This window comes from Ornithodoros turicata, unplaced genomic scaffold, assembly GCF_037126465.1.
Source record: "Ornithodoros turicata isolate Travis unplaced genomic scaffold, ASM3712646v1 Chromosome44, whole genome shotgun sequence".
In the NCBI taxonomy this organism is placed as follows: domain Eukaryota; kingdom Metazoa; phylum Arthropoda; class Arachnida; order Ixodida; family Argasidae; genus Ornithodoros; species Ornithodoros turicata.
In genome coordinates this window covers 1,053,349-1,180,115 of record NW_026999374.1, presented here as the reverse complement: position 1 = coordinate 1,180,115, position 126,767 = coordinate 1,053,349, and the positions used below count along the sequence as shown (strand labels likewise).

The 126,767-nt window shown below is 44.7% G+C and overlaps 3 protein-coding genes and 2 long non-coding RNA genes across 10 annotated transcripts; 4 read left to right on the top strand and 1 right to left on the bottom strand.

Annotated features, from left to right (window-relative positions):
* The first annotated feature begins 7,271 nt into the window (after positions 1-7,271).
* Positions 7,272-43,815, top strand: LOC135374100 (uncharacterized). 2 transcript variants are annotated; one of them, XM_064607105.1, is made up of 14 exons: positions 7,272-7,375; positions 8,427-8,565; positions 8,685-8,775; positions 9,559-9,660; positions 10,761-10,898; positions 11,321-11,422; positions 14,115-14,252; positions 14,745-14,846; positions 15,640-15,777; positions 17,165-17,266; positions 17,607-17,744; positions 18,417-18,521; positions 30,994-31,131; positions 34,214-43,815. In XM_064607105.1, the coding sequence occupies exons 4-14, from the start codon at positions 9,564-9,566 to the stop codon at positions 39,910-39,912; spliced, it is 6,897 nt and encodes a 2,298-aa protein (XP_064463175.1). In that variant the 5' UTR covers positions 7,272-7,375; positions 8,427-8,565; positions 8,685-8,775; positions 9,559-9,563; the 3' UTR covers positions 39,913-43,815. The 2 variants fall into 2 exon arrangements, with proteins under 2 accessions (XP_064463175.1, XP_064463174.1); XM_064607104.1 differs by having other exon boundaries at positions 8,682-8,775.
* Positions 31,139-34,072, top strand: LOC135374101 (uncharacterized). The gene is made up of 2 exons (XR_010416755.1): positions 31,139-32,025; positions 32,114-34,072. It is a non-coding gene; the product is annotated as an uncharacterized LOC135374101 (long non-coding RNA).
* Positions 43,816-58,489: 14,674 nt separating the features above from the next.
* On the top strand, positions 58,490-63,090 carry LOC135374119 (uncharacterized). Its single transcript, XR_010416765.1, has 2 exons — positions 58,490-61,959; positions 62,832-63,090. It is a non-coding gene; the product is annotated as an uncharacterized LOC135374119 (long non-coding RNA).
* A 15,920-nt stretch (positions 63,091-79,010) lies between these two features.
* On the bottom strand, positions 79,011-97,473 carry LOC135374110 (uncharacterized). Of its 3 annotated transcripts, none has more exons than XM_064607118.1 (5): positions 97,370-97,473; positions 95,659-95,783; positions 95,425-95,520; positions 85,426-85,619; positions 79,011-84,445 (listed from the first exon to the last, which is right to left on the bottom strand). In XM_064607118.1, the coding sequence occupies exon 5, from the start codon at positions 84,417-84,419 to the stop codon at positions 79,752-79,754; it is 4,668 nt and encodes a 1,555-aa protein (XP_064463188.1). In that variant the 5' UTR covers positions 84,420-84,445; positions 85,426-85,619; positions 95,425-95,520; positions 95,659-95,783; positions 97,370-97,473; the 3' UTR covers positions 79,011-79,751. The 3 variants fall into 3 exon arrangements, with proteins under 3 accessions (XP_064463188.1, XP_064463190.1, XP_064463189.1); XM_064607120.1 differs by having other exon boundaries at positions 95,425-95,517; XM_064607119.1 differs by lacking the exon at positions 97,370-97,473 and adding an exon at positions 96,190-97,200.
* Positions 97,474-97,530: 57 nt separating this feature from the next.
* On the top strand, positions 97,531-109,017 carry LOC135374111 (zinc finger protein 675-like). 3 transcript variants are annotated; one of them, XM_064607123.1, is made up of 6 exons: positions 97,531-97,956; positions 98,959-99,077; positions 100,679-100,773; positions 100,905-101,109; positions 103,618-103,770; positions 106,660-109,017. In XM_064607123.1, the coding sequence occupies exons 4-6, from the start codon at positions 100,974-100,976 to the stop codon at positions 107,811-107,813; spliced, it is 1,443 nt and encodes a 480-aa protein (XP_064463193.1). In that variant the 5' UTR covers positions 97,531-97,956; positions 98,959-99,077; positions 100,679-100,773; positions 100,905-100,973; the 3' UTR covers positions 107,814-109,017. The 3 variants fall into 3 exon arrangements, with proteins under 3 accessions (XP_064463193.1, XP_064463191.1, XP_064463192.1); XM_064607121.1 differs by having other exon boundaries at positions 100,882-101,109; XM_064607122.1 differs by lacking the exon at positions 97,531-97,956 and having other exon boundaries at positions 98,940-99,077; positions 100,882-101,109.
* The last annotated feature ends 17,750 nt before the right edge of the window (positions 109,018-126,767 follow it).

Below are 126,767 nucleotides of genomic sequence, written 5' to 3'. Positions count from 1 at the left end.
CCTAACCCTCACCACCATCCCCGTCCCCGTCTCTACAACGCCCCCCCCCCCCCGGAACTATACTCCCCTCTCATACTCCTGGCCAATCGCCCTGTGTGGCTAAGGGCCATATCCTTTGTGGCTGAAGAAGAAGAAGTTCCACCGGCGCGGTTCCATCATCGCCGGTCGGGGCTCATGTAGAGGAAGACCATCGTCCTCTACATTTGGTGACCCGATGATAGGACGTTGTGCGCAGCCTAGTGGTGCCGAGGAGGGAAGCGAAAGCGGTGAAGAGCTGGCTTTCGAACTGCCGCCCTCGGTCAGTTGTGATTTGGGATGGTACGCCAAAACGCGATATCCACATAGACAAGAAGGTGGCGGCGACAGTTTCGGCTGACATGTCCGGCATGGGGAACGCCTCTGCCCATCGAGTGTAACGGTCCGCGGCGGTGAGGAGATAGCGATTGCCGGAGGACGGGGGCAGCGGTCCCACTATGTCCAAGTGGACCATGTCGAAGCGGGCGTCGGGCAGAGCGGAACGTCCTAGTGGGGTCACAGTGTGGAGGTGAGTTTTCGATCTTTCTTATCGCCGCTCCGCGTCTGAGGGGGGAGCACTGTAGCGGGCCGTGGACAACGACGAAGATGGCCACGCGCCTGGAGCACCTGCCTCAGTTCCACCGGCGCGGCCATGGAGATAGGCCACTGTCATCGCCTCTCCGTGGCATACCATCATCGCCGGTCGGGGCTCATGTAGAGGAAGACCATCGTCCTCTACAGAATAATGGTCCGACTGGGAGCTCACAAACTTTTATACACAGCGGCGAACATTGTCCCAGGCAGCACAATGTACTGAAAGTCGAGTGCAATAGGGGTGGACGGGTAGGTGGAAGGCCTTGAACACACTCGTGAAACTAAAGAACATTGACAAGACACATGCCGTCCACCCCTATTGCACTCAACTTTCAGTACATTGTGCTGCTTGGGGTAGAAAGCGCGCGTCGGTGGAGAGGAGGAAATACAGAACCCAGGCAGCTCAATCTACTGAAAGTTGAATACAATAGGGGTTGGCCTTGAACCACCTAGGGGTGGAAGACCTTGAACAGACTCTTGAAACTAAGGAACATTGATAAGACACGTACCGTCCACCCCTATTGCACCCGACTTTTAGTACAATGTGCTGCTTGAGAGGCCTCTCTGAGCTCGTCGGCCCGTCCTTGATTGATGCGAGCGGAGGAGCAGATGCTTCCAGAAGGATCGCTTGCAATGTAGCGCGACGTGTCACAGGCCCCAGCCCGTCGTTCGACGATTCGTTGCCTGTTGTTGTTGCGTGTGGTCGCCCCAAAGAAGATACGTGGCAATATTACTTTGGTTGCCGTATATTTGGTTCGTATGAAAGCGTCTCCGAGCTGCTCCTATGAAAGCGTCGTCCCGCTAGGGAGTATGACACCCTGACGGGTCCGGCGGACGGGTATAGACAAGAGTGTAGTCGAAGTCACTTTAAGTGTTCGTTGCATCGATTCAAATCAGCCTGCTGCTTCAGAGTGCCTGTCTCGGCCATAACGTTCACTGTCCCTCTTACGCATTATCGCTATGTAGTATGTATAATGCACCGACACGCCGAAATAACTATACGGACTTCAACATCGCTGATGAATTAGTTACATTTCTGTTCCATTAACTGCAATTGTAACAGTTCCACTTCTGATTAGTTTTGCAACCTCTGGCTCTTAATTGCGTTACAGCGAAAATAGGTGAGGATAGTGAAATAGCGAATTAGAAAATAGTGAAATTTTGAGGCAAATATATCGGAATGCAGAGGTAATCACATACTGAGGGCACAAGATATCGATCCATTGTATATAAATGGTAGTGGTAAATAGTTTAGTTAACTAGTTATCCTTTCTCGCTGTTACTTTTGTTTTGAGTCGTAACTTTGGCCCCATATTATCATTCACCCTAATTCATTTGTCCTTATTCTCTGGTTTTTTTCATGCCATTGTGCACAGCTTGAACGTAGGTGTCCATTGTCAAGATTCGACGCCGAGACCACTTTCGTGATGGCTCCGTGCGTTCTTCTCGCCTTATCAGTCGTTTTCGTGCCGGCGGCATACAAGAGCAGACCTTATCTAGCCAAGAGGCCGTGAAATACAGCGTTTGCAACCCGTTTCTTATTATTATTATTTTTTATTGCATTTTAGCGCCGCGAAGCAACAGTGGCTATGAGCGGCGTACAGATGTGGACAGACGGAGAGAGGACAGCAGGAAGGAGTGGGGGATTAGTATGCGTCCTGGGCCGACTTCTGGGGGAACTGTGCCGACATTCGTCTGGAAAGTCTTCGGAAAACCTAGGAAAAACCTGAGACAGCACAACCGGTGGTAGGATTCGAACCCACCACCTCCCAGTCTACAGCACGACCTTGGTTACCACCAACGAGCGGACGCCTTAACCCACTCAGCCATGCCGCTGGTTTAGTATTATTTCCTGACAGCTCCAAAGACACCTATTTTTTGTAATTGGGGGTTTACGTCGCGAGACAATCCAAAGACACCTGTACGGCGAACAGGCCGCAACAACTGGAGAGGAGGATTGCTCGTGATTGGCGGACGAAGTTCTCACGTGATCAACTTAAACCAGACGTCACTAAACCAGTGGCTAAGTGGGACTGGTGAATACGGGAAATTAACTTTAAGGAGAACAATATGGCTATATTTTATCCTGAAATTCAGCAATCATTTAATTTGTTTTTCATTAAACAAAGGTATCATATGCTGATTCGAAACAATTTGCTGTACGTTGTTTTTTCCTGGTGGACAGGGGGGGACGAAACAATTTGCTGTACGTTGTTTTTTCCTGGTTGTTCAAACCTTTTTTTAAAGAAATGATTGGAAAGATTGGAGTTTCGTAAGATTCGAAGAACTTTCCTTGGTAACGATTTCGAATTCGGAACCATTTGGATTCATCCCATCTCTAATATGAATGCGTAGTCCTAAATAGTTTATAGTTACCTATTTATCCTTTCTCACCATTAGTTTGCTTTTTGAGTCTTAAGTTTGGTCCAATATTATCATTCACTCTAATTTACTTGTTGTTGTTATTGTCGTCGTTGTTTCACGTCGTTGTGCGAACTTTGAATGTTGGTGTCTTTTATAAAACATTCATCGATAGACCACTCTCGTGTGGAATCGCTCTTCATGGCTTCGTGCGTTCTTATCGCCTTGTCAGTTGTTTTCGTGCCGGCGGGACCCAAGAGGAGACCTTATCTCTCGAAGAGGCCATGAAACACGCCGTTTGCAGCAGGTTCTGAGAATAGATGAGCACCATCATTGCATCAAAGACTTTGGAAGCCGCCGTGTTATTTTTTCTATTATTTCCCGACAACTCTTTAAGAGAACAGCTGCCATTACGGGGAACAGACGGCGACAACTAGAGAGGAGGATTGCACAGTTTTACTGGTTTTAACAAGAGAGAGGACAGTAGGACTGGCTAGAATGTCTGTTTAGTTTATTAATATATCTGCATCGTCGAAGACCTTAGAGCAGCGAGGAATGAATTTACGAAACAAAAGGAAACACGCGCGTGACATGCGTGCATACAGATATAAATGGATGCATGTAAACAAACTCTAGTTGTACGACAACATAATCAGAAAACAAAGCGCTATTCGATTCACAGGCAACATTATTTGACAAAATCTTCCACCGTCACATAGTGCAGTTGAAGGAAGACATCTGTTCTGAAGTCATATTCTCCAAGTTGTCTCGAATGATGGACTACAGAAGACATATTGTAGGGAGAAGCAAATACCCGGAAGGTTTTAAAGCAGTTCCATTATAATACCCAATCTACAAACACATTTACCTCGAATATCATCACTTAATCATCATTTCAGGAACATTTCCGTCGTCAGTAATACAGAGACAAGGCAAATATGGCGTCACCATTTCGAACGTTCTTCATTGGAGCATTCTACAAACGAATAACCTTCGTGTGGGTAGCGTTAACTTTAAAATTTATAATTTCCTTCGCATTACCGTCTATTTCGGACTCGTGCCTTATGCGAACTTCGTCTCGAGATTTTATCGGCCAAATCGAGCACATCGACTCACTCCAATCTTCCCTATAACGCCAGAGGAGCTGCAAAGCTGTTTGCCTTCTATAGTCCAGGAAGGGTAGAACAGAGTTGCATAAGGTCTGGGAAGACAACAGGGATTGTACCAAAGAGATTACCTGATGTCTTCAATCCAGAAATTTAAAGAAAAAGGCTTAAAAGGGAATCTCGCCCTCACTGTGGGGGAAAGGGGCAACAATATCCTCTCCTCTATTAAATTTCACCCGCATTATACCACCTTCATTTACTAAGATACTCGCTCCAAAGCTACTATATGTGATGACGTCATCTCCGCTCACTCAAATAAAGCATAGACTATGAATGTGAGTTCACCACTTTCTACACTACTATACTTAAGAGAAATCCAGAGTGAGGTGAGGTCTCCGATGCGTATATTTTTCACTATTATTTATGCTGCGTTGTAGCGTTTCACTGTGTAGTTGCGATTTTTTTTACTGTTCTCACAGGGTTCGTAAATTATTTTTTATCAACTGTATAGCGTATTTTTAGAAGCGGAATTTTCTTTCGTTTATCTTCCCTGATCCTGCAAGTCCTCTGCGAGTCATTGTATATTAATCTGTATCGTCACAGTAAATAACGTACGCTGCGTCCGGAAGGTGATTACTTAAAACCCCCAGGGATCACCGCGGAGCGTGCCCTTGCTTCTCCTCGGATTAATATAAATCGCCACTCTCACCGATGGTCGCTCAGAATTCCCACCTATTTGTGCTGTCTGACATTTTTTTCCTTTTTCGGTGGGCGTGTTACGGTTATTTCGAATGTTCCTTATTAATGTTACTATCCCTAAATATCTGCGTAGTTTGCCCAGCATTGCCCTGTTATCGTCTCACGCGATGTGTAGCATCCGCAGTGGGGAACAATCTCACTTGCCATTCCTTCTCGTGTCTGGTGGTGTCTTTCTGAACAATGGCTGTCGGCTTTTTCTCATAGTTCGTTAAATAAAGTGTAAGTTTAATTATGTCCTGGCTAGGAAAGGTCACCTTAGGTGGTCCGCAGGTACAAAAACAACTGATAAGACGATGAGAACCCACGAAGGCATCGCGTGAAGTACCCTTTCGAACCTTATCTGTTTCTTAGTCACCGTGCAGTGATTGTGAGTAAGTGTTGCTCACATAGGGTATAAGAGTTTGTAATATATAATATTTTTCCCTTCTAGCTTAATTAATGCATATTATTATACACGTTTTTGTGCAGTTTTGTTATGTATAAGATATTACAATTATAACGGTCATTCATTAACATAAACGTAATGTCCACGTGAAGGGTGTGTCTACCAACAAGATGGCTACGGGCGGTTGTTTTTACAGCGTTTCTTATGAGCGGTGGAATTAAAGCTCAAGAATATTACAGACATGGGAGGGGGCATTTAAAAGATTACGGACAGTTTATGAGATCTTTTACAGTTGATGAACATGAGCTTATAAACGTCTTTTGTTGCCAGAATATTTAGCGCAATTGTTACAATCTTTTTTATATGTGTTTATTTGAAGTCCGTGTGAGCGCCGCGAAGCAACAGTGGCTATGAGCGGTGTACAGACGTGAACAAATGGAGAGAGGACAGCAGGAAGGAGTTGGGGACAGGTGGATTAATGTGCATCCTGGGCCAACTTCAGGGAGAACTGTGGGGGACAATCTTCTGTTAAGTCTTCGTAAAACACAGGGAAAACGTCAGACAGCAGAGCCGGTGACAAGATTCGAACCCGTGTCACGTCCCAGTCTCGGCGTAGCAAAGTGATCATCCTAACCACTATGCCACGGGAGCTGGTTTTGGTATAATTCCACTCTTAAAGTAGACATCGGCAGGGAGAAGCAAATACCCGGATGAGGTTTTAACGCAGTTCTATTTTAATACCCACTCTACAAACATATTTATGTCGAATACCATCACTTCATCATCGTTTCAGGAACATTTCCGTCTTAAATCATACCGAGACCAGGCAAATCTGGCGTCACCATTTCGGGCGTTCTCCTTTGGAGCATTCTACAGAGGAATAACCTACGTGTGGGAAGCGTTAACTTTAAAATTTATAATCTCCTTCGCATTACTGTCTATTTCGGACTTATGCCTTATGCGAGCATGGTCTCGATATTTTATCGGCCAAATCGAGCACATCGACTCACTCCAATCTTCCCTATAACGCCAGAGGACCTGCAAAGCTGTTTGCCTTCTATAGTCCAGAAAGGATAGAACAGAGGTGCATAAAGTCTGGGAAGATAGAAGGGATTGTACCAAAGAGATTACGCACTGTCTTTTTTTTATTGCTTAGAAATGGTACGGTACAAGTACATAGAAAATTGGTCTGAGAGGGCAAGCCCTGTCGAACAGCCCAGGAAGAAACATGGGCATATAACAATGTTACATGAGTCTTGTGAGGATTTTTCAGAAAAAAAAGGATGCAGGGGGAGGTTAAGCAGCAGACGAAAATGAAAATACGTGTTATTGTGGAAATAACAAAGTTAATACCTATAAAATAAGCTGTTTGTAGCCAAAAAAGAAAATAAACAAGGTGACACAGTATGAAATGCACAAAATCTCAAATGCAACAAATCAAATGATAAAAGAAAGTTCATACATGTGAGAAAACAAACAAACAAACGGGAACAAAGCATTTGTAGCCGAGAAACAAACTGTCAAAGAGAACACGGTTTATGTCATATGTAGAAAATGGTTCCTAACGGCGTGTTTGAACTTCCCGGGGTTTGAAGTGGAGCGTAATTTAATGCACAGATTAAAAAAAAAAAGAGTTTAAAAGGGATTGTGTTGAATCTCGCCCTCACTCTGGGGGAAAGTGCCAACAATATCCTCTCCTCTATTAAATTTCCTCCGCATTATACCACTTTCATTTACTAAGATACTCGCTCCAAAGCAATCATGCCCGATGACGTCATCTCTGCTCTATCAATCAAAGCATAGACTATGAATGTGAGTTCACCACATTCTATACTACATTTGCTTAAAAGGCATCACGTACCAAACCATGCTATGCTACCATTCCATACTATTTTACTACTCAAGCCACGATTTATCATTTAAATACTGCTTGCAGTGTAGTGGTGTAACTCTATTCCTTCGGTCTTACTCTAGACCCACATTCCCACACCAGGAGGTGACACTTACTCGCACGACAAACAAAGGCGCGGTGAAAGATAACGCCTTATCTGCCTTCCACATAAGCAGGTTTCCCATAAGCGTCGCTTCAGACTCCGCCCGGTGACCGATGGATCTCCGTCTCTTCACGTGAACACCAGTGAAACTCAAGAGTAAGGTGAGATCCCCAATGCGTATATCTTTCACTATTATTTATGCTGCGTTGTAGCGTTCCACTGTGTAGTCCCGATTTTTTTTTGCTGTTCTCACAGTGTTTGTAAACTGTACGTACCCTGCGTCTGGCTAGTTAAATTTCCCAAGGATCACCGAAGCGTGCCCTTGTTTCTCCTCGGATTAATATAAAGCGCCACTCTCACCGATGGTCGCTCAGAATTCCCACCTATTTGTGCCGTCTGCCTTTTTTTCCCCTTTTTTGGCGGGTGTGTTACGGTTAATTCGAATGTGCGTCATTAATGTTACTATCCCTAAATATCTGCGTAGTTCGCTCGTCATTATCCCCTTATCGTCTCAACACGATTTGTTGCATCCGCAGTGGGGAACAATCTCACTTGCCATCCCTTCTCGTGTCTGGTGGTGTCTTTCTGAACAATTGCTGTCGGCTTTTTCTCATAGTTCGTTAAATAAAGTGCAAGGTTAATGATGTCCTCATCACAAAAGGTCACCTTGCGTGGTCCACAGGTACAAAAACAACTGATAAGACGATAAGAACCCATGAAGGCATCACGTGAAGTCTCGAACCTTATCTCATTCTTAGTCACCATGCAGTGAGTGTGTGTAAGTGTTGCTCACATAGGGCACATAGACGTTGTAATATATAATATTTCTCCCTTCTAGCTTAATTTTTACATTTGTGCAGTCTTGAAACCTATAGCTCCCATTGATGGTCCTCTATTCGGCAGAAAAGTTTTCGTTATGTTAAACCTGTAGGGCCCTGCTGTAGGTGAAATTAACCCTCAAGGACATTACTGACATGCCATTTAAAAGTCAGGACTACGGACAGTTTATGAATACGTTGTGAATGCGATCTTCATTACAACGCAGCGACGAGCATGAATTTATGAAAGCCAATTGTTGTTAGAAAGCATGCAGCAAGCCCTGTATGGAATCTGAGACAAGACGCTTTCCACCACACTTGTGACGTCATGTTCCGTCCGTAACCATGGAAGATCATCATGAGGATGTCTCATGTGTCACATGGCACATTGCAGGTGGGCCACGGGTCCGGCGTGGGAACATCGATGACGATCGTAGCTGAAGTGTTCGGCGGAGCCAGGGCACGATGAGCGCAGGGTCACAAAGACTGACACGTGATCTACCTGGTGCTTGAAAGAAGTACTGAAGAAAAAGGTTTGTAAGACTCGAACACTATTATACGCTCCATTGTGTGATATTGCATTCAGCCAGATAACATAGTTGACGGGGACTATAGCCCGCATTGCGTTGACGTTTTTTTTTTACCGTAGCAGGTATTCGATCAACCACCCGTCAGCACGTGCCATCACAGCGAGGGCTCCCAGGGAGGTCACCTTCTTGCACACGGTTGTAACGCCCAATAAGGTAAGTTCCGTCAGAGTCTCCCACTTACCAGAAACGACCGATTGGCAAACAAACGCGTTTGCTGGAATCTGTTCCGTATAATTTCAGGCTAGATAAACATTTTGAACGTAGAACAGATTCCTTAAAGGGACTTTCTGGACTCCACATGTGAACTAAATAGGCCTCATCAGGTGATCGTGATTCGTGTAGTAGTTTTTTTTACGAACCCTAGCGGAAAATATTTTACTCATTGAATATGTTACTCGCAAATCGTTTATTTCAAGTTTCTTCGGTTATGTGACTGGTTGTTCGACATTATATTCTGAGTGTGAACAGATGTTCGAATATATTTATTCGCGTCATCTTCTGCAAGCAACTGTTTCGATCCCTGCCATCTGGGAAGCGAGAGCTTCGGCCACGCTGATTGGTTTTCGCAAACACGTGGCCTTACCGGAAGTAGATGCAAACACGTCTTCGAAGGTGTCTTCAGTGATGTCATGGTTGGTTTAGTTGCGGTATTCTCAGTGCGAATTTTCCACGCGCAATTACTTTTACTTTCATTTCGTTATTATTTTTTTACAACATGATGGAAAGAGAGATACATAACAAACGTAAATATACAGTGTAACACACTAGTGCGTAAATAACACAGTATAGGCAGTATAAAGACATGTTTGCTTCTATACATTAACTGCAGACGGCTTCATCATTTGCAACGCTCATTTTACCTCAGATAGGCGACCTTTTGAATCACTATGTTTCCCGTGTGTGAACCACACTCTGAAAAACCCTCCTGCTTTACAGAGACGATGACGACCGTTGGGATACATAAATCAGCGCTGGAGCTTCACAAACTCCTTGAACGAGCAGTCCTTACGCCCTACTACGACAAATTCATCGAGATAGGTGAGCCAAAACGGAACTTCATATCACCGGGCATGTCATCCAGGGACGTGACACTTTCGTCGTCAACCACGCAGCGCCAACAGGTCGGGAGTGACCGCTGCCGAGGTCATGGGTTCGAAACCCTGTACCATGCGAGCAGGAGTTGGTCACGTCCTCCTCTGAGACTGTAGCCAAATACGCTGTCCCGTGCGATGGGGTTTAGCGAAGGTTGAGTAACTCTCAGTATAGGACGAATGATAAGGTACTTCTTGACCAGAGTTCCCTTTCGAGGCAAACCCCGAAGTTATTAGAACGCCTATTTCCTTTCTACGATCGCGAAGAGGCAAAGGTCCCAGTACAAAACATCGCGTGCCAAGGTTGTCTACACTGAGGGATGTGTTTATATGGACGTAATTCCGTTTGCAGAAATATGTTTCAAAGACAACTTTCACTTTGGAACCCAAGACCCGCTTATATGGGTTGTCGGGTCCGGAAGCGCGTGCCTAAGATCGATGGTGTGATTTTCTGCACCGCTTTATAGCTTCCTTGGTGAAGTTTCCCTCCCGAAAACAGCTTACATATTAAATAAACAGGATTTAAAAACTGGCACACCCTCAGAAGTACTGAAAAAAAATCTCCCCAGATATAAATAGGGTTGATCCCGTAATATTTGTGGAAATATATTTTTCCTACGATTTTTTTTTTTCATGTTAGCTGAAACACCCTACAACAGAAACCTCAAGTCCTGAGAACAAGTACTTTATATTACTAAGAGCAGCTACTTTGCAGGACGCTTTGCATATTCTCAATTTCAACCATGTTCGCCTCATGATGTAAAAAATAGGAATTAGAGGAAAATCTGTTGGAATATACATAATTACCTCAATACTATGCACATTGGAGTACGGATCCACATGTCAGTGCATTGGCAAAACACAAGGCAACTGTTCCGTCCACAAAAAAAAAAAAGAAAAAAAGAAAACGCTGGTCCAGATAAAGAAATCTTTGATATCGAAGATGAAGGCTGCAAACAATGACACTGGTACCTCTACAACGCATGGAGTCACGTGTCTTGATAAGGCATCTGTCCACCCTAACCTCACTTACGGATTTGCCCTTAGGCGGGGACAATGTGCAGCAGCTTCGTGAGTCCAGCGGACACGATTTCCAGGAGTTGATCAACATGGTAGATATGGCCAGAAAGCCACCTCACGTCAAGAGGTTCAAGAAAGCACTGGCAGAGTGGAAACCAGACACAGGTAAATAGAAAACTAAATTTGAAGAAAAGGCTGTCTCTTCATGTACCGTGTGTTGGCACGCGTGCGCAGTACATAATGTCCGTATAGAAAGATGGCGTTTCGTTGAACTAGGCCTCAGTCCGGCCTCACAAGCAGATCAGTTAACTATTTTCTGCAATCTCCGTAAGTCTTTCTAATGATTCTAATTGTGTGCACGAATCTCCTATATGGAAGCAACGATCGCGTAGGCCATTGTGGGAACGCCTGGCTCTCCGTATATGCATAACTTGGCAGAAGTGTAGGATAGTTAGGTAGAATTGCAAGCGGCTGCATTCCTCTCTAAAGAGCTTACTCAACCGACAGTTACGTTACCGCCTCATTAGTCCCTTCAGTCGTTTCCGACGATGGAAAAGTGCGTCTCAATCTAAGAATAAAAACGACAGTTTCAGCAACGTCCACTCCAGCGGATGGGGCAGAAGGGGAGCTTCACAACCTACTTCGAGGAGCAGATCTTCTCTCCTACCACGACAAGTTCATGGAGATAGGTGAGTCAGAATAGGCTGTGTCGATGCGTACGCGGAATACTAACGGAAGCTAGTCGTGCGTGTACATGTGCGGACAAGGGACGGTGGCCGCATGATTCAGAGCGTACCCGCGATCAATTAAGCCTGTTTGGAGAAGAGAAAGATACGGGATAAATTTAAGAAAAAGGAAATCCGCTTAGCACGCAATACGTATTCTGACTCCCACCTGGTTCGTAGGAGACGCCGCACGACATGTCGTCACTGTTAGCGTTGCGTCTGGTGTAATAATGGCGACACAGAACACGATTGTCACGTTCTCACTGGAAAGGCCGACTTGCATTCTGAATAGTGACTCCTGGTGGACAGCTTGACAGACGAAGCAGGATTTCGAGCGACGTCAAATGTCGCTGGATTGCTTCTCTAAAGGGACGCTAAAATTCAAAATGAAGTTGCTCTCATATGAAAGTCAGCGTTTGAATTGGTGTAATGCAAACACAGTGCGCACAGCGCTAGCGCTACAGGAGAGAGCCACCAAATTGGAGTACCGACGAAATAAGCAACACAGTTAAGATGTTTAATTGAGAAAGGAAGATTTCCATTTATGGAAGGAACCAAAAAGGTCGTCCTACTTACAGAACACCACGATGGTCGCAACAGTTACTTCCCTCTAGTTTTGAAAGCCGTACGGTTCCACAAATTGGGAGGACTCCTTTTGCATACTACTGTCTATACATGAAACACGTTATATAGGATGTTTGGTGTAACGTGTCCCTAAACTATATTTTTAAAAATTTACGAGGATGTCGCTTGCTGCATTCGTCTTGGCGGCACTTTTTTCGCCAGGGAAGACTGATTTTGTCGTATTTCAACTGCGATAAATTGAATTTTTAAAATTGATCTCGCTAATTTACCGAGTTAACCCCACGTTTTTCCAACGGAAATGGAATGCGCACGTTCGATTTACCCCGAAACGTCACTGAAGGCGTCCAGCACCACAGCGGGAACACATGAAAAAAAGAAAGAAAGAAGACATGCAAAATGGCGCCGTTTTGGGACTCCCAAGTCGCTGGGCGCGAGTAGTTCAGCGCTATATGGGCCGTCGTTGCTCCGCCCCCTTCACAGTCCCTCGCCGCACAAGATTTGCTGCGTCACGCCTTCAGTTTCCCCTGACGCTTCCTGTCGTTCCACGCATATCTCTTCTTGCCAAGTCCCAAAACGGTGCTTTTTGCATTTTTTTAATGTGTTCCCGCAGTGGTGCTGGACGCTTTCAGCTATGTTTCGGGGTAAATCGAACGTGCGCTTTCCATTTCCATTGAAAAAACGTGAGGTTGACCCGGCAGATTTGCGAGATCAACTTTAAAAACTAAATTTAATGCTGTTTAAAATTGACTGGTGAAAAAAACAGAAAAAAAACTGGTGTCTTCCTCGTGAAAAAAGTGCCGCAAAGACCAATGCAATAAGCTGCATCCTTGTACAATGTCTAGGTTTTTTTATATACTTCATAGGCACTTTATAGGAAACATCCTATATATTTCTAGTCTCCTTGCCTGAACCTGACCCCATTGATGCCATGTAAAGTATTCGTAGCGGATTTTGAGCCCTGTTTGTCTTCCTGTTCTTGTGGATATTTCGTTCCCTTGGAGTTGAGATGAAAACAGGTGTCTTTCTTTCTTTTTCGGAGACTGCCACGTTTCAGTTGTTCATCTTCTATGTACAGGCCCCGACAAATATTTACGGAACACGCAGCAGGTGTATTTTCTCCTGTGCGCGACAGCCAACCAGCGAGCGGAAACTGGCCCGTTTATTCTTTCAGAGATGTGAGTGAGTTCCCTGGTAGCGACACACCGCGAGAGTTTCGTTATGGCTTGAATGTGCCCAAAGCAGGTGGAGATCTTTGGGGGGGGGGGGGGGGGCACGCGTTCAGACCTGCCCTGAATTCCAGACTTGAACATAGTGTTAATGGGCCCATATCCCAAGCAGCACAATGTACTGAAAGTCGGGTGCAATAGGGGTGGACGGGTAGGTGGAAGGCCTTGAACAGGCTTGTGAAACGAAAGAACATTGATGAAACACATACCGGCCACCCCTATTGCACTCGACTTTCAGTACATTGTGCTGCTTGGGTCAGCATGCACGTGGCACTTGCCCATAGGGACCCCCCTCCCTTTGGGAAAATCCTAGATCCGCCCCTGCTCGAAACATGGTTTGAATTGGTGTCGCTGCCGTCTCACTCCTCTCCCCCTCTGAACGAGTGAACAATCCCACTTCCGCTTGCCGCTAGGGTGTCGCACCGAGGTGGAAATATACCGGTGGCGTTTTCCGTAAACTTTTGCGGGGCCTGTACTTCTACTCTCGCGACAAAGAACGCCGTAAGCGGCACCGAAGGCCAAGCATCGCCGACGCTGGCCAAGGAACCGTCGAGAAATCACCGTGTGCAGGTGGGCTGAGCGGTTTTCTGACAGGCTGACGTCACCACCGCGGAACTCGGTGTCTTTCTGTCGAGAAAACGTTGTACGCGGGTCTCATTTTATAGCGCGGTCATCGCCATGTATCGCAGTCGGCGCTACTCTTTCGGATATTTCTAGGGTTCACTCACCTTTCAACGTCTACTATCCACCCGTAGCCGCCCTTTCAGTTTGTTTTAGTGTTACTTCTATAATGCACGAAGTCACGTGTCTTGGAACCTTAACCTCCGTTTTGGAATTGTCTTTAGGCGGGGACAATGTTCAGCAGCTTTGTGACGCCATGGGGGACAATTTCCAGGAAGTGATTGACCTTGTTGATATGGCCAGAAAGCCATTTCACGTCAAGAGACTGAAGAAAGCACTGGGCCAGTGGACAGGACAGTCAGGTAAATGAAGAACCAAACGGGGAGAAAGGACTCCATCTTCGTGTAACCCGTATTAGCGTCCAGTACCGGTGTATAATGGCACCTTGAATGCCGGGAAGGCTTTCTTCGTTGGTTCACAAATCCAATATTACGAGCCAAGCATTTGACGACCTATTTTCTGCAATCTCCACAATATATCTAATCGATCTAATTGCATGGAAGAACATTTCAAATTGAAGCAGATGATCACATAGGTCATTTGGGGGTACCGGACTTCCGCATGCATGATTGCATAGAAATGTAGAATTGAGAGATAGAGGTGCCGACAACCTACCCACAACTGACTCGATTCTCACACGCGCTGTCGCCACATCAATCACTCTGCAGTCTTATCTCTGAGCATCGTTAAATAAAGATAGTGACAGGAGTTTCACGTTATCTTACAATGAAGATTTCAATAAGGATTTTGCGTGGATGTCTATCGATGGCTTAACAGTCAACATTGCTTTACAGTCACGGTGGCGTCCAGTGCAGCCAACGAATCAGAAGAGGAACTTCACGTATTACTTCGACTAGCGGATCTTCTCTCCTACCACGACGAGTTCATCGAACTAGGTGAGTTAAAAAGTGTGTCTGTGTGTATCGAATACTAGCGGGATTCAGAAAGGTTGTTGCATTTGAAAAAGCGTGTGTATCTGTGGGGCGGGCCGGTGGTGGTGAAAGGCGAAACATGAGAGAAAAGAGAGCGGTAAGATAAAGAGAGTTAAGCCGTCACCTAACGCTGTCCCGAATGCTAGGTCTTCTTCGTGCGCTGAAGAAGCGCTAAAGTTCAGCTCGTAGACCTGTGTGAGCGCGCCATAAAACTTCCACGCTTCGCTAATTGGCAAAGGGCGCGACATGGGGGGTGAATGCAACTAGCCATCACAACGGCAAGCTTTCTATGCAGTTACAATTATTATTACAAATAAATCTCGCTCGACAGATTGCTAATTTCGGCATGCTGAGCTAAGACTGAAGGTCTTAGAATGATGGGATGGTTGTGTTGAAATTCTAAAATCACCAGTATAGAAGGGAACGCGAAAAGAAATGTTTAGTCCTGTCGTTTCGTTCTCTTTGCATTGGCTTTCTTGCCATTCTAAGAAGTAATTTAAGAATACTTATTTTAGAATGGGTTTAGATGCTTGCTGCATCCCCTGGAGAGAAAGGACGAAGAGGAGTGAAAAAGGGGTATTTGTGATTGCAGAGGTTAAGGAGCCCTATAGTATAGGTCATCATACAACTATTTAATGCGAGACAAAGGCAAAAATTCGTATCCCAGGTGTGGTGGGGTCTTCTGCGTTAGGGATGTGTCTAATGTGTCCGAGGACACGTTACAAATATTTAACCTCGGTATTGGATTTGTTCTCAGGCGCAGACAATGTGCAGCAGCTTTGTGACTCAACCGACGAAGAGTTCCAGACACTCGCCGAGCACGTAGGCATGGCCAGAAAGCCCCTTCACGTGAAAAGATTGAAGAACGCACTCAAACAGTGGTCAGGCCATGCAGGTATTTGGAGAAATCTGGGGTTCTGGTAAAACGACTCACTTTTCGTGTACATGCTCCTGGCACTCCATGGTAGTATTCATACACGACGGTCCGTATTGGCCAAGGGGAAATCGGTTGTATACGTGCGGTGTTTTTTTATTCCCAGGTCATAGGTTGAGTATATAAATAGTAGCAAGGTGTTACGTGGCACTGTAAATCAGTCGTATTTTGCCCCCCCCCCCCCCTTTACGTTTCCTTTACTTCAATCTCCGCCTGTTATGCCTCTAATTATTCCAGTCGTTCTCACGAACATTCCGCGATCCACAAAAGATGTTACGGCCCCTTCGGAGCACGTACAGGTTGAGGTTATTAAAGGCATGTGCCTTAACAGGGATTCTGAACTTTCGAGGGGAAATTTGGGAATTGAAATGGGGGAAGGACGCCACGCGGCACTCACTTGCGGTCGTCACTTGTGTAGTGTATCATTTGCAGGTCATCTCCCTTGCCAGCAACGCACCAAGTGTAGGTCATGGCAGTTTCTAGATGCGCGTGTCTTATCGCTGCTAGCAGTAGGGTTGCTCGCGAGGAGCAATGCAGCCTCAAGAAACTCGGGAGAGGCAATAAGATACCTCTGAACTTATGCGCGTATTGCTTTGGAGTTATTATGAGCAGGGGATAGCGCCTTGATGGGTGGTAAAACGGGTTCATACGTAAGCGAAAGGGTGTTGAGAACCGATCACGTAGAGAGGTACCAAAGAAGTTTCAGTCCTATGTCTCAAACCTCCAGCTGCATTAGTCATTGTGTCCTTTTATGACCGAGTGCTTCTCTGGAGCTTCCAAAAAGAAATACAGTGAAGGTAATAAAGTAAGTGAAACGGTGGCCCCAGATGTTTCCTCATCCATTTCTCATATCAGGGGAGGAAAAAATCCTCATTCCCTCCTATGGTTTCATTATCTTGTCAATGAAGAGCGCGATGGCCGTAGGTTGCTACAGGTCTGGTTCCCTTAAGGACGTGGACGTTAGCCGGAGAGATATGCACGATGGCTCATAAACCCTCTTGACTGACATGTCTCCAGCATTTTTCTGAGCCAGCTGCGTTTCGAGATTCGCACAAACGATGTAATACGCGTCTCTTACCCTTTGTTGCGAAACTCGGTATACAGGTCCTCATCGTATCGGAGAACCTTCTCTTAAATACATTCTCTTAAATATGCTAAACAGGGTGCCAAGTGTTACATCCCCTTCTACTTGTGTCCTTCCCCTTTCTGGTCCAGTATAGCTTACGTAGTCGTTATCGACAGTTCCTTTACGTTAGCAAGTCGATTTCATCTTATCTTAAATGAAAATTTAAAATCTCACTGCCCGGACATATGTGCCTGTACCGCCTACATTGAACTTCCTTTGCAGCCGTAATGACGTCCATTCCTTCAAACGAGTCGGAGCGTGAAGTTCACGAACTGCTTCAGCGAGCGGATCTCCTCGCCTACTACGACAAGTTCATCGAGAAAGGTGAGCCAGAATGCGTCTTCGTGTCACCAAATATAGCGACCTCACTGGTACTTCGGTTGTTTTTTTAAAGTGTTTTGTTTTAAGGTCACTATTTTTCGGCATGCTTGCTGAACGATTTTTCTGAAGTCAGCCTCGGTGGATCAGTGTATACTGCGGCCAAGTGCCTCGGATTTGAAATGGCGCGAATAATAATAAAAATAAATAAATGAATAAAAAGGACAATTTCTCTCACTCTTAGAGAGTACCTTAGAGAGTACCTTGCGTGGTCTACAGTGCATTTAGTAAATCGTCTTCATGAGACTTGGAACGTGTTTAACTTAAGTGTTGAACTTGACCCCAGGCATAGACAATGTGCAGCAGCTTTTTGACTCGACGGCAGAAGAGTTGCAGGAGTTCATGGATCTTGTTGGCATGTCCGGATATCCTTTTCAACTGATGAGGTTCCAGAACGAACTGGAACAGTGGACAGGACACCCAGGTGAGCTACACACCACTGCACTGAGGCATAGCACTCGTACCTCCTATACTCCACCTTGGCATTCCTGCACGGAACATAATGACTTTGGCGAACATAATGACGCGGAACATAATGAATTTACACGCTCACCAACTATTTTTTAAATCTCCGCAATGCACCTAGTGTCCTACTGACTAACGACATAGACTGAAAGAACGAACGGGCGTATGGACCGCACGATGGACACGCCTATACCCTAATACGCCGTTCAGTTTTTTTCTCAATTTACACGCTGTGTAGAACGTCGTGTCCACAGTGCAAACTAACAACGTCTATCGAAGTCTCGCAACCCGTTTAGATACGTAGATCAACAATCCACTGCTGTGTTTGCACTTATGTACCACATAATAGCCACCGTATTTCATTTAAATGGGCCCTAAAGATGGTCGTGTTTTGCGTCTCATAGGGTACTGGACGCAGGCGTATTCCGTATTGAATGGTTATTATGTTAATACACGCACAATGCAGCGTAGGAAGTGTCTTCGTTATTGCCGTTTGCATGCGCTGGTGCTATACATTTTCCTGTGAGATGCCGTTCCAATGCATACACAATGTATGTAACACATATAACGCACATACAAGTTCAAATATCATTTTTTTCCAGCGTGCCAACCAATCGATTATTTTTTTCAGTCACAATGACGTCCGTTCCGGCAACAAAACCGAGACTATCGGAGATTCACCACCTCCTTGAACCAGCGGGTCTCCTCTCTTACTGCGAGAAATTCGAGGAAATAGGTGAGTACAAACCATTAGCACAGCTTTCACAGCACACAACACACAGGGCGGTTGTTGGTCTGTGCAGGCTATGGTAAGTGCGTACTGAAAACCCTGTCTTTCCGTTTGAGCCAAAACGCACTCTGTCGCCTCATGCCATGGAACAACCGCATGAGTCAGTCAGAAGGGAAATACGTGAATCGCTATGGGTAATGATGATGAGTCCTTTCACTGAGTACATATTCCCAAATATGAGTCTTGGCGTTTTTCGAGTAACGGATACTCCCAACAACATCAAAAACTTTATTTTAAGATGATGAATGCGGAGTTCCATCGCCACGTCACATACTCTACCTGGTGGAGATGTGGGAAATGAAATAATGAGCCCCTTGAGTATAAGGATCGAAGTCCTATGGTGTCCAGAAAGGTGCAGAGAGCTTGGAGGGCAGAGCGTTGGTGGGCTGCGGATGTGGCCAGTTTTCTGTGGAGAGGGGAGGCTGGGTGAGAGTCCGTGGGTCGATTTAAGGGTCTGTCATGGGGGGGGGGGCGGTCTTAAGGCAATTTCGTGCTTTGCGGCGCACCATCGTCCAGGAGTTAGGGTTTTTACATAGGGAACACGACCGCATGGGGTCGCCCCCCCCCCTTAAATCCGCCCCTGTCGGTGACCCTGTATGAAAATGATTGTGTAGGGTTTGTTGTGTGATCACCAGTTCGAAGTCTTAGCATAAAATAATCTGTAGGTAAGGTTTCGCCACCAGATTACCGTTTAAACGTTATTAAAGTTTGGCGGCCTCACATTCATTTACCGTGCTTTACGACAGCGTCAAGCCCAGACACTTTTTTTTAAATTCCGTGTTAGCGCCGCGAAGCAACTGTGGCTATGAGCGGCGTACAGAGGTGGACAGATGGAGAGAGGACAGCAAGAAGGAGTGGGGACATGGGGGTTAGTGTGCGTCCTGGGCCGACTTCAGGGGGAACTCTGCCGACCTTCGTCTGGAAAGTCTTCGGAAAACGCAGGGAAATCCTCAGACAGCACAGCCGGTGACAGGATTCGAACCCGTGTCACCTCCCAGTCTCGGCGTTGAAAGCGATCATGACTAACGATCATATGACTAGTATACTCAAGGAGGAAAAAAAGAGTAGAACGGAGATCAATAGCGGCTCCTTATAGTTCCTTAGACTGCTATTCCCTCCCCATTTTGGTGCCCTAACCCCGAGGTTTAGTCCCTAGGACTGCAAATTGTTACTGACCTTCGTAAAATGACCTTCAGAATGCAACATTCTACGTAAATGTGTGCTGTTGGTAAGTTTGGTGGCATAAGACTCTATAGCTGAGCCAACTCTGCGATATTCCACCCAGATAGAGTATGAATAGAATTTAGTTAAACTTTAGAATGCTTAATGAACAGTACAGTTTACACAGATGGAAGACCCAGAGGGAAAAGTATCCCGGTTAAAGGGTCTTCCGTGTGACATACAAAGATTAGAGCCATGACGAAACAATACAAAAAATGCCAAGGTAAAAACAATACACGAGCATAATACACGAAATACATAAAAACATAATACATGAAAACAATGCACAAAAATATACATGTAATAGCAAGTCACGCACTAGACACAGCTGCACATCTTTGTGCCCCAAATCAGTAATATTATCGTACGTAATATATAGTTAAATTAACCTTTATACATTTTTGACAGCAAAAAATATTTCGCTAGTTTTTTAAATTCAGAAAAATTTTTGACGCTTTTTATGCTTGGTGGTACGCTGTTCCATTCATTTGCACTGCGAAACAAAAAAGTTAGTTTCCCGTAGTTAGTCTTAACGGTAGGGAAGTTAAAGACACCTTCAGCCCCTGCTCTCGTGTGGTGAACAGCTCTAAGTTCATCGTAGTTCATGGCTACAGAAAGGACGTGTCCTCTCAAAACGCCAAATGTTATGTGTAATATGTGTTGAGATATTATTTGTTTAATAGCTAGTATCTGGTGATCGTGCATGATTGTAGCAACAGAAGACAAGTATGGTAATCGAAAGATAATTCTTATAGCACGATTCTGAACAGTTTCCAGAGCACGTAAATGGGTGTTATAAGTAAGGCCCCAGACACTTGCACAATAAGAAAAATGTGAGTGCACAAAAGCGTGGTAAAGGTTTAAAACAATGGGCGCAGGAAAGTAGTGTCGAGTTCTAGTAAGGGCGCTAATACCATAAGAGGTTTTACGTGTGATACTTCGAATATGGGACTGAAAACGTAAATGGTGGTCTAAAAGCACGCCAAGAAATTTGACCTCTTTGCTAAACTGAATAGGGGCGTCGTGAATGGACAACGTATGGCAAAAATCCAGGCTACGCTGAGGACTGTGAAATATCATGGAAACAGTCTTTGTAGCGTTTAATTTTAGGCCATTTACGTGGCACCATCCAATCAAGTTGTCAATGTCGGATTGAAGATCTGAAACCATTTGCATGACGTGTCGGCCAGTGATGAGCAGAGTAGTGTCGTCAGCAAACAAAAAAAAAAAAACATGTGAATGATGAATGCATAAGGGGAGATCATTTATATAAACGAGGAAGAGAAGTGGGCCCAATGTAGAACCTTGTGGGACACCAGCAGGTAACACGGCAGGGGATGAAGTACTATCTTTAAATTTTACAACCTGTATTCTGTCTTGCAAAAAGCTTTGTATAAGTGATAGCGCTGGACCGCAAATTCCCTAAGCTGTTAATTTGGAAAGGAGTATTGTGTGATGCACGCAATCAAATGCTTTAGAAAAGTCAACAAAAACCGAGAGGGCTATGCCTTTAAATTTTACAACCTGTATTCTGTCTTGCAAAAAGCTTTGTATAAGTGATAGAGCTGGGCCGCAAATTCCCTAAGCTGTTAATTTGGAAAGGAGTATTGTGTGATGCACGCAATCAAATGCTTTAGAAAAGTCAACAAAAACCGAGAGGGCTATGCCTTTAAATTTTACAACCTGTATTCTGTCTTGCAAAAAGCTTTGTATAAGTGATAGAGCTGGGCCGCAAATTCCCTAAGCTGTTAATTTGGAAAGGAGTATTGTGTGATGCACGCAATCAAATGCTTTAGAAAAGTCAACAAAAACCGAGAGGGCTAAGCCTTTAAATTTTACAACCTGTATTCTGTCTTGCAAAAAGCTTTGTATAAGTGATAGAGCTGGGCCGCAAATTCCCTAAGCTGTTAATTTGGAAAGGAGTATTGTGTGATGCACGCAATCAAATGCTTTAGAAAAGTCAACAAAAACCGAGAGGGCTAAGCCTTGAAATTTTACAACCTGTATTCTGTCTTGCAAAAAGCTTTGTATAAGTGATAGAGCTGGGCCGCAAATTCCCTAAGCTGTTAATTTGGAAAGGAGTATTGTGTGATGCACGCAATCAAATGCTTTAGAAAAGTCAACAAAAACCGAGAGGGCTAAGCCTTTAAATTTTACAACCTGTATTCTGTCTTGCAAAAAGCTTTGTATAAGTGATAGAGCTGGACCGCGAATTCCCTAAGCTGTTAATTTGGAAAGGAGTATTGTGTGATGCACGCAATCAAATGCTTTAGAAAATACAACAAAAACCGAGAGGGCTATGCCTTTAAATTTTACAACCTGTATTCTGTCTTGCAAAAAGCTTTGTATAAGTGATAGAGCTGGACCGCAAATTCCCTAAGCTGTTAACTTGGAAAGGAGTATTGTGTGATGCACGCAATCAAATGCTTTAGAAAAGTCAACAAAAACCGAGAGGGCTAAGCCTTTAAATTTTACAACCTGTATTCTGTCTTGCAAAAAGCTTTGTATAAGTGATAGAGCTGGACCGCAAATTCCCTAAGCTGTTAACTTGGAAAGGAGTATTGTGTGATGCACGCAATCAAATGCTTTAGAAAAGTCAACAAAAACCGAGAGGGCTATGCCTTTAAATTTTACAACCTGTATTCTGTCTTGCAAAAAGCTTTGTATAAGTGATAGAGCTGGGCCGCAAATTCCCTAAGCTGTTAATTTGGAAAGGAGTATTGTGTGATGCACGCAATCAAATGCTTTAGAAAAGTCAACAAAAACCGAGAGGGCTATGCCTTTAAATTTTACAACCTGTATTCTGTCTTGCAAAAAGCTTTGTATAAGTGATAGAGCTGGACCGCAAATTCCCTAAGCTGTTAACTTGGAAAGGAGTATTGTGTGATGCACGCAATCAAATGCTTTAGAAAAGTCAACAAAAACCGAGAGGGCTATGCCTTTAAATTTTACAACCTGTATTCTGTCTTGCAAAAAGCTTTGTATAAGTGATAGAGCTGGGCCGCAAATTCCCTAAGCTGTTAATTTGGAAAGGAGTATTGTGTGATGCACGCAATCAAATGCTTTAGAAAAGTCAACAAAAACCGAGAGGGCTATGCCTTTAAATTTTACAACCTGTATTCTGTCTTGCAAAAAGCTTTGTATAAGTGATAGAGCTGGGCCGCAAATTCCCTAAGCTGTTAATTTGGAAAGGAGTATTGTGTGATGCACGCAATCAAATGCTTTAGAAAAGTCAACAAAAACCGAGAGGGCTATGCCTTTAAATTTTACAACCTGTATTCTGTCTTGCAAAAAGCTTTGTATAAGTGATAGAGCTGGACCGCAAATTCCCTAAGCTGTTAACTTGGAAAGGAGTATTGTGTGATGCACGCAATCAAATGCTTTAGAAAAGTCAACAAAAACCGAGAGGGCTATGCCTTTAAATTTTACAACCTGTATTCTGTCTTGCAAAAAGCTTTGTATAAGTGATAGAGCTGGACCGCAAATTCCCTAAGCTGTTAACTTGGAAAGGAGTATTGTGTGATGCACGCAATCAAATGCTTTAGAAAAGTCAACAAAAACCGAGAGGGCTATGCCTTTAAATTTTACAACCTGTATTCTGTCTTGCAAAAAGCTTTGTATAAGTGATAGAGCTGGACCGCAAATTCCCTAAGCTGTTAACTTGGAAAGGAGTATTGTGTGATGCACGCAATCAAATGCTTTAGAAAAGTCAACAAAAACCGAGAGGGCTATGCCTTTAAATTTTACAACCTGTATTCTGTCTTGCAAAAAGCTTTGTATAAGTGATAGAGCTGGGCCGCAAATTCCCTAAGCTGTTAATTTGGAAAGGAGTATTGTGTGATGCACGCAATCAAATGCTTTAGAAAAGTCAACAAAAACCGAGAGGGCTATGCCTTTAAATTTTACAACCTGTATTCTGTCTTGCAAAAAGCTTTGTATAAGTGATAGAGCTGGACCGCAAATTCCCTAAGCTGTTAACTTGGAAAGGAGTATTGTGTGATGCACGCAATCAAATGCTTTAGAAAAGTCAACAAAAACCGAGAGGGCTATGCCTTTAAATTTTACAACCTGTATTCTGTCTTGCAAAAAGCTTTGTATAAGTGATAGAGCTGGGCCGCAAATTCCCTAAGCTGTTAATTTGGAAAGGAGTATTGTGTGATGCACGCAATCAAATGCTTTAGAAAAGTCAACAAAAACCGAGAGGGCTATGCCTTTAAATTTTACAACCTGTATTCTGTCTTGCAAAAAGCTTTGTATAAGTGATAGAGCTGGGCCGCAAATTCCCTAAGCTGTTAATTTGGAAAGGAGTATTGTGTGATGCACGCAATCAAATGCTTTAGAAAAGTCAACAAAAACCGAGAGGGCTATGCCTTTAAATTTTACAACCTGTATTCTGTCTTGCAAAAAGCTTTGTATAAGTGATAGAGCTGGACCGCAAATTCCCTAAGCTGTTAACTTGGAAAGGAGTATTGTGTGATGCACGCAATCAAATGCTTTAGAAAAGTCAACAAAAACCGAGAGGGCTATGCCTTTAAATTTTACAACCTGTATTCTGTCTTGCAAAAAGCTTTGTATAAGTGATAGAGCTGGGCCGCAAATTCCCTAAGCTGTTAATTTGGAAAGGAGTATTGTGTGATGCACGCAATCAAATGCTTTAGAAAAGTCAACAAAAACCGAGAGGGCTATGCCTTTAAATTTTACAACCTGTATTCTGTCTTGCAAAAAGCTTTGTATAAGTGATAGAGCTGGACCGCAAATTCCCTAAGCTGTTAATTTGGAAAGGAGTATTGTGTGATGCACGCAATCAAATGCTTTAGAAAAGTCAACAAAAACCGAGAGGGCTATGCCTTTAAATTTTACAACCTGTATTCTGTCTTGCAAAAAGCTTTGTATAAGTGATAGAGCTGGGCCGCAAATTCCCTAAGCTGTTAATTTGGAAAGGAGTATTGTGTGATGCACGCAATCAAATGCTTTAGAAAAGTCAACAAAAACCGAGAGGGCTATGCCTTTAAATTTTACAACCTGTATTCTGTCTTGCAAAAAGCTTTGTATAAGTGATAGAGCTGGACCGCAAATTCCCTAAGCTGTTAACTTGGAAAGGAGTATTGTGTGATGCACGCAATCAAATGCTTTAGAAAAGTCAACAAAAACCGAGAGGGCTATGCCTTTAAATTTTACAACCTGTATTCTGTCTTGCAAAAAGCTTTGTATAAGTGATAGAGCTGGGCCGCAAATTCCCTAAGCTGTTAATTTGGAAAGGAGTATTGTGTGATGCACGCAATCAAATGCTTTAGAAAAGTCAACAAAAACCGAGAGGGCTATGCCTTTAAATTTTACAACCTGTATTCTGTCTTGCAAAAAGCTTTGTATAAGTGATAGAGCTGGACCGCAAATTCCCTAAGCTGTTAACTTGGAAAGGAGTATTGTGTGATGCACGCAATCAAATGCTTTAGAAAAGTCAACAAAAACCGAGAGGGCTATGCCTTTAAATTTTACAACCTGTATTCTGTCTTGCAAAAAGCTTTGTATAAGTGATAGAGCTGGGCCGCAAATTCCCTAAGCTGTTAATTTGGAAAGGAGTATTGTGTGATGCACGCAATCAAATGCTTTAGAAAAGTCAACAAAAACCGAGAGGGCTATGCCTTTAAATTTTACAACCTGTATTCTGTCTTGCAAAAAGCTTTGTATAAGTGATAGAGCTGGACCGCAAATTCCCTAAGCTGTTAACTTGGAAAGGAGTATTGTGTGATGCACGCAATCAAATGCTTTAGAAAAGTCAACAAAAACCGAGAGGGCTATGCCTTTAAATTTTACAACCTGTATTCTGTCTTGCAAAAAGCTTTGTATAAGTGATAGAGCTGGGCCGCAAATTCCCTAAGCTGTTAATTTGGAAAGGAGTATTGTGTGATGCACGCAATCAAATGCTTTAGAAAAGTCAACAAAAACCGAGAGGGCTATGCCTTTAAATTTTACAACCTGTATTCTGTCTTGCAAAAAGCTTTGTATAAGTGATAGAGCTGGGCCGCAAATTCCCTAAGCTGTTAATTTGGAAAGGAGTATTGTGTGATGCACGCAATCAAATGCTTTAGAAAAGTCAACAAAAACCGAGAGGGCTATGCCTTTAAATTTTACAACCTGTATTCTGTCTTGCAAAAAGCTTTGTATAAGTGATAGAGCTGGACCGCAAATTCCCTAAGCTGTTAATTTGGAAAGGAGTATTGTGTGATGCACGCAATCAAATGCTTTAGAAAAGTCAACAAAAACCGAGAGGGCTATGCCTTTAAATTTTACAACCTGTATTCTGTCTTGCAAAAAGCTTTGTATAAGTGATAGAGCTGGGCCGCAAATTCCCTAAGCTGTTAATTTGGAAAGGAGTATTGTGTGATGCACGCAATCAAATGCTTTAGAAAAGTCAACAAAAACCGAGAGGGCTATGCCTTTAAATTTTACAACCTGTATTCTGTCTTGCAAAAAGCTTTGTATAAGTGATAGAGCTGGGCCGCAAATTCCCTAAGCTGTTAATTTGGAAAGGAGTATTGTGTGATGCACGCAATCAAATGCTTTAGAAAAGTCAACAAAAACCGAGAGGGCTATGCCTTTAAATTTTACAACCTGTATTCTGTCTTGCAAAAAGCTTTGTATAAGTGATAGAGCTGGGCCGCAAATTCCCTAAGCTGTTAATTTGGAAAGGAGTATTGTGTGATGCACGCAATCAAATGCTTTAGAAAAGTCAACAAAAACCGAGAGGGCTATGCCTTTAAATTTTACAACCTGTATTCTGTCTTGCAAAAAGCTTTGTATAAGTGATAGAGCTGGACCGCAAATTCCCTAAGCTGTTAATTTGGAAAGGAGTATTGTGTGATGCACGCAATCAAATGCTTTAGAAAAGTCAACAAAAACCGAGAGGGCTATGCCTTTAAATTTTACAACCTGTATTCTGTCTTGCAAAAAGCTTTGTATAAGTGATAGAGCTGGACCGCAAATTCCCTAAGCTGTTAACTTGGAAAGGAGTATTGTGTGATGCACGCAATCAAATGCTTTAGAAAAGTCAACAAAAACCGAGAGGGCTATGCCTTTAAATTTTACAACCTGTATTCTGTCTTGCAAAAAGCTTTGTATAAGTGATAGAGCTGGGCCGCAAATTCCCTAAGCTGTTAATTTGGAAAGGAGTATTGTGTGATGCACGCAATCAAATGCTTTAGAAAAGTCAACAAAAACCGAGAGGGCTATGCCTTTAAATTTTACAACCTGTATTCTGTCTTGCAAAAAGCTTTGTATAAGTGATAGAGCTGGGCCGCAAATTCCCTAAGCTGTTAATTTGGAAAGGAGTATTGTGTGATGCACGCAATCAAATGCTTTAGAAAAGTCAACAAAAACCGAGAGGGCTATGCCTTTAAATTTTACAACCTGTATTCTGTCTTGCAAAAAGCTTTGTATAAGTGATAGAGCTGGGCCGCAAATTCCCTAAGCTGTTAATTTGGAAAGGAGTATTGTGTGATGCACGCAATCAAATGCTTTAGAAAAGTCAACAAAAACCGAGAGGGCTATGCCTTTAAATTTTACAACCTGTATTCTGTCTTGCAAAAAGCTTTGTATAAGTGATAGAGCTGGACCGCAAATTCCCTAAGCTGTTAATTTGGAAAGGAGTATTGTGTGATGCACGCAATCAAATGCTTTAGAAAAGTCAACAAAAACCGAGAGGGCTATGCCTTTAAATTTTACAACCTGTATTCTGTCTTGCAAAAAGCTTTGTATAAGTGATAGAGCTGGACCGCAAATTCCCTAAGCTGTTAATTTGGAAAGGAGTATTGTGTGATGCACGCAATCAAATGCTTTAGAAAAGTCAACAAAAACCGAGAGGGCTATGCCTTTAAATTTTACAACCTGTATTCTGTCTTGCAAAAAGCTTTGTATAAGTGATAGAGCTGGGCCGGAAATTCCCTAAGCTGTTAACTTGGAAAGGAGTATTGTGTGATGCACGCAATCAAATGCTTTAGAAAAGTCAACAAAAACCGAGAGGGCTATGCCTCCAGTGTCCAACGAATACTTAATTCTATCGCAAAAATTAATCGGGGCAGTTTCAGTCGAGTACTTGTTACGAAATCCGTGTTGATTGCTGCATAGTATATTAAATTTTTCAAGATACTTAACAAGGCGGCTGTAGAGTAACCGTTCGAAGATCTTACTAATCGCCTGCAAGATAGAGATTGGTCGATAGTTATACTTCAGATGTAAATCTGAAGTGTTACCCTTTTTAAATAGGGGAATAATTAAGGCATGTTTCAGAGCCTTAGGAAACGTGCCGTGTTTGAAAGAAATCATCATCAATGAATGATGAATAATCATCATCATTAAAGATTGATAATATGTGCGAGGACAGGGGAGATAACGTCACGGACAAGTTTCAGATTTGCCACAGTTATGCGATCGTAACCTGCGGAAACGTTACGGAGTGATGATATCGCACACGACACTTCCAACGGGCACGTAGGTTGTAGGAAGAAAGACTGAGATACACGCGGGTACAACGGGAACAAAATGTGACTGAGGTGATTGTGATATCTCTGTTAAATTCCTAACTGTAGAAATGAAGTGATTACCGAAAGCAGATGGCGATGTCATGTGAATCATGATAAGTTACACCATTGGAAGTAATCTTATCAGGAAATGACTGGCGGCTCTGTCTATTAAGGAAGGAATTGACGATTTTCCACTTATCTTTGACATTTGTGCAAAATGCAATTCTTGAATGAAAATACTGTCTCTTAGCACTGTGTAGTAATCTGGATAAATGTTTGGAATACAGCATATATCTCGCTCGCAAGTTAACATTAAATGGGTTACTCTTAAGTTTCCTACTGAGATTATGCTTCTTCCGCATTGATATAAGAATGCCACGGGTAATCCACGGATTTCGGCCATGCAAGTACTTATTCCTAGATAACGTCGTGGTTGTGTTACGATCAATAGCATGAATAAGACAAGCAGAAAAAGTGTTGTATGCATCGTCAACGTGCTCACACTTATAAATGGTGGTCCAATCGACACCGGCCACGTCACAAACAAAGCGCTCCGAAATAAAGCGCACGAAGGAACCCCTATCATTGCCACAGAGTCTGGACTGGAAAGTGGCAGATACGGCATAATGGTCTGTGATGTCAATTTCAATAACCTCAGCATGTGACAGTAAACAGTATTTGACCCATATGTGGTCTATTAGAGTAGATGTACTGCATGTTACTCTGGTAGGGGACGTAAGCGGACATGTAAAACCGTAACTAGTAAGGCAACTAGAAAAGGCTACAGTAGTAGGTGAAATAGTATCTAATAAGTTTATTTATTTATTAGTTTCACGTGCCCGCCAACAGCGTGAGCCTACATAGAGGGGCACGGAAAGAAGATTAACTTACAAAACGATAAAAAGTTACAAAGAGGATAAAAATAAAGTAAAATTAGCAAAAATGTCCACACTAGTGTTCCCAATGTCATTAAAGCAACACTGCATGCGCGCCAAAGGAGAAGACGGGTGACAAAAACGTGGATAAAAAGTACGATGAACTCTACAATGTCTAGATGGCGCATGAAAATCGACACTGGCTAACAATAAAGGAGTATATATAGTATTTTATGTATAGTAGTATAGTATTTTATATATAGTAGTTTATATTAGTATCACCAGTAAGTACAACACACTTATTTTCCAAACTCAACTTGTGTAACAACATATCTAAAGAACCAGTGAATTGTGTGACATTTACAGATGGGGAACGATATAACACGCCGACGACAACATACCTATGCGCACCGGACAAACAGCTCTTATCAACTTCAACCCATACGCTTTCACAACATGGAATATCTAAGACAATATCATTGCGGACAATATACCATATTTGTGAAGCAATAAAGAGGCCTACTCCACCACCGACATTAGTGAGAGATTGATCACGGCAAACATGCTCAGAAACGTAGTTTTTGTACTGCTGATTGCGACAAGAGAGTAAGGCAATGGCACAAAAAATCGTCTATTTCATGAAAGTGTCGTCTTAAACTTCTCGCATTAAAGTGAATTAAAGAAAATTCCATCAATGCAAGGGGAACAAAACAGAACACAGCCTTAGTCACCAGTTCACAGCAAAGGGCCTATTTTCGCAATATCTGCTTCGTGTCTGATTCGAAGGACCGAACTCTCCGTCGAAAATCCTGCTTTAATCTGGCCCTGGTCGGTCCAAACGAATTTCCAGTTACTAGATTTTGCAACGGTTCGCGTTTTTGCAAGCCGTTTTTTGTTGATAGGCGTAAGATGGTCAATAAAGTAAATGGACCTAGTGTCGTTTCTAAAACCCAAGTCCACAGCGCAAAGGCGTGCTCTCTTAGCCTTCGTCTGAAACGCATTCTCTTTACTCCTTGAAACAAAGCGGAAAATAATATTTTTCCCAGGTTTGTCATAAGTTGGTACACGATGCACAACATCAATATCAGTTTCATCGACGTGCATATCGATTTTAACACCAATGGCCTGTATAATCTTCACGCAGTCTTCTCCCTGGTTTTCAGGTACTCCCTTGATCTCAATGTTGTTTAATCTAGAATACTGTTCGAGATCACTCACTCTTTTTGCTAGCTCCTCGTTAACTTTTCACAGTTTAGTATTTTCCACAAGAACAGCTTCCAACTTTTTTTTGCGTTTCACAAATTTTTTCATTGATGGAGGACATGCTTTTGTTCACTTCTTCAATTTGTGCAGACATAGCAGAGCTGCATGATCTGAACTCCTGTGATATGTCATGTATAGCACTCATTATTTGACTCTTCGTGTCTTTCATTTGCTTTTCCAATTCGACATTAGTCGGCATGGTTATTGTACGTGGTTACACAACCTCACACTGTCACAAGAACCAAGAGCCAGGATAAAATGACAAGGGTTATAGAAAGCGCTACAAACCTGTTAAGATAGTGAAAATTAGACTTGTGCAGTTGGTAGCGAGCCTGGCTCAGGTGAACAGTGTGAGTGAACTGTTAGCGCATCTTTCTTCTCAAATTGTACCCTATATATGCCGCAAGATTTTATATCACTAGATTTTTTTTTCTGTAACACGTACGAAAGTGGGTATAACAACCTTCTGCAACGCATTCGTATTAACTGTGTTCATAAAGCCTCAGACGATTTTAACCCCAGTGTTGAAATTTCCCTTAGGCATGGACAATGTGCAGCAGCTTCGCGACTTGACTGACGAAAAGTTCCACGAGGTCATCAACCGGGTAGACATGGCCATGAAGCCGTTTCATGTAAAGAAACTCAAGAAGGTACTCAAAGAATGGACGGGGCCCGCAGGTAACCGAAAGGCCATCAAATCTGGGGGAAGGGATCTATTTTCTTGCACATGATGTTACACAAGCTTCTACACTCCGTCTTCTTATTCTCTGTAGAGTCGCTTCAGTGCTTGACGTCATGGGGGTGCGGCGGCGCTGCTATCGTGCTTGGTGGGCGAAAACCGCGCGATAATTGAGTCATTGTGTGTTTTCGGTCATTATTAAGGGCATGCCGCAAAGTGGTGTAGCCATTGCATGTCCTTCGCGGTACAGAATGGAGAAATACGTCGCATACACCGTGCGGTTTCCTACTCCATTTCCTCTACCAGCGACGTCTACTCCATACGCGTGAGCGGACGCACCCTCTCGTTTACAGACTGAAGTGGGTGTATGCGTTACATAATGCCAAATATATTTTCCTCCAGAGCTTGTTAGTTGATTGGCAGATCCCCTGCTAGGCTTGCAACTAGCATCTCTCGTGCGTTGTTTTCTTTCTTCGTTTCATTTCTAATCTCCCTAATTGCTGTGAAGGAGGCTATCCCTGATCACAGCCAACGGTCGCATATTCGCTGATGGGCAGCCCATTGGGCCAGCGTGCATAAATTTCTACTAAGGCAGGTGATGAGAAAGAAGCTACGTGGCGGCACTGTATACCAGACTCACCGTGAGGCCATTACATCGGTCTTTGTGTTTTCTAAAAAGGAGCTGTAAAGTAAATGGCACGCATGTAGAACCTTTGTGGTTTCCTCAAAGCTCGTAACTTGGGCGCTTCAGATGCCTAACGTCTCAGCTGTAAATCCTCCTGCTTTTTCAGCAGTTGAATTTCAAAAATTGCTTGCTAAGCAAAGGATGCCGAATCCGCGGGCTACTCAGACGCGACACCCCTTAGGCGGCTAGAACGCCGTCTACTGAAAAGGCAAGCAAACACCCAAGCCAGTTCGTGGCCGTACTCGCGAGTGCAGTGCACGCCTCGTCATCGAAGGTTCACGATTTGTGTTTCTCAGGAGACAAGCACCCAAGCCTGATATCCGTATGAACTATGAAGTGCCTGGATGCGAGTTTTCGGAGGCAGCAGCGATACAGAGACGCGCAGAGAGAGAAAGACCAACAGAGGGCGCGGACCGAGCACATACTCGAAAACTTCTGTTGCTACACTCGTATTCTGTTCTAGCATTGCTCTGAATTCATTAATCATTGGTACTGATCTTTTATCACGATATTATTGTTGCTTCACAATGCCCTTCAACCTTTGATCGTCCATATCGGCTTCCTCGTGCAGTTCCAATTCTCCTGTTTTTTCTATGTTACATACATGGCATTCCCTATCGGCGAGATGTTCATTTGCATTCTTTCTCTTTATTCTGTTTCTGTGTCTTCCTTGGATTCAGTGTATGAAATGCTTCATTGTTTGTTTGAATCTAGTCTTGTGTACATGCATTTGTCTACTTTTTGTGTGCCTCAGTCTACTTGCAAGGATACGATATACGGTCGACGGGTATAAGGAAGACGCACACTACCAACCCACTGTCTCCTGTTATGTGTCAGATGAAACAGACCTGTTCCCACGAAATCAGGGTGTCGAACCGCAAAAAATACGGGTTCGGTTCGGGTTCGCGTTGTTTTGATTTCGTTCCGGTTCAGTTCCGGTTCGGCCACGCCAAAAACCGAACCGGTTCGCAAACCGGTTCGCAGCCCCGAACCGGTTCGCGAACCGGTTCAACGCTTCCGTTTTATATGTTCCATAAAACTGCTTTTATCAGGAAATGCGTGGCTAATAGCTTACTGCTGTTGTCTGCATTGACGTCTTTAGCGGTGAGGTAGCTCTTTAGCGAGAGAAATAAGAAATGGATGAACACTTATTGCAAATAGAGTCCACGCTGATGAAACGGTGTTGTCCCGCTACTTTCTGTTCCCAAAATCTCTTTTTCACACGCACAGTGCCAGCAAGATAAACTTAAAGGAAGCCTAATAAGATGGACAGCGTAAGATAGACGACAGTACTTGCCGGCACACTGCCTTCGCAGCGTGAATCGATCTGAAACCGTACTGAAGCATGACGAAAATAAGCCTGCCAGCCTTACTCTGTCCGAGCTCACAGCAGTGTACTAGTTAATTCACCTCACAAAGGTGGTGGTGGTGGTGGTGGTGATAGGGCTTGCCGTTGACAAAGGCAATGTATCACGACACAACTGCACTACCAATAAGCAGAACCACATTTACTTTTGAAACCACGACCAATCAAACAGGCACCGTTCTGCGTACGCTCCTTCTCCACTTCTCATGTTTCTGACTTGTTTAATTTTTACTGCTCACGTGTAAAAAGAAATCTTGGGCGCTTATTTGATCACATATTCGTCGAGTAGAGCTACATAACTGGCCAACTCCATTCCTGTTGCATTCGTCCGCGTGGCACCTTGTCTCTGAAGAGTAGACGCCGCATCACCGCGTGGGGCGCCAGCCTGGGCGCTCACAAGGACAACTGAGCTTCAACATGTTAAAAAGATGCTGAAAGTATACTTACTATACGTCGTCGTCTGACTGCTAGGTGAAAATTTCTGAAATCCATGATATAGGCGCGTGATGATGATACCGATGTGTCTTCGTTCGGGGATAGGGAGGAACTCTTGTGCTGACTTCTATGTCCGAACCGTTTTGTTGCGAATCGGTTACCGCTATTATTTTTTATGGTTCTGCTCCGGTTCGGGTTCAGCAGTGTTCTGAAAATTTCTGTTCGGGTTCAGTTCCGGCAAAAATAACGGTTCAGGTACGGTTTTCGGTTCGGGTTCGGTTCGACACCCTGCACGAAATGACCGTCGTAGTCTCCAGAGTCAATTAAGGAAATAAGCAGAGGTATCGATAAACAATGAAATCTCAAAGGCACTAGACAACAACCTAAAATACAGCAGCGACGACATATCATTGCTGCTTTTATTATACCACTTGATCCCAGAGTAAAAAAACAAGAGTCCCTGTAGCCTCAGTTGCTTCGCGGCGCAAACGCGGAAAAACAAGAGTCGGGGTCCAAACAAATTACCGCACTTGAACTGTTTCTTGTATTTCAGTTAGTGTTGCTTATGTTCCTAAATACCTCGTTAAAATTACAGGAATTTATCTCTTCATCTCCAAAGATATGGCTTCGACATCTGAATTTGATCTCAACACGGAAAGGTCGTCACAGTGGGAAGGCATCAGGAAGGAAATGCACGAAGCCATTGCGGAGGAAGACGAGGCTCGTGTTCTAAAGTTCCTGGATGCCGTGCCTGCATTGAAACTGTGGTTGGACCCTGTTAAAGAAAAATCAGCTCGCTACAGAGCTGTTAAAAAGAAAGCCATCCATATACATGGCCTCTTAGTCTCGCGTGGATGTGGACTCAAGAACGACAAAGAAGCATCGTATTATCGATATCTGACAGGCGTTCATCGAGCTGAAATTCGACGGCAACGATACTACACCAAAGAATGCAAAGAATCCTACATCTATTACTTGAAAAGCACATCAGGGAGCGTCGGATGTGATGACTTCGAGGAGCGATTGGAGAAGATGTTCAGGGAACTTTCAACCGACCAATTAAACGAGAAAATATTGAAAGTTGTTGCCACAGCACCGCATCTGGATATACTATTCGACTACAACAGTGAAAACGTTCAGGGGATCACGGGGTGCAGCGGCAGCGGCGTCCGCGGACTTGCTCATTACGAAAACCAAAGAATTTATATCGGAGGCGGAGCAACGGAAGCTGAAGTCCGGGGCACGTTTATTCACGAATCTTGTCATTTGGCACTTCATCTGGTGTATAAAAATGACGGCAAGCCATATTTCCGCGAAGATACCGAAATGAAACGGAGATACAGAGCCATTCTGGATGACATAAAACGAAGAGAAAATGATGTGGATCTCTTGATCCGTCAAGCTTTTATCGAAAATGAAGAACAAGAAGCGATTGTACGTATCCCACACAAACTAACTCAATATGGCAACGATCGTGGAAATAGGGTTCTCGAAAAGGAGGTACCGGAACTACGAAAGTTTTTCGAGGATACTGTCATACCGGACATGCAGAAATACATTCAAAATGGAATCCCATCGATAGATGCGAGAATGATAGAAAGGGAAAACGCGAGACTCAACAAAGCTTTCAACATTGACAAACTCAATGTCAATTTCGAGAACGAACTGAAGAACAGTGTCTGGGAAAACGGGTTGCTTCACGTAGTTACGGGCCCAGAACTGAGGCTTCTCGAAATAATGGTTCACAACGCTGTGCGATCTACGGGACTTCCGTACATGTTTTTCGATGCAAAACAGCTGGACTCCGCACTGGAGGATGTGTTACTAGACTACAAATATGCTTTTGCGCTTGTAACGGTCCAACAAAACAGAAAAGTCACAAAGATGATTAAGCTTTTCAGTGAAGTATCCTGTGTCACGGGATCAAAAGTCATCTTGCTCGTGGAAGACAGTGGCAAAGACTACATGATGAAACAAGTGCAAGAAGATGCATTCTTTGGCGAGAGGCACAAAGTTCACAGGATCGACGAAGCAAGCTTTGAGCACGTCACATTAAGCTGCAAAAAACGAGTTTTCGAAAATTCCCACCTAAAACTTCAGGGCCAAGATGTTTCTACGTTTTCGGACGCAACGACTATAGATACCTTCTTACGTCGCGTTGACACTGCCGTTTTCCTAAAGCTATGTGAGTCGGGGAACATTGACCTGGGACCTCCTCTTCATGAACTAGAAGAACGTGTTCAGAACTATTATGTGGAAAGGGAGTGTAGAAAAGCCGTGGAAATTAACTTGAAAGAATGCAATCTAAAAGACGACAGTGAGGCATTCGCATTTCTGGGCTGTCCACACAATCAGGTCGCAACACTTCTACCTCACGGTTGTATGGCAAAGGCCAAGGAGGAATTAACGAAGTTCGAGAAATTCGTACTCCTCCAAGAGCCACGTGACTACGAAGCTCTCCTGGAAGATGGTCATTTCCGAAACAAAGTAGTGCACCTGCTAAAGTTCAACGAATCACGTAATAGACTCTTGTGGACGAAATCGAATGGTCGTCTCAGTCACCTTCCAATGACGGGAAGTGAGAGTTACACCGAGGACGCCTTGTTAAACGTAAACGAGAAGGTTGTCATAGTCTCTGGCGCACCTGGTATGGGAAAGAGTGTGTTGGCATCTCGGTTGTGTACACAGTTAAAAACTCAAGACAAGAAGCGGTGGGTGCTCTACGTCGACCTTCTTCAGAGAATGGCATCGGTTAAAACTGCGTCGCCTAGTCTAGCGGATCTGTGCCAAGTACAAAGAGGTGGTCTGGAGTTCGTTTTGTTCGAAGAAAGCTTGAAGAATGGTAGCCCTTTCGAGGTCGTTGTCACGTTGGATGGCTTCGATGAAGTCAATGAGAAATGTCGCAAGTATGTGTTGGAACTTATATCGTTTCTAGCTAACAGAAAAGTTTACAAGCTGTACCTTTTTACTCGCACTGTGTTTAAACCTTATGTACAAGATGCCTTGCACACAGTGTCATATGATCTCGTTCCTTTTTCTGATGAAAACCAGAATGAATTCCTCACAAGATATAGGGCCCAAAGAGAAACTCCAGCGACCAGCAATGAGGCATTTGTGCAAAAAATCCAGCAACTGTACGCGACATTGAAGGAGAAAAACAAGACAATCCTAGAAACCCCTCTCCTACTTCGTATGATGGCTGAGATGGAGAGCGGGGAAATTACCAAGTCGGACGATTACTCTTCATTGCTCAAAATTGTTGACATTTCCGGTGGGAGCAGTATATACACTGTACACATCTACAAGACGTTTGTCGAGTACGAACACCTTGTGCACCGAAAAGAGAAGGTGAAGGAAGACATCTACCGAAGTGCTGTGCGAGGGGACAACCATGACGCGAAGTCTCCATTCTACGTAAACCATGGTCTCCTGGCTATGAAGTGTATATTTCCTCAGGATACCTTGGAAATATTATTGAATGAAGACGAATTAGACCAGTTAGATCCCGAAGGAAGTTTCATCACCGGTGTTGATTCTTTCAAAGAAGGTTTTGTGAATAGAATTAACGAAGGAGGAATTCCCGAGTTCGTTCATAAGACTTTCGCCGAATTTTTCGCAGCTCACTACCTGTTGGAAACGGCAAAAGGAAGAAAAAGATTGAGCTTTAGGAAATATGTCGTCGGATTGTATGGTGAAGCAGACTACGGGGCTGTAATGATGTTGTTCGATGGACTGGCGTCGGCGTCCTACCCACTTCACTCTGCTGTGATGAACAATGATGATTCATATTTTGAGCAACGCGTTATCGGAATAGAGGATATGTTGAATGTCGATGAGCTCAAAAGGACGCCATTGCACGTAGCAGCCCTGCATTCTGATAAAGCAACATTGAAGAGGCTTCCAATGGATGATGAACTAATCAGGGATGATTTGTTTCGAATGTCGCCGTTTGGGTACGCGGAGCTTAGTTGTCCATGGGAGGAAAAATACAATGGAACGTGGCGGGCACTTCCTCTGACTCAGACTTCAGCTGCGAGAGACAGACTCGATTTATTGTGTGCTCGATGCAGTGAGGAAGCAGTGAAACGCTCTACCGAAAATTTGCGCTCATGTGGAACCTTCGAGGAAAAGACACGTTTTCTCGAGCGAGCAATATTCACGGCTGTGATACACGACCTACGAAGCGTTTTAGACGTGTACCTGACATATGTGTCCCCGAGAGAGAGTATACGAGAACTTGACAGAGACAGCGTGGAGCATTTAGAATCACGCAAGAAACGAAGCTTGAGATGTTCTGCAGAGTCTTCGGTAATTAAAAACCTTGATGATTTTGTAGACCGGCTCAATAGAACTGTCCCTTTTTACGCAAACTCCGAGGCTGTTTGTAAAATGCTCCTTCCTTACTGCGATATGGAAATTCGTGATATCTTGGGAAACACAATGTTGCACATTAGTGCGAATGAAGGAAATCTGGAGACAACAAAGTTTCATCTCGCGCATTCATCTGTCAACGCCACAAATGCATACCTTCAAACTCCTTTGCAGTTGAGTGGAGACCCAGAGGTTGTGAAGTTACTTCTTACTGGTTCACCGTCAGCCAATGCTCTCGATGATCGACAAGAAATTCCAATGGATCGACGGATCATGTGGAGTTATTTGGAGGCCGCTATATCGTTACTCCTTCGCATTCAGTGGAACACAGTGCTTCATGTGACTTCCGAGTTTGGTCCCCTTAACGCTGTGGTGGTTTTTCTACCCCACATAAGAGCACATGTGCTTAACTGCGACGGAAAAACGCACTTGGACGTTGCTTTGGAAGGTTTCAGTAACATAAGTTCAAGGTTGGATGTCGTGAGGTGTCTCATCCCACACTCGCTCGTCAACTCACCCGAAACGATTGGCTCCTCGCCATTGTATGTTTGGGCAGAGGGAGGTCAAAGGAAAGTGTTGCAAACTCTATGGCCTTACTTGCGACACAGTGACCCTAAGCATGCACAGAGGATCAGCACAGACTCCGTCTGTGTGCGGGTGAATAAGGATTTCCAAGAAGAAGTTTGGTGTCTGAAACTCCTCCTCCTCCAATTAGATGTCGTCGCTGGTGATCCTTATAGCCGTAGACTGCTACATGATACGGTCGTACAGAAGCTATGTTGCATAGCAGAAGCAAATTACATGAAGCTGGTACTGCCGCATTCAAATCTGTGGGGGCCGGGTACATGGTTAGCAGAAAATGATGACCTTGTTGCCTTATTCCAGAGATGGTCGGACATGAATAATCCCGATGATCCGCGCTTTGACGATGCCAATACGCAAATTCTTGAAGACGTTGGCAATGCCAAGTTCCTAACTGGTGCACGGGAAGGTAATGTGGAAGCTGTGGAACTTCACCTCTCACATTCATCCGTATGCTTTACAGATGAGTTAGATAATACTGCATTGCACTTGAGCGCGTCGAACGGACACACAAATGTGGTGAAGCTTCTGATTCCTTTTTATACACCAGTGGACGTGATCAATGTGCATCGAGAAACGCCCATGCATGTCTGCGCCTCGAATGGACACTTGGACGTTGTAAAGTTATTATTACCCCGCTCTCGAATGAATTCCTTTGACATAGATGGAGGTACACCTCTCCATGTGGCCTGCGACGAAGGTGTCCTTGATATCGTGAACTTCCTTCTACCTCACTCATTCGCCAGTATGCGCGACTGCAATGGCAAAACATGCTGCTTTCGTTCTGCAGAAAAACAGAAGCTGAAAGTTCTGAGATGCCTCATTCCGCACTCTCTCGTTAACTGTCCTAATAGTGAAGGCGATTCACCGACGAAGCTATGTGCAAAATACCATAAGAAAGAAGAGCTGATGACATTATTGCCTTATTCTTGGGATTATGAAGTTACTACTTTATTGACGAGCAGCATGTTTCTCGTGTATGAGTGCGGGATGGATCTGGAAAGGATGTTTTTGCTGAAGCTTGTGGTTCTTCACTCTGACGTCTGTGCAGTAGATGTGTGTTATCGTGAAATACTCGACATCATTCGGGAGTCTTATGCAAAGAGTAAGCCAAACCTGCTCCTAGGTGTAACCGAGGCTGAGAGAATAGACAGAAGAACGCAAGTCTTGACCGATATCTCTGTCTTGTTTCCGCATACAAATATTTCCGCTAAGGACGATGAAGGCAAGGAACTATTACAGAAAGTCCTCCAAAATAATCAGGATCACGAATTGGTTCGCTGTCTTCAGAAATGGACCCGCTTGAATGATGTTTATTCATATGATGATCACGATTGTTGACAACGGTTGTGGTTAAGCACCAAGTGGCACCGAGCTGTCAATGGACACGAGCTCTCAAGATGACATGAGAGTTTTAAGAGAGGTATCAACGTTAGTACTGGCTCCGTACATTCCTCCGAAAATGCAAACGGCTGTACTATAGCAGTGGGACTGGTGGCTTTTAGAAGTTGGTAAGTGTGTCTAAAACTGAAACAATGCATAGAAGTGAGAGAGAAGGCCATATACCGAGTCTAAAAATTTAAGATTTAAAAATTATGTGGGTCTAGAACCCTCATTATATGCATCTCATTAACACCAGCTGAACCACAGAAAAACAGGACCACGCTAAGCCTAACGGCGTCGGATGAGTTATCTTGTGAAAAGTATGAGGCATGGGTTAGGTCAGGTAAGCGCATTTTAGGTTGGTTAGGTCTGGTAAGGTTACGCAGATTGGGAGAGGGTCTGTGGGAAGCCCCCACCCCCAGATTGGGAGAGGGTCTGGGGGTGGGGCAAAAGTCTGAAGTGAAAGAGAAAATCACTTTCATAATTGTCACAAATAACATGTTTTTCTTCTTAGCGTTGCGGAGTAGGTCTAGAAGGTGTTCCCGAAATGTGCCAATGCATTTTTTTAGAGTTCCTAATGTGTCTGGATATATGGTTACCTACTACTTACTTAGGGTAATAGTATGCAGTTGCATGTGACTATATTGATATAGCCATATCTCACCTAGAGTGGAGATAATTGTAATAGAGATTGAATGCCAATGTTGTGGAATCAATATGTTGTTCTGTACTCTTCTATGTGTTCACCTGCAAGCACGAGCGGACTCAAATGAAAGCAAATGTTTTTGACATGTTGGAGCCTGTTTATTTCAAGTTATCTGAGAAGTATCGCTGTATTTGCTGCTGAATTATATGTAAAATAACTGTTGTAATAACAATTGAGAAGCGATATAAATTTATTACATTGGTATAAATGTAAGACGTTCCAGATTACTCTGTCAGTCATGATTACAGACCCCAGTGTAGATGCAGATTGCGGATCAAATCTCTTCGATATCATCGACGTCTCTGCAGGAACCACGACCGTCTGAAATTGGTAGTCACACATTGGATGTGTGTGTGTGATTGAATGACTGCATGCAGTTGCTCATGAAGTAATGTGTCCACTTGGTGTTTTACGACGAGATGCAGAAGCGTAGAAAATCCAGCGAACAGGTAAGGAAATGTGAATTTAAGTGTCCCAGAAGGAGACTGTTTTTCGTCTGGGCTGTTCTTGTTCATCGTGAGGATATGCATAATTATTCGCCCCACTGACTTCCATACTAACCTGGACTGCCCAAGCTGCGGAAATCTCATCTGACTGGATGACTATGACAGGCGACGTCACAACCGGTGAATGTTTCATCTGCTCGGCTTTCTCGGTATCTCTGGGTGTTGTAGCTCGAGGGTTTATTTCTACTGCGGATTGCGCGAGTACCATCTGGAAATAACTTTTAATGCCAAGAGATGGGGCATTGTCAAACCAGGATGTAACATTCAGATTCTTTGCTTTAATTTTGATGGGACGGCAAGTTGCTCGTTCGAGTTTTTCGGTTTAATTACTTTGCAGAATGCCACGGTACGCCCACGTTCGGAGCATGCACTTTTTTCACGGTGCCGGATTTCAGTCTCAAGCGCTTTCGTTGTAACCTAAACTGTGGAAAGTAAGCTAGAAGCGTACGCATCAGTTAACAGCATCGGAGGATCCATAGCGAGGACATTAGCCATGACCTTTCCCTGGATCGAATGTCCCTGTAACGATGTCAGTTTGCCAGATTTAATTTACCGATTTTATCGTTCCCAGGTAAATTGAAGGTGTCCACTAGAATGCACAGCTACCGAACTGTTTTACTGACCGTATCATCGTTACGTGTGGTGTGTCTTGTTGTTGTGTCCTGTTTTTCTGCTCTTTCCTTCCTATCTGTCTGTGCCAACTTGTCGTCCCTCTTAGCAGGCAGACCGCCCTCTCTTTCTTTTTTTGGCACTCTTTGCCCTTTGTCGCCCTTGTGCCATTAAACCCACAATACCTCCCATACTCTTTCTTCTTTCTTTCTTTCGTTAAACTATACCCCCCCCCCCTCAGAAAATCCCATGGACCCGTCCCGTGGGTTCAGTCACTGTATTATTCTTATACCACATCGGGTATCCCATCCCTGTTCTCGTCAACATGAGGTTTAGTTCGATATCTGTTTGTTTCCTTTATCTCGTGTGTTGCTTAGTCCCACTCGAAGTGTACATGGTCCACAAAGTGATAGCAATGTGGTGAAGTCATAAACATCAATCCCCAATATACGTTACTGCGAAATCCCGCGCTGGAAGATTTGCTGTTAATAACGAGCAAAGCGAATGTGTGTACAGCGCGGTTGCGAAAGCCCTTGTTCTAAGCCTCATTGCGTAGCTTACGTCGCCGTCATTGTAGCGTGCAAACACAACTGTAAGACGTTGTTTATGCATTCTGTTCAGTTGGCACCGCTTTATTAAGCGACTAAAATAAAAGTATCCTAGCCAGTTGTAAAGCTCCCTGTTGCACTGGGGCACGCTATCATCCTGTCAGCGTATAACACGAAAGTACATGTCTGGGCTACCTATAGGCTGGAGTACCTTGACATTTGTGATTACATGACTGAAGCGTGGTTATTTTGTAACCAAACATATTCTTTTTTTTTTGCAAGAATTATACAATCCTAAAATTCGCGGTCACCCCCCCCCCCCCCCCCCCGCCGGCGCACTCCGTCACTATACTCAGCCGCTATGCGGGAAGCGGTCTTACAGGATGTGAATTCAGTAGGAGACAGCGTTTATGCCAATTAACAGCAAAACAGAATAAAAATTTTAAGATGTTATCGTCTAATAGAGAAGAACACCATGTAAAGAACCCCTGGAGACACGAAAGACGCTTGCACAATATAAACCTAGTGCACCCTGGCCAAATGAATTTTAATGCATTGCGCCTATGGGGATTCCGTCGATTTTTGCACATCGCCCATGTTTAGACTACGATTTTTCGACAACGGCAGTCAAATTCCGGAAATGTCATCGCCTATTTTCGTTCAGTATGTTCTCCAGGCCACATACCAACCACGGCACGATGTGTCAGTGTTAATCCTGATGCACCCAGGGCCTTCAAAGTCTAAAGGAGTTCGAAAGGCGAACGGTAATTTTTTCCTGAACTCGAAGGGGCTGACAGAACAGACAACTTTATTTTGAGTGAGCAATATACAAATTATACCGTTTTGTATTTTATATCGTTTTTATATTAAACTACAGTCGGACCTCGTTTTATGAACCCTCGATATACGAATTCCCTCAACTTACGAACGGCTCCACAGGGAACCAAACTTTTTCCGTGTATTTTGACCTCGTTTTACGAACCCTCGATATCCGAACTATGAACGGATTATTAGATAACGGACCCAAAGTAGCCAAGCCATTCTGACCTCGATATACCAACGAGCGTTATGAACGTACAGAGGACAGGCCAATGGACCGGAGGATAATGAAAGTTCCTCAATACATGCTGCCAAGGTCAAACATACAATGTCCCAACGCCACTACGTTCCACAAACATGATTCACCATTTCCTGAAAGAATAATTCGGACGTTTACAGCCGAACGGTTGTGAGTTTGGATCAGGTCTCCGAGATGGAAACATCTTGCCATTCCAAAAGAAGGCGTTCAGTCCTGACAGCCGGGGACAAGGGTGATATTTGCCGTTGGAAGCAGTCTCATCCGCGCGCGATACGGTACTTTGAGGACCGGGTGGATGAGTCAAGTGTCAGACTTCTGTCATCTCTTCTAAACAGGATAGACCCTGCAGAAAGTATGGTGCAAAGCACAATTACGCAGTATTTTCAAAAATAAAACTTATTCAAATCAATTTCCCATGGTTTTGTGAGGTATTTGTGCACTGCACACCTCGGACCTCGATTTACGAATACCTCGATTTACGGACGATTTCCTGAGAAACGAAGGGTATTCATAAAGCGAGGTTTGACTGTATACAGCTTGATAAAACTGTCCATTTCGAGTGCCGTTTTGGAAGTGATGTTGTCAAACGAGACCTTTCAGGGTGCAGCAGGAGGACAAGATACGGGGTTCACACCCCGTGATCTTACTTTCACATATACATACTATAAAATTAGCGTAGGACATCTTTAATATTATTTTTATATCAAGTGATATTAAGCCCCGAAGTTGACGAAATTGGCCACTCGGCCATTTCGAGTGCCGTTTTGGAAACAATTTTGTCAAACGCGACCTCTCAGGGTGCAACAGGGGAACAACGTACGGGGTTCAAACACCGTGATCTTACTTTCACATATACATAATATAAAATTAGCGTAGGACATCTTTAATATTATTTTTATATCAAGTGATATTAAGCCCCGAAGTTGACGAAATTGGCCACTTGGCCATTTCGAGTGCCGTTTTGGAAACAATTTTGTCAAACGCGACCTCTCAGGGTGCAACACGGGAACAACGTACGGGGTTCAAACACCGTGATCTTACTTTCACATATACATACTATAAAATTAGCGTAGGACATCTTTAATATTATTTTTATATCAAGTGATATTAAGCCCCGAAGTTGACGAAATTGGCCACTTGGCCATTTCGAGTGCCGTTTTGGAAACAATTTTGTCAAACGCGACCTCTCAGGGTGCAACAGGGGAACAACGTACGGGGTTCAAACACCGTGATCTTACTTTCACATATACATACAACAAAATTGGCGTAGGACATCTTTAATATTATTTATATATCAAGTGATATTAAGCCCCGAAGTTGACGAAATTGGCCACTTGGCCATTTCGAGTGCCGTTTTGGAAACAATTTTGTCAAACGCGACCTCTCGGGGTGCAACAGGGGAACAACGTACGGGGTTCAAACACCGTGATCTTACTTTCACATATACATACTATAAAATTAGCGTAGGACATCTTTAATATTATTTTTATATCAAGTGATATTAAGCCCCGAAGTTGACGAAATTGGCCACTTGGCCATTTCGAGTGCCGTTTTGGAAACAATTTTGTCAAACGCGACCTCTCAGGGTGCAACAGGGGAACAACGTACGGGGTTCAAACACCGTGATCTTACTTTCACATATACATACTATAAAATTAGCGTAGGACATCTTTAATATTATTTTTATATCAAGTGATATTAAGCCCCGAAGTTGACGAAATTGGCCACTTGGCCATTTCGAGTGCCGTTTTGGAAACAATTTTGTCAAACGCGACCTCTCAGGGTGCAACAGGGGAACAACGTACGGGGTTCAAACACCGTGATCTTACTTTCTCATATACATACAACAAAATTGGCGTAGGACATCTTTAATATTATTTTTATATGAAGTGATATTAAGCCCCGAAGTTGACGAAATTGGCCACTTGGCCATTTCGAGTGCCGTTTTGGAAACAATTTTGTCAAACGCGACCTCTCAGGGTGCAACAGGGGAACAACGTACGGGGTTCAAACACCGTGATCTTACTTTCACATATACATACTATAAAATTAGCGTAGGACATCTTTAATATTATTTTTATATCAAGTGATATTAAGCCCCGAAGTTGACGAAATTGGCCACTTGGCCATTTCGAGTGCCGTTTTGGAAACAATTTTGTCAAACGCGACCTCTCAGGGTGCAACAGGAGAACAAGATACGGGGTTCAAACCCCGTGGTCTTACTTTCACATATACATACTACAAAATTAGCGTAGGACATATTTAATATTATTTTTATATCAAGTGATATTAAGCCCCGAAGTTGACGAAATTGGCCACTTGGCCATTTCGAGTGCCGTTTTGGAAACAATTTTGTCAAAACGCGACCTCTCAGGGTGCAACAGGGGAACAACGTACGGGGTTCAAACACCGTGATCTTACTTTCACATATACATACTACAAAATTAGCGTAGGACATATTTAATATTATTTTTATATCAAGTGATATTAAGCCCCGAAGTTGACGAAATTGGCCACTTGGCCATTTCGAGTGCCGTTTTGGAAACAATTTTGTCAAACGCGACCTCTCAGGGTGCAACAGGAGAACAAGATACGGGGTTCAAACCCCGTGATCTTACTTTCACATATACATACTACAAAATTAGCGTAGGACATATTTAATATTATTTTTATATCAAGTGATATTAAGCCCCGAAGTTGACGAAATTGGCCACTTGGCCATTTCGAGTGCCGTTTTGGAAACAATTTTGTCAAACGCGACCTCTCAGGGTGCAACAGGGGAACAACTTACGCGGTTCAAACACCGTGATCTTACTTTCACATATACATACTACAAAATTAGCGTAGGACATCTTTAATATTATTTTTATATCAAGTGATATTAAGCCCCGAAGTTGACGAAATTGGCCACTTGGCCATTTCGAGTGCCGTTTTGGAAACAATTTTGTCAAACGCGACCTCTCAGGGTGCAACAGGAGAACAAGATACGGGGTTCAAACCCCGTGATCTTACTTTCACATATACATACTACAAAATTAGCGTAGGACATATTTAATATTATTTTTATATCAAGTGATATTAAGCCCCGAAGTTGACGAAATTGGCCACTTGGCCATTTCGAGTGCCGTTTTGGAAACAATTTTGTCAAACGCGACCTCTCAGGGTGCAACAGGGGAACAACGTACGGGGTTCAAACACCGTGATCTTACTTTCACATATACATACTATAAAATTAGCGTAGGACATCTTTAATATTATTTTTATATCAAGTGATATTAAGCCCCGAAGTTGACGAAATTGGCCACTTGGCCATTTCGAGTGCCGTTTTGGAAACAATTTTGTCAAACGCGACCTCTCAGGGTGCAACAGGAGAACAAGATACGGGGTTCAAACCCCGTGATCTTACTTTCACATATACATACTACAAAATTAGCGTAGGACATATTTAATATTATTTTTATATCAAGTGATATTAAGCCCCGAAGTTGACGAAATTGGCCACTTGGCCATTTCGAGTGCCGTTTTGGAAACAATTTTGTCAAACGCGACCTCTCAGGGTGCAACAGGGGAACAACGTACGGGGTTCAAACACCGTGATCTTACTTTCACATATACATACTACAAAATTAGCGTAGGACATATTTAATATTATTTTTATATCAAGTGATATTAAGCCCCGAAGTTGACGAAATTGGCCACTTGGCCATTTCGAGTGCCGTTTTGGAAACAATTTTGTCAAACGCGACCTCTCTGGGTGCAACAGGAGAACAAGATACGGGGTTCAAACCCCGTGATCTTACTTTCACATATACATACTACAAAATTAGCGTAGGACATATTTAATATTATTTTTATATCAAGTGATATTAAGCCCCGAAGTTGACGAAATTGGCCACTTGGCCATTTCGAGTGCCGTTTTGGAAACAATTTTGTCAAACGCGACCTCTCAGGGTGCAACAGGGGAACAACTTACGCGGTTCAAACACCGTGATCTTACTTTCACATATACATACTACAAAATTAGCGTAGGACATCTTTAATATTATTTTTATATCAAGTGATATTAAGCCCCGAAGTTGACGAAATTGGCCACTTGGCCATTTCGAGTGCCGTTTTGGAAACAATTTTGTCAAACGCGACCTCTCAGGGTGCAACAGGGGAACAACGTACGCGGTTCAAACACCGTGATCTTACTTTCACATATACATACAACAAAATTAGCGTAGGACATCTTTAATATTATTTTTATATCAAGTGATATTAAGCCCCGAAGTTGACGAAATTGGCCACTTGGCCATTTCGAGTGCCGTTTTGGAAACAATTTTGTCAAACGCGACCTCTCAGGGCGCAACAGGGGAACAACGTACGGGGTTCAAACACTGTGATCTTACTTTCACATATACATACTATAAAATTAGCGTAGGACATCTTTAATATTATTTTTATATCAAGTGATATTAAGCCCCGAAGTTGACGAAATTGGCCACTTGGCCATTTCGAGTGCCGTTTTGGAAACAATTTTGTCAAACGCGACCTCTCAGGGTGCAACAGGGGAACAACGTACGGGGTTCAAACACCGTGATCTTACTTTCACATATACATACTATAAAATTAGCGTAGGACATCTTTAATATTATTTTTATATCAAGTGATATTAAGCCCCGAAGTTGACGAAATTGGCCACTTGGCCATTTCGAGTGCCGTTTTGGAAACAATTTTGTCAAACGCGACCTCTCAGGGTGCAACAGGGGAACAACGTACGGGGTTCAAACACCGTGATCTTACTTTCTCATATACATACAACAAAATTGGCGTAGGACATCTTTAATATTATTTTTATATGAAGTGATATTAAGCCCCGAAGTTGACGAAATTGGCCACTTGGCCATTTCGAGTGCCGTTTTGGAAACAATTTTGTCAAACGCGACCTCTCAGGGTGCAACAGGGGAACAACGTACGGGGTTCAAACACCGTGATCTTACTTTCACATATACATACTATAAAATTAGCGTAGGACATCTTTAATATTATTTTTATATCAAGTGATATTAAGCCCCGAAGTTGACGAAATTGGCCACTTGGCCATTTCGAGTGCCGTTTTGGAAACAATTTTGTCAAACGTGACCTCTCAGGGTGCAACAGGAGAACAAGATACGGGGTTCAAACCCCGTGATCTTACTTTCACATATACATACTACAAAATTAGCGTAGGACATATTTAATATTATTTTTATATCAAGTGATATTAAGCCCCGAAGTTGACGAAATTGGCCACTTGGCCATTTCGAGTGCCGTTTTGGAAACAATTTTGTCAAACGCGACCTCTCAGGGTGCAACAGGGGAACAACGTACGGGGTTCAAACACCGTGATCTTACTTTCTCATATACATACAACAAAATTGGCGTAGGACATCTTTAATATTATTTTTATATGAAGTGATATTAAGCCCCGAAGTTGACGAAATTGGCCACTTGGCCATTTCGAGTGCCGTTTTGGAAACAATTTTGTCAAACGCGACCTCTCAGGGTGCAACAGGGGAACAACGTACGGGGTTCAAACACCGTGATCTTACTTTCACATATACATACTATAAAATTAGCGTAGGACATCTTTAATATTATTTTTATATCAAGTGATACTAAGCCCCGAAGTTGACGAAATTGGCCACTTGGCCATTTCGAGTGCCGTTTTGGAAACAATTTTGTCAAACGCGACCTCTCAGGGTGCAACAGGAGAACAAGATACGGGGTTCAAACCCCGTGATCTTACTTTCACATATACATACTACAAAATTAGCGTAGGACATATTTAATATTATTTTTATATCAAGTGATATTAAGCCCCGAAGTTGACGAAATTGGCCACTTGGCCATTTCGAGTGCCGTTTTGGAAACAATTTTGTCAAACGCGACCTCTCAGGGTGCAACAGGGGAACAACGTACGGGGTTCAAACACCGTGATCTTACTTTCACATATACATACTATAAAATTAGCGTAGGACATCTTTAATATTATTTTTATATCAAGTCATATTAAGCCCCGAAGTTGACGAAATTGGCCACTTGGCCATTTCGAGTGCCGTTTTGGAAACAATTTTGTCAAACGCGACCTCTCAGGGTGCAACAGGAGAACAAGATACGGGGTTCAAACCCCGTGATCTTACTTTCACATATACATACTACAAAATTAGCGTAGGACATATTTAATATTATTTTTATATCAAGTGATATTAAGCCCCGAAGTTGACGAAATTGGCCACTTGGCCATTTCGAGTGCCGTTTTGGAAACAATTTTGTCAAACGCGACCTCTCAGGGTGCAACAGGGGGACAACGTACGGGGTTCAAACACCGTGATCTTACTTTCACATATACATACTACAAAATTAGCGTAGGACATATTTAATATTATTTTTATATCAAGTGATATTAAGCCCCGAAGTTGACGAAATTGGCCACTTGGCCATTTCGAGTGCCGTTTTGGAAACAATTTTGTCAAACGCGACCTCTCTGGGTGCAACAGGAGAACAAGATACGGGGTTCAAACCCCGTGATCTTACTTTCACATATACATACTACAAAATTAGCGTAGGACATATTTAATATTATTTTTATATCAAGTGATATTAAGCCCCGAAGTTGACGAAATTGGCCACTTGGCCATTTCGAGTGCCGTTTTGGAAACAATTTTGTCAAACGCGACCTCTCAGGGTGCAACAGGGGAACAACTTACGCGGTTCAAACACCGTGATCTTACTTTCACATATACATACTACAAAATTAGCGTAGGACATCTTTAATATTATTTTTATATCAAGTGATATTAAGCCCCGAAGTTGACGAAATTGGCCACTTGGCCATTTCGAGTGCCGTTTTGGAAACAATTTTGTCAAACGCGACCTCTCAGGGTGCAACAGGGGAACAACGTACGCGGTTCAAACACCGTGATCTTACTTTCACATATACATACAACAAAATTAGCGTAGGACATCTTTAATATTATTTTTATATCAAGTGATATTAAGCCCCGAAGTTGACGAAATTGGCCACTTGGCCATTTCGAGTGCCGTTTTGGAAACAATTTTGTCAAACGCGACCTCTCAGGGCGCAACAGGGGAACAACGTACGGGGTTCAAACACTGTGATCTTACTTTCACATATACATACTATAAAATTAGCGTAGGACATCTTTAATATTTTTATATCAAGTGATATTAAGCCCCGAAGTTGACGAAATTGGCCACTTGGCCATTTCGAGTGCCGTTTTGGAAACAATTTTGTCAAACGCGACCTCTCAGGGTGCAACAGGGGAACAACGTACGGGGTTCAAACACCGTGATCTTACTTTCACATATACATACTATAAAATTAGCGTAGGACATCTTTAATATTATTTTTATATCAAGTGATATTAAGCCCCGAAGTTGACGAAATTGGCCACTTGGCCATTTCGAGTGCCGTTTTGGAAACAATTTTGTCAAACGCGACCTCTCAGGGTGCAACAGGGGAACAACGTACGGGGTTCAAACACCGTGATCTTACTTTCTCATATACATACAACAAAATTGGCGTAGGACATCTTTAATATTATTTTTATATGAAGTGATATTAAGCCCCGAAGTTGACGAAATTGGCCACTTGGCCATTTCGAGTGCCGTTTTGGAAACAATTTTGTCAAACGCGACCTCTCAGGGTGCAACAGGAGAACAAGATACGGGGTTCAAACCCCGTGATCTTACTTTCACATATACATACTACAAAATTAGCGTAGGACATATTTAATATTATTTTTATATCAAGTGATATTAAGCCCCGAAGTTGACGAAATTGGCCACTTGGCCATTTCGAGTGCCGTTTTGGAAACAATTTTGTCAAACGCGACCTCTCAGGGTGCAACAGGGGAACAACGTACGGGGTTCAAACACCGTGATCTTACTTTCTCATATACATACAACAAAATTGGCGTAGGACATCTTTAATATTATTTTTATATGAAGTGATATTAAGCCCCGAAGTTGACGAAATTGGCCACTTGGCCATTTCGAGTGCCGTTTTGGAAACAATTTTGTCAAACGCGACCTCTCAGGGTGCAACAGGGGAACAACGTACGGGGTTCAAACACCGTGATCTTACTTTCACATATACATACTATAAAATTAGCGTAGGACATCTTTAATATTATTTTTATATCAAGTGATACTAAGCCCCGAAGTTGACGAAATTGGCCACTTGGCCATTTCGAGTGCCGTTTTGGAAACAATTTTGTCAAACGCGACCTCTCAGGGTGCAACAGGAGAACAAGATACGGGGTTCAAACCCCGTGATCTTACTTTCACATATACATACTACAAAATTAGCGTAGGACATATTTAATATTATTTTTATATCAAGTGATATTAAGCCCCGAAGTTGACGAAATTGGCCACTTGGCCATTTCGAGTGCCGTTTTGGAAACAATTTTGTCAAACGCGACCTCTCAGGGTGCAACAGGGGAACAACGTACGGGGTTCAAACACCGTGATCTTACTTTCACATATACATACTATAAAATTAGCGTAGGACATCTTTAATATTATTTTTATATCAAGTCATATTAAGCCCCGAAGTTGACGAAATTGGCCACTTGGCCATTTCGAGTGCCGTTTTGGAAACAATTTTGTCAAACGCGACCTCTCAGGGTGCAACAGGAGAACAAGATACGGGGTTCAAACCCCGTGATCTTACTTTCACATATACATACTACAAAATTAGCGTAGGACATATTTAATATTATTTTTATATCAAGTGATATTAAGCCCCGAAGTTGACGAAATTGGCCACTTGGCCATTTCGAGTGCCGTTTTGGAAACAATTTTGTCAAACGCGACCTCTCAGGGTGCAACAGGGGGACAACGTACGGGGTTCAAACACCGTGATCTTACTTTCACATATACATACTACAAAATTAGCGTAGGACATATTTAATATTATTTTTATATCAAGTGATATTAAGCCCCGAAGTTGACGAAATTGGCCACTTGGCCATTTCGAGTGCCGTTTTGGAAACAATTTTGTCAAACGCGACCTCTCTGGGTGCAACAGGAGAACAAGATACGGGGTTCAAACCCCGTGATCTTACTTTCACATATACATACTACAAAATTAGCGTAGGACATATTTAATATTATTTTTATATCAAGTGATATTAAGCCCCGAAGTTGACGAAATTGGCCACTTGGCCATTTCGAGTGCCGTTTTGGAAACAATTTTGTCAAACGCGACCTCTCAGGGTGCAACAGGGGAACAACTTACGCGGTTCAAACACCGTGATCTTACTTTCACATATACATACTACAAAATTAGCGTAGGACATCTTTAATATTATTTTTATATCAAGTGATATTAAGCCCCGAAGTTGACGAAATTGGCCACTTGGCCATTTCGAGTGCCGTTTTGGAAACAATTTTGTCAAACGCGACCTCTCAGGGTGCAACAGGGGAACAACGTACGCGGTTCAAACACCGTGATCTTACTTTCACATATACATACAACAAAATTAGCGTAGGACATCTTTAATATTATTTTTATATCAAGTGATATTAAGCCCCGAAGTTGACGAAATTGGCCACTTGGCCATTTCGAGTGCCGTTTTGGAAACAATTTTGTCAAACGCGACCTCTCAGGGCGCAACAGGGGAACAACGTACGGGGTTCAAACACTGTGATCTTACTTTCACATATACATACTATAAAATTAGCGTAGGACATCTTTAATATTATTTTTATATCAAGTGATATTAAGCCCCGAAGTTGACGAAATTGGCCACTTGGCCATTTCGAGTGCCGTTTTGGAAACAATTTTGTCAAACGCGACCTCTCAGGGTGCAACAGGGGAACAACGTACGGGGTTCAAACACCGTGATCTTACTTTCACATATACATACTATAAAATTAGCGTAGGACATCTTTAATATTATTTTTATATCAAGTGATATTAAGCCCCGAAGTTGACGAAATTGGCCACTTGGCCATTTCGAGTGCCGTTTTGGAAACAATTTTGTCAAACGCGACCTCTCAGGGTGCAACAGGGGAACAACGTACGGGGTTCAAACACCGTGATCTTACTTTCTCATATACATACAACAAAATTGGCGTAGGACATCTTTAATATTATTTTTATATGAAGTGATATTAAGCCCCGAAGTTGACGAAATTGGCCACTTGGCCATTTCGAGTGCCGTTTTGGAAACAATTTTGTCAAACGCGACCTCTCAGGGTGCAACAGGGGAACAACGTACGGGGTTCAAACACCGTGATCTTACTTTCACATATACATACTATAAAATTAGCGTAGGACATCTTTAATATTATTTTTATATCAAGTGATATTAAGCCCCGAAGTTGACGAAATTGGCCACTTGGCCATTTCGAGTGCCGTTTTGGAAACAATTTTGTCAAACGCGACCTCTCAGGGTGCAACAGGAGAACAAGATACGGGGTTCAAACCCCGTGATCTTACTTTCACATATACATACTACAAAATTAGCGTAGGACATATTTAATATTATTTTTATATCAAGTGATATTAAGCCCCGAAGTTGACGAAATTGGCCACTTGGCCATTTCGAGTGCCGTTTTGGAAACAATTTTGTCAAACGCGACCTCTCAGGGTGCAACAGGAGAACAAGATACGGGGTTCAAACCCCGTGATCTTACTTTCACATATACATACTACAAAATTAGCGTAGGACATATTTAATATTATTTTTATATCAAGTGATATTAAGCCCCGAAGTTGACGAAATTGGCCACTTGGCCATTTCGAGTGCCGTTTTGGAAACAATTTTGTCAAACGCGACCTCTCAGGGTGCAACAGGGGAACAACTTACGCGGTTCAAACACCGTGATCTTACTTTCACATATACATACTACAAAATTAGCGTAGGTCATCTTTAATATTATTTTTATATCAAGTGATATTAAGCCCCGAAGTTGACGAAATTGGCCACTTGGCCATTTCGAGTGCCGTTTTGGAAACAATTTTGTCAAACGCGACCTCTCAGGGTGCAACAGGGGAACAACGTACGCGGTTCAAACACCGTGATCTTACTTTCACATATACATACTACAAAATTAGCGTAGGACATCTTTAATATTATTTTTATATCAAGTGATATTAAGCCCCGAAGTTGACGAAATTGGCCACTTGGCCATTTCGAGTGCCGTTTTGGAAACAATTTTGTCAAACGCGACCTCTCAGGGTGCAACAGGAGAACAAGATACGGGGTTCAAACCCCGTGATCTTACTTTCACATATACATACTACAAAATTAGCGTAGGACATATTTAATATTATTTTTATATCAAGTGATATTAAGCCCCGAAGTTGACGAAATTGGCCACTTGGCCATTTCGAGTGCCGTTTTGGAAACAATTTTGTCAAACGTGACCTCTCAGGGTGCAACAGGAGAACAAGATACGGGGTTCAAACCCCGTGATCTTACTTTCACATATACATACTACAAAATTAGCGTAGGACATATTTAATATTATTTTTATATCAAGTGATATTAAGCCCCGAAGTTGACGAAATTGGCCACTTGGCCATTTCGAGTGCCGTTTTGGAAACAATTTTGTCAAACGCGACCTCTCAGGGTGCAACAGGGGAACAACGTACGGGGTTCAAACACCGTGATCTTACTTTCACATATACATACTACAAAATTAGCGTAGGACATATTTAATATTATTTTTATATCAAGTGATATTAAGCCCCGAAGTTGACGAAATTGGCCACTTGGCCATTTCGAGTGCCGTTTTGGAAACAATTTTGTCAAACGCGACCTCTCAGGGTGCAACAGGGGAACAACGTACGGGGTTCAAACACCGTGATCTTACTTTCACATATACATACTACAAAATTAGCGTAGGACATATTTAATATTATTTTTATATCAAGTGATATTAAGCCCCGAAGTTGACGAAATTGGCCACTTGGCCATTTCGAGTGCCGTTTTGGAAACAATTTTGTCAAACGCGACCTCTCAGGGTGCAACAGGAGAACAAGATACGGGGTTCAAACCCCGTGATCTTACTTTCACATATACATACTACAAAATTAGCGTAGGACATATTTAATATTATTTTTATATCAAGTGATATTAAGCCCCGAAGTTGACGAAATTGGCCACTTGGCCATTTCGAGTGCCGTTTTGGAAACAATTTTGTCAAACGCGACCTCTCAGGGTGCAACAGGGGAACAACTTACGCGGTTCAAACACCGTGATCTTACTTTCACATATACATACTACAAAATTAGCGTAGGACATCTTTAATATTATTTTTATATCAAGTGATATTAAGCCCCGAAGTTGACGAAATTGGCCACTTGGCCATTTCGAGTGCCGTTTTGGAAACAATTTTGTCAAACGCGACCTCTCAGGGTGCAACAGGGGAACAACGTACGGGGTTCAAACACCGTGATCTTACTTTCACATATACATACTACAAAATTAGCGTAGGACATATTTAATATTATTTTTATATCAAGTGATATTAAGCCCCGAAGTTGACGAAATTGGCCACTTGGCCATTTCGAGTGCCGTTTTGGAAACAATTTTGTCAAACGCGACCTCTCAGGGTGCAACAGGAGAACAAGATACGGGGTTCAAACCCCGTGATCTTACTTTCACATATACATACTACAAAATTAGCGTAGGACATATTTAATATTATTTTTATATCAAGTGATATTAAGCCCCGAAGTTGACGAAATTGGCCACTTGGCCATTTCGAGTGCCGTTTTGGAAACAATTTTGTCAAACGCGACCTCTCAGGGTGCAACAGGAGAACAAGATACGGGGTTCAAACCCCGTGATCTTACTTTCACATATACATACTACAAAATTAGCGTAGGACATATTTAATATTATTTTTATATCAAGTGATATTAAGCCCCGAAGTTGACGAAATTGGCCACTTGGCCATTTCGAGTGCCGTTTTGGAAACAATTTTGTCAAACGCGACCTCTCAGGGTGCAACAGGAGAACAAGATACGGGGTTCAAACCCCGTGATCTTACTTTCACATATACATACTACAAAATTAGCGTAGGACATATTTAATATTATTTTTATATCAAGTGATATTAAGCCCCGAAGTTGACGAAATTGGCCACTTGGCCATTTCGAGTGCCGTTTTGGAAACAATTTTGTCAAACGCGACCTCTCAGGGTGCAACAGGGGAACAACTTACGCGGTTCAAACACCGTGATCTTACTTTCACATATACATACTACAAAATTAGCGTAGGTCATCTTTAATATTATTTTTATATCAAGTGATATTAAGCCCCGAAGTTGACGAAATTGGCCACTTGGCCATTTCGAGTGCCGTTTTGGAAACAATTTTGTCAAACGCGACCTCTCAGGGTGCAACAGGGGAACAACGTACGCGGTTCAAACACCGTGATCTTACTTTCACATATACATACTACAAAATTAGCGTAGGACATCTTTAATATTATTTTTATATCAAGTGATATTAAGCCCCGAAGTTGACGAAATTGGCCACTTGGCCATTTCGAGTGCCGTTTTGGAAACAATTTTGTCAAACGCGACCTCTCAGGGTGCAACAGGAGAACAAGATACGGGGTTCAAACCCCGTGATCTTACTTTCACATATACATACTACAAAATTAGCGTAGGACATATTTAATATTATTTTTATATCAAGTGATATTAAGCCCCGAAGTTGACGAAATTGGCCACTTGGCCATTTCGAGTGCCGTTTTGGAAACAATTTTGTCAAACGCGACCTCTCAGGGTGCAACAGGGGAACAACGTACGGGGTTCAAACACCGTGATCTTACTTTCACATATACATACTACAAAATTAGCGTAGGACATCTTTAATATTATTTTTATATCAAGTGATATTAAGCCCCGAAGTTGACGAAATTGGCCACTTGGCCATTTCGAGTGCCATTTTGGAAACGATTTTGTCAAACGCGACCTCTCAGGGTGCAACAGGAGAACAAGATACGGGGTTCAAACCCCGTGATCTTACTTTCACATATACATACTACAAAATTAGCGTAGGACATATTTAATATTATTTTTATATCAAGTGATATTAAGCCCCGAAGTTGACGAAATTGGCCACTTGGCCATTTCGAGTGCCGTTTTGGAAACAATTGTGTCAAACGCGACCTCTCATGGTGCAACAGGGTAACAACGTACGGGGTTCAAACACCGTGATCTTACTTTCACATATACATACTACAAAATTAGCGTAGGACATCTTTAATATTATTTTTATATCAAGTGATATTAAGCCCCGAAGTTGACGAAATTGGCCACTTGGCCATTTCGAGTGCCATTTTGGAAACGATTTTGTCAAACGCGACCTCTCAGGGTGCAACAGGAGAACAAGATACGGGGTTCAAACCCCGTGATCTTACTTTCACATATACATACTACAAAATTAGCGTAGGACATATTTAATATTATTTTTATATCAAGTGATATTAAGCCCCGAAGTTGACGAAATTGGCCACTTGGCCATTTCGAGTGCCGTTTTGGAAACAATTTTGTCAAACGCGACCTCTCAGGGTGCAACAGGGGAACAACGTACGGGGTTCAAACACCGTGATCTTACTTTCACATATACATACTATAAAATTAGCGTAGGACATCTTTAATATTATTTTTATATCAAGTGATATTAAGCCCCGAAGTTGACGAAATTGGCCACTTGGCCATTTCGAGTGCCGTTTTGGAAACAATTTTGTCAAACGCGACCTCTCAGGGTGCAACAGGGGAACAACGTACGGGGTTCAAACACCGTGATCTTACTTTCACATATACATACTATAAAATTAGCGTAGGACATCTTTAATATTATTTTTATATCAAGTGATATTAAGCCCCGAAGTTGACGAAATTGGCCACTTGGCCATTTCGAGTGCCGTTTTGGAAACAATTTTGTCAAACGGGACCTCTCAGGGTGCAACAGGGGAACAACGTACGCGGTTCAAACACCGTGATCTTACTTTCACATATACATACTACAAAATTAGCGTAGGACATCTTTAATATTATTTTTATATCAAGTGATATTAAGCCCCGAAGTTGACGAAATTGGCCACTTGGCCATTTCGAGTGCCGTTTTGGAAACAATTTTGTCAAACGCGACCTCTCAGGGTGCAACAGGGGAACAACGTACGCGGTTCAAACACCGTGATCTTACTTTCACATATACATACTACAAAATTAGCGTAGGACATCTTTAATATTATTTTTATATCAAGTGATATTAAGCCCCGAAGTTGACGAAATTGGCCACTTGGCCATTTCGAGCGCCGTTTTGGAAACGATTTTGTCAAACGCGACCTCTCAGGGTGCAACAGGAGAACAAGATACGGGGTTCAAACCCCGTGATCTTACTTTCACATATACATACTACAAAATTAGCGTAGGACATATTTAATATTATTTTTATATCAAGTGATATTAAGCCCCGAAGTTGACGAAATTGGCCACTTGGCCATTTCGAGTGCCGTTTTGGAAACAATTTTGTCAAACGCAACCTCTCAGGGTGCAACAGGGGAACAACGTACGGGGTTCAAACACCGTAATCTTACTTTCACATGTACATACTACGAAATTAGCTTAGGACGCTTTTTTGCTTCGCGAGTGTCGTTTTGAAAGCAGTTTCTTCAAACGCGACCTCTCCATGTACGCCCTTTCACCAGGATTAAAGGGGCTTCGCACGTTTTAACGGGCTCGATCTGCTGCCGAACGTTGCGGTAGCCTCTGTTACAATCCCAGTACAAGCCGTTCATAGAATCTTTTTGGCACCATGATACATATCATTTGAGTCATTGTAAAGGGCCCTGCTGCCGCATTTTCCAAATTTTGCGGTGGTTTCCGATGCAATCACAGGAGAGGGGCATAACATAGGCCGTCATGTCTTTGTATGTGTGTAAAATGTCTGTCACCATGATTAAAGGGGTTTTTTTTTGGTTTTAAAGGGCTCTGCTGCAACCTTTCATGGAGTTTGCGGCCGCATCCGTTATAATTCCAGTAGGATGACAATAGCATAAGCCGGTACGTATACTTATATGACTTTGGAACTATGACACAAGGGATATCGACCGTTTTAAAGTGCTCTGCTGCCGCGTTTTCCGTATTTTGCGGTAGTCTCTGTTACAATCCCAGTAGAAGGGCATAGCACAAGCCATTGATGACATGTCATCGGCAGCATGGGGTGTCGCCCGTTTTGAAGGGCTATGCTGCATCCTTTTCCGATATTTGCGGTCGCCTGTGTTATGATCTCGGTGGAATGACATAGTATAAGTTGTTGATAATAGGTCTTTGGCAGCATGACACAAGGGGTTTTGCTCATTTAAGAGGGCTCTGCTGCCACGTTTTCCGAATTTGGCGATCGCCTGTGTTATAACTCCAGCAGCCACACAAGCCACTGATAACTTTCTTTCTTTCACTCGATGATACAGGGAGTGTCGCACGTTTTGAAAAGGCCTTGCTGCCGCCGTATCCAAATTTTGCGGTCTCCTCTTGCGCAATTCCGGTAGAAAGGCATAGCGCAAGCCGTCATGAATATGCTTTTGGTACCATGATACAAGGGGTTTTGTACGTTTTAAAGGACCCTGCTGCTGCCTTTTCCGAATTTTGTGGTCGCTTCTGTTGCAATCCCTGTAGAAGAGCATCATAAGCCGCTGATAATATCTGCTTGGAACCATGTTTAAAGAGGTTTCGTCCGTTCTAAAGGGCTCTGCTGCGGTCTTTTACGGATTTTGCGGTCGCCTCCGTTACAATCCCAGTGGGAAGTGCAATAGCATAAGCCGCCTCGAATATGCCTTTGGCACCATGACACAGAGGGTTTTGCCCGTTTTAGAGGGCTCTGCTGGCGCTTTTTTCAAAGTTTGCGGTCACCACTGTTAATATCCCAGTACAAGGGCCTAGTATAAGTCGTTGATAATGGCTTCGCTATGCAGAATACACCAGTGACTCTTTGTGGTGTATTCCTTGGTTGCCCCTGCCATCGTCGGGGTTGCAAAAAGGTTACTTTTTACTTTTCTCAAAGAAGTTGGCAAGTAATGCAATGTTTCAGAAGGAGACTGTGGGTTATTTCTTGCAGGTCGACGTGTAAGTCTCCACTTGTCTCCACTATTACTTCTCAATTATCATATTACTTACAGTGTAGTTTATCAAAATGCACGTTCAGACCAGATCGGTATAACTACTTGTTGAGGTTCCTGAGTCATAAGAACTGCTCGAATATGAATGTACTTCCAAACGTCGACAGGAGCAGCTTCACATCGAGCAAGGGGGAAAACAATGCCTGAAAACCTGGTTTCATTCCGAATTCTTCATTATTGGTGTGTGTGTGTGTGGGGGGGGGGGGCTGCTTTATTCTATTTAGTGGTCAAGAGCCCTCCGGGCACAGAATAGCTGACTGCAAGCCATGCACATGCGGCCCGCGTGTGTGAGAGCCCTGATTACTCTGATCTAAGCATTGCTTCGTCTTAAGCGAGAAATAAATAATGTACTCGAGGGCGCGTAGCACTTGTTTAGCGTTATCTCCAAATCTGCTTATGAACAACTGTATTTTTGACGTTGGGGTGTCTAATCGCCACCGGCGATATTCTACCCTGTTCTAGTTTCTACTTCCCTATACAGGTTTTAAGTGTTTATACGTGTTTAAAGGTTCATGCGAATTGTGTTCGCATGGACCTTTAAACACGTCACACCTAACCCTTTAAATACCATGCCAATGATGAGGACGGTGCCCAGAAGAAGAACAGTCTCTGTTCGAAATATCGGCGGCTTCTGTCCTGAGGCAACTCCCTTCCTACATGTACTCAATGTACTGCTTGCGACACATTCGTCTAATATCCACAAGCCACGTAAAAGCGGGTTACCGATTCAAGTTGCTGTGCTACCGTCGTGTTCGCGTCACTCTGTTCCCCTGGTGGCGGCGGGGCTGCGCAGCGCCCCCAGACGGGAGAGATGGCGATCTGATAACCGCGTGTCGTCTGCTAGCTCCAAATCCGTGGACGGGGCAGCGATTTCCTCGGAATGCGGCGTAGAATGGGAATTGTTTTCTTTTGTTCCTGTTTACTCTTTTTGAAACGTACTAAGCGAGGAAAGCACTGCCACGTAGACGCGTTTGGAGCTAGCAGATGACGCACGGTGTGATACGATGAGGATGTGACACGCTCATGTGTCATCCCTACGCTGTGCCGATGAGAGCCAACAAGCTCGAAGCTTCGCTCCCGTAATACGATATCGCCAGTCGAACCGTCGCGAACCAAAAAGAAAGGCCGCAGCTCAGGAATGCGTGTTTGCTATAGACCGTTTACAGCAGAGTTATCTGGGCGCCGCCATCTTAGCGCACGTGACCTTGCGCGCCACTGCTTGCCTTCTCTTTCGGCTGCTTGTTGGCACGCCGCACGTAGTACGGCGGTGCAACCCAGAGACGCTTTCTCCTATTTTAAATTTTTGCAATGATTTCCGGATGGAAGGATGACACGAGGCTTTGGCCGAAGCTTCAGCGGTCAGGTGAGTGCATTTGCTTGATTTAGAGTGATATTCCTGTCCTCGTGCGACCCAGATGATCGGCCCCACTGTGCTCGAGTTACTACATATTTCAGCGTGTTTCTTTTTGCGCATACGTTACGTTGTGGGTACGTTCATAATGTAATACCGTAAGATCGTGATTTCTTGCTTTTGATCGCAAGAGTTGCGGTACAACTACATGAGAAGGCTGTACGCCGCAATAAATCTTTTAAAATAAAACATTAAAAAATCCACGCTTAACATTCCACCCTTCAAAATCCATTTTCTGAAAGAAATCTTTTAAAAATACACGCCCTCAAAATAAACGCTGTTAAAATAAATCATGGTTAGGGTTAGGAAGGTAATGTTACGTATGATAGGTTATGGGCTACACGATGTTCTTTTCGGTGGAACATGCTATTATGATGTTCCTAACTCATGTTTGTACATTACCTTTCTTCAAATGACAATTTTGGGTTTCAAATATCCCGGTTAAAAGTGATGAGGACGATGCGCGTATGAATACAGGACACGCGCTCTTGACCCTTGAACCAGCCGAGCGCCGAGCTGTGAAAGCACGATGAGCGTACTAATTTCCGCGGCGGACGTATAGCCGTCGGCTGTCCACCACTCAGGGACGGTGGATTTATTTCGAAGCGTTTATTCTTCAAAGTTTATTTTTCGGAGTTTATTTCGACAGCGTGGATTTTCTCATGATTTATATTGAAGAGTTTATTTTGAAAGTTTTATCTTCACGATATTTATTTTTTAACGTTTTATTTTTACATGATTTATTTCGGCGTCATCCCCATGAGAAAGATATGCATGTAAGGGCTGTTATGTTGTCGCTATGAAGTAGCATACTTTTATTGAAGATTTCAGGTGTATACAACCACATGATCAACGAGCTAGAGGGAGACGGAAAGCCTGCGCAGAACTACAGAGAATTTGCAAAGGGAACGAAGCTGTTTGACAGCGGCCATGTCGGTGTATAGTACTGTGCCAGTGCAACGATGGTGTATGAATGGGCCGACATCAGGTCGATACAAACAGTGAGAAGAACGTGTAGTACAGAGACTCGCTTCGGGCCCACTTTGGCGGCAACATGCACATATAAAGCGGGTTTGAGCAGCAGGTGCAGTCATATTTGTACACTGGTCATCAAGGTTGTAGAGGCGACAAACAAGGGGCTCACGAGTGCTTCGTGCACTGACGAGGCATGTACACGAAACCATTCAACTGCAAGGAACGTTACCCCTGACTATGGGGGAAGTTTATTCTCACAAGCAGCAGCCAACTCCTACAGCGGAGTTTGGGGCTCACACAGAAATGCTGCGCCACTTTGAGGGCTGCATTACTTACCCTCACTGACTCTCCCGGTTTGAAATCCTTCCTCTAAAGATTCGATACCTACTGTTGTCGAACCAGCTTGTTTTTCTCTCTTTGTGGAAACCCGTGCATTGCAAAATGCCTCGAACGCGGGTAGTCTTTGTATAGCGGCGGCTCGTGAATTTAACGAACAGCTTCGTCCCACACGATCAGATCTCTGTCACAGTTTGTACACTCAATCACGGAACAAGACTTCCCTCTGCTTTTCCAGATTTTGCACAGAACTGTAGCACAGCGGCAAAAAAGGTCGGAAACACTCACATAGGCAAAGGCACACAGGCACTCGCTAAAGGCAAGCAATGGCGTGGCTACTGTGGCGCCATCTATTAGCGCCCGAAGCAAGTGGCTGCTGTAAACGGTCTATACATACAAGAAAAAAACGGTGCCGTGCTTTTGCGCAGCAGTTATAATACAGAAGGGGGTTCATTTCATTTTCCTTTGATTCGATTCCACCCATATATTTTGCATGAATACGTACCATTCAGTAGGACGTGTAAATGGGAACATGATTCGCTGCACGGAGTTCCTCTCTCTTTTTGTTTTTTCCAAACTAGGCTAGTTCACAATTGTTCATAAGCATACGACCCTTCACTAAATAGGCGGGTCGCTAATAACTCAAAATAAAATCAAATAATCATTCCAGCCTCACTGACTACAGGCTTGAGTACCCAACAGAGCAGTGTGCTTTGAGGTCCCTCCACGCTCCTTGGATTCACTTCGCACACTCGAAGCGTTTCTGAATACGTTCTTCTGGCGCTGGAATAAAAGATCTATCGCTGCACGTCGTATTTTTGTAAGAGACGCCAACAAAGTCTGTCTCACGTAATGCATGATAACAACAACAACTGCAATGTACTTTTTGTATTGATTTTACCATTTTCAAGAATTCGTTATTTTCTGCGAGTCATTGAAAACTACAATGTCAGCTCTCCTGCTGTTAAGGTGATAAAACAGTGCGCTCGAGCCGCGCCCCAGGCGAGGCGCTCGCGCTCCCGTTCTCGCGGTTTGGACACGCTGACGCAACAACGCGCGCGATCGGGATCGATTGCTATACAGGGTGCGGCAGTCATTTGGAGGTTATAAGAAAACTGTAGAACGGAAATATATGCAGTCGACGGTTCCCGTGCGGCAATTAGGCTTGACATCTTCAAAAAAATACTTTGTAGAATTTCAATCGCATCAAATTGAAATTTGTGAATTGAGCTCTGAAATTTACCTAGTCAACATAACGATTATTTTTTACAGAATCAGAAAGCTCATGGCGAACTTAGGCGAATACCCCGGAAGCCGAAATCTCTAATGTACAAGCAAGGGCAAAGAAATTGCGAAAAACAGCTTTTCCTTGACGCGCGTATTTAAACGACGCACGAAATGGGCCACAAAGATGCGATGAGAGAGGCCATGCCCCTGCCCTGTACCCATGGGAATCCAGAAGTACAGCCGTCGCCACACTTAACCGTAACGCGCGATCGCGTGGCACGTGTGGCTACCAGAGTCATCAAGCGGCCAACCTCCGACGGTGTGTTCGAGACATGTGAATCATTGCACAGAGGCGCCGCCTCTCGACTGTGGCTCGGCAATGGCTCGATATGCTCTCACCTTCTGATGTTGTGTTTGTGCGCCCTCACCCAACGGGTGCTTCGGCCACGAACGATTGCGAATGTGAAAATGCGCGCTTATCTGATCCACTCTACCTTGCCGCGAAAAAAGGAATAAATAAGTGTTGTGAGTGGGTTATAGGTTTGATATAATTCTATGAACATTCTTTTGAGACGAACGAAGCTTCAACTCTTGTCCGTTATCACCGCTCCTGAACATTTGACTCCTTCCTTGGTGCTGAAGGCATATCTAGTGACGTCTTTGGAGGCTCATTTTTAGTTTTCAATTTATTCTCCGCATGGGGCAAGCGCGCATTCCCTTCCCAATGTCCCTTCTCAGTCAAAGCCGGCGCGCGCGCGCGGAACGAGCGTTAGCCCAGAGTAGGTAAGGGCAGTAGGTGAAATATTCGGGAATCCGAAGCCACCGTCGAGAGGGGGCGCTTGTGTGGAACTATCCAGTAAAGAAACAAGGGAAAGGGTGCAGGCTAGCAGGTAGGTCCATGAAGAAGACCGAGAGACACGGACACAGAAGACGACACACGTAGGTTCTCAGACACAACAATAAATTTATTGGTTCATCTCAACTTAAAAGCTAAAAATCTCCGAAGGGGTGCGAGAGGGGTAAAAGACGCGTTGCTAACTACGTTTCCCCTGGTGGCAATCTCCAAGTATTCCCGAAACAACCTTCGGTGTGCGTAGGGTTCCCACGCAAGCACTGTAGTGTCCTTGAAGCAAGGCTGGCAACCCTTACAATCCCGTAAATGATCTACCAGTTCCGAAGACCCGGCTATTCTTTCCACATTTGCTGCATGTTCCCTAATCCGGTCATTGGGGCACCGGCGCGTCTGGCCAACGTACACAAAGCCGCACTCAAGGGGAATAGAATACACAACGTTCTGCTTGCAAGGAACAAAAGGCTTCCTGTGCTTCACGCCACAAGATTCAGATTTAGAGCTGAAGGGGGTCAGACGACTTAATTTAAAGACATTGGAAAAAAACAACTTTGATATTATAGTATTTAGCGACAGCAAGAATGTTGTGAGCAACTGCATGAAAATAGGGAATTACAACTACATTACGAGAGTTACCATCATTCCATGGTCTACACTGTGAACTTGCAAGCAATTTCATGGCCCTCTTCGCAATCAATTGGTTGTCATACCCGGCCTGCGTGAGTCTTTCACATTGCTTCCGCAAACTACTCCAAACAAAATGAAAACCTACGTGTGTCGTCTTCTGTGTCCGTGTCTCTCGGTCTTCTTCATGGAACTATCCAGTGTCTCGAACCCAGTGTCGACGCCTGGCGGCGCTGACGCCTGTGAGGCCATGCGATCGCGCGTTACGGTTAAGTGTGGCGACGGCTGTACGTTCGATTCGGCCTGCACTGCCTGAACCAGTTCCGGGCTGTGCACGGCCAGTTCTGCACTAGTGCAGCACTAGGTCAGTTCCAGCTCAACGGTGCAACACTAGTGCCGCTGCGAAACGAATATCGAAGTGCAGCGCTAGTGCAGGCCTTCTGCTCTCCGCGAGTCTTACACCGCTACGGACTGTATCGCATGCGACATTTCCATCATATATGCATTGCTGCTTTTTAATTTGGAACACAATGAACTGTTCAACAATTGTGCAAACAGCCATGGAACTTGTGGATTCTGACAGCGAGGACGAAGAATTCGACGACGTGGTAACCGTGATAGCGTTGAATCTTCTGCGAACTGACAGGAACCGTGTACCAGTGTACTCCGAAACTGTAGTGAATCGTTATTTCGGCTTCGAATTCAAACGTCTCTTCCGGCTTTCTCGGGATACGTTCTGGAATTTACATTAACTATTATTTGTATTGTGTCGTCTGCTGCCATTGCTGCCATTACTCTGCACTACCGTTGAACTGACCCCTGCGGGAGTGCAGAGTCTTCTTACACTAGGGCTACACTTGGCGTGCACTGGTTTGAAACGAACGAGACGGTGCAGGGGGCGCTCGGCTGCACTGGCGAAACGAACGGGCGAGTGCAGCACCACCGGAACTGGTTCAGGCAGTGCAGGCCTAATCGAACGTACCTCATATAGCCTCAGATTATTATCGCGATGTCTCCTCCTTTCCCTTTCCTCTTGTTTTTTGCGATGTTCTGTCTATCATCTGGGGGGAGGGGGCACGTCCTCCTATCATCCATCTGTAAGGCCTATGTTGTGCGCCGTTGAAATATGCGCGTCAGAAAAAGCCGGCTTTTCATTTTTTTTTTTTTTGCACTGATTATAACATTAGAGATTTCGGCTTCCGGTGTATTCGACTAAGTTCGCCACGGGCTTCCTGATTTTGTAAAAAAAAGGAAGTTATGTTGACTAGGCAGATTTCAGAGTTCAGTTAAGAAATTTCAGTTTACTGCTATTAAAATTAAACAAAAGTATTTTTTGAGGATGGCAAACTTAACTACCACACGGGAGCCGTTCTTCCGCTCTACCGTTTTCTTATAAAACCGAAACGACATGGCCCGTGCCGCACCCTGTATACAAAACGAACGCGAAACACTTGGCCTTCGTTCCGTATATAATACGATATCGCCAGTCGACCGTGGCGAATCAAAAAGTTTTCTTATTTTCTTATGAACCCCAAATGACATAGTTCGTGCCGCATCCTGTATGTCTGTACTACGTTTTGACGACGGTTGGATAATTATTGACCTGAGAAGATATGGATTTGTGTGTTCATGAATTAACTTTGGGTTTACTTTCATTGTGGCTACAAAAAATGTGCGTGCTCGTCTGTGAAGCCGGAACCCCATTTGACAAATAAGTTATCTGTGTGTCAGCAACAACAACCACTGCATGAATGATTATGGAAAGAGGTGATTCACCGCAACAATTACGGTACCATACCGCAGTGGATGTGGGTTAGTATATGAGTGGGATGACGATGAAAAAGATGAGGCATACACACTCGCGCGGTGCGTCTGATGGAATAGTAGTTCATCCAGTCTGCTACCAGAGATGAAATGCTGCGAAGAACACACCTCCGCATTCATGGGAACAGCTCTGAGGTCACAGAAGTTCAAGCAGGTTAGAAAAAGTCAGGAACACATAGAATGAGTGCAGGCATTGAAGGTGCTGCATAGGGTTAGGCCAACGACCCAAGATTACTGCAAGGCTGAGCGGTTTCTTGTTGATCCGGGTCAGTTGGGAATGGAGCAGTGCTCACTGGGACCTGTATAGAGGGCAGTCGATAAGGACGTGTTGAATGCTTGCCACTATGCCCCAGCTGGAACACGAGCTGGTTGCCGCATAACCTACTCTGTGTCTGAACTGCGAAATGAATTTCACACTGAGGCAAAGTCGATGCAGCAGGGAGGTGAGACAGCGCGGCAAACGGCCTGGGAGAGAAAACGACATCGCTGGATCGACAGTGTGCAGCAAGAATATGTCTATAATGTCCCGGCGATATTGTTGGGATGACATTGGTAGCATCATCGCCGACAAGAATGCCCTCCTGTCACCACGGGTCAACATATTCGGTATCAGCGCCTGGCATTGTCTGGCATCAGAGCCACTCTGTCAGCCTCTTCATTTCCGCTTAGTCCACAGTGACCTGGATCGACTAAAATGACGAAGGACGGAGGTGTACCGCTGAACCTTCTTGTCAAGGTGGTCGATGTGTTTTTTCCAGGACAGGTTACAGTCGAGGACGACACCCAAAAATCTGTGATGCTTCATCTGCTTGATCGGTGAGCCAGCAAGAAACAGCTGATATCGGTGCATATGTTTCCTTATGAAGGCGAGAGTTGCAGGTTTGTCCCCCGATATATCCAAGCCGACTTTGGTGAAGAACTGCATGATTCTGTCCAGTGAGCTTTGCAGACGACGCCGAATTGCAGGTCTTGATTTTCCAACTGTCCAGATACAAACATCATCAGCGTACATTCAGATATTGACCTTGGATGTTATATGCAGGACTTCAGACTCACCATGACGAGGTTAAATAATATAGGGCTTAACACACTACCTTGTGGCATCCCGTGCGCTACCATGACCTCCGGTGTGGCTCCATCACGTGTGTGCACCGATACAAATCTCTGCTGAAGAAAGTCAACGAGCCACCGGGAAAGTTTACCGGGGACACTAGGTTATAATAGCTCATGCAACACCACAGCATGACCGAAGGTGTCGTACGCTCTCTTCACGTCAAAAAAGAAAAACAAATGAAGAAAAGGCCATTGCGATTTGCTTATGAAACTTTGCTTGTTCGACAGTGGTGACAAAGTCAAGAACTGAGTCCATTGAACTCCGGTACCGACGAAAGCAAGACATCTCGCCCGGAAATACCAGATGTCGTTCCAGCCACCATTCTAGTCGATAAAGCACCATGCGCTCCAGCACTTTGCCGAGGCAACTTGTCAGGCTGACTGGGTGAAACGATGCGAGGTCTGAGGGAAGCTTCCCAGGCTTTAGCGGAGGAACAGTCAGTGCTTCTTCCAACCCCACCACGCTGTTGTTCCACGATGCGTTGTACACTGGAAGAAGGCAGGACATAGCAGCAGCACTAAGGTTACGAAGGACTCAATAAGTAATGACGTCTTTGCCTGGCAATGATTGGGCTCGACATTAACATAGCGCAGCTTTGAGCTCATCCTAAAGAAAAATCCATGTCCATTTCTCGGTGGGTGGCCAGGTCCGCCCGTGCAACTACGTCCTGAAGACCAGAGGTATGTGCTTGGTACCCCTCACTATTCACAGCCCGAGGACTAATAATAAATTAATAATTAGGTGTTTACGTCGCGAGACAACTGAGATCATGAGCGACACCACAGCGGTCGGTCTGCGGATTGCTTTTCCCACCTGAGGGTTCTTTAACGTGCGATGAAAGCTCATCACACGGCACCCCGTATTTAACGTCCCTCGCGGGAGACGGCGTGTCTAAGCAACTTGTACCCTGCCACCAAGTTGCTGGCGTCCTCGGCCGGGTTCGAACCCGCGATTTCAGGATCAGAAGGCGAACACGCTACCGACTGAGCCACCGAGGCTGGTGGCAGCCCGAGGACTGGCTGTAATGAACGTGCAAAAGTCGGAAGCAACATCATGCTCAGTCTCTTCGTGTGACACGAGTGATAATTTTATGTACTATTGCGTGAAATATTTCTTTAATAAAATATCGCGGGTAATCGCGCTTGCATTACAACCTGCAGGATAGGCCGAGCGTTTTAATGGAATTCCATCGCGAACCATGTGAAATCCTTGTTTTGTGCAGGCTATTTATCACCTCCCGACGCCGTGGTCCTGTTGCGCCTCATTTGATATGCTTTCCTGAAGTGGTGTGCTTTGTTCTTATCGTGTAGTTCACATCTTTAACTCCAATTCTAGCAGTAGAAGTGAATAGCAGTGTTTGTTTGTTTGTTGTTCCTTAGTATGTGTCTGTCACGCATGTAGCGGTGTTCAAGCCTAGTTTTCTTGGTAAAAATTCATACATAATCGTATTAAGTGACTTTCTCTGCTCGCTTACGATAAGTTGTGTGTCCCTCTCCTGTCTTTCTTTGCCAATGGACAATGCGATTGTGTATGTAGCATTATGCAATAATTATCCGATAACAGAATTGAGTGTCTTTTTCTCAGTTTATTAGCGTGTGCTTTGTTTTTTTTTCTTTTTTTTTTGCAGTTACAGCTATTCGAGCACAAGTGCATCTAATTTTTTGCTGCTCTTTCCTTCTTTCACTGCTTGTACGCAGAAGAAAGCCGCTTGGTGCAGCTGAATAGTGTTCTATCAGAAGAAGTTGGCTTGTTTGTTTGTTAGATGTTGTCGGCAGCTCGATATGTTGATGAAATAAGCCGTTTGCAGGCACGGGTATTTGAGCAGAAATGCTGCTATTTGAGTGTGGAGTACAAATTCCTATAAACCACGTCTCCTTGTGCATTCCTGAGCTGCCGTGTGTGTGATCTTTTTCTCTCTTTTTTTCCAATTTGTGACGTAATCATGGCATGTCTGGGCTTATTTGGGAGTATCTTTGTTGCAATTTTTACCCGTCGCTAGTATCTTCTTGTTGTTGCCTTGTGTTAGCCGCTGAGTTTCGTAACGATGTGCGGTGACGCTGCCATTATTCCTCAGCCCTCCGTCTTAAAGCCATCTCCCTGCCGTTTTTCGTATGCGCTGTTGCATGTGTGGACTCGCTTAGCAGTGCCTTTGTTATTGCAATTTTCACCCGTCAAATTTCAGCTATCCATCGTATAATGCTGCCCGAGTAGAAGTGATTTTGCGTCGTCGCTTAAGGGAATTTGCGTACCTTTGTCCTTTGCTCTCTTTACTAAAGGACAATGGAGCTGTGTATCGCATTATGCAATAATTTTCTGATAGCAGAAGTAAGTGTGTTTGTCTGTGTGTTTGTGTGTGTGGACTACCAGCGGGAGCGTGCGATATTGCAGCACGAACTGCATGCGATCGATCATCGCCCCTTTACCATAGGCAAGGTGCTGGGCCCATGGTCCAGTCCAGCTCATACACGCCAAGGTCTGCGTCACCTCTGGGACTTCTTGTCATCAACAGGCCTCTCCACCCTGCTTTGATTACCGGACCCCTTATCATATCCATCATCATCTCTCATCACGTACAAGTGGCACTGCGGCAGCGCCCAGCCTGCTGGCCGGCATCAGCCCCATCTCATCATCGTATCTCTATTTGTGTGTGTGTGTTTGTCTGAGTTTCTTAGCTCGTGCTTCGGTTTTTTGCAGTTATAGCTTTTCGGGCAAAACTGTGTGTAATTCTTCGCTGCTCTTACCTCCTTTCACGGCTTTTACGCAGAACAAAGCCGCTTGCTACAGCTGAATAGTGTTCTATCAGGAGAATCGGGTTTGTTTGTTCGTTTGTTAGATGGTATTGGGTGCTCGATATGTTGATGAAGTAAGTTACTTGCAGGTATGCGTATTTGAGCAGAAATGCTGGTATCCAAGCGCAGGGTCGAAATTCGTAGCACTGCACCCTCAGTGTAAATTAATTACTTTGGATGTGAGTCTGCTTCACTTGATGACAGGAACCGGTAGGCTGAAATAGGAAGGGAGGAAGACTCGGAGCTCTTGGTTGACAGTAATTTAAGTAAGTATAGAACAGTTTCCATAATGAGTAGAATTTTAAGGCTTCTAAAATAGAGTTGAGCTTAGTAAGAGTAGTACGGGCTTTTTATGATAGTTTTTCTAAACTGCAATGCAAGAGTGACAATTAATATAGTTGGAATGCAATCACACCATATATCGGTTCCCGTAACGGCGTTCTGTCTAGTCCCGTCGAGCGCGAACGGAACATTGCCCCCCGGCTTTCGCGCCGTTTTGCTCGCAGTCTTGCAGGTGTAGCCTCAGACATTGAGTATATGAGCATAGAAAAGGTTGTGCATTACATAAGCCTGGTAATGATGTTGAGTAGTCTCAATTATTATTTTAAACAGCAGTGGTAGTTTACTGCTGTTTTGGTTCTTTGCATGGAGCCATGCATTCATGCATGTTCTTTTTTTTTTGTAGTTGAATTTTAATGTAAGAGCTGTGGGGGATATTTCGGTGCGCATGTGCTGAACTCGGTCCATGTCTAGTTTAGGTCCGCCAGTCGATTTGAACCTTGAAATCTACATACCTGGATGTAATTATGCAAGGTGCATCGTAATCTGTAATTAATATGCGGCGCTCGGTTCCACAAATTCCTCTAGAGACCCGTGATTCACGGAAAGTTTCGGCAGTGGCGACCATGTCATCTCCATGCGCCCATTGTTTACCTATGACAGCTTACGCACACCTGGCACTCTTCCCAGCATGCCTTTCGCCTGTTCGTTGCTAAGACGCACGGCGACTCCGCTAGCGGACGACAGTCGGCCTCCTCCTCACGCAATTGCTCCGCGCCAAAATTGGCACTATCTTCTGCCAGCACAGTCTCGAACAACTGCGGGGGGGAGGGGGGGCGGCAGCCCTCCCCCCCGCGTGTAATATGTACTGACCTGGCCTGACCTAACCTCACTACACTTTGTGTAGTGAGGAAAGCCAAGCTCTATGGCTGATGCGTATGAGTACCACAAATGATACCCGTCGAGATCTAGTGCTTTCATTGTGCATTCTTGGCAACGAGCGAGAGGGAACAGGCGAAAGGCATGCTGGGAAGAGTGCGATGTGTGCGTAAGCTGTCATAGGTAAACAATGGGCGCATGGAGATGACATGGTCGCCGCTGCCGAAACTTTCCGTGAATCACGGGTCTCCAGAGGAATTTGTGGAACCGAGCGCCGCATATTAATTACAGATTACGATGCACCTTGCATAATTACATCCAGGTATGTAGATTTCAAGGTTCAAATCGAGTGGCGGACCTAAACTAGACATGCACCGTGTAGCCTTGAGACAATGGGATGACGTCACGACCAATGAGAAAGGCCCAAAGGGGGCAAGGATTCACTTCTCCTTGGCCTCTTGCGAGTATGGTGGTGGCACGCGTTGCTTCCTAGCAATTGCATTGCCCGTTAGTGGAAAAGTGTAGCCTCGGTGCGATTCAGTTTGCCTCTGACGGGGTACGCATGTGTGGCTCGTTGCTGGTGAATTATGTGCGATGATTATCGTGGGTTTTGTGTCAAGGTGATTTACAACGAGGGAGTGCAATCTGAGTGAAAACACTCCGATGCCTTGTGAGTGTTCTTCCACTCTGTTCATGTGTCTTTCTGTGTGTGCTTTCCTCTGTTGCCCAGCAGTCGTGCGATCTTTCCTCGTGTAACAACGCTCGTTGAGCAGTGTCCTGGCGTGCTCTGACCTACATGTTTTCCTTTGTTGACGCATCTAGCCGTGTGTTTTTTTTTCTTTGATGGATAAAACAGATTCTTGTTAATTGTTCTTGTCTTGAGCATTACGCTGGCGCTGCCGCACCCTTGATCTGAATGGGAATAGTGCCAGAACGATTCCTAATAATTTTGGGATTAAAAATTAGTTCATAAAATAACCGCGAGAGGGACAGATGCATGACTTAATAGAGAAGAACAAAGCATTATGATTCCGTTCTGCGCCTGGCTGTCGGAAGGAATGGACGCAGCGTTCTGCGCTCCTCGTGACAGCTTTTGTGGGGGCCACTGGGCGCATTTGTTGCGTAACTAATTCTTTCGCACGTGATGACTTTTGCCCGCTTTGTCTGCGATTAGCAGTGATGTTTCTGTTCATGTCTGGTTGTTGTTGTTGTCTGGGCATTCGCGCCATTTTCTATCTTCCGCAAAAGCCTTGGGAAGGAAAGTAGCGCTGGCGTGATTCTTAATAATTTCGTCAGGAACTTATCTCAAAAAGTAACCACTAGGGGGTGCAGATGCGTGACTTTATACAGGAGAAAAATGCATTACGATTCAGTTCTGTGCCTGGCTGTCGGATGAAGCGGTCGCATCGTTCTGCGCTCCCTGTGACCGCTGTTGTGGTGATTTGTTGTTTGCCATGATGGCGTCCCTCGTTAGCATATTCACTCTTGCTTTCGCAGTAGTTTGCGTTCCCGTGTTTCGTTATTGGGTGGCAGTCATCAGGCCGAAACTCACAAGGCCGAATTATCAAAAGAGCAAATCTCAAAAGGCCGAAAACCAGAAGACCGAAAAATCAAAACACCGAAAAATCACAGGGCAGAAAAAGTCACAAAACCGGATTATCGAAACGCCGACAAATGAGGAACCCAGGATACGAGAACTGGTATTCCAACTGCGATTAAAAAAATGAGCTCTACAGATTAAATAGAATAAACTTGTTGGGAATTAATACAGCAAATAAATCGTTTTACTGAACATCGCATTAATAAAGTACTTTCGATAACTTAGGGCAAAACAAAAAGGAAAAGTAGAGATATGAACCGCTTATTGCGTGTTTATTGTAAACGGTGACAATCAGGTTCGGGTTACCAAACATAGAGAAACACCATCTCCTATACAATTCATTCAGTGGGTGATACAAGTCATTCACTGGCATTCACCAACCACACACTTTCTCTTTGTAGTAAGCACGTTATAGAGTATTGCTAGATTAGGTTGGCAATATGGGGTTCTAGTTTATTGGTTTTTTTAAATGAAAAGAGCAATTCCCTTTCAGTGGTCATTCACAAGGATGCTTACACTAGGTCTTTTGTTCCTTTGGCCGTTTTATTTCGGTGTTCGGTTTGGTTCGGTGTTCTAATTTTCGGCGTTTTGGCTTTCGGCCTTCTGACACTTCGGCGCTCTGATTTTTCGGCCTTTTGACTTTCGGCCTCATGGTAGTTCGATGTCATGATTTTCGGCCTTTTGATAGGCTTCCGTTTCGATTATGAGCGTTCTTCTCCTTCCACGTCCAGACCTGTCCTCACCTGCCCAGACATGCCATAATGAGGCTACACCTGACGTCCCAGGACGTCAAGAACTGGTGGTCAGAAGAAGGACGGTGGTGACACCTTGTTTGATGCTTTGAAACTATGTTGTCACCTGCCTCTGTTCTCCGTCGCCCAGCGATGGTCAGCGGCCATTCCGGACCGCATTCTTCTTGATGACGTCATTGACCTTCAACTATACTCCTTGTCCCCACTCTATATGGACCTGTTTCTTATTTTTTTTATTACCAGCTTATTACCACGAGTATCCAGAAACATGCAGGGCTGTCTAGACACGAGATAGATGCTCACCGATTAGTGTGATGACTCACTGGATTATCCTAATTACTGTGGAAGGTCCTAATTGTTAATTAACTGCTAGTTAAAGACAGAGAAACCTTGTAGTGTTTCCGGATAGCCATGGTCAGTACGTACTATATCACCCTTTCTCTTTGATACATGCTTCATTTTACGACAGCAATTAAAGTAGTCGCATCAGTGATATTACACTTGACCCGGCCAAGTATCGTAGCTCTAGAAATATCTCTTACACTCTTACCCTCTCACTTAAATAGCTCTAGAGATATCTGATTTGCAGTTAGCACACGCAGGCTCTCTTTTATTGTTGTGATGTTTCTGATCTTTCGTGAGGCCCGACGCGTATGCCACACCACGTAGAACCTCGCCAATTTCGAGCAATATGGCCAAATCATTGGCAGTTATTGCACAGCATGGGGCCTGCTATGTTCTCGTGAACTGTAAAATACAAGGGCGATTCGGCGGGGAAGAATTGCATGTTTATTGTATTGTATTTATTGTATGCTTATTGTGTATGATTCATTTTATTGGTTGCGGAAGGTTCTGCACCGAAAAATGAGGGTAACCTCAGTGCTCCTTAAAGAAGTGCATATACTCTGTTGTGCAGGCCTTTTGAAACCATCGGTATCGCTTCAAAGAAGCGAGTACCTCAAAGGTATTATTTTAGGTATTATTATAAACTATATAAAATTATCTAATATAAAATTATTATCACTATATAAAATTATTATTATTTATTATGTAAAGGTATTTTTAAAGGTATTATTATAAACCCCCACAGTGTGGGTGGGGGTTTATAATAAAATTTGTAATTTTGATTGTAATTGTATTGATTAAGAATATCTTCTTTGATTAAATGTAGCGTTATAGATTTTATTTCCTCTTCTGTTGGTGTCGTTCTTGTCGTTCGTGTCCCATGGTCTTCCAGGGTCTCTGCTGTTCACAATTAATTACATAGATCTATCGGCACTTGTAGTTATAATCCTGGAGATTCTCTTTCAGACTATTGTTGCTACAAGCCAAGTACGATTGTTGATATTAAAATGTATCTTTTTCCAGATTATCCAGTGTCAGTATTGTATGTATTATTGAAAGTAGAATATGCTATTAAATTAGATTCTCTTTTGGATTATTGTTGCTATAATGGGAGTATGATTGTTGATATTGAAATGTATCTTATTTAAATTATTTCTTTTCTAATTCTATTTCAAATTATCCAGTGTGGCCACAGTATTGTACGTATTATTGAATGCGAATGTAGATTAATATAATAATAAGTTATCTTTCAGGTCGTTAGCGTGGGGCTCCCTAAGTGAACAATTGGTAAAAAATGTGATGAATGTTGATATTATGTTTTCTTTCAGAATCTGATGACTGGATATAGTGAATAAATTATGTATATTATTTACATGTACTGGCTTGTGTTTTTATTTCTTCTGTTTCAGGTGGTTAAGGTTTTTCGGCTGGGTTTTTCTCCTTCACCTGATTGGCACCACAATTGACAACACTATTGGAACAATTCCCAGCACTATTGGCTTCAATAAATACATTTCAACTTGTACTTTTTGTGTATGACTCCTCTTTGCATGTCTATACTTGCATGTAAACCGCCCACCGCACACCTGTTGTAGCGGGAAAAATACTTGGGATTGAAGTCGGCCCAGGTGGAAAAATTGCGAAAGAAGTCAGCCCATGGTGAAAAATACGCTACGATAAGCGCACGCGCAGCCCACCCACGCCGGTAAGCGCGCAGAGAACCCTCCGCACACGCGCCGCGCGGGAAAAAATAGCGGTGAAGTCGGCCCAGGCGCGCCCGGGACTCATCCCGCTTTTACTTCTGCCAGACATAGTACTACTAACGACGAAGGGATTTGAAAATGGTGTCATTTCATGTGAGATATCTCATACTTATATTTTGACTGCAGTTTAGCTCCGTGCATGGAACGGCTTGAGGTATAACCTGGAAAAAGTGGCCCCCATAGGGAATGCATTCAAGTGATTCCCCTCTAAAAATTCGGGGACTAAGAAATTACCGCGGTAGAAGGAAGCTTTCTACGGCCCCGGAAATACAGGGAGGAAATACAGGAGCGGCCTCTCCGACGATTTTCCATCTCGACTACTGTAACCGCCTTCGCAATGCATTCTGGGGTGCTCCTGCATGTCTGAGTACCACGTGACCGCTCACCTGACCCCCAGACAGCATGGCGTCTACCAAAGTCGACGACGCGACCGCTGTTGTTGTGATAGTTCAGATCTCAGCATTATGTTCAATGCGTTGCTTGCACTTTTATTTCTGTATATTCGGAGGTTTACTCTTCTATTACAAGACCAGTCACAGCCTGCAGAACGCAGGACCAGAAACATCACGCGCGGCGACAGTGACTGCCAACGTACGTACGTTTCTTGCTTCAGCAGTAATGGCTGTACCCAGAACATCGCTAGTCAGACGTGTTCAACAATAGAGGATAGGAAATGAACCTGTGGCACAGCGCTAGCTTCCGAACGAACGATTCAAGGTGACCAGAGTGCACACAGGCGACTAAAGCAACCGAGTGAGTACTTGCGCATGAAACGTGTTCCCGTGACAGAGCTGCTTTCTGTTGAACGAGACTCTCAACCTGGTCAGGAACACGTTACCATAGGTCGCTTCTGCGATGCTGCTCACATTTTAACAATTGGTGACTTTAGAATAGCGACAGCGCTCGGAGAGCAGCGCGAGAAACAATGCATGCAAAGCCTAAACCTTAGAGGTGACCACGTGGTGGACAGGACGCGGTTTTGACTCAGGCAACCGCCAGAGGGAGGCTACGCTCGTATGGCGGGAAGAGCCGCTCCTTGTATCTCTTTCCTCCACGCATTTAGACCCCTTTCTCGCATATCACCAGTACTCTGGCCGTGATAGGACCTTCTGCAATGTGTCCTGGAAAGGTGCCAATGGCTAGAAGCCTTGTGACCGTAGTAGGATGGTTAAGTTTTGCGTTTCGAGTAGCAAAAAGATCAGTAAAACTCACAACTCCCATTTACGGTATTGTTCTTGTGAATGGTTTACTATGGTTTACCGATTAATCGATTATTTTTATTGGAATTTGTAGGCGCCTTATATGCAATTGAAACAAGTTTTTTCGTGTCTAAAAATCCGGGCCCTTCTTATATCTGTAATTAAATCACAACGTTTTACCAATGTATCAGCTTTCAGACATCATTTTGTCGTTCATTAGGAGGTTGTTAGCGTGGGAACTTCCTTGTACTGGTTGAAGGAATTGTTCTTTGTAAATAACTTTGGTTTGCATTCAGCTGGCTTGAGCTTACTCATAAGAGCACTGAGAACATACTACTGATTAACTGAAACATGCATACGATGCCCTGCTGCCAATCAATAGTACGAGTGCTACAATAAACGTTTTGCGAGTTGTTTTTACCCGGACTTCGTTTCATGAAATGTTACTGCAAGAGAACTAAGTCACTTTAATGTGGTAACTGTAAACGTAACGAGTTATAATCCTCAAAAGAAACTGCAATAGCAACTAAGTGCTTACTTTCACAAGCTGGCTATCACTATAGGTTGTGTCCTTGTGGCCGCTACAAGGATCCAACTCATATCACATGCTGTGTGCGGGCCAATAATTCTGCGTCTCGTTCATTATGATGAACAACAGAAAGAGAACAGTCTCTGTTCGAAATATCGGCGGCTCTCCTCTTGGGACACTTCCCCTCATATTTTTTTACTGGTTCACTGGATTCTATACTCTTTTTGCATCTCGTTATGACATCCAAGTGGACACATCACTTCAAAGGCAACTACATAAAGTAATTAAATCACACGCACACAAATCCAATTTGTCACTACCGTTTGCAGACAGGCCTGGTTCGTACACAAACATTGATGATGTCAAAGAAATATGTTCCGTAATCTACAACTGCACTGTAATCTGTAATCATAACTGACAAAATAATCTGGAACTTCCGCATTTACTCATTTGTAATAAATGTATGAGTGCCTTGCAAATATATTTTGCTCCGTAAAAGTCTGTTTGCCCCATTCTGCAGCAAAGGGAACGATAGCTCCAATATAATTTTACTTAAGACGGGTCCAATACATGACACAACACTTGACTTCACTTCAATCTGCTCGTGCTTGCAGCGTAACATATAGAAGGCTAGAAAACAACATCTTGAATTGAATCAATCACATTGAATGCGGCTGTAACAGGTTCCCGTAATTAGTGTAATCTGCTTTGGCTATCTGACGTAGCTTATGTAAGGTCACGTCATACATCAGGTCACGGCCATAGTGATCACCAGCGATGACATCTAAATGGAGGAGGAGGAGTTTCAAACACCAAATTTCATCTTGGAAATCATCGTTCACATACGTATACATCCTATTTTTCTTGATCCTCTGTGCATGCCTAGGGTCACTGTGTCGCAAATAAGGCCATAGAGTTTGCAGCACTTTCCTTTCACCACCTTTCGCCCAAACGTACAACGGTGATGAGGCGAACGTTTTAGATGAGTTGACCAGAGAGTGTGGGATAAGACACCTCACAACATCCAACTTTGAACTCTGAACTCTGAACGTCTCATTGACAACATCCCAACCTTCCCAAGCAACGTCTAAGCACGTTTTTCCTTTGTAGTTAAGCATATGCGCATTTGTGTGAGGTAGAAGAAACACCACAGCGTTAAGGGAACTAAACTTAGAAGTCACATGAAGCATTGTGTTCAACCTATTTTGACATGTTTCATATATCCGAGTGCGAAGGAGTAACAATTTTGCCGCCTCCAAATAGCCCCACATGGCACATCTATCCATCGGAGTTTCTTGTTCATAATCGAGAGCACTGACTGACGTAGAAACAGGAAGAAGTAGCTTGACGACATCTGGATCCCTACTCAAGTGCAAGGGAGTTTGAAGGTATTTGTTTGTAGCGTCAACGGATGAATGTGCGTGATGAAACTTTGCTGTCTCCAGATTTCCTTGTTTCGCGCAAATATGCAACATTGTGTTTCCATCCTTGTCAAGAATCTGCATATCGCAGTAAGGAAGGAGCATTTTGCAAACAGCCTCGGATTTTCCGTAAAAAGCGACAGTTCTCTTCTCATCGTCGTTAACATCATCAAGATTTCGAATTACCTGAAGCATTGCAGGGCACCTCAAGCTTCGTTTCTCGCGTGCTTCTAATTGGTCCATGGTCTCTTTATCTAGTTCTCCTGTGCTCTCTCTCGGGGAGACATAGCTGAGGTACACGTCTAAAACGTGTTTTAGGTCGTGTCTGACAGCTGTGAATATTGCTCGCTCTAGAAAGCATCTCTTTTTCTCGAGGGTTGTGAAGGTCTCAAGATTTTTGAGAGATCGTTTCACTGCTTCTCCAATGTACCCGGCGCATAATATGTCGAGTCTGTCCCTCGCAGCTGAAGTCTCAGTCCGCAAACATACCCTCCATTTTCCAGCGTATTTATTGTCCCACGGGGAAAAGAGTTCGACGTACTCGAACGGTGACATATTAAACAAATCATGCTGGATTAGTTTATCATCCACCGGGACCTCCTTCAATGTTGTTTTATCAGAATGTAGAGCACCTACGTGTAATGGACTCCTTTTGAGCTTATCAACTTGAAGCAATTCTCCTCTTTGAATATCGTGTTTGGACAAAGCAACATATGAAGCATTGTTGTTCATCACGGCAGAGTGGAGGGGAAGGGACTTCGATGCGAGGGCATCGAACAACAGCATTACACCGTCGTAGTGTTTTTCACGATAGAGTTTGACAATGTTATCCCTAATGACGAAATTTTGTTCTATTTGCACCTTTTGCAGTAGGAAGTCAGCTGCAAAGAATTCGGCGAAAGTATTATGAACGAATTCTGGAATTCCGTCGTTAAGATCATTCAGAAAACCTTCTTTGAAACTATTAATAGCCGCGTCCTTCATTAAACGTCCCTCTGGCTCTAGATTCTCTAATTCATCTTTGTTCAATAAGGATTCCAAGGTTTCCAGAGGGAACATACACTTCATAGCGAGGAGTCCATGGTTTCTGTAAAACTGAAGCGCAACGGCGTCCTCGGCGTCTTGCACGGCGTGTAAGTGGATGCTTTCGTTTCTTTTTTCTTTTCTGTACACAATAAGGTGCTTGTACTCTACAAACATCTTGTAGATGTGTACATTATATATGTTGCTATCATCATAAATCTCAGCACGTTCACGTACCAAAGAGTAATCGCCAGACTCTGTCATTTCCCCGTTTCTCATCTCAGCCATCATACGATTAAGGAGGGGCATTTCAAAGATGGTCTTGTTTCTCTCCTTCATGGATGTGTGCAGTCGCTGGAACAGCTCGAAACTTCCAGCATTTTCATTGGTTGAATGAGCAGTTTCCTCATAATTTCTATGGAACTCCGCCTGGTTTTTGTCAGAAAAAGGAAGGAGTTGATATGACACCGTGTGCAGAGCATCTTGCGCATGGGGCTTAAATATAGTACGAGTAAACATATATGTCTTGTAGGCTTTCTTTTTAGATATAAACGATGTAAGCTCAAAGATGCACTTGCGGCATCTCTCGTTCAGTTCATCGAAGGCATCCAAGATGACAACAATCTCGAAAGGGCTTCCGGTGTTCAAACTTTTCTCGAACAAAGCGAACTCTAGACCATCTTTGTGCACTTCGCAGAGATCCGCTAGATACTTGCACATATCCGTTAGATCCGGCGTCACATTTTTAACCGATGCAATTCTCCGAGGAAGGTCGACGTACATCACCCACCGCTTCTTGTCTTGATTTTTTACTTCTGTGCACAAGCGCTTTGCCAGCGTACTCTTTCCCGTACCTGGTGCACCAGAGACTATGACAACCTTCTCCTCTACGTTCAACAACACGTCCTCAGTGTAACACTCACTTCCCGCCATTGGAAGGTGACTGAGAGGACCATTTGATTTCGTCCACAACAGTCTAGTACGAGATTCGTCGAATGTTAGCAGGTGCACTGCTTTGTTTCGGAAATGAGCAGTTTCCAGTAGAGTTTCGTAGTCACCTGGCTCTTGGAGGAGCACAAATTTCTCGAACTTCTTTAATTCCTCCTTGGCTTTTGGCTCACAACCGTGAGGTAGATGTGTTGCGAGTTGACTGTGTGGACAGTCCAGAAGTGCGAATGCCTCACTGTCGTCATCTAGACTACATTCCTTCAAGTTAATTTCCACGGCTCTTCCACACTCTCTTTTCACGTAATAGTTCATAACATGTTCTTCTAGTTCATGAAGAGGAGGCCCCAGGTCAATGCTCTTCGACTCGCATAGCTTTAGGAAAACCGCAGTGTCAACGCAACGTTTGAAGGTATCTATAGTCGTTGCGTCCGAAAACGTAGAAACGTCCTGGCCCTGAAGTTTTACGTGGGAATTTTCGAAAATCCCTTCTTTGCAGCTATTCGTGACATGCGCAAAGGTTGCTTCGTCGATTCTGTGAACTTCGTGCCTCTCCGTAAAGAATGCATCTGCTTGTACTCGTGTCATCAAGTAGTCTTTATCGCTGTCTTCCACGAGCAAGATGACTTTTGATCCAGTGACACAGGATACTTCACTGAAAAGCCGAATCATCTTTTGGACATTCTTGTTTTGTTGGACCGTTACAAGAACAAACGCATATTTGTAGTCTTGTAACACATCCTCCAGTGCGGAGTCCAGCTGTTTTGCATCGAAAAACATGTATGGAAGTCCCGTAGATTGCACAGCTTTGTGAACCATTATTTCGAGAAGCCTCAGTTCTGGGCCCGTAACTACGTGAAGCAACCCGTTTTCCCAGACACTGTTCTTCGGTTGGTTCTCGAAATTGACGTTGAGTTTGCCAATGTTGAAAGCTTTGTTGAGTCTCTCGTTTACCTTTTCTATCATTGTCGCATCTATCGACGGGAATCCATTTTGAATGTATTTCTGCATGTCCGGGATGACAGTATCATCGAAAAACTTTCGTAGTTCCGGTACCTCCTTTTCGAGAACCCTATTTCCATGATCGCTGCCATATTCAGTTAGTATGTGTGGGATACGAACAATCGCTTCTTGTTCTTCACTTGTGTTGAAAGCTAGTCGTATCAATTTATCCACATCGTTTTCTCTTCGTTTTATGTCATCCAGAATGTCTCTGTATCGCTGTTCCTTTTCGGTATCTTCGCGGAAATATGGCTTGCCATAATTTTTATACACCAGATGAAGTGCCATATGACAAGATTCGTGAATAAACGTGCCCCGGACTTCGGCTTCCGTTGCTCCGCCTCCGATAGAAATTATTTGGTTTTCGTAATCAGCAAGTCCGCGGACGTCGCTGCCGCTGCACCCCGTGATCCCCTGGACGTTTTCACTGTTGTAGTCGAATAGTATATCCAGATGCGGTGCTGTGGCAACAACTTTCAATATTTCCTCGTTTAATTGGTCGGTTGAAAGTTCCCTGAACATCTTCTCCAATCGCTCGTCGAAGTCATCACATCCGACGTGGCTCTTCGATTTGCTTTTCAAGTAATAGATGTAGGAGTCTTTGCATTCTTTGGTGTAGTATCGTTGCCGTCGTATTTCAGCTCGTTCAAGGCGTGTGACATCTTGGTAACACGTTGATACTTCTGTGTTCTTGAGTCCACATCCACGCGAGACTAGGAGGCCATGTATACGGATGGATTTCTTTTGAACAGCTCTGTGACGAGCTGACTCATCTGTGACAGGGTCCAACCACAGTTTCAAAGCAGGTGCAGCATCCAGGCACTCTAGAACACGAGCCTCGTCTTCCTCCGCAATGGCTTCGTGCATTTCCTTCCTGACGTCTTCCCACTGTGACGACCTTTCCATGTTGAGATCAAATTCAGGTGTCGAAGCCATGCCTTTGGAGATGAAGCGAGAAATTCCTGTAATTTTAACGAGTAATTTAGGAACGTAAGCAACACTAATTGGAATACAAGAAACAGGTCAAGCGCGGTAATGTATCTGGACCGCGACTCTTGTTTTTCCACGTTTGCGCCGCGAAGCAACAGTGGCTGCAGGGACTCTTGTTTTTTGCTCTGGGGTCATGTCGTATAATAAAAGCAGCAATGATGTGTCGTCGCCGCTGTGTTTTAGGTTCTTGTCTCGTGTCTTTGAGTTTTCATTGTTTATCGATACCTTGGCTTGTTTCCTTATTTCACTCTGGAGACCACGACGGTCATTTCACGGGAACAGCTTTGTTTCATCGGACACATAACAGGAGACAGAGGGATGGAAGCGTGAAGCTTCCAGCCGTCGACCGTATCTAATCCTTGCAAGTAAACTGAGGTATACAAAAAGTAGACACAGAAGAAGTAGACAAATGCGATTGCACAAGACTAGATTCAAACAAGCAACGAAGCATTACTTATTGTAAGGAAAACACAGAACCAGAATAAAGAGAAAAAATACACATGGACGTCACGTGGATAGGGAATGCCATGTATGTAACGTGAATTTCTTAATGAAAAAATAGGAGCATGGGAACAGCACGAGGAAGCCAATATGGACGATCAAAGATTGAAACGCATTGTGAAGCAACAATAATATTATGATAAAAGATCAGTACAGATGATTAATGAATTCGGAACAATGCTAGGACTGAATACGAGTGAAGCAACAGAAGTTTTCGAGTATGTCCGTTCCAGCTAGTAGTGTTTTTAGTCAGCTTGTGTTACCTCACATTTGGGTAGGGTCCGAGACATACAAGACAAACGGACAGAACAGGACTCAAACAGCAAAGCAATTGTCTTTGTCACAGCTCCGCTAGGTTGGGGTAAGGAGGTCATGTATAGACCGCGTTGGAGCGTGAGAGAGGGTTGGGTAATGCATTCTGGAGTCGGGGCTAAATAAAAAGAATACGTACCGTACAGCAGAGCAAGGAAACCCTACAAGATGGCGCATATGCAGGCAAGCTGGCGGTAGAAGTCCATTATGTAAAAGCCTGAGCCTTGGCACACAGACTGTGTGCTCCTGTGTTGATGTCGTCCCTCTGTGTGCTTCTACCTACTCAGGCTTAACGTCCTGGGCAGCTCAGGTAGCGGAGTACGAGCAGGGTGTCTGGAACGAGAGAAACAGAAGAATGTCTTACAAAACACCGTATAGACTGCACTTAAGTCCGGCGACGTAAGTGATTTTCGTTCCAAAGCAGGGAAATGACCTGATGAATTAAAAAAGGAGAATTCACTCCTCTTTTGAAAGGACGCTCGTGTCCAGAAACTCAGCTGTGAAAGCGGAACCACTGTGCTCGATATCGGTCGACAACCCACATGGACATTTTTTCTTTTTTTTTTTATCGTACGAAAAGCGCTTCGACATTAAATGAAGGGACTTTAAAGCCCTTTAAAGACGTCGTGCCACCGGAGCCTCCGCTGCTCCGGCGTCCTCTTACTTCCTACACAGCTCATACCACACAACATTCATACCAGGACAACTAAAAGTATGATAATACCAAGACTGCTAATTTCGGGACCACTTATACTAGGACCTCATGTAGTGCTAGCATGATTTATCGCTTGGCATGAGTTGTCATGGTACAGGTTATGCTAGTGCTGGTTGAGTATGATACGAGGTGGCTTGTATGAGTTATCCGGCAGGATCTGCTACGACCCAAAACTATGCGATGCACCTGCACGGTTACGTCATTCTTTTTCTCAATGCCGCGACTCCGTTGGTTCTTAGCCACTGAGGTTTGGTCGTTCACCTAGAGACGGAATTCCGGCATGCCATCAATGTACGGCGTCTGCATTTCCCATGGATTCCATCGAATGAGAGTCAAGCTGCGCCACTCTATCGCGTGGGGCATTTTGGATACCGCAGTCTGTCGTCCACGAAGAACGGCATAAGAGTACAGTTTGGCATCGACTGGAACCGAAGGGACCATGCCTTTAAGTGGGCTCTGTTGTAGGATGGTAGGAAGAAGTTCACAAGGGGTGCGGCCGTCCGACTGGCCACTCTGCGGTCACTCTGCAGGGGCTCGCCCCATTGTCACGCAGGGCTTTCGAGCAGGTAGCCTGGTATACTGTCGTATTCTTTTCTTTTACGGGACTTCCACGTTAACATATGTGAATTTTGTTAAATCGCTTCTCTAAAGAATACGTACTCCATTTCTTCCATTCAACAGCATCAGTACTGTCACAACTTATCTTGCAAACGGACTCTCTCCAAACCTGGATGTGCGCATTTTTGTGGGTCGCTTGGATGAAGACCGCGTTTGGATGAAGACCGATGAAGCGTTTTCCAAACCAACCGACTGCGTGGGGGGAAATATATTTGAAGTCCTTCTGAACTGCGTTTAGGATGAAGAAATCTGCGCCATCCGCCACATCCCCTGAACAGGTCAAAACAATTCGTAGGCGGTAATGGTGTATCCTGCACTACTTTGGTACACCGGCCTTAGAATGTTGTGGGGGAAGAAAACGTTTAAAGGCACAAAGTTAAACAGTTATATACGCAACAGCCACAGAGCGAGTGCAACTCCTTCGACTCCTCTCGTAGCACCCTCCTCCTTCACTTTCCTCCTCGCGCTCTCCGCACTATTGCCGTACGTTCCTCTCTGCTTTCCCCCTCTCATACTTTCCTCCTTCGCTTCGCTCCTCGTTCGCTCTGGCGGTTAAGGGTGGCTTAAGGCGGTGTCACACTGCGCCGACAACGGAACTGTCCTGACATGACCTATCGGCTGACATCCAAAGACATCGTGTCCGCGAACCAGTCACACTGCACGTACAAGAGACGGCCGACACAGACATCCGTATGTCGGAATCGACATATGCCACTATCGACGGACCCTCCTGACAAAGCCCTGCACACTGAATGACAGCGATAACCGACAAGCTGCGTTGTCCCTTCTTTCAACATGGCGTCCTGAGTACGCCTTTTGGGAAAAGTACGGCGAATTCTCGTTGTTTATACTTGGTAGTCATTATTACGAACGTCGAGGCCAACACAGACGCAGTTGTACCTCATTTCTTGACGCTATGTCTCCCCTGCTTCAGTTCGCCTTGGAAGGCTTTGCAATGCGCTTTCCGTGGCGACCCTTGGTGATTGCGTCATGTGAAGTGGGATTGTGTGCGCTGTCACGTGTGTTGTTTGCCTTCATGGACTCCTATTCCGTTTTGGGATTCGTCAACGGTGCTCCGAGCGGTGACCTCATAATTCTTCTATGTACGCTTCGATACCCCACCTGACGGGGGACCCCTAGGTTGAACTTCTGGACAATCGGACTCCGCAACCGCAAGTTCAGTTTCTTCCGTCTTACTGTTGTACTTTCAACTGTTGAGTCAGCTTGTCCTCCGAGCTTAGTTTGTTACAATACTTCATGTTCCAGCATAACTAGTAGAGTGCCTGTAATAAATTATGCTACCGAAACGAGTGTGTGACTGGATTACTCAGTGATCGGGTGATCTGCATGTCCCGTGCTTAGGCTAACGAGCCAGGAATTGGTCGGGCATTGCGTCGGGCGTGCCCGACGCAATGCCCGACGGTTGCCAACACCAGGAGACGTGAGGGGGGGGGGGGCAGGACTCCGTAGTCTAGCATCCCCGGGGTCCGTAATTTCTCTCACCGGCACTGCTGGGAGGACAGTGCGCCCTGGGCCACCTTCATAGGGAACCTTACCAACATCTGAGGAGAACCCAGGGAAAACATACATCCAGACAGCGCAGTCGGGTCACCTCTCAATTTCGATGTGGAAGGCGATGGTCTAAGCCACTAAGTCACGGTGGTAAGGTAAATTCGGCGAATTGGGAAGGGACATGTCGGTCATTCGGTCAGTCGAACCAGCACATTTGGAGGTCAATGGATTACGGCTGTCTCCCGGCCTTCAATGTATTCGGCGAGTTGGGACTCGGCAGATTGGGAGGACACGAGCGACAAGAAGGGCAGCTGGCCAAATCAGGCCAGTGCACTGCCTCAGAGGGGGTGGACGACTTAGAGTCACTGTACCGGGTTATATATATATTATATTGGGATATTGATGATAATCAATCATCAATATCAGCGTCAATTGTTTATCAGCTGGTCACCACTGACCCAAGCAGCACAGTGTACTGAAAGTCGATTGGTAGGTGGAAAGCCTTGAACAGATTCGTGAAACTAAAGAACACTGATAACACACATACCTTCCACCCCCTATTGCACTCGACTTTCAGTGCATTGTGCTGCTTAGGGAGTTCCGTAATAAAGCAGCTGGTTACAAGATATCTCTTTCTCTTGTCTACAAATCACATCTTTCCAATAAAAGCAATACACCGTAAAGTGTTGCCACCACGATTCATCCTTGTTATGACGGTGATAGAGGCGAGCTCCCTGTCTTAACAATCACATGCTATTGGCGACCACAACAGTTAAATCCAACTCACTTCACGGGCACATACAAGAGTAATCATACCGAAACTACCGCAGTATACCCAGCAAACACATATGATTCCCATATCATCCCGTTTTCATCTCACGGCCTGATCGGGATGAGTTGATCCATGCGTCGCTCCCGGATCTCCGGGAGCGAGCAATAGGAAATCGTCCCATATTCATCCCTGTGAGAGCTGCCTGCGAGAATGCAGACGCCGCGAAACCTCCGCGCCTCCAACTGCGCTTGCGCGGTAGGCAACTGCGGCTGCATTTCGTAACGTTACTACGTGATCCTTAATATGATCGTTACCGAACACGATGCAAAATTTATCAATTTCCTTCTTCATGTTTTCGCATAGCAACATCCAGTATTTCGTGGTTTTAATAAAGATACGCGACTTGCGCTGCTTCTAGGCGACCAGTGGGAGCGAGGTTCAAACGTTCAAACCGTTAGCAAGCTCGTCCGGGTTGTAGGCTGGAGATGTTGTGGTGTGATGTTGCAATTGTGAGCGAGTTTCGGAAGTCCATCATTTGCCACTGTGCGGAGCTAAGATGGCTACTAGCGGCAAGTGTTCATTTGTGTGACTGCTTGTGAGTGTTGCTGGGAGAAAAGACACCGCTCAGGAACCAGACTGTATATGCTGAGGTGCCAAAAAATCTGGATGCCATCACGCACATTTCGACGAAATGTCAGTGTCCCCGTGTATGACAGCCTGCAAGGAATACGTTCGGTAAGGTACAGCGGCGAATCTAACAATGTGACGGCAACGAGAGTAGCCGGTACCCTCAGTCAGGGAATGATGATACGAGTAACAGCGGTCCAATGCTCTTGCAATACGGCGCGTTTCTATCCCGCAGTTCTCAAACAAGTGGTTCGCGTGTCAGGGACATTTATGAAGACACTTCCGATGAAGCCACAGAAGGAGAAATAATGTGTTACACCAGCGAGGTTCAGATACGGCTCATTCGAGCAACGCTTGTACGGAACTGGCGTTACCGATCGCAAAGTGCCGATGACTAAAGTGCATGGACGCTTGTACAGATGTTCAGTCAGAGTGCAATTCTGGAGGACGCTCTCCACTGACATACATGGACCTGAGCAACGTTCAAGGTAAATTAATCTTTATTACCACAATTTGGGAAGCGTTGAGTCAGTACACTGTTCTTCTTTGTAGAAAATTCTGTCACGCAAACTTGTGCAGCACGACTGTTTCCCCGCACTGAAAGACCTGGCCCTTGTATGTCAAATGAGTCACTGTTACAGAACACGATCACTCTTTGTTGAAAATAAGAGAAATGCTGTCACGCTGTTTCTGCTGCAGCGTCGAAAAGCGCAGACCAATCCAGGATGTGTCGTACGCCTGCATCTATGTGGCAACCTTATTCTCACCATATGATTTATTCCATTGTTCATTGGCCTTACATTGAACGTGTTGTACTTTAACGCCGGTAAAATTAAGGCATCCATCATGCAGCGAATGAAGCTGGGCATCCGGACCCTAAATTTCCCATCGGGGTACGCAGAATTATGTATTTACAGCCATACAAAACGCTTTTCAACATGCTTTCAGCGCGGTCGACAAACCAATCCAACCCAAATTTCAGAACCGCTGGATGACCTTGACACTTTCTGCGCTTCACATCGCTTTCGACATTGTCACGCAGAGTCCCACACAGTCCGCCAAGTATACAACGATGCAGTGGCAGACGAGGGAAATGAATGAGCGTCTACTTCAGCCAGTGAGGCAGTAAGCCCAGCTGTCTCAGTCCCACCAATAAGGCAACCAGACGCACAAACTTCACAGTACGGTATGGCAATAGAGATGCTCCCAAACGATATTGTGATGCGTTGACTGCTGTATGGTGAACTAACTGCAAAGCAAGCCGTTCCAGCTGTGCATATCCCAAGCAGAAATCAACAAGATGAGCGGCCTCTAGCCCCTTACTGCTGCAGTGTATATCCTGCATATTGTACGAACAGTTTCTTGTAGGTTAAAAGTGCATTGCATATCATGATTCCGTAGTCAGCATTACAAAAAAATAAAAAAAGGAACGTGTACTATACCAAGCATACGATTCCCTGTGTCATTAATTTCTTTCCTTTTCTTTCTCCCAGATATTGTGCGTGAGTAGCTGGTGCCCTTCTTCTTCTTCTTCAGCCACAAACGAAATGGCCCTTAGTCACACAGGGCGATTGGCCAGGTGCTCTTAACGAGTTCCCACATCTCCATTTTTCTTGGAGGTACCCTTACTGGGAGGTACCCGGGTTCGAATCCCGGTGCCGGCTGTGCTGTCTGGGGTTTTTCCTGGGTTTTCCTCAGACGCTTTCAGACATATGTCGGCACAGTTCACCTTGAAGTCGGCCCAGGACGCACATTTCCCCAGGGCCTTAGTCGTGACGTTGCCCACATACGTGAGGCCGACAACGGCAAGCCCTTTCAACATCACCACCACCACCACCACCATTTTTCTTCTTTTTCATTTCATTCATGTTCCACATAGTTCCAAATCTGTAAACACATTTCCAACACTCTGTACTCGTGAAACAATCATGTGCTTGACGTAAAAAATGTCATCTCCTGTTTAGATGCCAACGTCTTGCGCACGTCAGCGGAGCAGATGCTTTGCACGTCGGTCACAGGTATGTAGCTTTCAACGTTTGCCCTGATTTTATGGCAGATTGCATGTTTTGTACGGTGTTTCTTCGTCTCGGTCTTAGGGTGTTAATATAGGTGCTTCTCGGGGTCTGTCTCAGGAGATCTCCCCACATCGGAAGTAAATACCTCCACTTTGCTTCTTCGCTTCCAGCGAAAGCGCACAAAGCAATTTTTATGATTTACTTTAGCCTTTACAGCTCAAGTGCTCAGAATGGTGCATACCATGAATCTTATTCAGGAGCACCACACCACATGCCTTGACCTCATACTGGCCAAGCTAACAACGGCGCCAAGGGAAGGACCTGCAGAAAATGACATCTTGAGGGAGCCATTCTAATATCGTCCAGAGCTGCTGCGATTCGATGTCTCTGTTTACCATCACAAGGGCTATAATTGGTACGTTCTGCACAATCGCACGCATACTCCACGCGCATTGTCTACATGTATTTGGGATAAGGGTGTGCGTAAAGTTCTGTTTTCTTCAGTTGTGTAGCTCATGGCTTTTCCTAATGTTGCGGGTGCACGTTCTTCTGAGATGTGGGGGCAGTGACGAAAGGGAAACCACTAGACTGATCCTGTGTCAACTGATGTCAGATGATGTGGCACCCCAGTCAACCACATCTGTCCTGCGGATGTCCCAGAACAAACTGCCTGAATCGATGTCCTATAGATCTCCGTAGGATACCCTTAAAGGCTATCTAATGTCCCAAAATTATACAATGAACTACGGACGTCGGATGGACAGAGGACGTCGTGTGGGCATCCGTGTCAGTAGACTTCGCAGTGAAATTCGATTAGAATTAGCGCTGCGACTTCAATAAGCATTAATCTAGTGTACCTGGCTCGTAAGTTGGCTTCATTGGTACTTGTGATCCCAAAATGCAGTTCATTACCGCGACACATTTTCGACTGGGGTAGGAGATCATGCACGAAATCGAGAGCAGCTCACGGCTGGCAACAGGCTGGGCAGGCGGCCGCGGCGGGGTTTTGACCAGCTTGCCCGTCGATGAGTGTGTCAGCTACACAAGTTGGTACTTGTGCACGCTTCAGTTAAAATATCGCTGAAGCAGCAACGTGTACGACAGGAAAAATCTAAATCTTTTGTGATGTACAGTTTGTCTCAGCTGCATAGGATGGAACAGGGAATGCAAGAAGAAAAAGCTATAAGTGTTGTATATCAAGAACAGTTGTTGAATGTTTCGAAAAGTAGTATACTTTGTTCACATGTATCTTTTCCTTGAGACAAATTAAGTGTGAGTAATTTGTACTATCTCAAATAATTTATTTTGGGCAGAGCTGTAAGTTTGAAGGTTGTAGGCTGTCTTGAGTAAACACACATTCCATGTGTTTGCTGCAGTGCTTGCCTTGAGTAGGCGATGTTCGCAGCAAAAAGATCGCGAAATTACCACAATACGAAATAATATCAGAAGTGACAATCTGCTTTACGCGAGCTTTGTGCGTTTCAATAGAATAGCGTCCACGCGTATGTGAAAACATGTCCACCTTTTCTTGTGGATTTCCAGGTTGTAACGCGGTGCATTTTTCTTGAAAAAAGGAAAAAGGTGTACTTTGACTGAGACACGGGGGTAGGTGTTTCTCAACGCAGTCTAAACCCTAAGGTTGACACATCGAACCTATATAATAAGTGAAAAAGTTTGCTTTGTTATCCCTAATGTATTTATTAGCAGCATTGAGGGAAAAAACGGGTAGACAGATCATTATGTTAACAAGGTTCAGCAGCTGCAGCAGAAGCTTCGCTTGTTTTAAAACCATGGTTCATATTAGCTGGGACACCCTCTATACAAACATTTATCAGTTTGCTGTTCAACCCACCCATTTACTATTTTCTCTTCCGAGAGAGATGAGAGAAGTTTGTGAATGTGTTTGTGGAGCGAGAATAGGTAGAACCTTGCACCTCCACTGTGTTTCAGAGGTTTTTCCAACAGTGTGTTTATGTACTCTCGTTTGTAGTACGTGTTGTGTACAAGGAATATTTATTAGGAAATAAATATGCTTTACTGATAAATCGAAAATAGTAGTTTCAGCGCTCTTCGCCATTCTGAGCCCCGGCGGTGGGCGGGTAGCGGGAGGAGGGGCTACGGCGATCTCTGGGCTGCATGCATGCTTCACTGCAATACCTCAAAAGACGCACGCAGTATCAGCCCAGCTTGATCGCTCGGGTGATCCGTGGGAGGCTTGCAGGGACTTTACTCGGGTGGCCAAGTTGTCCGTTTTTCGGAGTTTTTTCGGGGATTGGCATTCCTACCGGGAACGAACGCATCGCCCCAATGCGTGGTTCGGGGTTCATCGCTCTCTTAGCGACACACGTGTGTCGCTAAGAGAGTAGTCGTCCACCCCTGTGAGGCAGTGAACTGGCATCATTTCACCAGTTCCCGCTAGCCGCTAGGGTGTCGTGCCGAGGTGAAAGTACACAGCTCGTGTGTTCCGTAAACTTTTGTCGTGACCTGTACGGGCCGAAATATGCCCGAGTATTGAACGCGGCACGATATGCAAGACCAAAACACTCCGGAAAACCTCTGCCGCAAATTTAAGTTCTGGCGAATCACTCCTCAAAGCAGCTTTGTTTGCAAACGCAAAAATATCTTCCAGGCAAAAAAAGAAAAAAAGAAAAAAGTACAATAATAGTATATGTACAAGTTCCCCGGCCTCATATTTTGGTGGAGCGCGTTTTGTCGTCACGCGCCTAACCTATTGGTGTGTACGAGTTCTACAGTGGTGTACTAGAGTGCCACAGTGTTTTTATGAAAGTTCCACGTTATATTCCTCATTTTATGATCGATGTATCATATACGATATTTTGTGACCTAGTTAAAAACGGAACACAAACAAGGTCCCATGACTTGAAGATAAAGTTTCGTGTGAAGTGGAGCCAGGACACGAGAGCTGTATCGACACGAGCGAACTCGTGCGGGTGGTTAAAAAATGCTAAAATTGTGTCACCCTTGTGCGAACTTAGTGGATCAATGTTGTCAGACGTGTGGCAGATCGCGCAAACTATGACGGTGCACTTCTCAAAACATAGAAATCAACTTCATGATACTTCACAAGTAGAAGCAACACTTTGAGAGAACACAGTGTGCATACATGGATTTCAATGACATAAGTACAGTAGAGTTCCCAATACTACAGGCTGAGGAAACCTGAGCGATGGGCGACAAAGAAAAACAAACACGACATGGCTGTGTCGCCCATCGCGGAGGCTTGATCAAGTTGGGGTTACTCCAACAGCTAGTCTGCATCTCCGTCATAATATGCATAGGTCCTGAAGACACGTGACTTATTCCGTTGTTTGGTCTGGCAACCCCGGAGTCCGAAGGGGGATTCAGGAGGAATGAAATCGATACTTTCTAGATGCGGACGTATAAAGAAGGAATACGGAACGATTGATTGATTGATCGAATGGTAAAGGCAAAAATGTAGATGCTAGTCCCAAAGCAGTCGAGACTTGCTACTCCAGGACGCATTATTCGGGACTCGTTTATCAGTAAAATAAATTTGTCTTTTCAACTTTATTTTGTGCGAGTTTATTGGCACGTCGTAGATACAGACCATCGACTTTGGAAAGTTTACTTTCAAAGTTAGATTTATGAGATCCATTTTTCAATTCACTCTATCTTTACATTGATTACTTCAGCGTCGTCCCATTGTTCCTATTATGGGTTCTGTATCAAGGTCGACTACTCCATTACAGTACAGTAGGTCGACTACTGTATCGCTTTACGAAGGAACGTGTGACGTCAGCAGACATTGATTTTGTTCTCTATCTTGGCAGGGAGGCGTAAGACTCCCATTTTGAACAGATCAGAAGACGAAATAACATTCTGAATGACAGAACTTACCTTATTCGATGTTATAGAAGTGTACAAGCGTCGCAGTTCCCCTGGGTGCCCTTGGTTGGATGAGAGAGTGTCGTCGAATGGCTCAACGAATACCTTCTACGCCAAAGTAAAAAATAAAGAAATAAATGTCGAGGGAATGCGAGTGTGACCAAGGTCACAGGGACCAACTATGCTATGTGGCTAACTGCAACATCGCCACCACGGAGCTTATAGTAGTATTAGAGTCTCACATACCTTTGTTGGACATCACGTGATGTTTGTCCAAGTACCCCGCGGATCACGTGTCAGTCTTTGGACCCTGCACTGATGGTTTCCTGGTTCGTCGTCATGGGCTTTCCAAGGTCAGACCAATGTCCCTCCTGTAACGTGCCACGTGACTTACAAACCGCCCTGATGATCTGCCATCGTTAGAGATAACACGTGACGTCACAAGCGTGGCGGAAAGCGTCTTGTCTCAAATTCCATATAAGGCCCGCCCCATGCTTTGTAATTACATACTTCCCTTGACGTCCCAAGGCGTATGTGGTAGAAAGCATGCTACGTAACGATGATTGGTGGACGGTCGAGGTTCACTTTAAGATAAGGGATAATACCAAAACTAGCATAGTGGTTAGGATGATCGCTTCGCCACGCCGAGACTGGGAGGTGACACGGGTTCGAATCCTGTCACCGGCTGTGCTGTCTGAGGTCCTCCCTGGGTTTTCCGAAGACTCAGATCAATGTCCCCCACAGTTCCCCCTGAAGTCGGCCCAGGACGAACATTACCTCTCCTGTCTCCAACTCCTTCCTACTGTCCTCTCTCCATTTCTTCACGTCTGTACGCCGCTAATAGTCACAGTGTCTTCGCGGCGCTCACACAGAATTCAAATAAAGATATATAAAAGATAACAACTGCGCTAAGTATTCTGGCAACAAAAGACTTTCATAAGGTCATGCTCATCAACTGTAAAAGATCTCATAAACTGTCCCTAATCTTTTAAATGCCCCCCTCCCATGTCTGTAATATTCTTGAGCTTTAATTCCTCCTTAATAGCCATCTTGTTGGTAGACGCATCCTTCACGTGGACATTACGTTTTCACGAATGACCGTTAGAATTGTAATACCACACACTTGACAAACTGCACAAATATAAAAATGTGTATTATAATATGCTAGAAGAGAAAATGAATATATATTAGGATATCTTATCCCCTATGTGAGCAACACATCCACACAGTCGCTCCACGGTGACTAAGAAAGAGATAAGGTTCTAGAGGGTACTTCACGTGATGCCTTCATGGGTTCTTATCAGTTGTTTTTCTGCCTGCGGACCACCCAAGGTGACCTTTCCTAGCGCGGACATCATTAAACTTACACTTTATTTAACGAACAATGAGAAAAAGCCGACAGCAATTGTTCAGAAAGACACCACCAGACACGAGAAGGGATGGCAAGTGAGATTGTTCCCCACTGCGGATGCTACACATCGCGTGAGACGATAAGAGGGCAATGATGGGCGAACTACGCAGATATTTAGGGATACTAGCATCAATGACGAACATTCGAATTAACCGTAACACACACCCCGAAAAAAGAAAAAGAAAAGGCAGACGGCACAAATAGGTGGGAATTCTTAGCGATCATCGGTGAGAGTGACGCTTTATATTAATCCAAGGAGAAGCAAGGGCACGCTTCGGTGATCTCTAGGGAACTTAAGTAACACTTTCCGGACGCAGCGTAGGTTATTTACTGTGACGACTCAGTTTAATACATAATGATCCGCATGGGAGTTAGTGGGTCAGCAAAGCTAGACACAAGAAAATCCCGCTTCTAAAAATACGGTATACAGTTCATAAAAACAATTTACAAACACAGTGAGAACAGTAAAAATAATGGCAACCACACATTCAAACGCTACAACGCAGCATAAATAATAGTGAAAAATATTCGCATTGGGGATCTCACCTTACACTGGACTTCCAGTGATGCTCAGTTGAAGAGATGGAGATCCATCGATCACCTGGCGGAGTCTGGAGCGACGCATATGGGAAACCTGCTTATGTGGAAGGCAGATAAGGCGTTATCTTTCACCGCGCCTTTGTTTGTCCTGCAAGTAAGTGTCACCTCCTGGTGTGGGAATGTGGGTTTAGAGTAAGACTGAAGGAATAGATTTACACCACTAAGTGCAAGAAGCACGTAAATCATAAATCGTCGCTTAACTGGTAGGGTAGTATAGTATTGAAGTATGACATAGTTTACTATTGTTGTGTGATCACAGTCAAAGTTAGCACCGGTATGTTATGTGCGCAGAAGGTAGATAAGCTGCCTGTTTTGCTCTGTGCGCGTCTTTTGTTGGCTGTGCTTCACACATGCTATGCCGGGTAGAGCGCTCGGTATGAGCGGAATAAAAGTATGCTATGCTGCTACTCACCGTCTCGTGGATTAGACAACATATTGGCGACGAGCTGGACGTACGATCCACCATCTCCGGAAAGAATTCTCAGGGTAGTACAGTAACAACTTCGAGGGATATGGCAACACGCATTGCTCAAGTAAGTTCCCTGGAGTCTTTTGATGAGTCTGCTAGTGACTGGACAGCGTATGAAGAAAGACTTCAGTCCTATTTGAATGTCAACCGCATTGAGGATGACAACAAGGTCGACGCCGTCGTTAGTATTATCGGGCCAAAAACATACGCACTTTTGAAGTCTCTCACAAGCCCGGACGCTCCTTGGAAAAAGAAGTTTAAAGAGATACTGCAGTTACTGTGGGAGCACTACACCCGAAGCCTTCTATCATTGGTGAACGAGCGAAATTCCACAGACGTACTCATCTAGACGGCGAAAGCATTAATGATTTTGCTGCAGCGTTACGGAAGCTTGCTGAAACTTGTAATTTCGGCGCATTTTTGGACGAGTCCCTGATGGACAGGTTTGTTTGTGGGCTACAGCGTGTGGAAATTCAAATGGTTTTATTTACGGAAGACAAAAACCTAACATTTCAGAAGGCATTTGATAAGGCGCAAGCATTAGAAAGCGCGACCCGTAATGCCACAGCTACGCATGCCAAAGAAGATAGTACGGAACGACTGCTTAAGATGAAAGAATCTAATCTAACGGTCTTCAAGGTGCGCATCCACGAAGCACGCATCGCAAGCGTGCCCGTTCTTATCGGCAGTCTGTTTCGATTGTAAGAAGAAAGGCCATATCTCACGAGCTTGTAGGTTGAGAACGAGTACTAGCCCACCATAGCTTCTAGTACGCTTCTATTAATGACAAAGTAGCTTCGAGTGTCACTTAGAAGGAGCCTTTACTGTTCACTTGGAGGCAAAAGCAACGTGGGAATCTGTCAATGGAAATGACATGGGAATCTTCACTGTTGACTGACTGACATGACGCGCTTAAATCTACATGTCTGCTGCGATGTGTGTTGTGTCGTCCTTTGTTTGTTTCCCGGTACGTTTTTTTTTTAATCGCTTTCAACGTATAAATCTACATACTCCTCGTTGTCATTATTGATGAAATATTTTGTTCAGTGCTAACATACTGATCCAGGATATTCTGTGACGAGCAACAATCGGGGAAGCACCTGGAACAGAACAACCTCAAGGAACAGGACACAGTCACCCATGCACAAGCAAGTGTGAAAAACGAGGCTTCATCTTCAAAAAACAGTGAGTTCTATGTAGCCGTGTGATGTCTCCTGCGGATATAATTAAATGTTGCAACATGTGTTCTAATTTTTGAAAGCGAGTTTTCAAAACCACAATGAAGCCTTACTACATGTACCCTTGAAAGGAAAGCTATCAGGATTGGGTTTCTTTGTGTGAATATATAAGGGAAAAGAACTGCATCAACATTAAGGTGTGCATGCTAACGTGTTCTTTGGTGTTCTAGTTTTTCATAACTCTGCGTAAAAACGTCCGCATAACCGACAGAAAAGAACCTCGATTATCTGAAAATAATTTGAAGAACTGTCCACATAGGGCAAGGCAGGTGGTATTGTCTCGGCAACATCACCTTCATGGAAGATTTTAACGACTCTCGTGTAGATATTTGCCAATCTGTCTTCCCCAATAGCCACCAGTCTCAGTATTCTTGTATTCCTAATTAGTACTACACAATCTACGGTACCTCTCTAAGCACACACGGTCGCCAGCTCATGAAAATATTTGTAAAAAAAATGCATTACGAGCTAAACACTAGATAACACACATGACATGTGATTATGGAACCAGCGGATGAGGTGGATAGCATCCGGGGGAATATAGCGGAATGTTTTCCTTTCCATCTAGGAATGGGCAAACCAAATCCTCAAATCCTAGACAGGGATTCGGGAATCCCAATCCCAATGCAATGAGACGGAGTATCGAATCTTTTGAATCCGCCAACCGGGTTTGCGTTTTGTCTTTTTTTTTTCTTTTTTTTTATTTGCACATAACGAGTGTGCCGAAATCCTGACTGGCCAGTGCATGTTTTCTTGTTTGTCTGTTTATATTGCTTCACACTGAAACAGTTTAGGCAAGAACTCTTTGGTTCGAAGTTGAAAATTTATGCGGTTTTACTTTTCGATTGTTTCCCAGATTTGTGGAAATCTCAGAGTTTATGTAGTTATTTCCCATAGTGGAAGAACAACATGTTACATAAATTACATTTAAGAACGAGTATACGATATATTTTTCCCCTGAAAGTCAACTATTATTGAATTTGTTTTTCATTAGACAAAGATATGAAATTGTGCTTGAAATTTTCTTCATTAGAAGTACTTTTTTCCCCGAGGCTTTTGATACGGTTTTTAAAGAGAGGATTCGAGATTCATAAGCTTTGTGGATTCGATTCTCTGCATTCCTAACCACAACCGTTGTTCTTTATCCTTCTTATTCTTTTACTGAGCTGTGAGATCGTCTCAAAACTTACTTTACTGAATTTTCGTAACAAAACTACGAGGTCAGTACAAACGTCGTTTTTGCGGCCGAGTTCTATGGCCAGGTGGACATGCTGTCGAAGAGAGAGTGCAATTACGAGACTAATTACCTAAAATTAAGAATCCTGAAACACTCGTTACAGCATCCATCTCTGAGTTTCGATATTCAAATGTGTCAAAACCGCAGGCGACCTGGGAGTAACCTGACCCGAGCGGGGAGTAAAAAGTCGAGAGAAAAAGTTTGATCCGCTGATGCTGGGAGTAACCTGAAAGAATTTGTGGTAGTCCCTCCGTCTCGGGGTTACTCTTCGACTAGCATCATGCTTCTTTCTTAAGAAACAATCTGTACAGGGTACCCCTCTCTGGCGTGCCTTCTGTCCTGACTGGGAACCCGCGAAGACGGCCTCTCTGAGGACCCCCGAAGACAGGCCCTCTGGGGACAAACAGTGAGTCGATTACCTTTAATTGATACGCACATTTGTTTGAGCCTGCAGCGACTGCTCACTTCCGGAGCCAATGTTCTTTTACTCATAATTTACGTGGGACGATGACAGCCAACAGTTTACTCCCCACGAAGGAAGAGGCGAGAGATCCTTGTGTCCTCGAGTGATCAAGCTCCAGCCCCTCGGATTCACAACCTGAAGAGATGCAGCTCTCATCAGAGTTCAGTGGTCAGATCGTGAAAGTGAAATCGGAACCACCCGATTTTGCCTGCCTGCCAGAAGAGGGCCAGGTACAGCAACAGCAGTGCAACGAGCTTTCACCAGGAGGTGATGCTGATGGTAAAATCCTCGTATAAACTATACGTTGAAGGTAGTAAGATCTTGTAGACATGCCGCTCAGACCTCTGGCCACGATGCCTCAGTTGCTAGCGTGTTCACTTACTGGTCCCAAGGTTGCGGGTGCAAACCCGGGTGAGGACACCAGCAAATTGATGGCGGAGTACAAGTTGCTCAGACACGCATACAACCATCGATCCACGAGGAACGTGTAATAAGGGCAAGGGGTTCCTCATGGATTGAGGGGTCAGTGGCCTCGTGGGGACGGTCAGTCTACTCGAATGTGGTCTTGACCCCGTTACGGGCGTTGTTCGTGCATTGGCAGGGCGGTGCTGTTCCAGAGACAGTGTCGGCCCTTTCGTTAAAACCGGCATTCTATGCGGAAAATTCCGGAGCAAAAATGGAGATAAGGTACGCTATACCGTTGGTTGGCTGTACACCGAAATAAATATTTCGAAATAAAATACCAAAGAATCGACGCTTAAAACTTCACCCTTTAGAATAATTTTTTTGAGAATAAACCGCTTAAAAATACACGCTCTAAAAATAAAGGCAGTTAAAATAAATCATGGTTAGGTGTAGGAAGGTAATATTCCGTATGATAGTTTATGGGCCATACAATGTTCCCTTTTGCAGAACTTGCTATTGTGATGTTTCTTACTCGTGTTTGTATTGTTATCAATTACATTTCTTTGCATAACAGCTACACAAAATATTCAGTCTTAAAATGATGAGGACGATGCGCGTATGAATACCGGGCATTCACTCTTGACCCTTGAGCAAGCCGACCTGTGGACTAGGCTAACGAGCTTCGGGAGGATGGCGGAAAGAGCATAGCCATGGCGGTGTTGTGGACAGATTGCGCGACGACGGTCATTCACGCTGGATGCTATTATGCCATCTGTTATACGGAGCGGAATTTAAAATGGTGGCAATTTGAATTGAAGCCAGGAGACAACGCTTCGAATCGGAATCTCTACGGCTGCCTCAGCAGTTTTGTAGGGATTGCAGCACACGTGCTCGTTTGATACGGTTGGCATAAGTAGGATTCAGGGATAGAGAATTTCAGCTGCAAAGTAAAAAAAACATCATTTCATCCGAAAACCCCAGCGCCTACTCGGTAACGAGCGACGATTTGTCACCGAGAAGCATACTCAGGACATCGCTCCAAAATGCTCGTTTCCCCATCCAGCGGACCATCTCAAGGAAAGAAATGTAAAGAAAGCATGCACACACACGCAGAAAAAAAAAGGATAGACAGAGAGAGATAAAGCTGGCCAAGATGCACGACGGAAAAAACTTGCCAGCTGCCAAAGCAGACGGCATCGCCCTCTAAGTTGGCAACACTAGCCACGGGTCACATACAGACAGACAACCTACTTCCAGTGGAGCGAGATCCTCGTTCACACTTCTTACCCGGGGTAGTCCCAAGCACGATGAGCACGCTACCTTCCGCGGGGGATGTAGAGCCATCAGCTGTCCACCAATCAGGGACGGTGGATTTTAAAAGGTTTATTTCGAAGGCGTTTATTCTTCAAAGTTGTCGTAGTTTATTTAAGCAGGGTGGATTTTCTTATTATTTATATTGAAGAGTTTATTTTGCAAGTGGGGTTATTTTTGAGTGTTTTATTCTTACATGATCTATTTCGATGTCGTCGCAGTGGATAAGCCGCAGAGCGCCTGCAAGCAAAAAAAAAAAAAAATGTGTGTAAGCTGTGGCTAATACGCTGAGATTACGGTACATTCTGCAAGTCCTTCTGTGAAGTGTTGTGGAACAGGTGGCAATGAACAGAAGTGTTGTGACCATAGTAGGACCAAAAAGTTTTGCATTTCGTGCAGCAAAAAATAAGGAAAACAGTCACAGCTACCATTTACGATATTGTTCCTGCGGATAAAACAGGTTTATTCGCTTCCTTTTGAGCTTTCAGTGCTACGGTGAGAAAAAAATCAATTTATAGTGCCGTGCCTGTAATGGCGTTTTTCGTGCCTAAATGAGGATTTTGAACCTAACACAATTTTTTTTCTAAAAATCCGGGCTCTACTCATTATCGTAGTTGTCTTACGGTATAAAGGTACAATTTTATTATTAATATTATTGTTATAATAGTAGTATGACAGATGCTTGTAAGGCAGCGCTCACACAGGCCAGTTCAGAGCTGGCGACAGTGAGTGGGGACCATCAACTTGAGTTAGTGGAGATCGGTCAGTGAGCAAAAACTTCAAAAGTTGGTTGTGCCAATCGACCAATCCGCAAGAGGAGCATTGCCACGTGACTCCCATTGGTGACTAGGAGCGAAAGCTGGCACATGTGAGCGTAGCTTAGGAAGATGTCATACATCTGGTTATCTCACCCCATATAGTCAGAGTATTTCTGGTTTTGTCGACCGACGTTTTTGAATGCAATGTGCACGGAGAGGTTACAACGGAGTGTGATTAGCTTCATTATGTAGATAAACCGTCGCATGAGATTTGCAATATGGCTTACTTCTTCCGTTTTTTGTTTTACTGCAGCAGTGACATCTGGTACGTGTCACATTAAAGAAGAACGTCGAGAGGAATCTTCCAATGAACATCCAATCATAGAAGTGAAGACAGAGCCTTACAATGTTGCAATCATAACAGAGCTGGACCAGATGACACGCAACTGTGATTCAATACCTGAAGGTAAATACAAAGTGCTCAAGGGCATTTATAATCCCAGGCCGTGACACATGGGCAGTCTTCAATGCACCGATGCACCGATCCAGATTGAGTGTGACAGTGCGTTCTGGGTATAAAATGATACGAGCGCAAACAATTGCTAGGACACCTTGTAATTCTGAAGATCAGCTTAAACTCTTAATGCTGTAGCTGAACGCACTAATACCAATACCGCTGTCACAAGGGCCGTCTTCAACGACCATCGAGATTGATGACCATTGAAGATGCAGGTAGGTCCCCCTAGCACGTAATGTGTCAACCTAACAGAAAACATTGGATCCAACACTCATTGAGAAGTTGACGCATCACCCGCTTGATGGCGCCACACGCATTTTCGATGGACGTTGGCCTCAGTGGAGACTGCCCGTGTGGCACGGTAATAAGATTAGACAGATTAGATTAGAGATAAATTTCAATTTAAAAAAATGCATTGTACGCATTAATTTCGGTACGCCGAGTGGGACACCAAGTGCCTTCTTATTCTCAACGTATCTCTGAGACGTGGGGAGCTCCTGGACGATTGGAAGATAGCCAAGGTTGTTCCAGTTCCTAAAACAGGTTGCAAACTAAACATTGCAAATTACCGGCCGATATCCCTTCTGAGCACATGTAGTAAGGAATTAGAACATGTGGTATATAAGCATATTTCCAAATATCTGTAAAGTAAGAATTTCTTCTCTACCAGTCAACACGGCTTTCGCCACTGCCTAAGCGCAGTGACACAGCTTGTGAACACAACCCATGATGTTGCTAAAGTTGTAGACGCTCGTTGACAAGTTGGCGTTACTTTTATTTGATAGAGTTTCTCACAGGATTATTATTAAAGTTGAAGGAAATTATAAGAGATGAACTTTATACTTGGTTTTCCAATTACCTTTACAGTAGAAAACAATTTGCCCACACGAATAACGCCGACTCGTCCTTCGTAACAGTTACACCCGGTGTTCCCCCAGGGCTCGGTCCTGGGTCCTTTGTTGTTTTTAATTTTCATAAATGATGTTAGCGTGGGTATCGATGTTAAAGTGAACTTTTTGCCGATGACTGTGTATTCTATAGAGAGATCAATGGCGGTGATGACTATGCAAGTTTAAATAATTGTTTGCAGAGAATATCAGACTGTTGTGAGACTAAGTAGTTACCTCTTAACATAATGAAGTGTGTGGTCATGAGTGCCACTCGCAAAAGGAGACCGCTCACCTTCGATTTTTGTATTAACTCAATGAATCTCTCGAGGGTCTCCGAATACAAATACCTGGGCGTTTCTCTTACATCAGACTTGCTCTGGAATATGCACATCCAATACATAACGAAGAAGGCTGACAAGAAATTATGGTTTCTTAAACGTCATTTTCGTGAATGCACAGCTCATACTGCGTTAACAGCTATCAGAACATCAGTCCGTCCTATTTTGGAATATAGTGATAATTTCTGGGACCCTTACACCAATGCGAATATATTCGACTTCTTGAGTCCGTTCAAAGGAGAGCGTTACGTTTTATTTTCAAGTTGTACTGTTGTCACACCTCAGTTACTCCTCTTTACGCACGGTGTGACTTAATGCCGCTGGGAGAGCTAGAAAGACCCATCGGCTCCAGTTCCTTTTTTGTTTTTCGTTTTTTTTTTTTCAATTACTCAGTAGTCAATTTCAAATTCATCACAAGTACTACATCACTCTGCATGTACCCAGATCAACACGGCTAAGCCATCACAGCGCACTCAAAGCATTCCGGTGCAGGACTGACTGCTTTCAACACTCGTTCTTTCCTCGAACTGTCGAAGAACGAAATGAGTCTGAGTTCTTCGGGCAAAGAGGACGATGTCTGTGTGGCTGGTTTAGCAAGCAGCCATCACTGGTGTTCTGTCAACAAAGAATGTCCCGCCGTCTGCTCTTCGTTGGTCCCCATTCATTCTCAGGGGCATTCGCGAAGCATTTCTATATTTCGGGTGTTGATGAATTTACCGAATACTTTGGGCTTCCTACATTTATGTATTCTCTCTGTTACCTTTCTGCAGAATGTAACATCTCCGCCATCTCTTTACATAGAGCATAAATTTTTGTGCCAGCCTGTATGGAATGCCACGTACTGCGAAGAAAAAAATACCAATTTAGTGAACAAAATTAGGTATTTTTCGAAACGTTAAAGGGGTTAACTTTTAAATCGTGATTTCGGGCACAAGCGGGCACAGGGCGGGTTGAGTGGACCATCCTAGTTGCAAGCCGTACTTAACGTCTAACAGATTCTGAAACACCCACGTGGGTGAAAATATCCACCCTCTAATTTTAATATGCAATTCAGCCGAAACTACTGCGAGAGTGGCTAAAAAGAGAACTTACGTTCCATGTGCACACCAGTAACGAAATATGAACGATTTTTTCCAGTCTACTCGAAACGGTTCAACTAGTACATCGTTGGCTAGTTTTCACTGGAATGGCTTAGCTGTGTCAAATGCGCATAATGGCCCGGAAGCCCTTCCTGCACATTCGGGGTCACATGATGGCGGAGATATAACTGTGCATATTTAAGCATAACCTAATTATACGACACTGAAACAAAAATTAACAAAAAATATTCATACAGGAAAAGAAACAAAATGCTGTGACTGTTTCGAATTGAGGTTAGATTGTTCGGTGCGGTAGTCCTACACTTCACTCCTTGGCAAATACCGGAGTGGTGTGAGTTGCTTTGAGCTCGTGGCCTCAGTCATACACAATGGGGATTATTTGTGGAGTCGGAACGTGAACGGCCTGGCAAAGCTTTGTGAATGTGGTGCCATCTAGTTTTTCATAGACCGAGAATCAGAGATGCTCCTTGTCTGGTATGCCGTCGTAATGTCCGATTTGTGAAATTTCAGACGCAAGAGGGAACACTGATACGCTCCATATTAAGGACAAGCCTAAAGGCACTTGTGATCAAGAATACTCTAGTTGCGCTTCTTCAGGTGCACAGTTCAGCACAACAACAGTTGAACTGCAGCCCGACGGCACTGCACTGTTCACTAGGAATGACCAACCCGCTGAGCGACATCGAGACCAGAGCAAGCCACGTGCACTCGCATGCATGTCGAATGCCAGCCTCGAATGCCACATGTTTGCAGAGTGTCACAATGAGTCTGAAAAGTGTTCCACTCCTCCTCCGACGGATATACAGATGGGAGAGAAGGGTTCTGGGTGCAACATCTATCCCTCTGCATTCTCGTGGTCACGAAGTGACGACAACCATGTGGCGAAGCATACTGAGAAGAGGCCATACAAGTGCGATGTCTGCCCTGCGGAGTTCAGTCAGGGCGGGCACCAACGGCAGCACAAGCGAGCCCACACGGGCGAGAAGCCATACAAGTGCGATGTCTGCCCTGCGGAGTTCAGTCAGGGCGGGCACCTACGGCGGCACAAGCGAGCACACACGGGAGAGAAGCCATACAAGTGCGATATCTGCCCTGCGGAGTTCAGTCAGGGCGGGCACCTACGGCGGCACAAGCGAGCACACACGGGAGAGAAGCCATACAAGTGCGATGTCTGCCCTGCAGAGTTCAGTCAGGGCGGGCACCTACGGCAGCACAAGCGAGCACACACGGGAGAAAAGCCACACAAGTGCGATGTCTGCCCTGCGGAATTCAGTCAGGGCGCGAACCTACGGCAGCACAAGCGAGCACACACGGGAGAGAAGCCATACAAGTGCGATGTCTGCTCTGCGGAGTTCAGTTGGGCCGGAAACCTACGGCAGCACAAGCGAGCACACACGGGAGAGAAGCCATACAAGTGCGATGTCTGCCCTGCGGAGTTCAGTCATAGCGGGAACCTACGGCGGCACAAGCGAGCACACACGGGAGAGAAGCCATACAAGTGCGATGTCTGCCCTGCGGAGTTTAGTCAGGGCGCGCACCTACGGCGGCACAAGCGAGCACACACGGGAGAGAAGCCATACAAGTGCGATGTCTGCCCTGCGGAGTTCAGTCAGGGCGGGCACGTACGGCAGCACAAGCGAGCACACACGGGAGAGAAGCCATAGAAGTGCGATGTCTGCCCTGCGGAGTTCAGTCAGGGCGTGCACCTACGGCAGCACAAGCGAGCACACACGGCAGATAAGCCATACAAGTGCGATGTCTGCCCTGCGGAGTTCAGTCAGGGCGTGCACCTACGGCAGCAGAAGCGAACACACACTGAAGAGAAGCCATACAAGTGTGATGTCTGCCCTGCGGAGTTCAGTTGGGGCGGAAACCTACGGCGGCATAAGAGAGCACACACGGGCGAGAAGCCATACAAGTGCCACCTCTGCCACGCAGAGTTCAGCCGCAGCGGGCCCCTACAGCAGCACAAGCGGGCACACACGGGGGAGAAGCCATACAAGTGTGACGTTTGCCACGCAAAGTTTAGTTACAACGGGAATCTACAGCAGCACAAGCGGACACACACGGCTGAGCAGCCATAAAATTGCAACCTCTGTCCTGCAGTGTTCATCCACAACCCAAACTTGCGGTGTGAAACATGTGCAGTCCCTGTCGTGTAGAATATCACAAGCAGACAGCCTGCAGTGAGAAACCACAAAGGAGCGTTCTCTGTTCTGCAAAGCTGAGGCACAGCACAAACCTGCAGTGAAACAAGAAGACCTACATGGATGTGAAGCCATACAAGTGCAACCTCTGTGCTGTAGAGCACGAACGCACAAAGTTAGAGAAGCCGCTGCTAGAGCTAGTTCAGCCAGAGCATGAACCTGTGACCTAACATGCAGCCACGACACACTTGGGATGGTGACCATACAAGTGCTTAGAGGCCGCGTACACTTTAAAGTGCACCAGTCCTGGGCTGTCGCATGTCCTTGATGCAGACATCTGAAGGAGCACATGCTAATGCACAGATAGGCGAACGCTATTCCGATGCGATCTGTATTCCGCCGTAGTTTACTTGTGTTTCACATTTATGAAACTCTCACTCACGAACAGGCAGAGGGTAAAAGGAGGTGGCGACACATGTGAAACGTAAACAAACAAACAAACAAACAACAAAGTGACAGCCATACAATGGCTCTGAACTGCTAACCAGTGTTTACTTCCATGAAAAACATGCATTGCATTGCTTCCGTTTTGCCTCTGTGTTCCTTTCTTTATTCCTTTCCTCTGTTTATGATGAATGCTTCGTTTACGCCCTGCATCTCCTCACCTGATGACATAAACGAATAAGTCAACCCAAAGAAATAAAAGAATATTTCTACAAGACGTCACGACTTGTAAGATTAATTCCTTTGTGAAGCATATGTGTTACGAGCATCTGTTGTGGAACGCGTTGCAATTTGTTAACAGTTTCTGAATGAAATCTCAGGAGAAATCACCAAGAGATTATTGTGTATAGTATGAGAGAGTAAGGGCTGTGACGTCAGTCTCGAGAACTTTTTTTTTGTTTGTGCCGAAAGGGGGACCGGAGATTGCAACGACTAGAAGTACAGCTCCCATCAACCTTAGTAATAACGTGAGAAGAAAAACGATGGCCTCGTTCCGTCATATGCGGTGAAAGTAATGAAACATGCACGCATCTGTGCACTTAACCTGGTCAAAACATGCAGTAAAAATGTGTCATATATGCGGTAAAAACTCGAGCTGTATATGAAGCTTTTTAACTGGATACCTTGGGGTTGCAGTGAAAGGCCACTATAGCGGGATATTTAAAAAAATAATAATAATAGGAGGCCGTGTTTGGATGATATGAACTGTTGAAGGAAATGTTTGCCGCCAGGTACCGTTGAGTACTGTCAAAAATGACCTCCCTACGTCGCCCGTTGTGAGAGGAGCATACACGAAGACTGAAAGTAAGGTGCGCCTGCACAACCCTCGGTAGGGTGGCGTCAGAAACCGAAGCAAACAGATCGCCGACCGACCTTTGCGAGCCCCTCGTGTACACCTTTCACCATATCCAAGGATTCGACAGGCAGGAGGCCTCCCGTTTCAAGCCTCCGGGTGGCTCGTGCAAGGAAGACTAAGTGCGTTTTCACTAACTGTATCTCCACAGCTAGCACCGGCTTTTCAAAGAGCGCTTGTGCTTCTCCGACAGCGCCGCTGTCCTCGGAACAAAACGTGTTCACCACGTCTTTCGGGGTGTCGAAGTGAGCGGCGTAGAGATCTACTGCCTCCAGCCAGGTTCCCCTTCTTGTGACGCAATAGGTTCAGGGAGCAGGGGAACGTCTGGCATCATTGCTCGGTATGTTTCCCTTTGACTTCACAAAAACTTTCTTCCCGACTGACACCTTCTTTGGCCTCCTAACTTTGCTGCACAAGGTTTGCATAGAAAACTTTCGTGGTGTCAGCAGCCTTTATCATGTACGCAGCTGCACCTGTATAAAATATCCTGAAGTTCTCTCTCCGCCCCCCATCTGGCGAGAGTACCTTGAGAGCATCGTTTACGAATCTGGCTACGGTGCCGTGGTTTGTTTTCTCGAGTGTTCAACTCGCAAGCAGACAAGGCCTCTGGACCTTTGATTATCGTCAAGTTTTCCAACAACCAGATGCGCTACATAGCGACCGCAGGCGTCCGTCGTCTCATCCGCAGCAGGCCACATTGGGCCGTTCCCAACGGAAGACCTTGTTTCATTTACGGCTTTCTCGTACAAACCAGGCAGGTATTTCTTTCGGAGAGTTGATTCTGCCGGTATCTTCGTGCGAGTATACTTCTCGAGGCATTTTCTTAACATCGGATTTTCGAGTTTGCACCACGGAATATATTAGATGCGACAAAGTCTTCAGAAAGGTCTTCCGCACAAAATTCGTCAAACTCTCAAGGCGCGAGCTCGCAGGGTGGGGATGTAGAAGTTGTTGAAGTTCTGCTGCCCTTCGCTTTTTCAGAAATGTGAGACCTCACATGCTGGTCCAACTGGGACTTCCTCTCTGCATTGACCTATAAGAGACAGAAAAAAAAGAAAGAAAAATAAGGGAAAAATCGTGTCAGGAAACATAACCAGCCGTGACAATGAATTTCTGTGAAGCAAATAAAAACTAAAGAACGGCATTGATGTTGTGTCGTTAATAAACGTCTTTGCGCGTACATTGTGTAGCAAAGCGAGCCCCATTTACGCTTATTTGCTCGAAAGATTCTCGTTCGTAATCCTCCCTAATGCATGAAAGCCCATGCCTTGTATACGTTAAGGGAGGAAACTTAAGTGTTGCTCGTCTATACACTCTAAATCTGGTCACCCATAGTAAGGGTTAAAAAATGATCATTTTTTAACCCTTACATCAGGGGTTATGGTCTAACCCTTTTTTATGGGTTATGTAGGCGTGGCCTGCACATAAGGGTGACACTCAAGGCCGCAGTTTTTGAGCCTTATGGGTTACGAAACGTAACCCTTCCCGTAGGCGCTGAACCCCGCTTTATGGGTTACCAGTCCTCTGCAGCGCTCTTCCCTTCACAGCAGTGTAGCTTGTGGTGCGTTATCCTGGTGGTGTACCGTAGCTTGTACTCCAATCATTCTAGAATAGTCGAACAGTTGTACACAGAGGCTTACTGCGCCGTGAAATTCGATCCCGGTGTACCCAGGTCATCACTGTTTCTGCATCTTGAAAAGACACATGCATGAACAAGCCTTAGCTGACGTCAGACAGCTACACTCGCTCTTAAAAGCCGGTCACACATTAAAAGAAAGAGAGGGACAAATGTAAAAAGAGAAGAGATACACACTGTTGCAAACTCACTGTTTCGTCGCGAATGGTGGCCACAGCCATCTCCTCAACGCGAGGCACGTCTACAAAAAGCACCGCAACTTGTTTGTTTTGCGACAGCACAATTCATGGCTTTAATAATCGCGGAAGACACTCACCAATTGATTCAAGACGCCCCTGTGTTGAAGGTGAATGGCCGCAGAACACACACCACCCAGTGCGGTCGCCGGCATGATCCTCAATCTTCCTCGTGAACTCAGCACAATCACACTCATTTTGCTTGCATCGACCGCAAAAGTTGCCGCGAATGTCCTCGGAAGTGAACATCACTACAGCAACAACAAGACGGAAGAGTTCAAAGCCAACGAGTCGCAGAGACAACTTGATCCAAGCCTGGACTCGAAGCTCCGAGCGTCCGCGTCCGTTCAGTTTGAATGTTTCAGCGCAGGCGCAGAAGACGCGAAACTTGTAGCAAATTCGTTCTTGTCCTCGTAATAAGGGTTACGGTTGAGAGTATGGGTGACTGGAATTACGTAAGGGTGATATTTCAAGGGTGACATCGATGACACGTCACTGTCACCCTTGTAGCACGGTGCCGAAGCGTTACAGCGGGCTCATGTAACCCTTGGAACGGGTTCTAGACGAAGTAACCCATGGATTTAAGGGGGAAATGCCAATGTAACCCCTGGAACACAGGTTACAGGCCGTTAAGGGGGACGATAAGGGGGACCGGATTTAGAGTGTATAGTTGAATGTTCCATGCTTTCTTACCTTCTTCTCGCAAATCCTGCGGAATAATGCCCTTCCGTCGGTGCACAAATCTGGATTCTGTGTCGTCCATGTCTTGTAGAGGCCTGAAATTGAAGGCTTAGGTCTTGGCATCGTAAGGAAACGTCGTAAAAGCGACGGACGAACGATAGGCGCCAAGAGAACGCGCCATACTCTCTGTTGCAGACAGATAGGGTACAGTCTGTATTCAGCGCAATCAGAGTGGCGTGGACGCAGCAGGGACGGAATCTCAAGAAGACGTCACGATGCCAAGCGTCTAATCAGCAGATTGCGATGCGAAATGTGGTTCAGATTGATACGTCATATGTGACGTGCAGGGGAAATATGCAGCAACGTGTGAAATATGCATTTACATGTACTTAAAACATGCCGCAAATCGTTTGGGACAAGGCTCAAGTTTGCTTTAGTGTCACCACCACTGTAAACTATGTTCAGGAAAGAATATGTAGAGCTGGGCGCGGGTGCGAGAATACTCGAGGGTACCCGCAGTTACCCGCATATCGTCACGAATTGCGAGTAGGAATTGGTGACCGCTGCGGGTAAAATGCGGATGTACCCGCAATGCGCGACCGCGGGATGACCCCAACTATATAAGTGATCCCTCTCTGTTACACGCGAGCTCAGCAGTGCCCTATGTTGTTGGCCGTATAAATCCATTTGCCACACAGCAGCAGGCAATTGCTGGCGGGAAAGTTCGATTATTAATGCAAACATAAATGGCTCTCCCGTGAATTGCAGTTTGTTGCTGTGGTGTTGCAATCCCAGCACGGAACCTTTAATGGAAAAGTGGTAAGATGTGCTAAATTTTGAGCAGACTTCGGAAAACTATACCATACTTTGTAAAGAAAGGGGAACTGGATGAGGACGAGTGGCTTTGATAACCCAATAAACTTCAGTTAATTCGACTTTGGCAGCAAACTTGATAACACAGTGAACTTCCATTAATTCGCCCGTGACAGGAGGTCGAAAGTTTATATCAAATTGTATCAAGATCGAATTGAAGAATAGGTTTAAAAAATGAGCGAGATCAACTTCCCTTTTATGTATTAGTGTGTGCACTTGAAACGCGCATCTGAAAACATGCCGTCGCATGTTATAGAACCGCAAGGACAGCAAGTTGACATCCTCCGAGAAACCATCCTGACAAGGAGCTCTGATCGTTTGTAATAACTTCTCCATGACCATTTCATGGCACTTTCAGTTGGCATTCGACTAGCGCTCGAACTCATAGCTGGTGACCCCAATTTTTTAACTCCATCTCTGGGTGTATTGCCCGTTACTATCATCCGCAGTAAGCGATAACATTTGTGCACCAGCGTAATACATAGTATGCACTAGTACAGCTTCGAGGTATTCGAGTAATATTAAGATATACTAAAATTACACAACCGAGTACAGGCATCGCTGACTCGAGAAAAATCAGCGTAACCTAATTATATGACACCAAAACAAAAATAACAAAAACACTCATACGAGAAAAGAAACGAGTCACGAATCAAGCTCAGCTTGTTCCGTCTGAACTACACTTTATCTATCGGCAAATACTGGAGCGTGGTGCAAGCCCAAACAGCACAACGTACTGAAAGTCAAGTACAAGGGGGTGGCCGGATAGGTGGAAAGCCTTGAACAGACCCGTCAAACTAAAGAACATTGATAAGACACATACCTTCCACCCCCATTGCACTCGACATTCAGTACATTGTGCTTGTGCATCGTGCAATCGTGCACAATAGGGATTATTTGTGGAGTTGGAACGCGAACAGTGTGACAAGGCATTGGGAATGTGGTGCCATCTAGTTTTTCAAAGATCGAGAATCACAGATGCGCCTGGACTGGTATGCCCTCTGAATGTCCTATTTATGTGCTCGGTGGATGCTGGTGTCGCCTCGAAGAGGCCGCAGGCAACGGCATAGCTCGTCATAACACTACCTCCACACCGGTCATAATTTGTCCCCCCTTCTCTTCTGTCTTTTTCTCTTCTCTCTTCTGTCTTCTGTCTCTTCTCCCTACCTGCTACTGTTCCTTCCTTACTGATTGTGTGGGCACGGACTGTCTGAGAATGTTCAGCGAACAGTGCATGAGCTAGCTTAGCTGCAGTGGAGTACAAGTCAACTACCATCTTTCAGTGGAATTCGAGGAGTTTGCCGTCTAAGCTCCCCGATTTCCGCCAGTTCGTGTGGCGGCACAAGTTCCCCTTGATATGCATCTCCGAATGCAGGATATCCGAGTCTTTTCGCTTATCTGGCTATACTACGTACGTCTCCAAGCCTGGTGAAGGTCAAAGCTCTGCAGCCCTTTTCGTTCGCTCTGACATACCCGTCATACATAGACCCTTGCAAACGAATGGCAGAGGAGAGTGCGTCAGCTGCACAGTCCGTTTGGGCTCTATGGACGTCACTGTTCTGTCTCTTTACTTGCCGCCGGCGTCAGCCTTCAACACAGACAGTCTCGAAGAACTACTTCACTCTCTTCCTCCTCCCTACGTGCTCTGCGGGGACTTTAATGCCCACAACGTTATCTGGGGAAGTACGCGCTCTGATGCGAGGGGCCGGCAGTTAGCGTCTCTGTTTACGCGTTTGGATCTGTGCCTCCTCAATGATGGGTCACCAACATTCATTCAGGCAATGCGCCTGTCTTCGTGCTTGGACCTTACGGCAGTGTCTTCATCTATAGCGCGGCGCTTCTCGTGGCAAGTTGGTGCAGAACTCCTTGGCAGCGATCACCTCCCTGTGCTGATTAACATTCGTGGTGCGCAGCGCTCCCCACTTACACGCTGCATCAAGAGCTCCGACTGGAACGCCTTTCGGTCCACCCTTGAGTGGGCCTTCAGAGACCAGCAGCTAGAGCATCTGACTTCTTCCTCCTTTGCTGAAGTCGTAACCGACGCGGTGACTCGCACTACAACGGCGCGCCGTGTCCCCATCGCCTTCTCAGCTATTGATGCAGAGTATGAACGGTTGCGTGCTATTCGTCGTCGGGCTGAACGGAAGGCTCGTCGTTCCGGTCTCCCGTGTCACATCGCTGAAGCACGACGCATTCAGAAGGCCATACAGAGACACCTGGCCACCCTTGCAAGAAACCGCTGGCGGCGCTTTGCGAGCTCTTTATCTCCGCGGACGCCACTTTCCAGAATATGGAGCATACTCAGGGCACTCTCTACACCTGTTGCTCAACGGCGCCCCTTTCAAGCACTCGCGCTAGCAACCTCACGCTCGGAAATCGACGTTGCAAATGAATACTGTGCCCGTCTAACGTCAGCTTCGATGTCTCAGGGATCGTCAGCTCGTGCCATCCCGGTCGTCCTGGAATCCTCGCAGGAGCAATGTCTGGATGTCCCGTTCTCCTTCAGGGAGTTGGAGGCTGCCCTAAGGAAATCACCCCCTCACACCTCTCCTGGGCCTGACTGTATTACGTACAAGGCCCTCCAAAATCTACCCCTCCATGGCCGACACGCATTCCTTAAGCTCTACAATAATTGTTGGCGGGATGGTGTTTTCCCAGCAGAATGGAAGAATGCAATGATAGTGCCGCTCCTGAAGCCAGGCAAGTCTCCACACGCCATTGATGCCTTCCGCCCAATTGCCCTCACCAGCTGTGTCGGGAAGGTTATGGAACGGATGGTATCCGCACGATTGAACTGGTATTTTGAGAGCACCCGATTCTTTCCTGAAGCTATGGCTGGTTTCCGGCAAGCGCGGTCCGCGATTGACAATGTCATCGATCTCGTCTCCTCCATCCAGCAAGCAAAGTCTGATGGGCTCCTAACGGCCGCTGTCTTCCTGGATGTAGCGAAAGCATACGACAGTGTTCTCCATAATGTTGTAGTCGCGTCGCTTCAAGAAGCTGGTGTGGGTGGCTGCACCCTTACCTGGTTGCAAGCCTTCCTCTCTGACAGGTCTCTGTTCGTACGCACAGCAGATGGTGACAGTGCCAACTACTTTGTGCATCGTGGAGTTCCACAAGGGAGCGTCCTCAGCCCGCTCCTGTTCAATGTCATCCTGGCACATCTCCCTTCTCTTCTGCCCAAGCATACCAATATCACGATCTATGCCGATGACATTTGCATATGGACCTCTGCAGCGCGCCGTGATGCCATTCAGCGTCGTCTGCAACGTGCCTTAGACCTTCTTGTGGCGCATCTTGCTGACCGTGGGTTGTCGGTCTCGCCGGCTAAGACAGTAGCTATGGCATTCACGCGGCGCTCCTTCACCAAGTACCCCCTACTGCTAGCTGGCTCTAGACTGAACTACGTCTCGCATTATCGGTATCTAGGCATCATCATTGATAGGGGACTGACATGGTCGCGGCAGATCAACTCCCTTTCTGCTAGCGCCCGCATCTACTGTAATGTGCTCCGGCACCTCTGTAGATCCACATGGGGCCCGTCCTGTGCTGACCTCCATCGTGTGCACTGCTCCCTGTTGCTTGGCGTTATGCGCTATAGCCTGCCTGTCCTTTATGGGCTCTCCAACACTCACGAGCGGGAGCTGCTCAATATTCAAGCCAGAAGTCTCCGTCTCTTTTTGGGAGTGCCAAAGACAACCGAAACCTTCTCTGTTTTGGCGGAGGCACGCGAGCCATCGATGCTTATTATTCGCGATAGTGTCGCCTTACACGCGTACACACGTTATCTTGTCCGCCATCCAGCCCATTACCTCTGTGACATTGCGCAACGTTATCCCGCATCTGCATTCGGTCAAGCTATTTGCCGTTTACGAAGCAACATCCCCTCAACTTCCGCCCGGACTTCCTTTGCGCCACCCATGTGGACACTTCACTACCCCACTGTACAAACGTCAATTCCGGGCCTTAGGAAAAAGAAGGTTGTGCCAACAGTTGTGGCCTGCCAACTGACCTTGTTCCACATCTACAGTCACCACCGGCATCGCACCCAGATATACACCGATGCTTCAGTCTCTCTAGTTGGGTCGTCTGCTGCCTTCTGCATCCCAGAGGATGGAGCTGAGCACGGCTTCAAGCTCCCTCTTATGTCATCTGCTGAGGCCGATGCATTCGCACTACTGGCCGCTTTGAGACATGTCTCCTCGTGTGCGCCCAGGGCCTGGTCGGTCCTCACTGACAGTAAAGTGGCTCTGGAGGCGCTGGCCTCTTACTCTGCCGCAGTCATCAGTGACACCAATACCACGATCATCGCCCTGCACTCTGAACTTGTATCACTGGGACACGAAGTGGTGTTCCAATGGATCCCGAGCCATGTCGGAATTTCAGGCAATGATCGTGCTGACGCTCTTGCTCGGCAAGCCCACGACGCTGAGCAACCAACTGTCTTTCCCCTTGCGCACTCTATGTGCCAGCTGAAAATCCGCCGCTTCACTGCCAACCGCACACAGCTCTTTCAGCAAGAAGCTATACGCACCAATGCCTTCCTGAAATCCATTGACCCTTTAATGACATATGCTGTGCCTGGCCGCATCCCGCGCATCGAGGAATCGCTGATTCATCGGCTGCGGCTGAATGTGGCCCGAACTCCTCTCCTCCTATTTAAGATGAATCAGCACCCATCACCTCTTTGCCCAACGTGCAACGTAGAAGCCGATGTGCCACACATTCTCATTGCCTGCCAGCGGTACGAAGTCCACCGATCGAGTCTCCGGCGCCGCCTTGCTCATCTAGGCTACCGAGAGCTTTCCCTCGCGGTGCTACTTGGCCCTACCCAGCACGCTGAAGTCACGTCTGCGCTGACACGATTCCTTCGGGAATCTAAACTCCTGGGCATTCTCTGATGCGCAACGATTAGTGAAGGAGCTGTTACTTATTTATTTATTTATTGTATTTTTTTTATAATTTTCTGTACCCCAGCTGTTTTCTTCTGTTTGCTTGAAAGCATTAGGGAATAGCAAGCCCACACCGTGGCTAACCTTTCCCTTTCCTTCTTACTTTGCATTAAACATATCCCCCCCCCTATTTATGTAATTTCAGATGCAAGAAAACGTACTGATACGCACCAGTAGTGCCAGCTTGTCCACGCCTTTATATGTTGACGCTGGAGAGGTTAACGACAAACTGCTAGCAGAGAACGGCGAGTCCGAGGCGGTGATGGGGGATGACCCTCGTCTCATTTCAGATAGCCGCGTTGCTCGTCTACTGGAGCACTTAAGAAACCAGGAATTTGAGCACGGCTACGACATAAACCCGGGCGCCTCACCCCAGACGTTCGGCAAACGGGCCTTGGGTATGACGCGATAAATACCACAAAGCACTCGTCTGATGGCCCAGGTCGTCCTCTTTCACTTGGTAGTGCCAGCTTTTCCTCAACTTGACATCCACCGGAGTGAAAGAGCAGGACACGACACGAACACGAAGGCATTATTTTGGAAAGAAGTGGAGCATCATTGTGAAATGAAAGAAACCACCTGAGCTGTATGAATCACAAGAGCCACAGCCTTAGTTATACTTGATTCACCTCTTTCCCAGTCTTTTTTCCACTTCGCGAAATTGTGCCAGACTTCATGTGTTTTGCTGGCATCCGCTACTACATCTACTACTCGTGCATCTCCCTTGAACGCCTTTGCATTGCATGCTTCTGGCTTATGCTTGTGCTCGCGTTTCAGTTTACTCGGATGCCTCAGCACTGCGCATGTTGCGATAAGTAGAGTATGTTGGCCACATCGTGAATATTGTTGGAAATTGTGTCAGAGCGTCGTCTGCGAGCACCAGTTAGCATGCAACGCAAAATCAACCCTGAAGTACAGTAATACAGTCGACCCCCGTTTATCCGGACTTCATTTATCCGGATCCCGCTGTATCCGGACGAAAGGCACGGGAACGGATTTTCCTCCATGTGTTTTGTTCTCGTTCATCCGGACTTCAGCTTCCGGACTCGGACAAGGATTCCAGGGGAAAAAAGTCGAAAACTATTGTAATCCAGCTTCAGTTATCCGGACTACCGTGAGTAAGAGGAGACGCTGACCCCGCTTCGTCACCCTTTTCGCTGTGTTGGGGTTATTCCCGTCACACGTCTGGGACCTACATTCCTCCGTAGGGGAGACAACCGTGGACGATGACCCCCTTTTCTATTTGTGTGCGTTGGGTCAGGTTGACCAGTCGAGTCATTTGGAAATATCTCCAGCAACTGTCCGGTTCTAGAGGGGAAAACTCCAACCCGAGGGCCTACTGCTTACGGCCCGTTGGCCGATGAAGACATTCCCCTAGCTGAGCTGCGATCCCTGATGCAGAGGCTCACTGCGACTGCCGTAGATGATGCTGCGGTTTCTGACTACGTTGACGTTGGTGAGGATGATGACGCGTGTGCAGCTATGACTGATGACGGTGTGGTTGCTGCTGTTGCCTGCGATGATGTGCAGCAAGACGGTGCCGATGGCGCCATTGAGAAACAAGGCTCCGACATTGACACTTTGCGACCGCACTGACATTCTTCGAGCAGGGCAAAGGCGTGGCTCAACTCTATGCAATTAGCAAAAGTTTGCAGGAATCGAGTGCCTACACTACTATATAACAGCTGTCATTGACGAGATTTCTGTGTTTTAATTAAACCTTGCTCTGTAGGACGTTTCTATTCGGTCGTTTCATTTATCCGGATGCCCCGGTATCCGGACGATTTCGCCGGGAACGGCACCGTCCGGATAAACGGGGGTCGACTGTAATAAACCTCTACCCGATAAACGTCATCATGACTTTGTTAGACAGACTGAAACCGAAACAGATCGGAAAGGGAGAGCTGGGTTCCACGAATGGGCACATGTTTGCTGCCTCTTATGGAAAGAAAAGTAGGACCGAAGGTAGATTCCCTCTCAGAGACCATCGGAATCCCCTCAAGACTGTAGCTTTCGTGCGCGACCTTGTTCGCCACTATCTTTGAAAGTAGTTCAACTCTATCAAATTGGTGCCAGTGTCGAACATTATGACGTCATTTTTTACAAACAAGGAGAAGTCTATTATCGAACCCAAGTTTTGCACAGAAAATCTGCAAGTATTGCACTTTTTACTTTTCAAATTACTCGAAAATTGCTTATTTTTAATAGTGCATAATCTTACTCAGTGCAGCACTTCCCATAGATTCTTTTCGTAAAACTCGGGTTGTAGAAAAATAATAACTAAATAGAGAGCGATCAGACACAGAGAAATAATTTATTTCAAAATCAACGACGCCATCTCGAAGAAATCACTCCGGTGCGGGCGGCTGGGCACCATTGAGCACGACGGTTGCAGGGACAGACCTGTGGCAAACGAGTTGCAAGGAGGAATCAACCAGATGGCGCCACTGATGTCGATATGCACGAAAGAGAGAGACAGAGCAACAAAATACTAGAGGGGGATAAACATGGCAACAAGAAAGACACTGTTGAAGAAGTATAACATCATGTACAAAATATTGCTCATCAGAAGGGAAAAGGACCAGCGCGAAGCTAGCCATCGGGGCGCTTAGGCCTAACCACAGTGTTCGGGCTCATTCTGGTTTGCTTGGAACACAGAAAAAGTACTAGGTGCGGGTAAAAATGCAAGAATGCACTGCAAATCACCTCTAAACATCGGGCAGTGCATACACTGGTCATGTTCGCATAAAACGAACTCACAGCTAGGCAAAAATGCGCCAAGACCAGCCACATCGGGGAAAAGGTTTAACCACTACGGCAAATCACTCATCCTTTGCCCTGCAGCCATGGAGCGTTCGCTCGCGTCGAGAGCCAGACCAGGCTCCCACAGCTCCCCATAGAGCCCATAGTTTGAGATAATTCACACAATGCTGGGCATGCAACCAATGAAAAAGCATGGTGATGCATACCATTCGGCCCAACAGGAGTCAGTTTGGCTCCCCTTTTGGCCGGTCCTGACTACCATCGATTTCTCATGGTTTTCATGTCTGTTCGCTCGTTATTCCGCATTTCAAAACAACTAAGACAAAATTTCAACAAATCAGATTCGTTTAGTGCATAGTATTAACTGAGAAGTCTCTCCGAAATATTTACTAGGCGTGCAGAGTCCAAAGCTCTTTGCGTTCGTTGACAGACAGCAATCAAACCGTGAAATGTGCGGAAGTAATAGTGACCAATTTGATGACTTAGAACTGGGTTGTGTTGGATTAGAACTGGATTTTGGCTTAGAATTGAATTAAAATAGGCTTCCCTTGGATTCGAGAGAACTGTTGGCTGTAGGACCACTCCGTCTACTACCAAGCTCTCTGTGCCGTTCCTTGATTTGCCTTGTCCGTCCCAAAGGACGCTCACCGATTCGCCTTGCCCAAGTGACGTCTACAAAAAGGGTATTCAGGAATGCTCTCAGTATCCGTCATCTGCTGTGGCCATTTCGTTACATTAAATTGTAGAGAAGGAACTCCATCAATTCCCTTCGGATTTTCGGCGTCACTGTCTGTGATCAACGAAGAATAGAATGGCAATACAGTTCAGGTACCCACCGCGACGTATGCGATGCTCCCCTTAAGTTACACTCACATTCATTTGTTTACTCACTATTGCCGTCCACCTTCACACATACCGATTCAGTACAAGCAGTTATCTTATTGGAATTAAATACCTTCTTTCCTTTTACAATGTGCTTTAAATGCATGTGCAACTGCAATTTAACTGCAATTTAATTAACGTCCCTAGCAGAAGACGGGGTGTTTAAGCAAGATGTACCCTGCCACCAAGTTGCTGGCGGCCTCGGTTGGCGGGTTCCAACCCGCGGTCCCAGGATCAGAAGGCGAAGTTTATGTATTTCCCGTAGTCGATCAACAACGTGTTAAATGAGTTACACTTTGGAAGAATTATATATGCATATCTTGCCCCGAAATTGTTTTTTATTAAACAAAGTTATCAAGTTATGCTTCAAAATGCTTCAAAATACTTTCAAATGACTTTTCGGTAGAACATAGACGATACGAAGGCAGAAAAAATAGGCGATTTCAAGGTGCCGGTGGTGAGAAAATCAGAAAGTGATATTTATACGGTAGGAATGACTGATTTATTTACGCACGGTAAACACGACTTTCGTGCACGAGACTGTGCTTCTTCGGGTTACAAAAATATAAACATGGTTTGGTAGAAATCCAGCGAACCGGCAGGGAACTCCCTTCGTGTTTTCAGTAGAAGAGTTTTTTTTTTCCTGGCTTTTTAAACGCCTTTAAAGAGAGGATTCGAAAGTTGCGAGATTTGTAACTTTGTCATTTACCAGGGTGAATGATTTTTATTTACGATTGACCAATTTTCATCATTGATAATGTCGATATGGAGCGTACGATATATCATAACGTTCCTCCTTCCTCATGGCGAGGTATCAGTCTTTGAAGATCCGCTTGTACACAGCGCACACGAAAAATGTCGTCCGTAGATGGTAGGAGTGCCACGAATATTCGAGTACTCAGTATCGTTAAGTCTGTATATTACGCCAGTCCTATGTGGTTTCTTCTGTCCTCGTCTGTTAGCATCCCTCAAACTGCACACTTCATATATGTTGGTGCACGGTATTGCATTTTCAACGTGCATTCGGACCAAGCTATGCGTGCAGCTTGTATATCGCCAGCTGTCCAGCGCTGCTTTCTATTCGTTTCGCGCGGAGGAATTTTTTAAAGAAAATTCCTCGTTTGCGCCGCGAAGCGACTGTGGCTATGAGAAGCGTACAGACATGGACAGATGGAGAGAGGACAGCAGGAAGGAGTGAGAGGCAGAGTGGTTGGTGTGCGTCCTTGGGAAAACATCAGACAGAAGAGAAGGTGCGGGGATTGGAACCCGTTTCACCTCACAGTCTCGGCATTGAAAGCGGCCACCCTAATTACTTTGCCACGCCAGATGAGCCTCATAGTGGAACATCGTTGCGAGCACCTCATTACTTCAGCCCAACACGCAGTAATATATTGTCATGGATGAAAACAGACGAGCGAGACGGCGAATAATCGGCGAACGCTTTATTCTAACTGCTTAGCTGGCTAACACGAGAGCGGTAGTTCATAGACAGAACTAAGGTAAAAGAATAATGCTCCGACTGGGAGCTCACAAACTTGTATGCACAGCGGTGAACATTGTAGAAAGCGCTCGTCGGTGGAGAGGAGGAAATACAGAACCCAGGCAGCACAATGTACTGAAAGTTGAGTACAATAGGGGTGAGCCTTGAACCACCTAAGGGTGGAAGACCTTGAACAGACTCTTGAAACAAAGGAACATTGATAAGACACGTACCGTCCACCCCTATTGCACTCGACTTTTAGTACAATGTGCTGCTTGGGAAGCCTCTCCAAGCTCGTCGGCCCGTCCTTGATTGATGCGAGCGAAGGAGCAGATGCTTCCTGAAGGATCGCTTGCAATGTAACACTACGTGTCGCGGGCCCCAGCCCGTCGTTCGACGCCTCATTGCCTGTTGTTGTTGTTGCGTGTGGTCGCCCCAAAGAAGATACGTGGCAATATTACTTTGGTTGCCGTATATTTGGTTCGTATGAAAGCGTCTCCGAGCGTCTACTATGAAAGCGTCGTCCCGCTAGGGAGTATGACACCCTGACGGGTCCGGCGGACGGGTATAGACAAGCGTGTAGTCGAAGTCACTTTAAGTGTTCGTTGCATCTATTCAAATCAGCCTGCTGCTTGAGAGTGCCTGTCTCGGCCATAACGTTCACTGTCTCTATTACGCATTATCGCTATGTAGTATGTATAATGCACCGACACGCCGAAACAACTATACGGACTTCAACAGGGATCCGGACAAAATGTCCCCGGACAGAACGGCCCCGGACGAAAGGTCCCCGGACAAAATGTCCCCGGCTGCAGTCCCTCACTGCGAAATTAAAGTTCCTGCTATATAGTCGTTGCTAGCTTCCGTGACAATAGATGTTTGTTTTCATACTGTCCGTGGAGATTGTGCGTCAGGGGCCGACTTCTCTTAAGGGGATTTAATTGCTTTTGTAGTGCCGTTGTTAGCTTCCGTTACAATAAATGTTGTCATGCTGTCCGTGGAAATTGTGCGTCGTGAGCCAACATCTCTTAAGTGGGGGGGGGGGGGACACATGCAATGACACATATCTCAAAAGTGAGGACCGTTGCAGTAATTGTGACATGATCAAACCAAAATATTTATTTACAATTATTTACATGTGCACCTATTCGAGTTCCGCTCTAAAAGCGGATTGTTCTAGCAACACCTCGTAGAAATTCTTCCAGAGTTTTTTCATGCTGGATGTACTGGCTGCAAAGATTCCGAAGTCTTGCTTGCAGCTCCACAGTTGCTGCTTTTATGCGTTTTTGAGGACGGATTCCTATCGCTTCTTGCTGGAACACCGTTGAAACAGCGCCTTCCTCGAGTCGCAAGGCGTCGATGAGCCTGTGCACAGAGGGGTGACTATGTCAAAGAATGCTTTCAAAGCGGCGGTTCCACGCCTCCGAATGGTTGTTTGTACGGTGGCCGTTTGTGATCGTAGCGTCGTGAACGTTCCATACCTCCGGCGGAAATTTCGGTGGCACTCGCCGTAGTGTTACATTTCCATTTCTTCGGGGTACATTTCTGAATGAGCCCAACACATAATTGGTTTCAAAGTACGTGACCAGTTCATCAATATCTGCTGGCTCAATGGATTTGAGGAGATGAAAACCATCTTCTACCTCTGAAACGGGGAGGAAAGCAAGGGCGTCCAGCATGCGGCATGGCTCGTAAGATTCGGAGAACTTTTTTTGGTAACGGTTTCGAATTCGGGAACCATTTTGATTTATCCCATCTCTAATATGAATGCGTAGTCCTAAATAGTTTATAGTTACCTATTTATCCTTTCTCACCATTAGTTTGCTTTTTGAGTCTTAAGTTTGGCCCAATATTATCATTCACTCTAATTTACTTGTTGTTGTTATTGTCGCCGTTGTTTCACGTCGTTGTGCGAACTTTGAATGTTGGTGTCTTTTATAAAACATTCATGGATAGACCAATCTCGAGTGGAATTGCTCTTCATGGCTTCGTGCGTTCTTATCGCCTTATCAGTTGTTTTCGTGCCGGCGGGACCCAAGAGGAGACCTTATCTAGGGAAGAGGCCATGAAACACGCCGTTTGCAGCAGGTTCTGAGAATAGATAAGCACCATCATTGCATCAAAGACTTTGGAAGCCGCCGTGTTATTTTTTCTATTATTTCCTGACAACTCTTTAAGACAACGGTTGCCATTACGGGACGACGAGGGACATCGACTCTTCGTTGGCATGCTGCATGCCAACGAAGAGTCGAAGTCCCTCGTCCTCCCTGTACCTCGGTACCAAACCGAGCTGTTGAACCTTCTTCCGCGTTGACTGGGTCATGTGGAAGAAACATCCCTGTGTCTTCACGTCGCCTCCAAATACTTCTTTCGCGGCATTCATTGATGCCTTCTCAAAGTCGGTTAATATAACCTCTGGGTAGGGCGAGCAACCAAGCGATTCGCATCTCGATGTAATCGCACGGAATAGTTCCTCGTAACACTCCTGGGTCTTCCCTTCCATGAGTGCGTAGACGACAGAAACCGCAGCCTCACCAAGAGGGATTAGGCAAGAGGCAAATAAATCCCTTTGAGAGAAGTCGGCCCAGGACGCACACTATCTACACGGGGCAGCATGAAAACAGACATATATCGTCACGCAAGTTAGACACGGCTATGTAACAATAACTCAAATTTTAACTTTCATTTCGCAGTCGGCTGGGGACATTTTGTCCGGGGACGTTTGGTCCGGGGACATTTTGTCCTACACCCACTTCAACATCGCTGATGAATTAGTTACATTTCTGTTCCATTAACTTCAATTGCAACAGTTCCTTTTCTGATTAGTTTTGCAACCTCTGACTCTTAATTGCGTGACAGCGAAAATAGGTGAGGATAGTGAAATAGCGAATTAGAAAATAGTGAAATTTTGAGGCGAATATATCGGAATGCAGAGGTAATCACATACTGAGGGCACAAGATATCGATCCATAGTATATAAATGGTAGTGGTAAATAGTTTAGTTACCTAGTTATCCTTTCTCGCTGTTACTTTTGTTTTGAGTCGTAACTTTGGCCCCATATTATCATTCACCCTAATTTATTTGTCCTTATTCTGGACCTGGTTTCTCTTCATGCCATTGTGCACGGCTTCAACGTAGGTGTCCATTGTCAAGATTCGATGCCAACACCACTTTCGAGTGGAATTCCAGGTGATGGCTCCGTGCGTTCTTCTCGTCATATCAGTTGTTTTCGTGCCGGCGGCATACAAGAGCAGACCTTACCTAGCGAAGAGGCCGTGAAATATAGGGTTTGCAACAGGTTCTGAGAATAGATAAGCACCCTCATTGCATTGAACACTTTGGAAGCCGCCGTTTCTTTGTGTTATTCCCTGACAGCTCCAAAGACATCTGTTGCCCTGTACGGCGAACAGGCCGCAACAACTGGAAAGGAGGATTGCTCGTGATTGGCGGACGAAGTTCTCACGTGATCAACTTAAACCAGACGTCACTAAACCAGTGGCTAAGTGGGACTGGTGAATACGGGAAATTAACTTTAATGAGAACAATATGGCTATATTTTCTCCCGAAATTCAACAATCATTTAATTTGTTTTTCATTAAACAAAGGTATC

Coding starts and splice junctions, on each gene's coding strand:
- LOC135374110 (XM_064607118.1), bottom strand. CDS start 84,419: ATGGCTTCGACACCTGAATTTGATCTCAACATGGAAAGGTCGTCACAG.
- LOC135374111 (XM_064607123.1), top strand. CDS start 100,974: ATGCAGCTCTCATCAGAGTTCAGTGGTCAGATCGTGAAAGTGAAATCG. Junction 101,110..103,617: donor ACCAGGAGGTGATGCTGATG/GTAAAATCCTCG, acceptor GTTTTACTGCAG/CAGTGACATCTGGTACGTGT. Junction 103,771..106,659: donor CTGTGATTCAATACCTGAAG/GTAAATACAAAG, acceptor GTGAAATTTCAG/ACGCAAGAGGGAACACTGAT.
- LOC135374100 (XM_064607105.1), top strand. CDS start 9,564: ATGACGACCGTTGGGATACATAAATCAGCGCTGGAGCTTCACAAACTC. Junction 14,847..15,639: donor CGACGAGTTCATCGAACTAG/GTGAGTTAAAAA, acceptor ATTTGTTCTCAG/GCGCAGACAATGTGCAGCAG. Junction 18,522..30,993: donor CGAGAAATTCGAGGAAATAG/GTGAGTACAAAC, acceptor AATTTCCCTTAG/GCATGGACAATGTGCAGCAG.